The sequence below is a fragment of the Rhinoraja longicauda genome, chromosome 3 (genome assembly GCF_053455715.1).
Source record: "Rhinoraja longicauda isolate Sanriku21f chromosome 3, sRhiLon1.1, whole genome shotgun sequence".
Classification (NCBI taxonomy): Eukaryota; Metazoa; Chordata; class Chondrichthyes; order Rajiformes; family Arhynchobatidae; genus Rhinoraja; species Rhinoraja longicauda.
The window spans coordinates 81,623,992-81,738,575 of record NC_135955.1 but is presented as its reverse complement, the minus strand read 5'-3'; the positions used below and the strand labels follow the sequence as shown (position 1 = coordinate 81,738,575).

At 41.2% G+C, this 114,584-nt stretch overlaps 1 protein-coding gene and 2 long non-coding RNA genes across 4 annotated transcripts; 2 read left to right on the top strand and 1 right to left on the bottom strand.

Annotated features, from left to right (window-relative positions):
* Positions 1-30,973: 30,973 nt before the first annotated feature.
* Positions 30,974-90,553, bottom strand: tmem161b (transmembrane protein 161B). Of its 2 annotated transcripts, XM_078396520.1 has the most exons (12): positions 89,792-90,553; positions 81,946-82,049; positions 65,966-66,049; positions 64,118-64,215; positions 58,663-58,819; positions 54,658-54,809; positions 50,978-51,038; positions 50,144-50,284; positions 41,029-41,142; positions 40,273-40,447; positions 39,299-39,395; positions 30,974-35,794 (listed from the first exon to the last, which is right to left on the bottom strand). In XM_078396520.1, the coding sequence occupies exons 1-12, from the start codon at positions 89,792-89,794 to the stop codon at positions 35,517-35,519; spliced, it is 1,464 nt and encodes a 487-aa protein (XP_078252646.1). In that variant the 5' UTR covers positions 89,795-90,553; the 3' UTR covers positions 30,974-35,516. The 2 variants fall into 2 exon arrangements, with proteins under 2 accessions (XP_078252646.1, XP_078252647.1); XM_078396521.1 differs by lacking the exons at positions 58,663-58,819; positions 65,966-66,049; positions 81,946-82,049; positions 89,792-90,553 and having other exon boundaries at positions 64,118-64,200.
* LOC144592131 (uncharacterized) lies at positions 90,338-99,797 on the top strand. Its single transcript, XR_013547095.1, has 3 exons — positions 90,338-90,472; positions 90,979-91,086; positions 99,235-99,797. It is a non-coding gene; the product is annotated as an uncharacterized LOC144592131 (long non-coding RNA).
* Positions 99,798-104,171: 4,374 nt separating this feature from the next.
* On the top strand, positions 104,172-114,300 carry LOC144592130 (uncharacterized). Its single transcript, XR_013547094.1, has 3 exons — positions 104,172-104,300; positions 105,688-105,742; positions 113,934-114,300. It is a non-coding gene; the product is annotated as an uncharacterized LOC144592130 (long non-coding RNA).
* The last annotated feature ends 284 nt before the right edge of the window (positions 114,301-114,584 follow it).

Below are 114,584 nucleotides of genomic sequence, written 5' to 3'. Positions count from 1 at the left end.
CAGAAGCCTGAGAACCATTACCTCCAGGTTCAAGAACAAGATCCCAGCAACCATCAGGTCTTGAACCAGCCCTAACCACTTTTATACCTCTGCAATGTTCTTCTGTGGATTTCATTTCGGTTGCACTACATACTTTGAGTTTTACACTCTTATGGTCTGGTATTATAGACAATAGGTGCAGGAGTAGGCCATTCGGCCCTTCGAGCCAGCACCACCATTCAATGTGATCATGGCTGATCATTCTCAATCAGTACCCCGTTCCTGCCTTCTCCCCATACCCCCTGACTCCGCTATCCTTCAGAGCTCTATCTTGTTCTCTCTTGAATGCATTCAGAGACTTGGCCTCCACTGCCTTCTGAGGCAATGAATTCCACACATATTACTGATAATTTATTTTTTTGAATATTGTATATTTATTGTTGTGTTATTTCATTAAAGGGCCTATAAAGCCACAGCCAGTAAGAATTGTGTTCTTAGGTTTCAAGTGCATATCACAATTAACCACTCTTGACTCTCAACTCTATTGAAAGCTGCCGATTTGCAATGGAGGAGAGTACAGATGATCTTGAGATTTGATTGCAAGTAGTCCTGATTTTAAATAACTCAGTTCGTTTCACTATAAATAGCAGTAATCAGGATCCCTTTGCTGGCATGCAGCAGCAAGGGCACTCATGGAGAGGCAATGATGGCACGGTGGCGCAGCGGTAGAGTTGCTGCCTTACAGCGAATGCAGTGTCGGAGACTCAGGTTCGATCCCGACTACGTGCGCCGTCCGTACGTAGTTTGTACGTTCTCCCCGTGACTTGCGTGGGTTTTCTCCGAGATCTTCGGTTTCCTCCCACACTCCAAAGACGTACAGGTATGTAGGTTAATTGACCGGGTAAATGTAAAAATTGTCCCCAGTGTGTGTAGGATAGTGTTAATGTGCGGGGATCGCTGGGCGGCGCGGACTCGGTGGGCCGAAGGGCCTGTTTCTGCGCTGTATCTCTAAATCTCTAAATCTAAAAATGATGGGATCAAAACCAATGTAATCCCAGGGCAGAATAGCTAACACTAGTTTAATGGTGTCTTTGCCACTATGCACGCTGTCTCCAAATCTCACCATCTCCTATCCCCACTCAGGCTCCAGCAGGCTGTGAGCAATCATAGTAAAGTTTTCAAATGTTTGCTGGGTGCTAGGTGTGACACCTGCAAAACCTTTCAGAGCATTGGTCTTTACAGCCACAATTGCAACAAAATCTCTTGCCCAGAATAGGGGAATCGAGGACCAGAGGAGAAGGGAAAAAGATTTAATAGGAAGCTGAGGGGTAACTTATTCACACAAAGGGTGGTGGGTGTATGGAACAAGCTGCCAGATGAGGTAGTTGAGGCTGGGACTATCCCAATGTTTAAGAAACAGTTAGACAGGTACATGGATAGGACAAGTTTGGAGTGATATGGACCAAACACAGGCAGGTGGGACTAGTGTAGCTGGGACATATTGGCCGGTGTGGGCAAGTTGAGCCGAAGGGCCTGTTACCATGATGTATCACTCTATGACTCTAGTTGACCTGAGATGTTGGAGACCTGAATATCCACTGCAGCCATCAATCCTTGGGTGGCTTCTGTCTGTGCTGCAGTGGAAGCAGTGTCCCTAGCAGTACATCCTAGTATGTTTTTGCATCCCAAAAGGGTAGTTAACTCATTGCCACAGAAGGCTGTGGAGGCCAAGTCAGTGGATATTTTTAAGGCAGAGACAGACAAGTATTGATTAGAACGGGTGTCAAGAGTTATGGGGAGAGGGCAGGAAAATGGGATTTGATGGAAGAGATCAGCCATGATTGAATGGCGGAGTAAACTTGTTGGGCCGAATGGCCTAATTCTATTCTGAAAACTTGTGAACGCGAAATGAGTTAGCCACGCATGCAGGAAAGAATGGACTCCAGGCACACTTTAAAATTCTGTGCAAGGTTTCCTGTTTTTGTTGACCACTTTGTTTTTTTTCATCCCGACTGCCAATTCCCCATTGATCTCATTGACAAAGTCCCTGTCTGTCAGTTACACCATGAAGATCTCAGCAACCTACTCTTGGACAAAACTTATGTTGTCTTCCTTCAGGGACATATCATTAGACTTACCCACTATCCTGGCTGATTTTGTCTGGTGGTTCAGTTTAGGGATACAGTGCGGAAACAGGCCATTTGGCCCATCATGTTCATGCCGACCATCCATCACCCGCACACTGGTTTTATCCTACACACTGGGGACAATTTACAGACGTCAATTGACCCACAAATCAGCACATCTTTGGAATGTGGGAGAACCCGGAGAAAACCCATGCTGTCACAGGGAGAACATACAAACTCCGTACAGGCAGCACCCATAGTCAGAATCAAACTGGGGTCTCTGACGCTGTAAGGCAGCAGCTCTACCGCTGCTCCACTGTGTCATCCACAGGTAACTTCCATTTGATATTCCAAAAGGATACAAAATGCTGGAGTAATGCAGCCAGTCAGGCAGTATCTCCAGTGATGTTTTGGGTTAAGATATCCCACATTTAAATTGCCCTTTTCTATCCATAAGATACCAGGATCTGAACTGCTCACTGCAATCTCCAGACCCAACACCAAGATGCAATTTTTCTTTGCTCAGCACCAAAACAGCTTGGCCAAGTGCATTTGTGGCAATCTTAAAGAAGGAAACACAAGGCTAGTGTGATGAAGAGAAGGATATATAAGAGGTGCACGGTAACAACTTCACATCGTCTACTGCATAAAGAATTGTGGAGTGTGGGGGACTGTGAGAAGATGTATCAGACAATAAAGGTGAGCATTTCGGTCTCTACAGGATTAGATCTTGCTAGTTTTGCTTCTTCATTCGGGATCTTGAAGGTTTCCTGGATCCCTCCGAGTAGTTTCCTTCCTCATCATTTTGTGCAACACACACCTGCAGTTTATTTGATTAAAAAATGGTGTATCTGCTCTCTGTTTATTTCCATCGTGGCTTCCCTCAGCTTTTGGAATGGTTTCAGCAGAGGTTGCAGAAATGGAGCACCTTTTTGGAAGGTGCATTCTGGCTTCTGGGAGAGTCTAGGACCAGAGTCCATAGCCTCAGAATAAAATGATACACCTTGAGAAAGGAGATGAGAAGGAATTTCTTTAGTCAGAGAGTGGTGAATCTATGGAATCCATTGCCACAGATGACTATGGAGACCAAGTCAATGAATATTTTATGGTGGAGATTGACAGATTCTTGATTAGTACAGGTATCAGAGCTTATGGGGAGAAAGCAGGAAAATGGTGTTGAGGAAAGATAGATCAGGCATGATTGAATGGCGGAGTAGATACAATAGGTCAAATGTTCGTATTCTGCTCCTGGAACTTACTAACTTTACTTATTGTGGGGGTGATTCGAACTGGTGCAAATCTGCATCCAGAATTAAACTGCATTGAATTCAACAATTTCAGTAATAAGATGGGAGCACAAGTATAGTCAGTGTTCAAATACACATTACCATCAGGTAAAATAGGTGCAGGTTATTTGCACATTGTTATTCCAGCACTGATTTTCCAATGCTATGCAACTTCTTTCTTCTTACAGGGCAAAAGAATAAAACATTTATTCACCGCTCCATGAAAATATAAAAGCATTTGACCAATATTGTACAAAAATAATAAAAAGCTCTGTAAATCTATTCAACCAATGAGCAACAAAAGGTGCATATTCATGAACTTTCTCCTGCTCCCTCACAGTACATATTTAATCTCTGCGCCTTGTGGAGAATTCACATTTACCAAGGGGGGGATTTGTGGAGATGGAGTCACATCTTACCACTAGGTGGTGCCTATTCCCGAAGGCTGCAGTAAATCACAGTGATTTAAAAATTCAAGATACTTTCAAGCATGAGTGTTGTGATATTGATAAAATCAACTATAATGATAATTTTGAAATTACACCTTTTATTATAACGTGCACATATATTCTTTACAATTAATACTGGAAGTTGACCTGCCAAGTCTTTTTTTCCCCAAGAAATGTTCTTCATTAATTCTGTATGATTGTAGAGATGTCAGACATGGTATCCAGTGCAAAATATAGCAGTCAGATCAGGTACTGCTGAGTCAAGCTGTGCTTCCATTTTATAAAGAATTCAACAGCTGTTTCAAAAATTCAGCAGAACCAATGATTCTGAATTGTATTTAGGTTTTATTCTCCATGGTCTGCAACTTAAATATTATCAATAGAAATTTGGGCTGTACACCTCTGTTGATAATTTGTCAATGCCAACAGAACTGTTACAATGTTCCTCAGCACTCTGTATTACATTAGAAATGATGATTAAAGAAAACACACCTTAACTGAAATAGAAAGACCTTTAATATGAACTTTTGACATCAGAACAATTTTTACATTGCACAACATAATTGTTAATGGAATATCTGAACTCAAATATAAAAATCTGTTCCCACAGTTTATCCAGTAGGAAGCAGTTATTTCAGTTTCAGTGACAGGAATTCACTCATCAGTTTTAAAGGGACATTCATTTTACCTTCAGAAAGCTAAAATAAGAAAGCATTTCTTTCTAAACAACAGAAATGAATGCATTTGGGGAGAAAATGGGATACTGATTGGATGCTGTTGAACACAATAGTTAAATAAATAACTAAGAACTTTGTTACTGATCCTATCACACAATAATTGAAATACAAATTATTTTATTGAGATTAAATGACAGAAAACTGCAATTTGAAAAATAGGATCAATTAAACAGAACAGATGTGGTTTTTAGATGATACAAGTCATACAGCATGGAAACAAGGCCTTCAGCCCAACTTGCCCATGTTGACAAAGCTGCACCATCTCTACTATTCCCATCTGTCCACATTTGGCCCATATTCTTCTAAATCTTTTGTGTCCCTGTACCTGCCCAAATATTTTTAAAGTTGTAATAGTGTCTGCCTCAACTATCTCCTTTGGCAGCTCACTCAATATATCCACCATTCTCCATGCATTAAGTAGCTTGATACAGCTAGAAATTAAGAAATTGGTTGCCTTTTAAATTATTTATTATACTTTTCTGTAACTTTGTGACACATTATATACTGTTCAATAAAGGATTATATTTTTTTATTTGAAGATATTTCTCTAACTAAAATTATTTTTCAAAGAAGTTCAATATTTGAAAAAGTTTTACCAAATCATAACTGGCCCTGCCATTTTGTGTACCTCTTAGGGGGAAATAAACACTTCATACACAAATGAATTGAAGAACAGGGAACAATACGGCACAGTGGCACAACTGCTGTCTCACGGTGCCAGAGACAAGGGTTCGTTCCTGACCTCGGGTGCTCTCTATGTGGAGTTTACAGGTTCTCCCCATGACTTTCTTCTGGCTGCTTCGGTTTCCTCCCACATCGCAAAAAAATGTCGATTTGTAGGGTAATTTTCCTCTGTAAAATTTCTCATCGTGTGTGGGGAGTGTATGGGAAAGTGGGATAACATAGAATTGGTGTGAACCGGTGATCAATGGACTTGATGGGCTGACATACCTGTTTCCATTGCTGTATCTTTCAATCTTTTAAAGAAGGACATTATAAGGACAATTTGCATACAGGGCAAATAGATCCACAGAGGACGCCATCTCTCTGGCTCTTCACACTGTCCCGACTCACCTAGAGAGACAGGGCACGTACGTGAGGATGCTATTCATTGACTATAGCTCTGCCTTCAACACGGTCATCCCCACCAAGCTCAGGTGTGGTGCTACGGAGCTCTGTCTCAATCACTCGAACGAGTGAGCTCTAAACATCTTTTGGAATTCGGAGGAGGTACAGCGGTACTCTAAACATCTTTGGGTATCGCTGCGACGCTACAGAAATCTTTTTAAAAGTTTTCTGTGTGTTTTGGGGCTGCGAGCGGTGTTATCAATTGACTGCTCAGCTCCCACTACTGAGGCTGGCAACCTGCCAGGAAACTGTGGCGCACAAAAAGGGGGAGAAAAACCTGTCTGGACTGATACACCTGCGTCCAGAACAACCCCCCCCCCCCCCCTACTGCCTCGTCGCTACTGACCGAACGGGTCTGGTTTTCGTGCGGTGTGGGAGTTTTCTACACCCTCGACCTTCTTCTGTGGCCTTGAGACCTGGAGCTGAAGGAGCCTCCTCTCTATCAGAGATAGGCTTCCAACAATAACAGACTGCAGGTGAATCCCTTTCGTTGCTGCAGGAGCAGCGAAGACCAGCGGGGATTGCTTGCGAAAGTCTGCAGCTCGCCAGGGAATGCAGGAGAGCTGAGATACCCGGGCCAAGAGGCCGTGACGCAGCAGTTTCTAGTGGGAGCCGCCATTATTGACGTTCGAGGCAACACCACTCGCCTCCCTCCCTTGAACTGTTCTACACTTGTTTGTGTGTTTGGACTTGGCCCCGTGCCTTTTGGATTGTCTTTGTCTTTGTGTATCAGTGTTTTTGTTTCACTGTAGTGCCTGATACCATGCAGGGTCAGCGTTCTGGGGGATCGGGGCCTTCGGGGAGTTATGCTAAGGCGGCTGCTTCAGCTGCTTCGGCTGCTCCTCTGGGGGCCCGGTTCCCCATGAGGAACCTACCCTTTGAACATGGGGTCAGGTGCTACTTGCCCCCCCAAATGAACCTGGAGGACTGCGCGGCTGCTGTGGCATCGGCAGCCAAGCCTGTAGGCATTGTGTATGTGGGAAAAATGTTTGGGAAGGGCGTGTTCTTTCTGGAGTCCGTTGAGGGGGTGAACGCGACTGTATGTAAAGGGGTCACAGTGGGTGGACTTTTCCTACAGGTCGAGCCCCTGGGGTCCACCGCGCAGCGGGTGGTCCTATCCAACGTCCCGCCTTGCATCAAGAACGAGGCCCTCCTTCCCCACCTTCATACCCTGGGGAAGATCCTAACCGACATCACCCCAATACCCATGGGGTTCCGCAGGAAGGACTTGCAGCACGTTCTCTCCCTCCGGCGCCAGTTGACAATGTTGCTGGACCGGGAGGAGGTGGTCGACGGGCGCTTCTGTGTCCAGCAGGATGGGCGAGACTTCACCATCTTCTGGACATCGGACCGCCCGAGGTGCCACGCCTGCAAGGAAGTGGGGCATATTCGGAGGAATTGCCCCAAATCCCGGGCGGAGGCCTCCGCCTCCGGTGCCACTAACCCCCCTCCCCCCCCCACTCCCACTCCCCCTGTAGTTGAGCCAGGGAACCCTGGGGATGGGGAGGGTCAAAAGAAGGGGAGCAAGGTGACGAAGAAGATAAGGCACCTGGGGAACAAACCCCCCGGGGATAAGACTTTGCCACCCATCCCGTCACCTCCCGTTAGGGAGTCCGCAAGCCCCATAATCCAGCCAGGGGCAGAGGGGATTGGGCGGGAGGAGGGGGAGCCGCAGACTAGGGTTGCTCAGGTGACCCCAGAGTCTGTGAGCTCCTCCCCTTCGAAAAAAAGAAGGAGGAATCTCTCCAGGGAGGAGCAGAAGGGGGACATAGGGGAATCTTCCAGTGGGGCGGGGAGTGCTGTGGTGGAGGATGACTCCTGCCCTCTGGTTCAGGCCCCGGTTCCATGCTCTGAAGGGGTTTCTGGGGAGGGTGGTGATGGGGACCACTCGGGTGTAATGGAGCAGGGAGAGATTCCTGTTGGGGAGGGAATCCCAATTCATGCACCCGAGGAAGCCCAGGAGCAACCCACCCAGGACGAGGTGCAGAACACGCCTGTGGAGTTAGGGATAGTAGGGGGGGAGGGGGAAGGGGAAACCAGCCCTTCTCTCCCGCAGGACCTGGCTCCAGAGGGACTCCCTGAGTCTGGGGCACCAGAGTCCACTCTGGGCCCAACTGGTGGAGGGATAGACCCCACTGTCAATGGTCTTGACTGCCCAGGTACACCCGAGGAAGGCCCCTCTGCCACTGGCCCCACGGTGGGGACTGAGGTGGAGGTGAGACCAGAGGGTGGGGAAGAGGCAACCGCTGCACAGGGTGGGGCGGGAGTCTCAAGCACAGAAGGTGTGTCCAAGGATGGGAACGGTGACTCCATCTGCAGTGGGGGGGTGGAAGAGGACTCCTCGGGCAATGAGTCAATGGATGTTCTCGCTGCCCCCGACGCCACTCCTCTCATTCCAGTGGAGGAGATCCGCGAGTTCATCGCGGCCACCGAAGGAGCCCAACATCGGCCCAAACTGGCCTCCCTCCGGTGGCCGAACTTACAAGGGGTCACCAGCTCCCTGAACCTCATCCTCAAAAGGAAGGGGAGGGGAAAGGGAGGGACGGGGGTGAAGGGAGGGACGGGGGTGAAGGGAGGGACGGGGGTGAAGGGAGGGATGGGGGTGAAGGGGAACGACCGGCGTCAGCTCAGGTCTTTCTTGGACGACCTGGAAAAGGACGCCGAGGCCCAGAGCAGCGTCGTTCCTGCTGAGGGTAGAGGGACCAGTAGAGCGTCCCTTGTTGCCAAGATCCGGAAGGTGAAACGCACTGCCAATCCATCTAGGGTCCGTAGCGGCAAAGGCGACTCTGCTGTCAGTGACCAGGGGACTGGTGAGGGGATCTAGTGTACTTCTGACATGGCGATCACCATAGCCAGTTATAACATCAATGGCAGCAGGGGGCCTCTCCGCAGGTTTAACCATCTCTCAACCCTGAGGGATGGGAAATATGCGGTGAGCTTCCTGCAGGAAACCCACACCATCCCAGGAGACGAGTCCACCTGGCTCCTGGAGTGGAGTGGTGAGGTCTTCATGAGCCACCTCAGCTCCATTTCCAGTGGGGTGGCCATTTTGCTGGCCCCGAATTTCCGGCCAGAAATCCTAAAGGTCCAGGAATTGGTGCCAGGCCGCTTGCTTCACCTGGCCATGCGCCTGGATGGCGTGCCGTTGCATTTTGTCAACGTGTACGCCCCCAAGCCCGCCGTGTTGCAGACGTGCCTGTTCCGGGAGGTGTCTACCCTTTTGAGCTCCATCGACCCTGGCGACTGCGTGATCTTTGGGGGAGATTTCAACTGTACCCTCGAGGAAGGAGACCGTTCAGGTATCCAGCGCGGCCAGGAGTCGGTGAAGAAGTTGAAGGAGCTCGTGGGCTCCTTTGACTTGGTAGACACCTGGAGGAACCTCCACCCCGACTCCAGTGCCTTCTCCAGGAGGTCAGAGGGGGGTGGCTCTCGCATTGACCGCCTGTACATTTCTCGGGCGTACGTCTCCCGGGTCTCGGCGGCCTCCATGCGGCCGATGCCTTGCTCGGACCACCACCTGGTGTGGGCAGAGTTTACCCTGCTGCGCACGAGGGGAGGGTCCGCGTACTGGCACTTTAACAACCGGCTGCTGGAGGATCGCCGCTTCCGGGACTCGTTTGTGAGGTTCTGGACCACTTGGAAGGGGAAGAGGGGAGGATTTCACTCCCTGCGGCTATGGTGGGACGTGGGCAAGGCCCACATCCGGCGTTTCTGTCAGGAGTACACTAGGGGGTCTACCAAGAGACGCGATTCCAAGGTCCGACAGCTCGGGAGTGAGCTGCTCGATTTGGATTTGCGTCTAAGTCAGACCGGTGGGGACCCGACCCTCTGGAGGGAATACCAGGAGAAGAAGGACGCGCTGAAGGAGCTGCAGTTACAGCAATCCCGAGGCGCGTATGTGAGGTCGCGGATCCAAATGCTCCACGATTTGGACCGCGGTTCACCCTTCTTCTACTCGCTGGAGAAATGGCGGGGAGTCCGTCAGCAGTTAGTGGAGCTGCTCGCTGACGATGACTCCCCCGTCACCGAACCAGAAGACATCAACGCGGCGGTTCGTTCCTTTTATGGGACCTTGTTTTCACCGGATAGCTCCGGCGTGGACGAGTGCAGTGATCTGTGGGAAGGTCTAACCACGGTCGGCCCGGAGGGTGCCGAGCGTCTGGACGCCCCCCTGACACTAGACGAACTGACTGCGGCCCTCCATCAGATTCAAAGGGGCAAATCCCCTGGCCTGGACGGACTGACAGCAGAGTTCCTCCGCACTTTCTGGGGGACCTTGGGGGAGGACTACACCATGGTCCTGAGGGAGAGCCTGGCGACCGGGGAGATGCCCCTGTCTTGGCGGAGGGCTGTAGTGGTCCTTCTGCCCAAGAAGGGTGATCTCCGCCTACTAAAGAACTGGCGCCCGGTCTCCCTCCTCTGTACCGATTACAAGGTCTTTGCTAAGGCAATGGCCAACCGTCTGGGCCCAGTGCTGGCCCAAGTGATCCACCCTGACCAGTCTTACACGGTCCCGGGCCGGTCCATCCAGGACAATATCCATCTGGTCCGGGACCTGGTCTACCTGGCTCAGGAGACCGGTGTACCCACTGCCTTTCTCTCCCTTGACCAGGAGAAGGCTTTCGACAGGGTGGATCACGAGTATCTGGTGAGGACTCTGCGGGCGTTTGGGTTCGGACCGCACTTTGTGGCCCGGATCCGACTTCTATACACCACTGCGGAGTGCCTCATCAAGGTCAACGGATCCTTGACGGCTCCCATTCCCTTCTGCAGAGGAGTACGTCAGGGCTGCCCCATGTCAGGCCAACTGTACGCCATCTGCGTGGAGCCATTCCTTAGTCTGCTTCGGAGGAGGTTGACGGGCATGGTTCTACGCGAGCCAGATATGGAGGTGGTCCTCTCGGTCTATGCCGATGACGTGCTCCTCATGGTCACTGACCCCGCTGATCTGCAGAGGATGCGCGAGTGCCAACGAGTCTTCTCGGCCGCCTCCTCTGCAAGGATCAATTGGGGGAAATGTTCTGGACTCTTGGTGGGTCCATGGCAGGTGGACTCCCTCCCTGAGGAGATGCGGTTTTTCACGTGGAGCACCACGCGCCTCCTTTACTTGGGAGTCTACCTGAGTCCTGTCGCGGAGACCTGGCTGGCGAACTGGCAGGAGCTGGAGTTGAAAGTCGTCGCCCGGCTGGGGCGCTGGTCAGGTCTCCTCAGGGTGCTTTCCTACCGGGGCAGGGTGTTGGTCATTAACCAACTCGTGGCTTCCCTGCTCTGGTACAGATTGACCACATTGGTCCCATCAGCCACTTTTGCTGGGATCATCCAGAAGAAGTTGGTGGACTTCTTCTGGGGCAACGGAAAGCACTGGGTCTCTGCAGCGGTCCTGAGTCTCCCGATTGAGGAGGGCGGGCAGTCGCTGGTGTGCATCCGCACCCAGTTGGCGGCTCTCCGCCTCAGGACTCTGCAGAGATACCTGTACTCGGAGCGTCCTCCCAGGTGGCACGTGCTGGCGACACACTTTTTCCAACGGGGCCGCTGCCTTCAAGCAGGTACGCGGATCCCGATGGTGGGCGTCAGCCGTGCTATCCTGCTGGGAATGCCCGGCTTCTACCGGGACTTGCTGAGAGTCTGGAACCTGGTTGCTGTCGACCGGGCCCCCCCTCCGCTGACGGAGGGCGGCGGCCCAGGCGTGAGAGCAGCCGGCCCTTGTCCCGCCCCGCTGGGTGTCGGAGAGGCTCAAATGTGTGGAGCACCTGCGGCTGAGCAAACCCCCGCTCAGCTGGAAGTACTCGTCGGACCGAGGCGCCGTAATCCTTCCCGGGAGCCGGTCCCACACAACATGAGTCGCATTTCCTCGACACCCTTCATCTCCCTCCGAGACGCAGGGAGGCGTGTCCTGTACGGGCTCCTCCTCCACACCCTGCACTTCCTCGCCCTGGTCCACCGTCCGGACACTAAGTGGCGGTCAGTGTTGCCTTCCGGTCGCGAGGTGACCCCGCGGTGGGGGTCCCTCTACGCAGGAATTCTGCCCCTCTCCATCGGGGACCTGGGGTGGAAGATATTGCACCGAGGAGTCCCCTGCAACCTGTTCCTCGCGCGGTTCACAGACTCGCCAGCCGCCTGCCACTTTTGCGGGTTGGAAGAGTCTGTGTACCACGTGTACATGCAGTGTGTGAGGTTGCAGCCCCTGTTCCAATATCTAAAGGGGCTGCTCCTTGCTTTTTGGCTGCATTTTTCACCCACCATCCTCATCTTTGGACACCCTGTGCGTAGGGGAGAGGGTAGGGCCGAAGATGTCCTTGTTGGGTTGCTCCTGGGCCAGGCCAAGCTGGCCATCCGAGACTCACGGCGCCAGGCGGAAGAGGGCTCTGCCCGAGCCAGCTGCCTGCCCCTTTTCCGGGGTTACGTCCGTGCCCGGGTGGTGTTGGAGAGGGACTACGCGCTGTCCACGGGCACCCTGGAGGAATTCCGGGACCGCTGGGCACCGCGGGGGATTGGATGTATCCTGGATGGGGATTGTAGTATAATTGTATGATAGTTTTAATAGGTATATTTGTTTGTATAATATTCTGGTGGTGGGTTCTGTTTTGATTTTATTGCATTGTATATATTATTTTAATATTTGAATAAATATTTTTGATTAAAAAAAAAAAAAAAAAAAAAAAAAAAAAAAAAAAAAAAAAAGCTCATCACCAAACTCCACCAGCTAAGCCTCAGCTCGTCATTATGTGACTGGATCCTGGACTTCCTGCTGGAACGACCGCAGGCAGTGAGAATGGGCCCGCACCTGTCCTCCACTATCACCCTGAGTACCGGCACACCACAGGGCTGTGTTCTGAGCCCCATACTCTACTCCCTCTTCACACACGACTGTGTTCCTGCATTCGACACCAACACCATTGTCAAGTTTGCAGACGACACAACGGTGATTGGGCTTATCACCAACGGGGATGAAACAAACTATAGAGCGGAGGTGCAGAACCTGGCGGACTGGTGCTCGGATAACAACCTGTCCCTAAATACCACCAAGACCAAGGAGCTGATCATCAACTTCCGTAGGTCACATAACGGGGAATATGCCCCAATCTCTATTAACGGGGACAGTGTGGAGAGAATGGGCACTTACATTTCGGAGGACCTAACATGGTCCAATAATACTGCTGCGCTGGTCAAGAAGGCACAGCAAAGACTGTTCTACTTAAGAACACTGAAAAAGTCTGGTCTACCCCAACAGCTGCTGACGACCTTCTACCGCTGCACCATAGAGAGCATCCTAACGCATGGCATCCCTGTGTGGTACCTCAGCTGCACGGAGGCAGAAAGGAAAGCTCTTCAGCGGGTAGTCCATAGAGCTCAGAGGGCCATCGGAACACAGCTACCAGACTTGGAGGGCATCTACAACACACGATGCCTGAGAAAAGCCACCAGCATCCACAAAGACTCTTCACACCCCTGCAACAATCTGTTCGAACTCCTTCCATCGGGCAGACGATACAAGGCCTTCTACGCCCGCACCTCCAGACTCAGGAACAGCTTCATCCCCAGGGCCATAGCTGCTATGAACCGGTCCTGCTGAGCCGGATGGTCACAACGCATAGATCAACGCACTTTACCCTGTCTAAAACTTACATTTGTTTCGTTGGGTTGCTGTTGTCTAAATTACTTAAATTATTGCATCGTATGGGAGGCGCATTCCCAATCTCGTTGTACCCCTGGGTACAATGACAATAAAGATATATTGTATTGTATTGTATTGTATTTTATAAATGAACAGAACAATTATTCTATGATAATTATGACTGAGTAAAACAGACCAAAGCTTCATGTGTTAGAAATAGGTGCAGGAGTAGGCCAGGTGTTAGAAATAGGTGCAGGAGTAGGCCAGGAGTAGGAGTGAGCCAGCACCGCCATTTGATATGATCATGGCTGATCATACAAAATCAGTACCCTGTTCCTGCTGTTCCCCCCATATCCCTTAATTCCTTTGTTAAATTGTTAAATTGGAAAAACTCCTGTTGGCTGAACTTAATACACAGCGAAAAGCAATCCAAATTAAAATATAAAGTCTATGCACTTGAAACAGTGTTTAATTCAAATAATTTAAAAAAGTGCGGCAATGAAAGGATTCATGCGCTTTTTGGTATTTAAACAGGGGATTGCTGGTTGACAAGTTACGTGATGTTTGAAATTTGTTGTTCTATACATTTTTGACCAAGAATAGTTGACCTTTTTAAAAAAAAATGTTAAATACCTGAATTTTCAAAACAACATTTTAAACTCTGAAATGTATTCAGGGGAGTAATATTCAAATTAGGTTAAGGGCAGCATAACATAACTGGGAGTAAATGTCCATATAGAAATTTTACACTTTGTGTGTGCTTCCCAAATTTGTCAAGATCCATTTACAAACATTGTCCAATAAACCTATGCTTTCAATATTAATCCAGCTTGTAAACATGTGAGATACGCGAATCAACAAAGCAGTCTTTGCCTCAAAGTCAAGATGGCACCTCAACCAGGCCGAGTGACATAGCCTATCATGGCAAGATAATTTTGTCCATGTGCCACATGCCGTAGAGTCAAGGATGAAGAAATATCTGCATTTGCTGTCGTTCAAATCAATGGGTAAGTAAAAGAACACGGGATTTGAATGCTGCATGTGATTGGGCCATGCAGAAGGGTAGGCTGTTATGTGATCATCATCTATTGCGATAATTCACAACACGTGCATTCAAATGGCATTTGGCAACACTGCACTAGAGGGCAGCAGATGCCATTTCTTTTGAAAAGGGGATGTGGTCTCGTTGAGAACCACAACACAGGTGGAAAGATTAAAAGCTGAGGCTCAGGTTCATTTATCTTTATTGAAGGCAGATTATCATGATGAAATCTCAAAATGCACAACCAAATCTCCAACTTTTAAATAGGCACTATTAATTATTTAGCAATTGCCATAGTAAACATTTAAAATGAATAACTCTTTTGAAACAACACAAAGAACATAATCAGCACAAAGTATTGCACTAGAAAATCATATGAATGAATATGAAACAGTCACAACTTTTCTAAATCAACTCATTAATAAAAATATGAAGTACTATGAATACTGGAAAACTGATACGTGTAGGAAATGATGTCAAAGCTAAGCAGATTAAAATTTCCATGAAATGCAGCTGAAGTCATCAACTTGAAATTTCAATTTTGTTTCTCTCTCTCTGATGGGTTCTGATCTACAGAATATTTCTTTCTCAATATATTTTTTAAAGATTTAAAAAAAAATGTAAATATTTTATTTTCAGTTCCTTTCTTCAGCATTTTCCATTAATAACAGACACAAAATAGGAGAAAGATACAATTTTAATTCTTACATTCATCATCTTAAGTGCTAAGAACTATTTTGTGCCTATGGACTCTGGTTAACTATTGCCTAAGCATTGTAATTCCTCACTTTTCACAATCAATTATCTGCAACTTAGTATTTAGCTTAGTTTCAAGATTCAGCGTGAAAACAGGCCCGTCACCCCACTGAGTCCACGATGACTATCGATGACCCATACACTTGCACAATGTTATTCCACTTCCACATCCTACACGCTAGGGGCAATGTACAGAAGCCAATTAATCTACAAACCTGCACGAATGTGGGAAGAAACCAGTGTACCCAAAGAAAACCTACATGGTCACAGGGTGAACGTAAGAACTCCACACCGACAACACTCGTAGTCAGGATCGAACCTGGGGCTCTGGCGCTGTGAGGCTGCAGGGGATGAATCCCACACCACTGTTATATTTTTGCAGCTGCTGTAATGTCTGGTCCAAGTAAGAGTCCGGTCACTGATGACCCAAAAATGTTGCTGGATGGGGTGAAAGTGGAGGGAGGTGTGTGGAATGAAGTAATAGTAAAGCCATAGGCTGTCAAAGTGAAAATGGTTAGTCTCTTCCTTGAGTGAAAATATTCTTTGTTTTCCTTATTTAATGCAAATATTACTTGCCGCTTAAAAGCTATGGGGGCGGACGTCCTCTTCCCATCTCACAGCTATTGAAGAGAGACGAGGCTAAATTGGAACATTCTCCTCGTCCCCTCAAGTATAATGTCCTTCGTTGAACTTTGCTGCCCAGCCAAATTGTCCTTTGACCTGACAAGTTGACAGCAAGCAATCATACATTAAGTGAACAATAAATTGCTGTTAAAGTTGGCCTCATGGGCTTTTCAACCATTTTGACCCTCCCATAATCTTCCTGCTCCACCCCCACCCCATTACTATTATCAGAGCCGATATATCTATTATTAGTAATGGGCATTAAAGCCAAAAGTAGCTTTAGTACAGATAGTGGGAATGAAAATCAGCCGACATCTTTCAAAGCAAGGGAACTGGAACAGTAATAAGATATGCATAGTGGATCAAAGGTTGGAGAGTATCAAAGGCTTTCTCTCCGAGAAACATGAAGTGCTGGACTGCAGAATGCTTGTGCTCCCGTTGACTATGGAGAGAATTATAATAGGTGTGGGGACTCAAATAGAATCTTTAGTGATTTGTGGATTGAGAAAGCATTGTGTATAGTCCACTGACTGTCACTACATTCACATTTGTGGTCATATCCTTAACATCCCAAGGTTTCAAACCCTGTGATTGCGGTTGCAAACATTGGGCATGTTGCTTGAAAACTGACACCATTAACATCCTTTTTTATGTGCAAACTGTACATAAAAGACATTTAACACAAAAATTCTAAGGATTATGCCAACAACCATTAAAATTAACACCCTTTGTTAATTTTTTTCTCTGGGTACTTCCATGTGCTATTTACCCTGGCACAAATAATGATTTCCATTGAGTGACTTGCTCAGCTAATAACATCATCATTGTGTGTCGCTCAGCTAATAACATCATCATTGTGTGTCGCTCAGCTAATAACATCATCATTGTGTGTCACTCCTTTTTCAGACGGTCATGTCATGAATCAGACGAGTCCTTGGCTGCAATTTACCATTTTAGAAATTCACTCACCGCTCAACTGAGAGTACTTTGCAGTTTCTTTTGTGATTTAGAGGCACATCACTGACATCTGGATATCTCACTGGCCTTCTTCAGAAATGAGGTTACGTTAGCACAACAGCATCTAAAGCTAACTGACTCTGCTGAAACCACAGAGAGTGCTTTTTGCTGCGTTTGACAGCTGAAATACTCACATGATGGGAGCCTATGCAGTTACATCAATGGACACAATCAATCATGAGATGGGTTGAGATGGTGATGATTGACCATGCTGGGTTTACACACATCAAACAATATCCTGTAGAAACAAGGAACCACAGATGCTGGCTTGCAACAAAAAAAAGGGTCCCAACCCAAAACGTCACTGATCCATGTTCTCCAGAGATGTCGACTGACACATTGAGTTACTCCAGCATTTTGTGTCAAACAATATCCTATTCTCTGAAGTCTCTGAAGGATGTCATTTCCTGGTTAGCCCTCAATAATGAGCAATGTCTTCCTGGCTCCGTGTTTCTACTGCTGTCATGGTGGGGATAACTGGGCCGCACAAGTAAGACCTGTTGCCAAGCTCATGTGCCAGGGCATCTCCATAGAGGACAAGTCATTTTAACCTTCACCTTCCTCACCACGAGATCATTCTAAGCAACACATTTCTGCCATTTTGCTGTTTGCCACTGGATCAAAAATTCTCTCAGCTACCTTACCCAAGAGTGGGAACATTAATTTCTGTGATGAAAAGACCACAGGCAATGAGTTTTGCAAATGTTGCCAGCTTCCCACTATGGGTGGCAGCCACTGTCTGTACTTGTGTCATGTCATTGCCAATCATGACCCCCAACCTATTCATCAGAGGCAGCCACTGCCTGGGGAGGTGGATGTTCAGGGACAAGGCTGCTCTCTTCTCCCTTTCCCCAAATTCTGGGCGATTCTTCACACTGACAGAGCCAAACTTGATGTAATCCAACGATGAAGACGTAGGGCACCATGCACCAGTCATGGGTAGCAGGAAAGCTGCCACTGCAAGGGCAAGAAGCTATTTGCTTGTAAAAAGACACATCTCATAAACATGCGGCATATTCTGTACCTGGAGATCCTCCACACAAAGCAGGGTCTTTCACTAATTTTATACACAAATGACAAATGCTCTCCTTTCACTTTAAAGCTGCATGGTACATATCAATATGGATTGATATGGAGGGATGAATTACCCACTTAAAGCAAAGGCTCTTGAAAAATCTGTGTTACCTATTGGATCCCAATGAATAGAGCAATGTCCTCAAGAAATAGAACCACTTTCCCCTCATGACTGTGCTTCTGAATGCTTGGCTCAGGATTGCTCAACATATATGGCAAAAACCAGAGTAGCAGTGCATTTAGTTGTAATATATTCAACGACAAAGTAATCTGATTGGCACTCGATGGTTATGAAACTGCTTAGAGAGCTCCCCACCTTCCAGATGCGCCCCAATCATCAATATGCATCACTTTATGAGATTCCAACTGATGATCATGTGACACCATTGTACAAATCAGAGGAATAAACAATCTTGTGGAGTAACTCAATGGGTCGAGCAGCATCTGTGAGGGGAAATCAACGCTTTAGGTCAAGACCCTTTATCTAGACTAAAAAGACAAACGGGTGATAGGCAATATAAAGAGACGATTGTCTGGCATAAGTTAGCATGATAGGTGGTTGGAGGCGAGGAAGAGTTAATTGGCAGATGGAGTCATGTGGGGAAGGGAAGGCTGGAAATAGTATCAAGGGCTGGGAGGTAGAGGTATTAATCATTTCACTTGGTGGGGGATGGGTACAATTGGATGCAATTGGTGACTGTAACTGTTGGCAGGATTTTATTGTACGTGGCTCTCTGCAAAACTATCTGATCAGCTTCTTCCCAGCACAATACATCATTGAACATTGCTGGTCTCTCACATAAGCATGCCCACTTATTTCTCCCACTGGCTGCAGGCAGCAGGCAGTTATAGAATCAACCTAATTTATTACTGCCTTTGACCAGAGTCCCTGCCTCAGATGTAACTATGATAACCAGAGTCGTTGAAGTCATACTGGCAAACAATATTTATGTAGCTAAGTAACATATAGGTATTATCCTAGTTCGCCCTACAAATAGAATTCTACCTCATCTATAGGCCGCCAGTCCTTGAGCCTGTATTTTTGCTGTTCTAACCATGTTAATATCACTTAAAATATTCCACAAAACTTTAAAGCCTCCACTAAAATATAATTCAGCGAGATCAATATATTTCCAGTACATTAACAGATAAATTATTTGCTCTGGAATGCACCAAATTAACTTTGTTCATCTGGTAGACACACAATGCTGGAGTAACTCAGCGGGACAGGCAGCATCTCTGGAGGGAAGGAATGGGTGATGTTTTGGGTTGAGACCATTTCTCATCTGGTTGTTATTTGATGCTATTTTCAAGTTACTGGTAAAATAACCTCCAGGACAAAATAACAGTGATTCGGAATTTTTTAGCCACAAGGAGATTATGTGAAATAATTGATAAATCTAGCAAACCTGAAGGGAACACTGATACGCCTTTTATAAACAGGTATTCTGTTGAGCCCAGCTTTTATCATTCCAATGATTCATGATTTGAATAAGCTTTAACTGGAGCTTACTTTCGAGACATTTTTCTCCAATGTTTTCCTCACTATTTCCTCTTGCACAATCAGGAAATCCATTGGCTACTATAAAAGGAATTTACATAAGGAATAGTTGAATTAGGTCATTTGGCCCATTAAGCCTACTCCACCATTCAATCATAGCTGATCTATCTCTCCCTCCTAACCCCATTCTCCTGCCTTCTCCCATAACCTCTAACACCCGTACTAATCAAGAATCTATCTATCTCTGCCTTAAAATTATCCACTGATTTGGCCTCCACAGCCTGTGGCAAAGAATCCCACAGATTCACTGCCCTCCTACTAAATAAATTTCTCATCTCCACCCCAAAAGAAGGTCCTTTAATTCTGAGGCTATGAGCTCTCGTCCTAGACACACCCACTAGTGAAAACATCCTCTCCACATCCACTCTATCCAAGCCTTTCACTATTCTGTATGTCTCAATGAGGTCCCCACTCATTCTTCTAAACTCCAGCGAGTACAGGCCCAGTGTCGACAAACGCTCATCATAGGTTAAACAAAATCTTAAAACAAATGTGAATACCATGGGAACAAAATTAAACTGGTTATTCCCATTTAGGAGGTACACGAGAGACCTGCAGTGGCATCTCCACATCCATGTCTGATGACAACCAGAGTGTGATAAGAATGGGGGAAGCCTACTATGGATCAGTGCATGGAAAATTATGATCAAAGCAACAAAAGCGGCAATAAAGACAAACCTAAATATTCTAAATAAGAATGCATGAAACATTCACAACAAATTATGTGAATTGATGGTGCAATTAGCAAAAGACTGTCATCACTGTGCATTGAAGGAGCAAGACACAATGTGCTGGAGGATCTCAGCGGGTTCTCTCGGGAGAAAAAGGATGGATGATGTTTCGGGTCTGGCCCCTTCTTCGCTCAGTAGAGCAGCAATGTTTGTTTGTAAGGCGACAAAGGTACAGAACTGAATTTTCCAGGTTGCTTGACATTTTAGACCAATAAGCAGAAAAGAAAGGGATATAAGAAAAGATTTGATAATGAAGAATGACACAAGTACAGAAGTTAGAATGAATCAGCTCTAAAGTTCAGTAGTCAAGTCAAGTCAAGTCAATTTTATTTGTATAGCACATTTAAAAACAACCCACGTTGACCAAAGTGCTGTACATCTGATTAGGTACTAAGGAAAAAATGAAACATACAGTAGCACGCAAACATAACAGCACATACAAAACAGTTCACAGCGCCTCCTCAATGAGCCTCAAACGCTAGGGAGTAGAAATAGGTTTTGAGCCTGGACTTAAAGGAGTCGATGGAGGGGGCAGTTCTGATGGGGAGATGGATGCTGTTCCACAGTCTAGGAGCTGCAACCGCAAAAGCGCGGTCACCCCTGAGCTTAAGCCTAGACCGCGGGATAGTGAGTAGCCCCAAGTCGGCCGACCTGAGGGACCTGGAGTTAGAGAGGTGGGTTAGAAGATTTTTGATGTAGGGGGGGGGAATGTCCATTTAGGGCTTTATAAGTGAATAGGAGGAGCTTGAAGTTGATTCTGTACCGTACAGGGAGCCAGTGGAGAGAGGCCAGAATCGGCATGATGTGGTCCCTTTTACGGGTACCCGTCAGGAGTCTCGCTGCGGCGTTTTGGACCAGTTGCAGGCAGGACAGGGAAGATTGGCTGATCCCAGTGTATAGGGAGTTGCAGTAGTCTAGGCGGGAGGAAATGAAAGCGTGAATGATTTTTTCAGTGTCGTCGAATTGGAGGAAAGGTTTGATTTTAGCTATGGTACGAAGTTGGAAGAAGCTGGCTTTTACCACAGCGTTGACTTGCTTGTCAAATTTTAATGCAGAGTCAAATATCACGCCGAGGTTTTTGACATGCGGTTTGACTAGGCAGGATAGGCTTCCAAGACTGCCTGTTATCGATTTGATGGAGTCGGGGGGGGGGCCGAATAGGATGACCTCAGACTTGCTCTCGTTTAATTGGAGGAAGTTCTGTGCCATCCAACATTTAATGTCCTCAAGGCAGTGTAAGAGGCTGTTTAAATTTGACTGGTTGTTGGGTTTCAGGGGGAGATAAAGCTGAGTGTCATCGGCATAGCAGTGGAAAGAAATGCCGTGCCTTTGAATGATTTGGCCAAGGGGGAGCATGTATAGAGAGAAGAGAATGGGGCCTAGGATGGAGCCTTGTGGAACTCCGCAGGAGAGGCTAGCTGGAGCAGAGGAATAACTGCCTATGTTGATGGCGAAACTCCTATCTTTGAGGTAGGAAACGAACCAGCTCAGGGCAGTGCCATCAATGCCAACCGCGTACCGGAGACGGTCAATAAGGATGGTGTGGTCCACTGTATCGAACGCTGCGCTGAGGTCGAGAAGGAGCAGGATTGCACAGTCGCCGGTGTCGATGGCGAGAAGCAGGTCGTTGTGTACCTTCAACAAGGCAGACTCTGTGCTGTGGTGGGCTCTGAAACCTGACTGGAAACTTTCCAGGATGGTGTTTTGGTGTAGGTAGGGCACTAATTGGTTTAGAATTGCCTTTTCAAGGACTTTTGACAGGAATGGCAGTTTGGAAATGGGTCTGTAGTTGCTAGGCAAGGTGGGGTCTAGGTTAGGATTTTTCAGTAGGGGCTGGACCACCGCGTGCTTGAAACAGGTTGGAACAGTGCCAGTGGCCAGAGAACTGTTGATAATAGAGAGGATGCTGGGACCGGCTATTGCAATGACATCCTTCAGAAGGGCAGTGGGGGCAGGATCAAGGGGGCAGGTTGCAGGTTTCATAGCGGAGACAAGCTTTGCAAGGGAGGATAGAGTGACGGGTTGGAAACAGTCCAATTTAGATGAACAGCTAGGTCACGGGTGGGAGGGGAAATGTTCATTCTAATGTTCTCAACTTTGCTGGTGAAAAATTTCGCGAATTCTTCGCATTTAACAGGGGACCCAACTAAGCTGGTACTGGGGGCGGGACATATGACAGAGGTAATTGTGCTAAATAGGACCTTGGAGTTATGAGAGTTTTTGGAGATAAGGTTGGAGAAGTATTGTGCTCTAGCAGACCTTACTGCTTCCTGGTATTTGAGAAGATTGTTTCTCAGAATTTCGAAGGAAATTTGAAGCTTGTCACATTTCCACCTCCGTTCTGATTTTCTGCACTCCCTTCTTAGGGCTTTGGTGGTGTCATTGAGCCAAGGCCGACCTTTGGGCTTAGGCTTTTTCATTTTAAGGGGAGCGATAGAATCCAGGATGGAAGAGCAAGTGATATTAAATAAAGAGGTGAGATCCTCAGTGCTGAGATGGGGGGGAGAAGCCTCAATAGTGCAGATGTTGGAGGCAGCTGTGAGAGCCTCGGAGAATTTACTGGCAGTCAATGAATTTATGTCGCGGGAGTAACGAACAGGGAGATGAGATTTTGCAGGAGATAAAGGCAGAGATGCGTCAAAAATGATAGCGCTGTGGTCCGATAGACAGGCCTCAGTAGTTTCAATGTTGTAGATTGGGAATCCGTAGAGTTCAGTAGTGTCAGCTCGGGTGAAGAAATAGCACGAAGAAAAAAGTGTTGATGGGAGTAGCTTTAAGCCTCCATTTATGGTTAGAGAGAGCATCAATTTGAAAATAATACCATGCAGTAATGCAGAGATTAATCTCTTTATAGATTAATGATGAATTCATGGAACGCACTTAAACCGGCTTGCTAAAGCAATTAGACTTTGGATTGTTTTAGACCTGGATGTGTGTAATGAAGCAGGATTTTGAGGAAGAATGATCACGGGGAAAGTTAAAAAATGGTGGTAGGTTGAAGGGATAGGTTTTTTAAATTATAACGAGGTTGGAAAATGAGAGAAAATAGAAAATGAGAGTAAACTATCAAGAAATGTAGAATTTTAAGAGGAACCAATGGATGCAACATATTTCCAAAAGGCATTGGAGAAGATGCCAATAGAATTTTATTGCATAATATAAAACTCATGGTATTGAGGGTAATGCTTTGTTAGGGTTAGGGAATTGATTAAAAGACAGAAAAGGGAGTTGGGATAAATGAGTCCTAGTTGGGTACCTCAAGGATCAATACAGTGACCTCAACTATTAACAATTGAGATTAAGGGACCAAGTGCATTTGAGCCATGTTTACCTTCACAATTAGGTAGATAATTAAGTTGTGAAGAGGACTACTGAATGATATTGATGAAATGATTGAGTGGAGAATGGAGAAAATATGTAAAAATATTTCTCCAAAATAGAGAAAATATGAAAATATGAAATTTTGTTTGAAATTGAAAAGTAGATTATTTAAACAACTATCATCATGGTATTTGAGACTTAAACGATTGCTAATGATATACTGTTGTTCAAAAATAAAATGACAAGTTAAATTGCAGGTCAATTAGTATAATTTTATTCAGTGGATAATTATTAGGTTTCAATTGTTTTGAAAGGCACCAATTCACCCAGGAACAATTGGTTTGGATTTGGTAAACATATGGTGTTTCTAACTAACAATTAAATTTTGAGGAAGTAACAATAATAAAACCTTGACAAGGTCCAGCATGGTCGGCTGGTGACAGAACTAAAATCCCATGGGATCCAAGGGAGAGTGGCAAATTGGATCTGAAATTGACTCAATGACGGGAAGCAAAGTGTTAAGAGTTAGTGGGTGTATTTAGAACAGGTAGCCTGCTGCTAGTGGGATTCCACTGAGTTCAACACTCATTCTTTTGGATCTATTGACATATATTAACGATTTAAATCTAAATGTAGGACAATAAAAAAAGTTTGCAGATGGTGCAGAATTAGACGCATGGCTGCCAGTGGGGAAGAAAACTAAAGGCTGCAGGAAAATATAGATGGCTGGTCAATGTAGAGGAATGGAAGGATATTGAGGGATGTGGAGAAGCAGAAGGATCTTTGTACATGTCCATTAATCCTAAAAGGTGTAGGAAGGAACTGCAGATGCTAGTTTACATCGAAGATAGACACAAAATGCTGGAGTAACTCAGCGGGACAGGAAGCATCTCTAGAGAAGGAATGTGTGACGTTTTGGGTCGAGACCCTTCTTCAGACTGAGAATCAGGGGAAACATAGATCCTAAAAGGTTGCAGGACAGGCTAATAAGTAGGTTAACAGCACGCATAGCATTTTAACACAGGAAAATGATGCAAACGTTCAATAAATGGTGTTCATTATGTATTACGTTATTAGTGATCAAATGGCTGGAAGGATTTTAATATGAAGGTGGAAATTATATTAATTTTAATTTATATTTTAAAATAATAACAAAATAACTGGTTAAGTATCAAGACCAAACTGGTTCACACCACCAGACTGTGAAGAAAACAATTAACCTTATAGTCAGGTTATTTCCAATAATATTGGGGAAACCTTAAAAGAAAACTTCCCAAATTAAAGGTCTTAAAGGGGAATATGTTCCTTTGCTTGCAATTAAGTAATTTAATTATCTACAGAATTGTTTGAAAAAATACACTTCTCAAAGAGAATAGTTAAATAAGTATTTTGTCAAAAATTTGAGGAAAAAAAACCTGGAGTAAGGTGAGCAGAGAGAAAAATGTGTAATTAAAATGTTGCATAACTACTAATGTTGTACCAGGTATTATCAAACTGAAAATTCTCAAGAGGACCATCTTGTGCCTGCATAAGAAGATTGCAGCCAGATGCAACTGGGTGACAGACAAATAAGTTGGACTCATGGTGTATATTGTACAAGCTGTTTGGCTTGAAAGGATTTAGAAATAAGTGAGGTGCACAAAGTATGACTTTTGGAATAGAAACAGGAATATAATTAAAATCCCATTATCAAACCCAGAAAGCAAATACAGGAATTGAAGAGCTCTCGTTCAGTGAAGAGAAGCCTAACATCAAGGCATAAAAAGGAACGAGTGAACAACTGATTTAAGGTCTCTGAGCCCTCTGGATAAAGGAAGTATGGAGATGCTACATGGGAGACAAGGATAATTACCCTTTTGACGTTTCTTAATACCATTGAATGGTGACAAGATACAACAGTCAACAAATGTATGGGTCTCACTCCACTCCAGATAATTTGAAACCCTGTGACTTGGGAAATATTCTACATCAGATTATGGGGTTGCCTAATTTCAACTAATTGAAAAACTGGAAAAATTGGAAATTAAACAAAAAATGCTGGAAACACTCAGCAAAGCAGGTGATTTTGGTGGAAAAGTGAACTTAGCTAAAATTTTGGGTCAGATTCATAGGTGCTGAAGAGATTGCATACAAGCTAACCTTGATATAGAGAGAATGGAGAAACATAACATTAGCATAAAAGGACCAAGTTTAAAGGACATGATGATGATAATCTCTAGATTGGCAAAATCTGGAGAACATAAAAGCACAAAGAAATTGGTTTATGCAAACATTACACTGACTGTACATACCCGAGCTGACAAAGATGCCTTAAAGAGAATGATACACTTTGACCTTGGCCATATTGTGTCTCACTGATTTGCTCTCCAACTGAGTTATCTCAAACTGAAGAAACACTATGGTTAAGGGGGATGTGGGATTTAAAATTGCACTCACTGTGCTCCCCCTTTTCACCCATTGCTGCCAATTCCCTCGCTGTGCCTGTATGCAGAATGCTGTTGGCTATCCTAATCTTTCTTTAGGATAGCCAACATCTATTAAAGCTTTCTTTAATTTGTACAAAAACTCCAATAAGAGCAGTTCTACCAGCAAATAATGTCCTGTGGCATTACTTAGACATTACTCCCAGTTCCATGTTCAGTATTGCATAACAATTTTAGGTTTAAAAAATCATGCATATGTAAAATAGAACTATATTAAATGCATGCAGCACTTCTGTGTTAAAGGACACTCCACTTGGTTGACCTCACGATCGATACATCAAAAATGTTTATTTTAAAATTGCCGCGTTTAAAAAATGATAGAAGCATGAAAATGTCAAAGCAGTGATATCTGAAGATGGCTAGCCATGGTGTAAGAAGATGTTTTGTGGCATATCAGCCAAAAAAACTGAATTCCATATTGGTCTATAAATATGATTTAATTAAATCTTTCATATCCTCGTTGTGCTGCTGTACTTATAAAAGGCAGTGATGTTAAATGCCATTATGAAATTTTCTTTTAATTGCAAAAGCAACATGAAAACACTTGGATATGGGCAATGTAATGTAATTCTACATACATCATGACTTGTATTCAGTGGAGTTTAGATGGATGAGAGGGGATATTATAGAGACGTATATATATAATTATAAAAGGACTGGACAAGCTAGATGCAGGAAAAATGGTCCCAATGTTGGGGGGAGTCCAGAACACAGTCTAAGAATAAAAGGGAGCCATTTAAAACTGAGGTGAGAAGAAACCTGAGGTGAGAGAGTTGTGAATTTGTGGAATTCTCTGCCACAGAAGGCAGTGGATGCCAATTCACTGGATGAATTTAAAGAGTTAGATAGAGTTCTCGGGGCTAGTGGAATCAAGGGATATGGGGAGAAGGCAGGTTACTGATTGTGGATGATCAGCAATGATCGCAATGAATGGCGGTGATGGCTCGAAGGGCCAAATGGCCTCCTCCTGCACCCATTTTTTATGTTTCTATGTCTATGTTTCTATGACTGGTTCACGTGTTAATAATAATGTAATTAAATTGCTGTAATTGTGCTTTAATGAACGTTGTCCAATAGATAACATTCAGCAGTGACGTGTTAAAAAGCATGTTTTGATGTGACCAGAAACATAGCATTGTTGATAGAAACATAGAAAATAGGTGCAGGAGGCCATTCGGCCCAATAGGATGCCTCTACAACTCTAGTTGGAAGACTTACATTTTAAGCAAAATGCACCCTGCTTTTTGTGAATAGCACAAATAAACATTTGTACCATTTTGAACAGTGTTCAATTCCGTCATTCAACTAAATGCAATGTAACTTAAGGATGGTTGTCACACTCACCTAAAGAGATGTAAAAGATCACTCAAAATTACACAAGTAAAGAAAACATGTTCTGGATCAATTGGTCAAAAAGAATTAAACAATGGAAAATACTGTTTAAAAGTAAATACTGCTTTCTTAAAATTTCCTTGTAGAAATCATCACAGTATAACTCCAATAACCTGCTGTTCAACTATTTGGGGATCCTGATGGTTCGGCAACTGACATAGTGATTTTTCCCATGCTCTGTTGAATAAAGGGCACCTTTTAAAGTTAACACATTCACTGGAAAAAATGCATTATAATGCAGTGTATCATCCAAATAAAAATGAGTTTAAAGTGCATTAGGATATCAATTTGAAGAGCACACAACAGTCCAAAAACACTGAAAATCTGCCCGCCCAACACCATGAAGTCCAAAGCCTGGCACGTTATCAGAGTTTTACTGTATTTTCAGTTTGAATGGTTTGTTTCTTAATATTTTGATGAAAACAAATGTCTAAGGCCCTCCAATAGAATTATCTCTGATCTATTTGGTCGAATACAAAATCTAGTTTGAGAACATAATTTAGGAAATGGTGCCAGAGTGGACTTTGTGGCATGCAGTTGGTTTAAAAAGCATTTTGGACTAATGAGCATCTTTAAAAATATCACAGCCTATAATTACTTGTCAATCAAAATCACATTTTGTTCAATTCAAGATAAACATTATCCATTCATTAACTAAACATAACATGGTACATTTTGGATATGGACGATCCTATATTGTCACATTAGTTAAAATGCTCCTTCTTACCCGCACCTTACAGATTTTCTCACAAGATCGCTTCTCTATTTTCTATGCTCGTTTGCATCTTCTCACCTTTGATAATTTTAATCTGTCTAAATTCATCGTACAATTTATCAAGAATTTGCTGTCTCTAAACTTCTCTCTATAAAAATTCCTTTGACCCATATATTCCTTGACCATACTATTTATTTTACATTACAGCCATCTCTGATCAGTCTCTTGCTTTGTCTCCATTCTTCTCCTCTCCTCATCCCAAAGGATTTACGAATAGTCTTGGAAAATAAAACTGACAAATATACTCTCACCAACTGCAGTGTTTTTGTATATTCAAAATGGATTGATCAAGGGCTGTGAAGTTAGTACAGTAAAGTGGTTCTGAGATGAAGGATAACCAAGGTCTTATTGTATAGAAGAGTAGGCACAAGTGGCTAAAAACTCTCTTATTATCATACATAAGGAAACCATTCTCTCCACTCTTCCCCACAGCTGCAACGTAAAACAGACTAAAATTTCCCTGGTTTCCAGTTTTTATGAAAAGTAATTGAGTTGAAAAATTAGCCTAGTTTTTCTCTCTCCACAAGCACTGCCTTACCTACTGAGCATATCCAGAGTATTTCAGATTTCCAGAATCTGCAGTTTTCTTTTGTTTTTCCACAAACCGTTTGTTCCAATATTCCATTCGGCCCTAAGATGGCATTTGAACCAATAAATTTGCACATACACACACCATGTATTTATTTTCTTAACATGGCTTCATTCCATTCTGCCCAAGCTCACATTTTTCTTAACTGCAGTAAACATGAGATATAAAATATTCTGCCACCTTACAAATTTTCTCACAAGATCGCTTCTCTATTTTCCATGCTAGTTTGGCACCAAGTCGTGTTCACAGACGATCCATTCTTGTTAATCTACAGTGGCTGCTGGTTATAAAGAAATTAAACATTCTCATTCTAGCTTTAAAATCCTTCCATGGTCAAATCCTTTCTCAACTCTAATTTTCTCCAATGTATAGAACCCTCCAATTTTGCCCTCTTAAACCATGTGCAAATGTAATCACCCTTCCATTAAGTAGCTATAACTTCAGCTGCCAATATTTTAAGCTCTGGACTCCCCTGCCAAAAACTTTCTACCTTATATTTATCTTCCTTTAGCACATTCATTTTAAACCAACTTTTTTGATCAAATTGGTAATTTTATCACTTGTTGTCACATTTTGTTTGATAAGTCTTGTAAATATTGTACAATATTAGTGCTACATTAATATAAATTTTCACTGAAGTATCTCAGTAGATTGTTTAGTGTCCATCTTTTATACTTGTATGTAAAAAGTTAACATCTCACAAAAGAATCAAATCTCAATGTTTTTTGACAATATCCATTTAACAAAATTAAAATGTTTCTGTGGTGTGCAAAACCCGGAGCTACAAACCTCTTAATATTTCAAGTCCTCAGGACATCCTCATACATTTTACAAGCAGGCAGTTTTGAATCTCTAATACAGAAACTGCAGCAGTTGGCATGCAAGACACAAGATCCCATGATCAAGCATGAAAAAAGTGGCCAGATGATTTTATTGGCTTTATATTGATGATTATTATCCAGAACAGAAGGAATACTTCCTCTGCTCTTCCACATGTTTAGTTTAGAAATATAGCGCGGAAACAGGCCTTTCGGCCCACTGAGTATGCGCCGACCAGCGATCCCCACATACTAACACTATCCTAACACACTGGGGACAATTTAAATGTGTACAAAGCCAATTACCCTACAAACCTGTACATCTTGAGTGTGGGAGGAGACCGAAGATCTCGGAGAAAACGCACGTGGTCACAGGGAGAACATAAAACTCCGTACAGAAATGCCAGACGAGCGCCACCCCACAAATAATCCCATGGAACATTTTATATCCACATGAAAGGAAATACATGGCCCCAGTTTAACATTTCATCCAAAAGAATATGCCTGTAATGATATATCTCAAGAGATGCATTCATCTTGTTTCCACCCTTTTTTCCCCAATGTTTATAGAACTATCACACTGTGTAATTTTCACCACTCCATGCACAAGGCTATGATCTGTTCCACTGTCTTTCCCAACATTTTCATGGCTGTCCTACTTTTAAAATCTTGCCCAGCCTGCATTTATACCCTGATGGATTAATTCAGTTAGATGTTGAAAATTGCTATAAATTATAACCACCAAATAGGTGATTATTTGAGAAATCTATTTACATAAATGAATGTTTTTTTCTTTTAAAAAACTAATGTGCACTTTTCACTCTGAATAGTATTGCACAAGTTTTATGTAACTTGTATTTTTCTTTGCCATGAAATATATTTTAATGACTAGGTATAACTAGCAAATAGCTGCTTCACTTGAGAAAGTACCACTACTGTTGCTGGGATTTAGCTATTGCGCTACTTTAAATTCAAGATTTAATATATTTTTTAAACACCATTATGCAGTTAAAGCTTTCAAACTGCACTTTAGAATAATCACTAGTGGTAACACTATTGTTAGCTCAGACTAGTTCCAAGGGCTGTAGAAGAGGAGGATTGAAACGGAATATTTTGAATGTTGTGGATAAAATGCAGCACATTTTTGAACGTTCTCCCCGTGACTTGCGTGGGTTTTCTCCGAGATCTTCGGTTTCCTCCCACACTCCAAAGACGTACAGGTATGTAGGTTAATTGGCTGGGTAAATGTAAAAATTGTCCCTAGTGGGTGTAGGATAGTGTTAATGTACGGGGATCACTGGGCGGCACGGACTTGGAGGGCCGAAAAGGCCTGTTTCCGGCTGTATATATATGATATGATATGATTGTTCACTCACATTATATTTGGTGATTGGAAATCCCTTGAACTAGATAGGATCTTAATTCAAAATGAGCCAGTTTTATTGCTTTGTATTTTAATCAATGCATGAAGTACACAATCCAACCCTAGTCTATAAAATAGGGATGAAATACATTGCCACTGCTCCTTAATTTGGAGATTCATACAATATAACTTATAGAAAACATCAAGTTGCTCATGTAATCATTTCACAATCTTAAATTGGCAACCATGCACATTCAAGAAATAGTTATAAACAAAGCAAAATCTTAAAGATATTTGGTATTTAAAGGAGTATCCATACAGAAATCCAGCTCAATTACACATTACAGTGAAACTAGTTTCTCTAGTCACCTTGATTTTCATGAAAACCCACTGGTTATTCACAATCAAATAGAGTCCTGGAGTAAAGTGCCATCATCTGATATAATTACAACCTCTGAATAAGAAATTCCTGATATCAAATGCATAATCAAACATCGTGAGAAAACCATGAGGAAAACCGTGAGGAATACCATCTTGCGATCTGCATGACTTTTCTAATAAGGGCCTTCACAGAGAATGAGTAAGCCCTTTTATTTTACAAAAGGACTATGGTATTTTAAAAGGGCAACTTTAGTGATGCTGTTCACAAGAAACATTCCATAAGCTACCATTAGAATGAAAGAAATAGGGGCGGTGGCAAGAACATTAATTCACATAAGATCATTTCATATGTAAACAGGAGATACAATTTTAAGCATGCAGAATTTTCTTATGAAGTATATCCTTGACTGGAATATGGAATTTGGAGTTGAACACAGCTCAACAATCAAAGTTGTTCATGTGTGCAAATAGCATTGGTGCTGTGATCGAGTCACTTACTAGTATCAAAATATGACAGAACTCAGTGATGCTATACTCATTTATTTCAGATATATAATTTTATATTATTTTTAGCATAAATTGCAGACAAGGATTTAATGTTTATTTTGGTAGCCCAAGAAAGTATTTTATTTTTTAATTGTTACAATTTTCTTGAATACCATACGTCAACAGTGAATTGGTTTGGAACCGGGGGTATATTCAGGCTAGATCCGGGTTGGGTTCGTACAGAAATCCGGAAATTTCATGTTTACTATAAATAACTACTTTTCCAGATTTGTTTGCTTTCGATAAAACGTGATCAAAATTCTGGATTACTCCAGTAGAATGCCACTACAACTCCATATTCCTCAGTATGACAGAAATAAATTGAATTGCAAACTTGCATCATTTAGGAGTGATTCACATTGTTAAATGTATTAAGTAGGTTAAAGGAACATCTATCTTAGGTAACCAGTTCAGTACAGTCGCTAAGGTGACCAATTTCCACTAGTTTTACCGAAACATATCATACCGAAAAACAGCCACTGACATAAACACAAGAAAACACCCTGCTGCATTCAAATCAGTAACAATTATTTTATTAAAAGAAAGGCTTCAAGCCACTTTAGTGCATTTAAGCACAAATTAAACACCAAATGCAAATACATTTCTCTAGAAAGGCCTCAGACATCTACTGCTGGTAATGGATAGCTAACCATGTCACATAATATCCAATTCCATTTTCTGATTGGTGTACCAATAGTAGGATTATGATTCAGAATCAAAATAATGTTCAAATGCTCTCCTAGTATCTTGACTTCACAGAATATTAAACCTCAACCACTTGATACCACTCCAGTCAAGATAATTTTTGACACTGAATATTCACGTATGTAAAATGAGACATTATTCTTTAATATTTTTCAAGAACACTATATTCCTTGCTTAATTACATATCATATAAATTTATTAAACTCACTTCCATCTACAATCGGCACACAGGTGGGATTCAGCTTTGCCTGGTCACAGTTGAAGGTACTTTGTTTTGGTGATAGGAGTGTCTTAGCTAGTTTGAGTTGCAGTTGCCTGATTTTACCTTGTTCCCTCTCAGTTCTATGCCTGATGTCACTACAGATCACCGACAGCATTGTAACCATCGTGAATGTCGACTTCAGCTACCATAGAAAAGTTCCTAACAAGCTAGATGAACTGAAAAAAAAATTACACTGTCAATGGCTTTTGGCAGAACGATCAATGAGATAGCCATTTTCACTAACATGTCAGTATTGCTTGAAAAATATACTATTACTTTATTTCTATCTTTTGGGTCATAGAGGGATAAATAACGACATATTTTTGCCTATAACGAACAATTTATAGTGCATAAAGTTAAACCAAGTAGAGACCAATTCCAAATACAGATAATACAGATTTCAGTTATGACTTCAGTTCCATTATCATGATCATAATTCAAATTTAAAATATTCACCGAGGAAGTTGTAATTACATAAACAAAGAATATAAAAAAGACTAATTTATTTGCTTTGAAACATACAACTGTATAGTGTAGTAGCCGTTACAAATGGATATTAGCTTGAGATCGGTCTCATTATAAATGATCAATTACGATTACTTGCTATTTCTAGCATTCTATTCTATAAAGTGAATTTCAATTTTACTTGTCTGATATGTTTTCATTACTTAAATTGCACTTAACTTTCAAAAAAGTTAAATAAATATGGAATTTGCCTTTCAAAGAAAACATCATTAAAATGGCCAGAGATGATAGTTTGCCAATAATGTATAAAAAATGTGCTTTGTACCGTAAGAATGCAACTACATTTTGTACTGTTTGATCAGACTGTGATCTGTCTGGAACAGCACCATTCGAGGATGCTACACAAAATTTGTATTTAAAATGATAAAATCCAATAGGATTATTGGAAACTTGAAACAAATTTATTATTTGCATGTCCTTAGCAAACTGGATTAAAATCTATAGCCTGCGGGCTATTTCAAGTGTAGCATTCCCATCCATTGCTTGCCATAGAAATGTAAAGTTACATGTTTTTCCTGAACTTGTCGCGCATAATTGGCTCTCAAAAAGGATGCCATTCTGCAGCAAGGACAAAATAAAGGACAAATATTCTTGGCACATTACATTTTTGAGGAAATATTAAATATTGCTGAATCAATTGCTGAAATTCAACTTAACGAAGGGGTAGTGAAATTGTTAGCATTTTATACACTGTATTTAATGATCAAAAATGTAGTGAAAAAAGTATTGTCAGCATTTCAATTTGATAATATTTTAAACATTAGAGATTCAATAATTAAATAGCTAGTGGAGGCTGCTCTAATCAAAGTAGCATTTTCTTCATCTATTCTGCCTCATATTATCCAATCTCCCGCCATTGTCTTTTTGCAATGTTTTTGAATGTGTAAACTGCATGGTGCTGTTACAGGCAGTGAAGTGCATATCACAAAGATTTTAAACATTTAACCTGCAATTTTGAGGCTTTCAATTTACAATGGTATTCAGTAACATAATTTGTGGTGGAAAGGTTAAGATGTTACAGTATCAAACAAAGAAAAATAAATCCATCAGCTTGCAAGTTAAATATCATTCACTGGATCTGACAATTTGGAATTCCAATTCTTCCATGTGACATAGTTGAGGCGCTTTCTCAAATATGTTTCCTTCACTAATGCAAGACACAATATCAGAGCGTCATTGTATTGCAGGGTTTTTTTGGACAATGACAACAACAAAACAATCATTAGTTTTAAATAAAAATCATTCACTTAATACCTCACCTCAAGCAACAAATCAAACTCTCTTACAGCAACAACCACAACTTCAAATAAATTTGTTCCCTTAAAAATTTGAAATATTTAACCTTTACTGTAATATACAGTAGTTATATTCACATTCCAGCTGTAAAGGTTACTTTACAGTGAAAAATGCTGGACTTTCCAACAAAAGGATAAACATACGGCTCAGTTATTGCTATGAAATCTGTCACTATCAGTTGTTGTTCAAACTGGAGCTTCTTAGCTCAACATTTACAACCAATTAAACTTTATTAATGTTACGCTAATATAATTCTGGGCTCAGAATTGATAAAATAAAGCACATATGCACCTTTGTGGGTCAGCAGGGGAGAGGAATAGACTCACCCATTATCTTAATGTTTGAATAATTATGCATATCAAGCTGGTGAACATGGAGAAAAATTGAAGGGACAACAAAAGATCAAGATTCAAATCAAGCCACACATTAACTAGAATGTCATTTTGCAAAGCTAATTCTAAAAATAAGTTTATTTACTTTGCTAACTTTTGGACATAAAATTCCGATCAGGTATACAAAGAACATAAAATTAAAATTATGTGGAGTTGGTGAATTAAGTCTATCAATGTTTAATCTTATTCATAGTGATACCATCAAATTGGCCCATTCATTTGCCGACCAATCAGGCCAAGTAATCTTTCGTTGATAACCTCCAGCAATTCTAAAGTTCCATCAAAGATAAATAACCCATCCATGGTATTAGTAACAAGACATCATCCCAGCTTCTAAGTTTCAAACTATTAAGACATTTATCCGCCCTGAGAACCAGAGGAAGCATTTAAAATGAGCAGATGAACTGTGCTCTGTACTTTAGCAATATGCTGTTTCTGCAATGGTTTAAAATATCCTTTTGTTTTAATCTCCAAAAAGTGGCCTTGATTTTATGTTCAGATCTAGGAGAATATTTGGATGTCCAGCTTTGTCATGCGAGTCACTCATGCGACTGTCAGGTACTGATGATAGAACAAACCAAAAAGACTTGTAGAGAACAGGCAAGCTGCAATCCACCAGGTTAGAAAGGAGAGGAGGCCTCGGAAGAGCAATGGAGTGAAAACATTCTGCAGACCATCCAGTGCCATTGTTAGTTGTGTAACTGTTAGTTTCTGGTTTTCATTGTCTGCAAGGGCAGATGATTGGACAGAGTTAAAGCCTTCAACGATCTCCTTAGGAGACACATACGAAGATTCAGAGAGGAGTCCCCAGGAATGGTGACCTGTTTTATAAAATATAAATGAAAGTCATTTTCCAATCTTTACTTTCAAATTCATACAATTTTCAATTAACAAAGAAACATGCAGTCGAAGAAAGGCGTTATTGCCCCAATAAAGGTAAAAAAAAGAACTGTGCATATCTGGAATATTTTTTCTTCTGAAATCATAAAAAACATTGGGGCAAATTACAAAGATTACCCCAACCTCAAGAGATGAATTTGAATGGTATAAATGCAAAACAACTAGTCTGCTTGTTGGAAAGATAAAATGACCGCACAACATTTATAGTCATAGTTATGCAGTGTGGAAAAAGGCCCTTAGGCCCAACTTACCCACACCAGCCAACATGTCCCAACTACACTAGTCCCACCTGCCCACATTTGGCCAATATCCCATCAAACCTGTCCTATCAATGTACCTGTCTAACTGTTTCTTAAACGTTGGGATAGTCCCTGCCTCAACTACCTCCTCTGGCAGCTTGTTCCAAACACCAACCACCCTTTGTGTGGCAAAAGCTACCCCTCAGATTCCTATTAAATCTTTTCCCCTTCACCTTAAACCTATGTACTCAGGCCCTCAATTCACCTACTCTGGACAAGAGACTGCGTATCTACCCGATCAATTCCACATGATTTTATACACCACTATAAGATCACCCCCTCATCCTCCTGCACTTCAAGAAATAGAGTGCCAGCCTACTCAACCATTCCCTATAGCTCAGACCCTCTAGTCCTGGCAACGTCCTCATAAATCTTCTCTATACCCTTTCCAGCTTGACATCTTTTCGCTCACATGGTGTCCAGAACTGAACACTAAATGCAGCCTCACTAACGTCTTACATAACTGCAACATGACTTCCCTACTTAATAATTTGCCAGATGAAGACCAATGCGCCAAAAGCCTTTTTGACCACCCTATCTATCTGCGACTCAACCTTCAAGGAACTATGCACCTGCAGTCCTAGATTCCTCTGCTCTACAACACTCCCCTGAGCCCTGCCATTCACTGTGTAGGTCCTGCCCATGTTAGACTTCCCAAAATGCAACACCTCACATTTCTCTGTGTTCAATTCCATCAACCAGTCGTCAGCCCACCTGGCCAATTGATCAAGATCCTGCTGCAATTTTTCACAACCATCGTTACAATCTGCAAAACCATCCACTTTTGTATCATCTGCAAACTTGCTATTCTTGCCATGTATGTTGTCATCCAAGTCATTGATATAGATGATGAACAGTAACGGGCCCAGCACCAAACGCTAAGGCACACCACTAGTCACAGGTCTCCAGTCCGAGAAGCAACTTTCCACCATCACACTCTGCTTCCTTCCATGAAGCCAATTTTCTATCCATTCAGCTATCTCTCCTTGGATCTCATGCGGTTTATGAATGATGTTGTTTATTTTGATTGCATGTATGTGACTATCTTGTTTCCATATCCCTTTATTCTTTCCGACAAACACCTGCCCCAGCTATTGTTCACAATCGCCAAATTGTCTCCATCAATCTCAAACTCTGCTAACTGTTTCACTGTGCTGCAAAGCTGCCCTTCTGTTCGTGCCACAGCTTCTGCCAGCAGCCATTCCCTGTTGTCCTGTGCTCCCAGAGTTGAGACCACCGACCCTCCGACCCTTTGGTACACCTGCAAACCACCCTCTCACTTTGAGCTGCAGTCAATGCCCATCTTTCTGTACAGTTAATGTCGTGCTCTCTGTACATATCCACTTCTCCCAAGATCAAGACTGTATTGATTTCTCCTTTCTAAGTTGTTAACTAAATCTGGAAATAGTTGATATGTATGTACATAATGTGAGAATACAATATATATTTTTTTAAATCACAAATAAAAACCCATATAGCTTGATTTATTTGTATACAAAATTTGGAAATGGCATAGAATTCCAATGGAAGATCCGCCTTCAAACTTTGATCTCCATCACTAGTAATTATCTTACAATTAACAAAATCTCACACTACTCAGAAAGGATGGACCATGAATCAGGAATGGAACTTAGCTAAAAGCAGGCATTTCTGCAGTTACAGAAACTGTGCGTGCAACTAGCCAACAGAGGGCTCTCTCACACATTCTGGGAGCAGTGGTTCAGCAAAAGATTGGATTTTACAATATTTTTAACATAAAAATGGCATTGTTTTCAATTGTTTCCATATCAATTAAAGCAGAATCAACAACTTGGTGTCAAAGCTACATGCTTCAAACAAAACACTTGCAGATTTTGATAGAGGTAAATAGCATGCAGCAACACGGTTTCCTTTTCCACTTCTCCTCAGAAGCTGCCACTTTAGTGGAGTACTATTGCATGGATGCATGCAAGCCTTCAATTCCATGGCAACATTACATATAACTGTGTAGCCCTGCTCAAAGATTGCTGTCACGTTGAGCTTACCTCATGTTCATACAGTACGGAAACAGGTCCAGCAGCCCAATTTGCTCGTGCTGACCAAGATGCCCCATCTACACTAGCTCCATCTCCCTGTTTGACATATCACATTGAACGGTGGTGCTGGCTCGAAGGGCCTACTCCTGCACCTATTGGCTGTCTCTCTCTCTCTCATATATATATATATATATATAAATATACATACATACACATATATATATTTATATGTATATATTTTAAAAATCTTTCCTATCCATGTACCTGTCCAAATATTTCAATGTTGTTATGGTACCTGCCTCACCTACCTCTATTGGCAGCTCATTCTATATACCCGCTACCCTCTGCAAACAAAAAAGATCAATTTTTTCCGCTCTCACCTTAAACCCATATCTACCGGCTCTTGATCCCACTACTCTGGATAAAAGACTGTTCATTCGCCCTATCTATTTCCCACATGATCTTATACATCTCTAAGATCAACCCTCGACCTCCTGAGCTCCAAGGAACATAGTCCTAGCCTAGCCAACCTGTCCCAATAACTTAGCACCCCAAATCCTGGCAACATTCTCATAAATCATCTCTGCACTCCTTCCACCTTAACATGTAAACAGACTTTCCAAGAGAGACAACCGGGCAACAAATGTAGGCAGAAATGTTGTTGAATTTTCCTTCATGGTAAACTCGTAATTGCAGTGAATTAAACACTATGTTGGCTGATATCATGAATCAAACTCAGGATATTCTGGTAAATTATGGCCAAAGAGCAGTGTAGATTCTAGTTTTTATCACCTAACTACCGAGGGAACAAAATTAACAAGAATTGAGCAAAAAAACAGTTGAAGGAACTTGGTGGTTCAGGCAGCATCTTTGGAGCGAAAAGGACAGACAACATTTCGGGTCGAGGCCCTTCGTCCACCTTAAGAGATCCAACCTGAAACATTGTCCATTCATTTCCCTCCGCGGATGCTGCCTAGCCCTCAGTTCTTTCTGCAGTTTTTTTGCTCCATATTCCAGCATCTGCAGTAACTTGTGTCTATCAAGAATTGAAAATCATCAGTATTTCACACCAACAGAAGTTGAATTGAAAATGAACCAACAAATCACTTACCCATGGTTTTTAAAAGCAGTGTTGTATGAAGAAGCATAAACACAGGTGCCACATACTGAAGTGCAATTACACAAAGATAATAAAAAACCCGGGCAACCTTTAAGCAAGAAAAAACAACTTTATTTTATCTTCATTGACAGGATGTTTGCCTTAAAAACAAAGCATGCCTTTGATACATCACCATCTCAAGCTCAATTCTTAGCAAATATTATTAGTTAATATGTTGTAATTCACATACTTCACTAAACTCAGACAGAATGGCATCCTCTAATGTGCTCCTCAAATACATTTATTTTAGATATTTGTATAATATGAAGCTATCTGTTTTCCCTACCTTTACAAAATTAAAAATGTTCAAACATTAACACACCAGTCCATCTAAATTGTCTACTCAGCACTCAGCGTGGGAGCTGACTGTGCAGTTATTACAAACTCATGTTTAAGAATTCTCCAGTGAGTGCGAAACACCAGCATGGTACAGTAAAACCCAAGTTCCTCTCCCATGCAAAACTTTATGGCAACTTCAGCATTTTTAGCAGTCTGCTGGCATCTGCCATTTCACTGATGGCAACTTAAGAGTTTTTGTTCCTGCACAAGCGTGCATAAATATCCTAACATGGAATAATGTTGGCAAATAGTGACAACATTACTGTCATTGCCCTGCAAAATCCTGTTCATTCTCTCAAGTATTTTTCTTTCTAGAGAAAGTTAAAACTTAATCAACTTCTGTTTTAGAATAAGTCTCTCAGTATGCATGCAGGATGAAACAGTCAACGTAGTTATGCATTACAAATATTCCCTTTTGCCCCATTATAAATTCAACACTATCACAACATTTAGTTAGCTTTCCCCAAAAGTCATGGCTTTGTTTCTCTTTTCTCAAGTATCAACAGACCTCTCTCCTTCTATTTTTCTGTGAAACATTGAGTTGCTCGCATTCACCTTAATCCTTTTGGCATTCCTCATTTTCTTACCATCTTTTGCAGATCCTTCGTACTGATCCGCCCTGCCTCTTTCTTCATTTGTTCTATACTTTTTTGTGCTAAGTTTAGGTATGCTTGCAGGTGTTGGCGAATTAAGGCCAGCCGGAGAACACAGAGAAAGATAATAATCCACAGTCGCAATGAGTCATATGTAGCCTCTGACATTCTGTAAATCATTTAACAAAAGTATTTTTAAACAATGAGAGTTACAAAAATCTTGATTGGAATCTGTGAGTATATCCCCCTTTATCAAAATTCAATAAATTATGTTGTTTGTCTTGTTCAAAAAAGATGAACTTGTATGTTGATTTAACTTTTAGCTCTGTTGAATATCAAATGATAAATTAAAATAAGAAATTGATGTAATATAATACGACTTTTTTTCCTCAACTAAGATTGGGTTTACCACCTTCATGTTCAAATGGAAGGAAATCAAATAAATGTTCGGATGAGCTTTCATCGTGATTGCAACATGCAAATTATTTCTCAGCAATATCAGGATGTAGTTAATCAGGCTGACCTTAACTTAGCATAAAAGCCCATGGAACCGAGCATTGCATCACTTTAGAGCTACAGATTATTTTATATTATAATCTTAAATTAGTTTGTTTTGTTGTTAAGGCTCAACAAATAGAAACTGGTTATTAAAGCTAGTGCACTGCAACAAGTCAAACTAGTGTAAATCACCAAAGGTAATATTCGTGAAAGGAATTTGTTATGCATGTAAATTCAAACAGATGTACTTACAAAGGAATATTTTCATTACCAAGTGGCGGATTCATGATGTAGTCCTTTGTAATAGGTTTCACCCACAGAAGTACCATGATTAGTGGTGAAAGGAAGTTCACATGAAGCAAAGTCCTAAAAGTAACAAAATCCAAAAAAATAACAAGGCATTTTATTATTAGTGTATATTTTGACCAATTAGAAAAGCATTTAAAAAATATTATACTTACATTTAAGAAAGAATGATTCATTAACTATATTTTAACAAAGCATGCATCCCAGGAACCCGGACGCATGAACTGGTGAAAATACTTTGATCTTAAGCAAAACCATAAAGCCACGATAGAAACCAAAATGTACCTACCTGCAACTGACAGCATCTCACGGAACTGCCAACAACTATCAGCCATTCTCTGGCTTCTATGTAGGCACATTGAAATCTCTGACTAACTGCTCCAATAATGAACTTACCCTTCCAATAGTGAACTTACCCTTCCAATAGTGAAGAAAAGTGCCAGAAACATTTTGCATCATTAGGATTAGGTGTATTATTGTCACACGTACCGAAGTACAGTGAAAAGCTTTTTTTTTGCATGTTCTCCAAACATATCAGATACACGATACGTAGATGCAATCAGTGCAAACTGATGTACAATAGATAGAGCAAAGGGGAAGATACAGCGTGCAGGATATAGTTCTCAGCATTGTAGCGCATTGTTTCCATAGTTCTCAGATATAGGGCAGGATGTGGCTAGTAGAATAGATACGTTTGATCAAATGGGTGTGGCAAATATAGATTTTCAGAAAGTTTTTGAAAATGTTCCATGCAAGGGATTGGTCAACAAAGTTAAAGGTCTTGGAATTATGAGTAATGTTCTGATGTGGATTGAGAATCGGTTAACAGAAAGAAAGCAAAGAATGGGAATAAAATTATCTTTCTCAGATTGGCAGACTGTGAAGTAAACCGATTGGTCAGTGCATGTGCTGATCTACATGAATAATTTGGTTGAGGAGAGCAGAAGTTCATTACCAAATTTGCTGACGATACAGAACTATATGGGATTGCAAATGAGGGGGGGGAGGGGTATACAAATATCAAGTGGATATTGACATGCTGCATGAGTGGGCAAGAAGAAAGCAAGGGGAATAGATGCAATATTTAAAAATGTGAAATCATCTTAAAAAAAAAATCACCAAAAAAAAGTAGATTTATGTTTTAAATAGTGACAATTGGGAAATTTGGTGTTCAAATGTCCCAAGATAACTTTGGACACAAGTCATTGAAAGCTGAAATGCAGATAATAATTAGAAAGGCAAATGGTATGTTGGCCTTTATTCAGAGAATATATGAATGCAAGGGTAAAGATATATTTTCTCCAATTCTATAGAACCATCATTTATTTTCTTGAATGGGCACATGGATACAATTAGCAGTAAGCCAATATTTCAGAAGTTATTAATTTAATACAACTCTTTCCTTTTTTCTTCACAAGTATAAATTTTTTGGAATCTGGACAACATTTGATCGGCCACCATTTATTGTCCAAGTCTAATCAAGAAGGCGGTGCAAAGCTGTCTTTTTGACTTGCTACACTCTGATATATCTATGTGATATATCTGATGTTCTATGTGACTGTAATGGTGCAACCGAGTGGGCTTTACAAACAAAATAACTGCTAAAAACACTCAGCATCTGTGCCAAAAGAAAGAATTAATGCTTCAAGAGGAAGACCTGTGGACATTTAACAGACACCATTTGGGGCATGTTTAGAAGCCAGACAAAGGTGGCTAATTTCTTCTTAAGGCATCAGAGAACCAAAACAGGTATTGGTATATTATTGTCCTGCGTACAGAGATACAGAAAGGCTTTGTGTGATATCCAGTTAACTCATAAGTGCAATCTATAAATATTGGAGAATGATGTAGATACAAGGCTGTATATCCGCCTATCATTTACCAGACTTTCTCTGCCCCTCCTTTCTTCCAGTCCCTCTTGTCCCCCCCTCCCCAATCAGTCTGAAGAAGGGTGCCAACCTAAAACATCACCTTGTAGGGACATACGGATTGGCCAGGTAGTCTAGAACCCTCGGATTGGTTTACGGGTCACGTGGTGAGGGAGCGCGAGGTATTTAAGTGCCTGGCGCCAAACTAGAGTTAGAGATTAGATTAGGGAGCGAAGTTAGTGTTAGTCCAAGAGTAAGTGCGTTGCGTTTGTCACGGGTTTTACCGACAATAAAGTCTTTGGATAATACCGCTCGTTTGGACTCACTACATTGGTGACCTCGAACGTATGAAGCAAAGCAGCAGCATGTCGCAGGCGGGAGCGAGCGCGGGCGAGATTCATCTACCGCCGTTCTGGGCCCATCAGCCGCACCTGTGGTTTGTGCAGGCGGAATCGCAGTTCCATATTAAAAGGGTGGAGGAAGACCAGGAGAAGTACCATCACCTGGTGAGCTGTCTGCAGGCGGAGGTGGCTGCGCGGGTCAGTCAGTACCTGACCAGTCCACCCCAAACAGGGCAGTATGTGGGGCTCAAGAGGCTCCTGCTGCGGACCTTCGGCTGGGCCCGGAACCAGCGGGATCTGAGGCTCCTCCATTTGCCAGAGCTGGGGCAGCGGCTGCCGTCGGAGTTGATGTCCGAGATGCTGACCTTGGTGGGCGACCATCAGCCGTGCATGGTGTTCGAAGCGGCCTTTCGGGAGAAGCTACCTGGGGACGTCAGGTTGGTGTTGGCGGACGTCCCTTTTGAAGATCCGGTAGCGTTCGCCGAGAAGGCCGACACGCTCGTTAGGGAGCGGCACACCCGAGACGGCTCCGTTAACCGGGTCTCGAGGCCCAGCGGCAGTCGGGGGAGCGGCCGGGAGAGCGACACATCGGCCGCTATTTCGCAGTCGGCCCGCCAAGAGAGGGCTGCGGCGCCTGTTCATTGGCAGCGGGCTCGAACAACAGGGCCGGATAGGCGTGGCTGGTGCTCTTTCCATCGGCGGTGGGGCAGCGAGGCACGAAGCTGTAGAGCCCCGTGTTCGTTTCCGGGAAATGCCTGGGCCGATCGAATGTAGAGGCAGTCTCGATTGGCCGTAACTGCCGCCTCTACGCTACAGATCAGAGTACCGGGATTGTTTTTCTAGTGGATACGGGAGCGGTCGTGAGTATTGTGCCACTATGACTGCGAAGTTCGAGTGGGGGGGAAGGGCCCGCCCCTCAATGCAGTGAATGGTAGCACCATCCGTACTTACGGTAAAAGGACCATGTCCCTGTCCTTCGAGTCCAGGACTTACCGTTGGGATTTCATCGTTGCGGATGTGGGCCAGGCCATTTTGGGTGCAGATTTCCTATGGCCGTTTTCTTTGTGGCCTACACGGATCACAAACCTCTGACATTCGCTTTTGCTAAGGTTTCTGATCCGTGGTTCGCTCGCCAGCAGCGGCACCTCACCCTGATTTCGGAGTTTACCACCGATGTTCGTCATATTGCGGGTAGGCTGAATGCCGTTGCTGATGCCCTGTCCCGGCCGGCCATTCCCTCCGTAGCCGTGGTGGTTAAACAGGTGGATTTCCAGGAGCTAGCGGAGGCTCAGCACCTGGAAGGGACTGCCGCGGTGTACGCCTCCACAGCCTCGGGACTGCATTTGGAGCAGGTGGCGTGTGGCCCCACAGGTACCAAGTTGTGGTGTGACGTTTCCCTTCCACGCCCTCGCCCGGTGGTGCCTGCCGCTCTGCGGCGTAAGGTTTTTGAGGCCATTCATGGCCTGGCACATCCGTCCATCAGGGCGACTTCAGCCATGGTGGCTGACCGGTTTGTCTGGCACGGCCTGCGGAAGCAGGTGGCAGCCTGGGCACGCGCCTGCATTCCGTGCCAGACCTCCAAAGTTCATCGAGAACCATACAGCAGACCACCGCCTATCATCCCCAAGCCAACGGGATGGTTGAGCGCTTCCATCGGCAGCTGAAGGCGTCACTCAGTGCTCGCCTGACCGGCTACGATTGGGCTGACCAGCTGCCTTGGGTCCTCTTCGGCATTCGTACGGCCCCGAAGGCTGAGCTGGGCACATCCTCGGCCGAGCTCGTCTACGGTTCGCCCCTGCGGGTGCCGGGTGACATTCTCCCTTCCACTCCCACCTTGCCGCCATCCGTCACGTCAGTTTTGGGCTCCCTCCGGGCACGGGTGGGTTCTCTGGCTCCAGTCCCGACCTCCAGTCACGGAAGCACAGCAGTTCACGTTCCGTCGGACTTGCGGGGCTATGATTTTGTGTTTCTTCGGAAAGATTCCCACCGCCCCCCCTCTTCGGCCGGTTTACCAGGGCCCGTTCCAGGTGCTGAAAAGAGGGACTGTCACCTTCACCTTGCAGGTGGGAAATCGCCAGGAGCTCGTTTCGGTATCCCGGCTCAATCCGGCCCATTTGGACCAGGACCTCCCCGTGTCGGTGGCTCAGCCTCCGCGCCGAGGCCGGCCGGTGGCCGCTCGACTGGTCCCGCCAGCGGCGCCCTCTTTACCACCTCTCGGGCCTCCGCCGCCTATGGTTGGGCCTGGGCCGCCGTTGCCGATCAAGTGCCCCCCGTCACCCGCACCCTCCGCTCCAGTGGACCCCCCATCGCCTCCAGCGGCGGCGTCCACCCCGCCTCCTGTCACGTTGGGGGTATCGGTTTCCCCCCTCCGTACACGTTCCGGGCGGGAGGTTCGGGCGCCCGTGAGGTATGGTTTCGAGGGTTCTGGGGGGGGGGTCATGTAGGGACATACGGATTGGCCAGGTAGTCTAGAACCCTCGGATTGGTTTACGGGTCACGTGGTGAGGGAGCGCGAGGTATTTAAGTGCCTGGCGCCAAACTAGAGTTAGAGATTAGATTAGGGAGCGAAGTTAGTGTTAGTCCAAGAGTAAGTGCGTTGCGTTTGTCACGGGTTTTACCGACAATAAAGTCTTTGGATAATACCGCTCGTTTGGACTCACTACAACCTATCCATATTCTACACAGATCCAACCAAGTTACAGTGACCCGCCAACTTACTCCAGCACTTTGTGTCTATTTTTGGAGAATGAGATGTTGGATGCGAAGTTTGGTGAGGTGAAAGGCAAAGACCAGGGGGACTCGATCCTTGTTTTGGCTGGAGGAGTGGAAACCCGAAGTGTGGGAAATAGAGACGACAAGTATGAGGGCTCCATCCACAACAGCAGGGGAGAAACTATGGGTACTGAAGATGGACTGGTGGGGTGAGGTTATGGGGAGCAATTGGACAGGCTGTTAATGTTTCTCCTGGAGACAAGGAGGCCGAGGGCTGATATTAGAGGGTATAAAACTACGAAGAGCACAGCTAGGGTAAATAATAATGGTCTTAGATGGTCGATAATGTACTTTCCCCTATGGTAGGCAAATCTAAAATGAGAGGCCCATGTATAAGGTGAGGAGGGAAATGTTTCACTTAGAGTGTGGTGATTACATGGAACGAGCAGTCAGAGGAGGTGGTTGAGACAGATACAATTACAATGTTTAAAAACTGTTTGGACAGAAGCATGGATTGGAAAGGCTTTGAAGGATATGAGCAAATTGCAGGCAAATGTGTTTGGTGTTGATAGGCACCTTGGTCAGTATGGACAGGTCGGGCTGAAGGGCCTATTTCTATGCTGTACAACTCAATGAATCTATATATGCCTACATGGAAAAGAAACTAGATTAAATGTAATTTATTACAACACAATGTCAATGATAGTTTTGACAGGAGTCATGCTTATTTTGGTCAGGATGAGCTATCTTTCATTTTCAGTGTATAATTTTTTAATATAACAGGAACTGTATGATAGTCATGTAGCATCTTTTTCACACGAGTAAGCATCACCATGATCCAAGAAATGCAAACTTTCCTTTATGACATAAAAGGAGGTAATTTTAACCTATTTGGTCTATACTAGCTCACAAAGCAATCATGGACCCCAACTTTTTTTATTCTCCCCAGTAATATATTCTTCCCACATTCCTATCAAGCGAGAGGGAGGTGCAGAAATATCTGTGAAACAGTAATATATTTTCTACAGTATCACTGGAAACATCAATGCATTTCACTCTCAATTAGCATTTTTGATGTTCTAATAGTATTGCAAGCAACGAAAAGTTGCAGCTAATTTATACACCAGTTATGAAATTAATAAATAATCTGTTTCAATAATGTCAATTGAAAGATTACAAAAAACAAGTTTTTAGAAAATAAATGTTCTCTTCAAAGAATTCTTTACATCCAACTAATAGAATCGATGATGCTTTCATTTAAGGTGTCATCATAAAGATTACAAGAGTGCAACACACTGCAGGGAAGAGTTAGCCTCGAGTGGAGCCCAAATTCATGACGTTTTCCTTTCTAGGCTGAAGTGGTTTTAAAATATTACATTTGTTAGCAGTGAGTCAGAGTCGATATCTTCAAATAAAGTTCACGATCCGCTTTCCAAAACAGATATTACTTTCCCCATATTAGTTATCTTCCCATTTCTGCTTTCTGTTGACTTAGTTCAGTGTCATGATTTAAAAAGCATATTGAGTCACCTGTAGGGCAACAGTAGCATTGTCCAAGGTTTGTCACTCACATTTGTACCGAGATTGACAGGGGAATAAGTTATTATGCAATGTATATCGTGGCCACATTCCAATCAGAACAAAACCATCTAAAATAATGGGAATGTACTCTACAAAGACAATAGTGTGCAGTAAATACAAAAGTAATGCTGAATAATTTGCTATACTAAATTGCAATTACAGAATGTATAGCTGCAATTTGACATCCTTGGAAAATGATAAATTGGGTCTAGCTTGAGAGAACAATTTGCAAGAACCAAAATTAATACATTGTGACTGTATATGGATGAACAGGAATAGAAGAGCTGCAAAAGGCAGAACAAAGGCCAAGAATGGTTCAAAAGGTACAGTGACACCTATGGCCAGATTGATTAAATTGGAAGTAGAATTTCACTACCATGTTAGAAATGTTGACTCCAAACTGAAAACATGTTCCACAACGGCATGATAGTTAAATAGTTGGAAGAAAAACCTGTACCAATAGGATTTTTCCTCATTTACCCTATATGCTTCACGTACAGCTAAAAATGCTAACATTTGCTGTAGTGCTGGGTAATTTGCTTAACTTCTAGGTCAAAGTACATTATGGGGACCCATATCCATCCAGATCTAAAATCTGGGGCATAGATTTATAACATTTGACTGGGGAGATTGGAAAGGAATATAAGATTCACTTATAGTTGAAATTCAAAGCTTATTGCATGAAAGGGAATAAAAGGCAGAAACCCTCACTGCATTTAATAGGCACTTGTTTGTGTACTTGCAAGGCCGTGATCTGTAGAGTTAAAGATTTAGTGTGGGATTAAGCCGAGTGGAGCATTAACACCTTGTCGGGTTTTTGCCAGCCCGACTGGCAAATACTCCAAGTTAAATGGTCGTCTTCTGTGTCCTCATCTTCATCAAGCAAGAAGCTATAGATTTATCATTAAGATAAAGACACTGAGGATAAGCTGATGTACAAGAAAGTATGAATGTTGGAATGGCAAAGTGAGCTTCAGAACATCAGAATATAGTCTGCAGCTAATGAAATACTCGAAGTATGGTCATTGTTTAAATGCAGGAAATTGACTAACAGAGCACAATGGACAAGTAACATCATATTTTCAGTCTTGATTATGAAGCAACTTGCTGTACATAAACATACTATAGACATAAATGTGATCTCCAAAACGGACCAGCATGAGAATCCAAAAGGTCAGTGCCAATATATTATCGCCAAACATAAGAAAATTAATCATGTTTCTAAACATCCAAACCACATTGTCATTGGAAAGAGACACAATGCCTGAAGCACCAATGAAATTCTTCTTGCGCAGAACAAATCATAGCTCTTGACCACCTCACCAGTAAGGATGCAATGATTAGTCTTTCAATACAAGAAAGATTTATTTAAATTGGTAACAGATGCCCAGTCTATAGAACTTCTCCCTGCATAGAAGTGGAGATCTTAGTCATAGAATCAATCCTCAAGAGATTTTAAAATTACAATGCGTTCAAGAAACATGAACAGGTTTTATGCATCCACTATAGGTCTGAGGTTTACTGATGTTTTGAAGAATGTTGTAAAAAACAGTAACAATCACATTTCATGGAATATTAATTTAGCAGGGATCCAATCAGAATGGGAAAAAACCTCACTTGGCAACCAATATTAAAATAATTCATAGGGCTGAGTGCATCAATTAACTCATTGGGTAATATTCCAGATTCAATCCTGTACCTACACAAGAACTCTAAACTGATGCACTAGTTTCAGAATGTCAATCACACATCAGTGATAATGTCAGATCTCACCTTTAAAAGCACCAGTTTGCAGGAACAAGTTGACATATCCACCAATGATTGTCTCTTTAATGATCAATCTGGATTGAGAGAAGGTAGAGTCTGCATATATTCTTCCTCAGCACAAGTACTTTGTTTCAGATAGTTGAATCTGAAAATTAGAACTAATGAGTTGGTTCCAATGATGCATGTCGATTTACCTCAAGTTTATTGAAAAAAGGGACAAGTCATTGGGCTGGCACAGAACTTGCTGTGCAGTGAGGCAGACATAAGATAGTTTTTGTCTTTAACTTCTTTTAGGTTTGGGAGATAATTTTGTTTTGCATCCGATCTGGAATATGCTGCAAAACTCATGCATTATAGTTATAAATAGTGGGAATATTGTAACATAAACTAACTGAAACAAGTCTTCCTGTGAATTGAACTGATTTTTTCACTTGTTTGTGCCTACCACGTGCTGCACAAATCCTTTTTACAGAAAATTAATACGAACACAAAACCAAAATGATGATTAAGGACTGAAAGATAGCAAGAGCTACTTACACAACATGCAAGATACTAAAAACATTGGATGACGTTTCAAAAGAGCACCCAGAGTCCCCAGATTCATTTGGCTTCAATTAAGATATGAATATAAAAACACAAATACATCTTCCACTGCTAATTATTCCATATCAGATTCTGGAAAAGACATGCAAATGCTTCGACTTAGAATTATTGTAGATAAATCCAATTTTCTTTTTTTCAAGTAAGGAAGCTTCTGATAATTTTAAATATAATAATTATAAAGTTTCTTACTGCGTTAACTTCTCTTTTGTGAGGTTCAGGGCATCCAGGTGCATCTGAGCCAGTCGCAGGCCAGGAAATGTCAGAAGAGCACCAATGAAAGCACAAAGAACAGCCAGGAACATTTTAAAGGTCAGTTTTGAGACAGGACCTCTGGAATAAATTATTAAAGAAAAGAAAAACAATCATGCATACAAATAGTGGAAATGATTCATCCAAAAGGTAATATTATAAGATGAAATGAAAAAGATGAAGCTAAAACATTCATTGGGTACAGAATATTAATATCTAATCAGTTACCATAAATTACACAAAACCTCAACTTTAGATGTTGATTCATTGACTAAGACAATTGCTGACAAAACATACTACTGTAAAATCAATTTTTGATTTAATGGCATTTTAGTGCCATATTTGTATGTGGAAGTTCTAAACTATAAGCACCTTTTTACTAAAATATCAACATGATAAATTTAGGTAAGCCAACTTCAAAATTCCTCTTCGGCAGATTGAATGGCAAAGTATGTAAATTTTAGCATAAATTTTCTGAATGACAATTGATTTTGAATAAAGCTTTAAACCACAAAATGGATACTACACATGGCTACATTAGATCTTCAGGCTTTAATGTTTCCATATATTTTGCACACTGGAATACGGAAATGACTGGTATTAATTACATAGACATATTGAAAAGAAGAAATTCCATAATAACAATTTGATAAATCATGAATTTAATTGTCATCTGAAAAGGAAGGTTACTTTAGTACTCCCATGAATTGTGGAATAAACTGACAACTAAAATATTAAAGCAACAATCAAAAATGTAAAAATTATGAAACCTACTGCGATTGCAGGCCTTGTTTCTCAAGAAACTGCATAGCACCGCCAGAAAAGTTTGAAAACCCTGTATATGGATGATGGGAAAAGACAGAAGGAAAAAGTTAATTTGAGAGGAATTTCATTCGGTTGTTCATAAACCGTCAAGGCAATATCAATAGGCACATGAAGTGTACTTTTTACAATGCACGGAGCTAGTGCACCTAGGTAACCCTAATGCTTCCATTGAGCTGGGTTTTTTGTTTGTTTTAAATACCAACCCATAATTAAAGGGCAATGGATCAACATTTTCCATCTGCATTAATGTAAAGGGCACACTGAAGTTCTCGTAAAATTCTACAAAAGTAAATTATCTACTTCAGAAACTAATAAATCAACAAATGGTATCTGAGTGAGAAGATCTCCTATGAAAAAGTAACACCAATAAGATGTTCGTGAGCCTTCACTTAGAGTATTATGTTCAGTTTCAGTCAGCCTGCCATACAGCTGGAAAGAGTGTAGAGAAGATTTACTAGGATGTTGCCAAGTCGCGAGGGTCTGATTTATAGGAAGAGTTTGGGCAGGCAGGGAGTTTATTCCTTGAAGTGCAGGCAGCTGAAGGGTGATCTTGTGTAGCTGTATAAAGTCGAATAGATACGGTGAATGTAGAGTCTTTTTCTCAGGGAGGGGGAAATCAAGAACTAGAGAGAAAAAAGACAATGTGTTGGAGTAACAGTGGTTCAGGAGGCATCTTTGTAGAACAAGCACAAGTAATGTTCCTTCAGAGTAGAGAGCATAGGTTTAAGATGAGAGGGAAAGATTTAATAGGAGCCTGAGGGCTAACTTTCCCCACAGAGAGGGTGATATGCATTTGGAATGTGCAACCACAGAAAGTTCAGGCAGGTACAACAACAACATTTTAAAAAGATGTAGACAGCTATATGGATAGGAAACATTTGAGCAAAATGCAAGTGAATGGAACTAGCTTAGTTGGAGCACCTTAGCCACATGAATGAGTTGGGCTGAGGGGTTTGTTTCTGTGCTATATGACTATAACAACAGAAGATAGGACAAAAGGCCTATGGGCTATAAAAGACAATAAGAGCCATCTTGTCTAGGATTCTATAAGCTATTATTTCCTTAATGGGTTTTACATAATGTAGACAAATCTTATCATTATCATTTTTGTTCCAAATACAGATGGTAGGTTATTTTAATACCCGTTTAATGAAAATATATATTTTCTACACAATATATTTTATAAAGTACAAAGTACACAAAGCAGGGCAATTTTCCACTCAGTGAACTAAGTTAGAATCAGTATTTATTATAATTTATCTATGTCTGTAGTTAGGTCAGGTGCTTTTCGGTTCTCATCTCTAACTCCCAATACCCACTCTTCCCATCATAAAGCTTTATTTTTAAAATTGCAATTAGAAAAGTTTTTTTTTTCCTTCCTTAAAAAACTTAAAAAGAAAATATTGGGGTAAATCAACGAAGTAGCTGTAGAACAAATAGATAAGCAATACCTTTCCCTATGATGTGTGCAAGCAACATATTTTAAATGAATATTAAAAACCAATAGCTAGAACGTGTAGTTCAAACTTCAGAAGGCACCACAACCATTTAAAAACTATCCAATAATGTTTCAATTATGACGGTTGAGCAATGAATAGAAAGTTGAATAAATATTGCCCAGAATATCCAGGAGAACTCCCAGCTCTTGTCAAACGTAATGGCATAAGATTTTACTTGTATATACAATATCACATCCAATAAATGGCATGTCAACAAAGCAGTAATCCATAGAGATGCCTCAATAGCAGGCTGGGGATATTGGAGGTGACAAATTAGCCGATTTACTACACTATTTGGATGTTATTTCTATTAATACCCTAATACACTTTTAATTGTGTTTTAATATGCTACATAGTAGAATAATAAATTTACCAGTGAGTTTCAATTGACAAGGGAGCTGGGCCTGCCTCACGTTAAAGGGACAGCAGGAGCTCTGTCTGCCATGTGTTAAAGAGAAGCCGATGGTTGGGGCTGCCCAGTGTTAAAGGGAGGCCGGGAACTGGGGCTGCGTAGTTAAAGGGAGGGCAGGAATTAGTGTCTGGTGAGTCAGTAGGAAAAGATGAAAGTTCTCCAAAGAAGCAACTGTAGAAGCAAAGAGGAACCAATATGGTTGTTAAGTTCTGATCTGCTACCCTCAATGCTATTCTTCTTTAAAGGGTTTAGAATAAGCCTGCTGCAAATTAAGTCTCAGTCTTTCTATGGAAACTATGCCTCAACAAAATCATTTTGGTAGCCCAGAATGACTATGCTGGACCAGGTAACTACAGCTTTGTTTAGTTTAGAGATACAGCGTGGAAACAGGCCCTTCAGCCCACCATCCGCACCAACCAGCGATCCCCGCACATTAATACTATTCCATACTATTAATATTATATTAATACTAGGGACAATTTACACATACACCAAGCCAATTAACCTACATACCTGTACGTCTTTGGAGTGCGGGAGGAAACTGAAGATCTCGGAGAAAACCCACGCGGTCATGGGGAGAACGTACAAATGCCATGCAGACAGCACCCATAGTCGGGATCGAACCCAGGTCTCTGGCACTGCAATTCTACCGCTGCACCACCGTGGCCGCCCATTCACAAGCTCACTCACAAGGTTAGGTAAGAAATAGAAGCTGGTGACGTCTGCACAGTTGCTAACTTTTCAGGCATACATTCACTCTTTAGTATAACCAGTTCAAAATAGTGCCATTCCCTTCATTCTTTTGACAGGACCATCTCTCTCTAGTTTGGAAATAATAACTGTTGGAATTGGTTGTTTAACCCTTGACCACCGAGTTCTATATTACTGGGAATATAGTGACAGTCTCCTACAACAGTGCAGGAGTCATTTACGAATGTGAAGTATTCAAAGGTATACAAGACGCCTAAATAGAATTACAATTACTCTGGTGATTTCAATTTTTATTCCAAACTTTGTACTAGTTAGAAGAAAATAAAAGTTGGGTAGCAATCACAGCAAAGATAAAAAATTACGCAACTCATTAAAATTATGTACGCTCCAAGATTGAATATATAATTTTATATAAGATAAAGAATGCTCTCTTGACTTTCAATAATTTGTTAACATAATTACCAGAAATTGTGTAGTTGTGCCCAAATAGTTTTGATGCTAAACCAGCTTTTCTACTATTTTCCACTACTTTGTTAATCTCTGTTTATTTGTCGTTACCTCTGTGTGAAATTATCAGTATCGTAACAAGTACAAAAAACTACAGATTCCTTGTCAATTCAACTCGCTCTGACCAACCTCAACTCAATGCCTGTGCATACTTGCTGATAATTTCATCTCATCAGGTTTCCTCAGATTCTCCTTTCGTACTATTTCCCCAATACTGACTTACGTTGTCAGGCACCAATTTATTGGCATCTGACAAAGGCACCTTAGTGAGCAAGTGTGCACCTGAGGGAGAGAACAATCGACAAGGAGAAAAACATACAGGAAGAGCAATTGAAAAAGGGAGCAGTATTGCAGGAAATTAATTCTTGAAAAGTATACGAATAGATTCTAAAGATTGATAGTCCTGCAAACATGGAGTGGCATTATTAAAAAACATGATATTTCAAAGTACTGTCATTAGTTAAAATATTTAAACATTTCAGCATTAGCAGCTCAAGTACCTGCTTCCAATCCAAACTCCAAGTAGTTCTCTGTTACAATTAGGATTGCCATTGCTTTTACAAAGAAGAAGCAGCCAAATGTGATGCAGACTGACCTCTCCCCACCTTCTTCCAGTTTGAAGTAGTGAGTGGTCATAGAAAATAATACCTTACTGAAAAAACAGTTAAGGAAAACAAGATAAAATAAAAGTAGCATTTCAAATAACTACCATGCAAAAAAATTGTTCAACGTGATATATAGACGTTGAGCCAAATAGATATTGATTTCTAAGAATTTCAGTGTTACAAATGATTCCAGCCAAGATACGTTACTAAAACATCAGATATTTCATTGCTTCTGGTATTCATAAAACAAACCTAATCAATCTTTTTTTCCTTCTCTTTCTTTCATATATGAATACTGTAAATGATAGTGCTGTTTTGTTATGAACTACAATTCAGTCTCTAAAGGGAATGGCATATCAAGTTTCCTTGAGATAATGTTTATGCTGTATTATTTGGTCTTCAATCAGTTTTCTACTTTTTTACCTACAAGTTTAAAGTTGTGATCCTCTGCAAGTGGCAAATTTAAAAGGATTAAGAAAAGAGAATGTTTGCAAATAATAATTGAGTTTGAAAAACCCAAGGTTTTCTAGTTATTGGCTTCAGTATGAATTTGATTTTAAGTTTTCAATGAAGTTTATTGATAGTTAATATTGAAATTATTTAATCTTGCAATGCATATTGTTAAAGCAGTGCAATGCATGACGTGCAAGTTGCTAACTCTTAGCTGTACTGTTTCTACAGTGGGACATTTTTGTTTAAAGTGGCCACATTTGTTCTCAGCCTCATATTTTCCTATATTTTGCTACTTGCTTTCACTCTATTTTAACTCCTCATTTCGCTAAATTTTCTTAAATTATATCAGTCCTCATTTCTAACAATTTCTAATGTACTCGAGATAAAATCCTGGCCACTAACCATTCTTCTGATCCACTACAAACTGTTCCAAAGCTAACTAAAGCCTACCAATTTCTTCTAAATCCAAAAAAGAAGCAATTTTGTAGAAAACTAAATTTACAGCAGAAGAATAAACCACCTTAGGGAAGAATCAATTCTGCATTATATTTCCAAATAAAACACTTGCACCATTCATTGAGTAGACAATTATACGCACAGATCATAACAGTGATATGGTTCAATTTATTTTCTCCAATGTAATAAAAGTTTTAGGTATGTCCATACAAAGGATTTTGCACACCCTGTCTCAATGCATTCCGCAACTTTATATTAAAATAGAACACTACATTTTAAAAAAAGTTTTGAGAAATAGTCATTTAACCACATGTGTTGTAGTAAGAGCGATCAACCTTGCAACACTGCACCTAGGGAGTAGCATTACATTCCTAAGGGCATCCTGGGTACGATTATATCGCCATAGATAGATTGCTTGCTTGCTCAAGAAAGATTGGGCTCATAAATAAAATACATTTACACAAAGCCCAAAAACATAGAATAATGACCATGGTGGAAGGAGTTACAGGACTGTAATTCAATCATGGAGTTCTAATAACATCAAAAACCACCAGATGGCACGAAATAAAGTTTTAAATACAATCTAATGCACCCTCCATAAACAACGCACAACAGTTCTATGCAAATCTCATCATCACATAGTTTAAAAGTTCTGAATAGCAAATGTTTGGGAAAAAAAATTAAATTTCACACTTAATTTCAGGAATTTAACAATAAGTAAATACCACCTGGCAGATGAGATTTTAATAAATTTGTATACCTTTAAAAGTTCATCACCTAGCTTCAGGGATAAACCCCCCATCGATCCAGTCTCCCCCTATCACTCATGTCCTCCAGCCCTGATAAGATCCTTGTGAACCTTTCCTGCTTCCAAACCGGAAGCTGACCAGAACTGCATACAGTACTCCAAGTGTGGTCTCAGCCACATTTTGGAAATTTGTAACATGATGTCCCAACACTTGTACTTAAAACCCTGAACCAATAAAGGCAAGCATGCCGAATGCCTTCTTCACTGTCTACCTCTGTCACCACTTTCAGGGAATTATGTACTTGTACTTCAAAGTCTCTCTGTTGTACAACATACATCTGGGGCCTGCCACTTACTATATGTCTTCTCTTCTGATCCCACCCACTACGCCATGTCAAATGGCATTTTCTATGCAACCACTGGAGATTCAACATCTCTTTCATTTCAAACATCCATGATCCCAGCCAGTCTTTCCAGGTGAAACTGATTAGTTTACACAGAGTCATAGAGTGATACAGTGTGGAAACAGGCCCTTCGGCCCAACTATGTCCCAGCTGCATTAGTCCCACTTGCCTGCGCTTGGTCCATATCCCTCCAAACCTGTCCCAATCAATGTAAATAGACAATAGGTGCAGGAGTAGGCCATTTGGCCCTTTGAGCCAGCACCACCATTCAATGTGATTATGGCTGATCATCCACAATCAGTACCCTGTTCCTGTCCTCTCCCCATACCCCCTGACTCCACTATCATTAAGAGCTCTATCTAACTCTCTTGAAAGCATCCAGAGAATTGGCCTCTACTGCCTTCTGAGGCAGAGAATTCCACAGATTTACAACTCTGAGTGAAAATGTTTTTCCTCATCTCCGTTCTAAATGGCCTACCCCTTATTCCTAAACTGTGGCCCCTGGTTCTGCACTCCAACATTGGGAACATGTTTCCTGCCTCTAGCGTGTCCAATCCCTTAATAATCTTATATGTTTCAATAAGATCCCCTCTCATCCTTCTAAATTCCAGTTTTTACAAGCCCAGTCGCTCCAGTCTTTCAGCATACGACAGTCCCGCCATTCGGGGAATTAACCTAGGTAACCTACGCTGCACTCTCTCAATAGCAAGAATGTCCTTCCTCAAATTTGGAGACCAAAACTGCACACAGTACTCCAGGTGTGGTCTCACTACTGTACAACTGCAGAAGGACCTCTTTGCTTCAATACTCAACTCCTCTTGTCATGAAGGCCAACATGCCATTAGCTTTCCTCACTGCCTGCTGTACCTGCATGCGTACTTTCAGTGACTGATGAACAAGGACACCCAGATCTCTTTGTACTTCCCCTTTCCCTAACTTGACACCATTCAGATAATAATCTGCCTTCCTGTTCTTACCACCAAAGTGGATAACCTCACATTTATCCACATTAAACTGTTTCTTAAACAATGGGATAGTCCAAGCCTCAACTATCTCCTCTGGCAGCTTGTTCCATGCACCAACCACCCTTCTCAATATGGTGTACCACATTTCGTGTTCACAATTTGGTGTCCTCCACACTGGAGAAACCAAATGCAGCTCGCTTTGTGGAGCACCTGCACTCAGTCCACAGGAGTAACCCTGAGCTTCCCTTTCCCTGCCAATTTAATTCATCATTACACCCCCACATTGACCTGTCTGATATCCTGCATTGCTCCATTAAGACCCAAAGCAAACTCAAGGCACAACACCTCATCATCAGCCTGGCCATGCCTCAATATATCATTCTCCAACTTTAGATAACGGGCTCTTCCTTACTATATGAGAACTAGACATTTTTGCCAATGTTCTTTTTTCTTTTTTTATACATATAAACATAGTCTGGCCTGTGGGCACATCACAGTATGCTAGACTACACAACATTACACAAATTATAAAACATTAAGAACACATTACACAGGCAAAGATGACTAATCTGATTTTAAATGCCACATTATTTTGCCTTATCAAAGAAACTCCTTCAGTTTTATCCTTTCCACCTCTCATACCTTCTCTGCATTCTCGATCAATTTGTATCCCTCTTTCTCAGTTATAATCAAGGACAAAGAACCGAAACATTAACTGTTTCTCTTTTCACAGATCAGTCATGTTGACATTTTCCAGTATTTTCTATTTTTATTCTAGATTTCCAGAATCTGCATTTAAAAAAAAAAATTCATACACCAAAATAATCTTCTTTGTCTTTCTGTAGGAATAACACTTCAGCAATCAAAAGGATACAATACAAAGGCAAGGACGAGCAGGCACCAGACAATACTAATATTCATCTCATTACGGGGATTTGTCAGAGAGTAGTAGATTTCAGTGATGGTGTAGACAACTGTGGCCGAAACAGTGAAATCCACCAGCCACTGGTACTCGGGGAAGTAATGCAAAACTGTGAGAAAAACAATAATTAACCAAATACTCTAATTTTTTTTCCAGAAAAAAAATAACTTGTACATTATTTACACTATTTCTAGTTTATATATTTTAATATAACCATTGGTTCTGTATTTAATTCAAGTCGTCATGGATAAATCTACACTATAATGTGGATCAAAATTTATTTCACATTTCATATATAATCCAGTTGATCAAAGTAACAAATAATGTTTACTTTCCAATCTATTATCACAGGCGGATTTACTTGTGAGTCAGTACTGCACTTTAAAAATGACATGACACAGAGTGAATTTCCAGTTGAAAATACCTGTGACAACATCCAAGACAACATAATAAATATGGCTCAGATAATCTTTCCACTTCTGCCACAAATGTGATTTTAGAACATGCAGGAACATTTTGGAAGCCAAGTCTTGGTGCCTCCTATTTATTTATTTACCTTATAGAACCTTAGTTAGAATATAAATTACTTTGTTGAATTCTTTGTTCAAGATAATATACTCTATGTTCAGTCTAATTGAAGCCTTTTCCTGAATTGTAGATTCTTCAAGTATTCTTTCACATTTTTATATGAATAAACCACTGAATATTCCAGCTGTTTATATTTTCTGCTAACTTTTTAATTAATCCTTTAGTCTTCTAATCTCTGCTTATCATACTTAACATGTGCCTAAAGTATCTACAATACTTTATCATGTGCCTCCCTTTTAAACATAATTAATTTTACATTTTTGTGGGGCTGCGTTGGTACTTTACATGATTTCATTTTAAATCTTGTCCAGCTCAAACTTCAATTCATCATAGAACCTTTATCAATAGAGATTAGGGAGAATCCAAAGAGATTTTATGGTAAGGGAAAAATAAAATAGGGCCGCTCAAAGATGAAAGTGGACATCTGTGCGCAGAGCAGCAGGAGATGGGTGAGGTTCTCAATGAATATAATGAATATAATGAAAATAATATTTCCCCTTGGTTTTTACTGTGGAGAAAGACATAAAGTGCAAGGAACTCAGGACTGTTATTTGGGGAATAGTGAATAATACGCTAGAGGTGGTGCTGAATGTCTTAAAAAGTATGAAGGTAGATAAATCTACCTTCATGATTAGATATACCCAATTAGGTCATGATTAGGTATACCCAAGGACACAGTGGGAACCCAGGGAAGAAATTGCAGGAGCCTTGGCCAAGATATATGCATCTTCACCACTCACAGTTGAGGTCTTGGAAGACTGGACGGTGGCTAATGTTCATATCATATCATATATATACAGCCGGAAACAGGCCTTTTCGGCCCTCCAAGTCCGTGCCGCCCAGTGATCCCCGTACATTAACACTATCCTACACCCACTAGGGACAATTTTTACATTTACCCAGCCAATTAACCTACATACCTATACGTCTTTGGAGTGTGGGAGGAAACCGAAGATCTCGGAGAAAACCCACGCAGGTCACGGGGAGAACGTACACACTCCTTACAGTGCAGCACCCGTAGTCAGGATCGAACCTGAGTCTCCGGCGCTGCATTCGCTGTAAAGCAGCAACTCTACCGCTGCGCTACCGTACTGCCTCTATTTAATAAAGGTTGCAAAGAAAAACCTGGGAACTATGCACCAGTAAGTCTAACATCTAGAGCAGGCTAGTTGCTGGAGATGACCCTAAGAGATAAGATGTACATGTATTTGGAAAGATTTAAAGGTTAAGGATAGTCAGCACAGCTTTGTGCATAGGAGAACATATTTCATGAATTTGATTCAAATACTCAATTTTGAAGATGTAGCCAAGAAGGTCAATCAGGACAGGGCTGTAGACGTAGTCTATATATGGTACGGGTCAAGATAGTAGGCAGCTCAAGAAGGTCAGTTCACACTGGATCCAGGGAGAGCTAGCTAACTGAATGTAATATTGGCTTGATGATAGGAAGTAGAGTGTAATGGTGAATAGTTGTTTTTCAGACAGGACGCCATGACTAGTTGCATGTACTGGGTTGGTGCTTGTCCTATTGCTATTGTCGATCTTGTCAATGATTTGGATGGGAACGTACAAGGTATAAGTTTGCAGATTACACGCATAAATGAGTGAAGGAAGCTCTCCCGAATTACAATGGGATCTTAATCAGTTGGATAAGTGGACTGAGGAATGGCAAATGGAGTTTAATCTAGATAAGTGTGAGCTATTACTTTTTTAGCAAGTCAAACCAAAGTAGTACTTTCACAATGAATGGAAGGGTCCAGGGGAATGTTGTACAATAGAGGGATCTAGGATTTACATATTTCCTTGAAAGAGACAGCACAAGTAGACAGGATGATGAAGGAGGCTTTTGGCAATCTGGCATTAGTCTAAATTCCATGCTCTTAAATTTGATGCTTGCACGGTTTGAGACGGGTAACACCACCAGCTCGCCGTCTAAAAACAGCACCGAAGGGGCGCTGGCTAGCGAGGCTGGAGGGGGATCCACCGCCGGGGATGTGCACACATTCTCGGTGTCCGAGCAGGAGGTGAGGTGGGCTCTGACGCGTGTGAACACGAGGAAAGCTGGAGGCCCAGATGGTATATCTGGGCGAGTACTAAAGTCTTGTGCTACTCAGCTTGCTCCAGTGCTCACCACAATATTCAACCTCTCCTTGGCAAAGTCCGTGGTCCCTGCATGCTTCAAAAGATCCATCATTGTACCGGTGCCAAAGAATGCCTCTCCAGCGTGTTTAAATGACTACCGACCGGTGGCCCTCACCTCGGTTGTCATGAAATGCTTGGAGAGGCTAGTCAAGAAGCACATCTGCGCCCTCCTTCCTCGCAACATGGATCCACTACAGTTCGCATACCGTCCGAACAGGTCCACGGATGATGCGGTCTCCCAGGTTCTACACACCGCTCTCTCTCATCTGGACAGCCAGGGGGGCTATGTGAGGATGCTGTTCATTGACTTTAGTTCAGCATTCAACACAATAGTCCCCAGCAGACTGGTTGAGAAGCTGCTGGAACTGGGGCTTAGCACCCCTCTGTGTGCCTGGGTCCTGGACTTTCTCACTGCCAGGCCCCAAGTGGTCAGGATGGGGGAACACACATCTAGCTCCCTCATCCTGAACATAGGATCCCCCCAGGGCTGCGTCCTTAGCCCCCTACTGTACTCCCTGTACACACATGACTGTGGGGCCAGGTTCAGCTCAAACTCCATCATCAAGTTTGCTGATGACACTGTGGTGGTGGGCCGGATCTCAAACAACGATGAGAAGGGCTACCGGGAGGAGGTGGCTGATCTGGCACTCTGGTGTCAGGACAATAGCCTCCTCTTGAATGTCACTAAAACAAAGGAGCTGATTGTGGACTTCAGAAGGGCTAAACATCCAAGGACGTACACGCCACTGGAGATAAATGGGTCTATTGTGGATAGGGTGAGCAGTTTCAAATACTTGGGAGTCCGCATCGCAGAGGATCTGACGTGGGCAACGCACATTGCCGCACTGGTGGGTAAGGCTAAGCAGCGCCTTTACCACCTTAGACAACTGAGGAAATTCAGTGTCGCTGAGGATCCTTCATTGCTTCTACTCTGGGGCTGTAGAGAGCATCCTGTCCGGCAACATTACAGTCTGGTTTGGGAACAGCTCTGCCCAGGACAGGATGGCCCTGCAGAGAGTAGTGCGTTCGGCAGAACGCACCATGGGAACTACACTCGTCCCCCTGCAGGACCTATACATCAGGAGGTGCAGATCCAGAGCAAGCAAGATCATGAGGGACCCCTGCCACCCCAGTAACGGACTGTTCCAGATGCTACGGTCAGGCAAACGCCTCCGCTGTCACGCTGTGAAAACGGAGAGGATGAGACGGAGCTTCTTCCCACAGGCCATCAGGACTGTCAACTTTGATAACCCCAGAGACTAAATTTTTGTCGACACTTTTTGTGCTATGTTTAGTAACTTATTAACTTTATTTATATGCTGTAACTGTAATTATTTTTGTGCACAACCCGCAGGCATTGCCACTTTCATTTCACTGCACATCGAGTATGTGTATGTGACAAATAAATTTGACTTGACTTGACTTGACTTGTTAATAAATTGTAGCATCTTTTAACAACATTATTGATCTGCACGCTAACTTCAAGAGTCTGTGGACATACACTCCAAGCTTCCTTTGCTTCTCAATACCACTCAATTTCCTCCAATTTAATGTTTCCTTGGAACTTGCCACGAGATAAAAGCACTTGCCTGCATCATACCAAGTTAAATTTAATTTGCCTTTTTTCTGCCCAACCGAGCAGACTATATCTTCCTGCAGTTTAATGCTTTCCTCCTGTCCACTGTCAACCACAGGAATATTACCACTGAATTATCAATCTGTTTTGTTAATTTCTCTGCCCAAATAATTGAGATAAGATTTATTGTCATTTTCCTCAATTTTGCATGTTTTATTATTCATGGTTTGTTTTCCTAACTCTAATGTTGAAAGTATTATTTATAATATGATCAAAATACCTGGAATTTGCAAGACTTGTATATAACCAGTGTTTACACCGTCATTAAATAAATGAACCTGGGCAAAGATACAAGCCCATTTAGCTTCATGCAAACAATATTTGAATTATTGCGAGATCATTTCGAACACAATAAAATTCAATTTCAAAGAAAACCAGGCAAAGTCTGAAAAATATAGTTGCAATTTTGTAAAATCTATCTCATCGTTTGGTGGTCCAAAAGTTCTGAGTGATATAATCAGGTATCTTTGAGTACCATCTTCAAATCAAATAAATCAATAGTGAAAAGACGAAATGGAAAATAAATGTTCCTACAGGGTATTGGAATTCCATGTTCATGAATTGACATTAGTATATGTATATATATATATATATATAGTGAAACTAAAAGGCTAGAATTAGATCTTTGAGACTTAGAAGCACATCTCAACAGAGTTAGCATTGTCCATTCGAGTAGAAAGTATGTGGCAACAACAAAAATAAAATGTGTTGCGGACGAGAACTGTCAATAGCATGAAACTTGCTGACAGAAGTTTAAAAAAAGGCTATAAATGAGGCAGCTTATTTTACAGAACATGGGTATCAGAAAAGTTCACTTGATCAGTGTACAACATGCTTGGAGAATGCTTTAGCAATGACATGGTTGAACCCGGTGAATAAACAACATAAATCAGTTAAAGACAGCAAATGACCGAAGTGATAGGTTTTAATACACCTCTGTCACATTCCTCAATTATAAATTCAAAATTTTAATCACTATATAAATTGAAAGAGAATTTTCAATACACTCATTAAATGTGCATCTTCAGACATATATCCTACCTTGTGTATCCATTTCTGTAATGCCCCTTGCTTCCAAATGCAGATTGATATCCTTAGGAACAGTCAGCGGCTTGCTTTCTATGTGCCCATTATATTTCCTGGTAAAAGCATAATACAAGTGGCTGTAAGTCTACAATTGGAAACTTGCATTCTTTTGTGTAAACAGACTAATATTCCTCCAAATGTTTAACTTCTTCGGAGTGAAATAAACATTCTTACTATCACCATAATTTGCTTTTATGGAGAGAGAATTAATATACAATATAGGGTAGAAACAACATTTTATGCATTTAACTAGATGGAGAAGGATAGGTAGAGGAGAAAAAAGTGGCAGGGCATGAGGAGTTCAAAAAAGAATGCATGCAGAATGCATAAAAAGCTAAAGTCAAAAGACAGCTCATATGAGTCACTAGCATTATGGAGCTAGATGCACGACAGATAAGGAAATCTGGACAGATAAGTATAAATGTTTTATGCTGGAGGAGGAAAATACATGATATGTATTGTGATTGAAGTATGTGAAATCTGTGGTGGGGAGAATATAGGATTGGATACACAATTCAGGTTAAACAAAGGTTATTTTGCAAACGTTAGAGTGAGAGGGGGGTAAGAAAAAAGGGAGAAAGGAGTGAGGCAAAAAGGAGGAAGACAAAGGGAGAGAAAAACATGGGATTAACATTTATCTTAATCAAACTGAATCACCTTGACATCTTAAGAACATGCACTGTAACTCAAGAGATAAACTTGTCAGATTGATGGTTACATTTGATTAAAAAAAAACTTTTAAACATATTAACTTTATGCTTTTATTGATTCTTTGGCATTTTAAGAGACTACCCAAAGCAGTAATGCAAACTATCGGGCTATGCTTTTCTTGGCAATTTCCTTTACTTTCTGATAAATACTCAAACAGGCAGTTTGAAAATAGAGGTTTCAACAGAGTACTGTAGGCTGCTGGTAGTGGGACTGGACCACCAAAATTATAAACTAAGTAGGCTTCATGGAATGAAGCAGAGGATGGAGGTGGTAGGTTGTTTTTCAAACAAAAGGCCTGTACTAGCAGTGTGCCTTGGGGGTCTGTGCAGTTTGCAGTTTATATTGTGATGAAAATGTACAAGGCATGAGTAGTAAGATTGCAGACGACACTACAGTAGATGGTATTAATAGACAGTGGAGATGGTTATCAAAAATTGCAGCAGAATCTTGAACTGCTGGACAAGTAGGCTGACGAACAGTAACTGGAATTAAAGCAGATAAGTCCAAGGTGTTACATTTTGGGAAGTCAACCAGGGGTAGAAGCTTCATAGTGAGAGGAAAAAGAATTAATAGGAACCATACGAACAACCTTGTCACTCAGAGTCATGGGTATATGGAACGAGCTGCCATAAGAGGTAGTTGAGATATGTAATATAGCAGTATTTAAAAGACACTTTGATAGGTACATGGGTTACCATTTATACCATGGGAAAAAAATTCTGACTTTCTACCCTATCTATCTATGCCTCTCATAATTTTATAAACTTCCATCAGGTCTTATCTCAGCCTCCAATCCTCCATAAAAAACTAAGTTTGAAAAACAACTGAAGTGGCACCCAAAATTAAGATAGCGAAATAAAGAATACAGATCCATCAGATGGGAGAACCTCAAAAGAGTAAAAAATCCTGGACAGAGGTGCCTTGAATATTTTATATTATGAAAGGTTAATCTAATGTCAGACAGATAAATCAGTTCGGTTTAGTTTATTGTCACATGTACCGAGGTACAGTAAAACGGTTTTGTTGCGTGCTAACCAGTCAGCAGAAAGACAATACATGATTACAATCAATCCATTTACAGCACGGGATTACCTTTCTTTCTTTGATTTAGCTTTCTGTTGTTTTCCAGCAAGAACTTGAAGTTGTTCTTCTGACGGATGCTGGTACCATTGCAGGCTGCAACAATACAAATCAAATATTTTCCATTTTTAATGCAGCATTTACATTCCAACAATCAGCATTTTAAATAAATCTAATGATGCATTCTTGTTTGTAATTGCAACTTTATGTGCAATAATTATCCCAATGTGCAGGCATGTGAGTGAGGTAAAAAGAAAAAAGAGGAAAAGAGCCGAGCGCTTGCACTTGTACAGTGGGGGTCAAAAAATTGGAAAATTTACACACAAAATTACCCGTTTCAAGCCCCTTTTAGTGCATTTCAAAGTAAAAATGGACATTACAAAATAATGTGAATATGTCACTGCATACTAATAACATTTTAGTAAATTCAAAAAGGTGGTAATTGGCTTTTCTGCTGTGTTTTATATTTTAACCCCATTGTAATGGCAGTTTCTATGCCTTCTTAAAGTCCAACTTTGATAGCCATTACTGCTCGGGGATGGAATGGAGGTATAGCTTACGCACACATCGCACTCTGAGATAACAAAAACAAAACTTCCAAATGCTGTTTCTTGATTAATTAGTCTTTATGAAAGTAGCACAAATCAAAAGAGTAATTCATGACGTTTTGTTCTTATCAACTGTTTCTTCTTCAAACAATACAGTAAAGATCGTGTAGTCGTTACCGTGTGGTCATGGTTGGCGTGAGTATGGTCCTTGTGAGTGTGGTCCTTGTGAGTTTGGTAAAAAACTGTATTCTCTCCATCCTCCGAGACTAAACTGACCCACAATCTCTGTGGCTACGCTAGCCTCCTCAGATGTAGACACTCCCTATTACGTATCAAATCACACCCACAAGTATGCAAAAAAGACAGAACCTAGAAATATTAAACATAGCCATAATACAATGACAGTAACTAATGTAAATGGCTCCTACACCCGTCTTAATTAACTTAGTTATATAATCTTGCAGTTAAATTTAATGTTTACTCATTACAGTTCCACCACTGATTTTCTGGCACTCTTTGTTCCAGTGCTTTGCTTATTTATCCAGCCAGCCAAGGAAGTCGGCTATGGGGATAGATGTGCTGGCTCCAGCTGGGCTGGAGTTCCAGAGCCCCGGCCGCAGGTTGCAAATTCAACCCACCGATCGGCCATGGAAGTCCTGACGAGGTAGAGATTGGCTGCCTTGCCCAGCCCAGGTGCCACATTTTCGGGGAGACTTCCAGGGCACAGATTTCTCACGGAAACCCTAGCGACCTCTAGTGGAACCCTAGTGTTCATTACATCGTATATATATTTTTTTTTCTTTCTTTTTTTCGATCCGATTTCTCCGTTGGTAAACGCGATTTTGGCAAAGTGAAAAACGCAGAAATTATGCAAAAAGCGCGGAAATTTTATTTTAAAAATGTGGAAAACTGCGGAAACGTGAAAAATTCACATGCCCCAATGTGTTAATTAGAGCATATAAGCCATAAGGAGAGGTTGGACAAACTTGGATTGCCTTCTCTGGAGCGGAGCTAGCTGAGGGGAGACCTTAAACAAGTATGTAAAATTATGAGGGGCATACATATGGTAGATAACCATAAACCTTTTCCTGATGAATAGAGGGCATAGCTATAAGATGAGAGGGGCAAAGTTCAAAGGTCATATGCAGGGCAAGTTTTATTTTAAACAGAATGGTAGGTGTCTGGAATATGCTGCCTGGGATAGTGGTGAATGCAGATAAGATAATGGCATTTAAGATGCTTTTGGATAAGCACACAAATTTGCAAAGCATGGAGGGGTGCAGATCATGTACTGTTAGAGATTAGTTTAACTTTGCATCATGTTCAGTACAGACATCGTGGGCTGAAAGGCTTGTACTTTTCTATATTCCATGTTCTAAGAAGAACTTGAAATGTGTAGAGATGAAGCGCTTTATTGAGAGTAAGTGTTGAGGCTTCAGCAAAGTGGTTATGTGGAAGGAGATGGCAAGACAAGGCATATTTTTTTGTAAGACTTCCTTGATCCTAGTGCAGTAGAGATGGCAATTAGGGCACTGGTATGCTTTTTCTGCAAGATGTGGGAAGTCAGGGAATCTACCACTGTATTGGAGGGCTAGACCTGTGGGAAGCACATCCAGCTACAACTGACTGATCATATCAGGGAACTGGAACTGCGGCTGGACAACCTCTACAGGATATTGTTGGGGGGCGGGGGGAGGAAGAGGATTGACTAGGTTCTGAGGATAGCAGCAGCAGTCAGGTCTAGAAAAGGTCACACAGGGCTATAGTTTGAGGAGATTTGATAGGTAGAAAGAGTCTGGGAGACTGGAAAACAGAGACTTAGTCTGCATACTTGCATGCACAGCATCTTTTCAGGAATGCTTAGTTTAGTTTAGAGATACAGTGCGGAAACAGACCCTTCAGCCCGCTGAGTCTGCACCGACCAGTGATGCCCGTACACTAACACTATCCTACACACGCTAGGGACAACTTACAATGTTTACCAAGCCAAATAGCCTACAAACCCGTATGTCTTTGGAGTATGGGAGGAAACCGAAGATTGCGGAGAAAACCCACACAGGTCACGGGGAGAACGTACAAACTCCATATAGACTGCACCCATAATCAGGATCGAACGCGGATCTCTGGCACTGTAAGGTGTCAACTCTACCACTGCGCCACCGTGCCGTCCCATTGCACTAACCACAAGTTGGAGCACCAGAGTTGAGAATGTTTCTGCGATTATACAGATCTTCCGAAAGACCATGCATTGAATATTATGTGCAGCTTTGGCTCTGGGAACCCCCTGGAGGACACATTTGTATGAGAGTCAACGACTCAAGATACACCAGATTCATACCCCTGAATGAGGTGTTGGTATTGATTTATCATTGCTCTGTGTACAGAAGTACAATCAAGCCACACACAAGTAATACAAGGTATGGTGGCGACAACAATTAAATTACAGCAGTAGAAATTCAGGGAACCAAGTTTGGAGCTGTGTTATTACAGCAAATTAACTTTTTTTTTAAAGTCATGATCAGAATATTGTAAAAACACATCTGTTCACTAACATCCTTAAGGGGTGGAAATCTATCATTCCTATTGAGGCCAATGTGATTTACAGAGTTGGAAGCACTCATATCCAGAGAAATTAATAAATAAATGAGGGGGACGTCCTAACCAGAGAGATCAAGCCAACATACTGGCGAGTCTTTAGAAGAATGAAAAATGGTTGCACTGAGACATGCAATATTCTGTGTGCAAGCTTTTTACTTGCATGGGGTCAAGAAAACAGACAGTAAAGTCCCCGAGGCTCAGGATCAGCTATGATCTTATCGAGCATCAGAACAAATGGTCGACATTTACTTGAACTATCTTGGAAAATGGACCAGGGAATTGCATCCTTTACTCCTGTACATTTCCAATGATAACAAACCTCAAGAATGGAAAAAAAAACAACATAGATTTGGGTTTTTCTCATAATATTCATACTAATGCTTTATTTTCTGCACAGCTTTCTTTTAGAATTGTGTGTAACTTATGTCTTTTATTTTTGTGTTTGGCTGAATCTGTGTCTGTGACACGGCACTGATGCAAACAGGATTTTTCAGTGTATCTGCACCTCACCACCCTTATGCACAGAAAATAATTTCAACTTGAATTTAATGACAATCTCAAGATCTGAAGTTCATCAATGACAAAGTGATATATCAATATGTAAAAGTTAGACCTTAAAGACACCACCAAGTATTCAAACAGAAGTAGAATTGAGTAACTTTGCTGCAAATGAAGATCAAGATCATTTTCAGATGCGCATTTTAAGAATGTTAAACCACAATATAAAAGAGTAGCACAGTAGCGCAAGTGGTACAGCTGCTGCCTCATACCACAAAAGACCTGGGTTCAATCCCAACCTCGGGTGCTGTCTGTATGGAGTCTGCATGTTCTTCTTGTGACACTGTGGATTTCCTCCTGGTGCTCCGGTTTCCTCCCCATCCCAAAGACTTGTGTGTTTGAAGGTTAATTTGCCTCTGTAAATTGCCCCTAGTGTGGAGGAAATGGATCCGAAAGTGGGATATCCGAGAACTAGTGTGAACGTAGGAAATTTATGGTCGGCATGGACTCGATAGGCTGAAGGGCCTGTTTCCATACTGTTTGTCGGAGCCATGTGTGTTTGTGCTATTTGTTTTAGCATATTATATTATTTTGTATCTTGCTGTATTATTTTTGGACACTTGGGGGTTGTCGTGAGATGAATACATATATGGGCATAATGGACCTGGAGGAGCCAGAACTGGGTACTATATCTGGAGATGCAGAGACAGGAGGGGTCAGACACAGGGAGTATGGCGAGATATAGTTCTTACCAGACCTGCGACGAGAGTTGAATTCTTGAGAGATACAGACCGGTTTGTATTACTACTTCAATAAACGACTAATTAAACTGAAAATACGTTTGGAAAATCTCTTTGTTGGTCTGCGTCAAGATCGATCACTCCCATTCTCTGTGAAGTAATGGCAAGCGGAAAGGACTTTATTGGAATGGACTGAAGTTGGCATACATAATATAAGAACTGCCCTCTATGAGTGATTAAAAGTAAGAGCTGTCTCTAAAGAGCCATTTAAAGTAACAATCAGCTCTAAGAGTGAGACTGGATCTTGTGAATCAACTGGACGGAAAGAGGATTGTTTTATTTCAAAAACTTTGAAGCCGAATTAGTCTGGACAGGGTCGCTACCTGCGCAAATCTGACTAACGGAGATTGGAAACTTCGAAAGCCACGTGCGGAAAAAGCGAGTACAGCATTAAGCTTTATTGGAAAAGCTGTATTTCAGAAGTTGTATTGAAAAACAGCTGCTGGAAACCTTTGAATGCTGAGAACAAAGAAATGACCTTGAGCATCGCAAGATATCAGTTTGTTTTGAATTCTTGTGAAGCTCCGACATTACATCAATGCGTCTTAAAGGGATAGCAACGTACAAGTATGTCTGTGGTTAGATGTGATGTTCAGCCACAAGGTGGCGATATCAGAAAGGATCCCATAAAGGAAAATGGTTTTTCTTCATCATGTGTGCTTCAATGTTATCCGCTGTCATGAAGTGGGTTGCCACTCTGAAAAGCCAGCATGAGATTGAGGAGGAAGAAAAAAAAACAGAAGAGAAAACAGTTGAAAATAAAAGAAGACCAACTGAGAAGAAAGAGCAGATAAAACAAGATGAACAATTGAAAGTCATGGAATTGTTCCATGAAAAGATCGGGAGACTAAGAGGAAGCAATGACTGCAAAACCTGTAGAAGCACAGGTGCAAGAAAATCTGACAACAAAGGGAATGAAAGCCGACGTACCTACCGCCAAGCCACAAGGTTCTTGTTTGTTCTGTACCAAAAGTGGTCACACATTGGGGCTGTGTAGGCAGATCAAGATGAAAGAGCACAAAGGATAGATTTCTTAGAAGGGAATCTCTTTTGGATGTTTGAAAATAGGTCACATGATCAAAGACTGCAAGAGTCGTTTGGCTTGTGATGTGTGCAAAGAAAATCATCCTGAAATACTTCACATTGAACAAAAGGACAAAAAAAAGAAACCAGAACATACAGAACAGAATAAAAATCCAATTGCGCGTCATACTGTTCTCTCATCTCAAATGTGTGGGCATATTGGGGCTGGTGATGAAACCTGCATCTTCTCCATTGTACCAGTACAAGTAATGGGGAGTACAGTGTTGGAAACATACGCATTTTTGGATCATGGAAGTTCATCTTGATGAGAAGGCTGAACATTGCAGGACCAAAGACTAAAATTCTCCTGCGTACCATGAATCAAATTAAGTCGGTGACTAGTCGACTTGTCTCAGGTTTGGAAATGTCTAGTCTGGAAAAAGATGATTTTATTCAACTATCAGATGTGTTCATGCCTGTTTCTCAGCTAAACATTCCCAGACAAGAAGACCTGAAACAATGGCTTTACTTGAAAGATATCAAGTTTCCTGAAATAGACTCTGGCATTGACCTACTCATAAGGACAAATGCTTCAAAGGTATTGGAACCTTGGGAGCTGGTCAACAGCCAAGGGGATGGACCATACGCTGTGAAAACCCTACTGGGATGGGTCATTTATGGTCCCCTGAGAAAAGACCACGACAGCAGGGATGGAAATGGCTGCCCTGCTGCTGCCAATCAAATATCCATTGCAAAGCTAGCGGAGCTACTGGTCAAACAACACAATTATGACCTCAGTGAAAGAACCAGCATGGAGACAGAAGAAATGTCTAGAGAAGAAGTAAAGTTCTTGGACATTATGAATCGCTCAGCAAGGATAACAGATGGACACTATTGTCTGGACATACCTTTCAAGCAAGAAAACGCCAGCATGCCAAATAACCGCTGCATTGCAAAGCAACGCATCAAAAGCTTGTAACGCAAGCTCAGCAAGAATGATATTTTTTTTTGATGAATACACATCTTTCCTCACAGAAATGATTGACAATGGTTATGCTGAAAGGGTACCAGTAGACCAGCTGAATCGAAGTGATGGAGAACTCTGTTACATTCCTGACCATGAGGTGTATCACTCAAAGAAAGGAACTTTAAGGGTGGTCTTTGACTGTGGTGCAGTCTTCAAAGGAAAATCACTTAACTGCCAACGGCTGCAGGGTCCAGACCTAACCAACTCACTCATTGGAGTTCTCATCAGATTCACACAAGAACCGGTTGCTTTGATGGTTGATATCAAAGTAATGTTTCATCAGGTCAAGGTATCAGAAAAGCATATTAACTATGCGATTTCTGTGGTGGCCCAATGGTAATGTGCAGCAAGATCTTGATGAATGTACATCTTTTTAGAGCCGTGTCATCACCAAGTTGTGCAAACTTTGCATTAAGGAAAACTGCTGAGGACAACAAAGCTTGCTTTCCTGAAGAGGTGACAGACACGGTAAAGAACAATTTCTATGTAGATGATTGTTTAAAATTCATGCCTTCGGAACAAGAAGCAGTTCAAATGGTAAAAGACCTGACTGCCATCTGCAAAATGGGAGGATTCATGCTGTCAAAGTGGATCAGCAACAGCCGTGCTGTATTGGCATCCATTCCTCAAGAAAACAGAACCAAAGAGATCAAGGTGTTGGACTTGGACAAAGACAATATGCCAATGGAAACAGCACTGGGATTGTGCTGGTGCATTGAAACAGATGTGTTCAAGTTCAGAATTGCTGTACAGCAACGACCATACACTAGATGTGGCATTTTGTCTGTAGTCGGCTCTATATACGACCCTTTAGGATTTCTAGCACCATTTCCTCTGCCAGCCAAGCTGATTATGCAAGAGCTCTGCAAGGAAAATCTTGGTTGGGATGAAAACATACCCCAAACTTTCTCTCAGCGATGGACAAGATGGCTAGCAGATCTCAACAAGATTGTGGAGTTTAAAGTGGACCGGTGCATGAAGCCTACAAACTTTGGTCAAATCAGATATGCACAGCTGCACCACTTTTCAGACGCCAGCGAAAGTGGCTACGGTACTTTTTCATATCTAAGTTTGGAAAACAATAGTAAAGAAGTGCATATTGCATTCATAATGGGAAAATCCAGAGCGGCGCCATTAAAACACATGACGATTCCCAGAATGGAGCTTGCAGCTGCAGTCCTAGCTGTCAGAGTTGACACAATGCTGCAGAAATTACAGCTTCAACTGGACAAATCAATCTTCTGGACCGATAGCATAACGGTGCTTAAGTACATCAACAAAGAAACTAAACGCTTTCAAACATTTGTAGCAAACATAATCTCTTTTGTAAGGGATGCTACTGATGTATCACAAAGGAGATATGTTAGCACAAAAGAAAATCCTGCAGATGAAGCCTCTGGAGGACTAACAGCAGACCGCTTTAAGCTGTATATGACGCAGCAAAGGATCAGAATTTCTCTGTAAGCCAGACAGAGAATGGCCAAAACCTCACTTGGAATCTGCAATCTCTGCTAATGATCCAGAAATCAAGCAAGATATCACAATGAACGTCATTGTCAAAGATCCATTGAACTCCACAAACTCTCTGATCACCTATTTCATCTTGGAGGTATCTGAAGACTGGCGTAGCTTGGCTTCTTAAAGTAAAGACAATACTCTTGCAGCTGACTCGAAAGAGAAAGGAAATTCAGACTGCTGTGAGTAGCTTTGTAAAGGATCCTGGCAAACTGAAAGAAAAGGTTGAAAAGGAGATGCAAGCCTTTAAAGCAACACTCCACGGACAATGTTTATGTCCTGAAGATCTTTCCCAAGCAGAAAGCGCAATCATCTTTTCAGTCAGACAAAAATTCGAAGAAGAACTATCAGCACTAGAAGGTGGTGGTTATACCATCAAAAGAAGCAGTCATTTGTACAAACTGGATCCGGTGCTGAATGATGGACTTCTGAGAGTAAGCGGTCACCTGAATAGACTAGCAATGCCTGAAGAAGCAAAACATCCTATTATTCTCTCGAAGGACCTCGACATATCAACACTACTGTTATGACATATCCATGAACAGCTCGGACATGGAGGAAGAAATTATATGCCGTCTCGTCTCCGTAAAAGATATTGGATTATCAAAACTAACTCCGCTGCAAGAAAAATCATAACAGACTGCGTTATGTGTAAACGACAGCGGGGAAGAGTTGGGGAACAAAAGGTGGCAGATTTGCCCCTGGGGAGAATTATACCAGACAAGCCTCCATTTACAGATGTAGGAGAAGACTATAGAGATCAAAAGAGGACAAGGTTTTGTTAAAAGGTATGGTGTAATCTTCACCTGCATGGCAAGCAGGGCAATACACCTTGAAGTTGCATATACACTTGACACAGACTCCTGCATCAATGCATTACAAAGATTCATTTGTCGATGAGGTCAAGTTTCATCGTTAAGATCAGACAATGGCACAAATTTTATCAGAGCAGAAAGAGAATTGAGAGAAGCATTCAATGACTTGGATCAGGACAAGATCCAGGATGTTATGCTTCAGCAAGGGATAAGGTGGTACTTTAACCCTCCAACAGGATCCCATCATGGCGGTGTTTGGGAACGATTGATCCGCATGGTTCAAAATGTGCTGTGCTCTGTTCTTAGCCAACAAGTTCTGGACAATGAAGGATTGCAAAGTTTAATTTGTGAAGTTGAAGCAATTTTAAATGATCGACCCATTACCAAGAATTCTGATGATCCAATGGACCTGGAAGCACGCACACTAAACCATCTTCTTCAGATGAAAGCCAAAGCCATACTACCACCTGAGCTCTTTGTAAAGGAAGACTTATACATCAGACGCAGATGGAGACAGGTACAATATATGGCAGATCTCCTCTGGAAATGGTGGATGTGAGAATACTTGCCTCTGATCCAAGAACGACAATGGTGGTCAAAGGTGAAAAGAAGCCTTGCTCCAGGTGACATTGTTGTGGTGGCTAATTCCACTGCACCACAAAGCTAATGGGCAAATATTGGAGACCATACCAGATGCACAAGGTGTTGTGCGCACAGTTCGACTTAAGACTAAGAGCAACATCTTGGAAAGACCGATAACTAAGATATGTCTGCTCCTCGAAGCTGATACCCAAGTACAGCAAAGACTGGTGGCCTTAAAGAATGAAGAATCACTAAAGTAGATTAGATGCCAACATATAGCGCATACCTGTTTATTGTGATTATTTGTAAAGTTTTATAGCTCCTTTTAATGTTTATTAGTAATTGTTTCGTTATATACGTAGAACAAGTAGGAGCCATTTGTGTTTGTGCTAGCTGTTTTAACATATATTATTTTGTATCTTGCTATATTACTTTTGGACACTTGGGGATTGTCGTGAAATGAATACATATATGGGCATAATGGAGCCAGAACTAGGTACTATATCTGGAGATGCAGAGACAGGAGTGGTCAGACACGGAGTATGGCGAGATATAGTTCTTACCAGACCTGCGACGAGAGTTGAATTCTTGAGAGATACAGACCCGTTTGTATTACTACTTCAATAAACGACTAATTAAACTGAAAATATCTATCTGGATTAGTTTACCTCAGTTTATCTCTTGTAAATGAGATACAATTCAGGTGGCAATGCAGGAAAATCCATATTTGTAACACCCATACCACCATAAGGTCATTCAAAGTAACACCTACCAGCATTAAATTTCTGTATGATAGAGAATCTGATTCAGGTCTAATTTTTCAGGCAACTAAGACCCAAAAAATAAATAATTATGCAATACCAGCTTGTGTTCATATAGTACCATTAAATTAATAAGGCAATTCAGAATAAAATTATTGAACTATATATGACACTAAGGCACATAACAACAGATGATCAAGGATGGTCATAAAGTAGATTTAAGGAGCATGTTCTTTAAATTGATACAGGGTCTGGGGAGGGAGGATGGGGCACTGTTTTAACTATCTGAAGGTTCAGTATTAATGAACAACTCCCAACCAATAACAACTCTCTAGATCAAATAAAGATTTGTTTTTCCCTTACATGTTTGCTTTCCTTACCTAACCTAGTGTTTTGCAGCAAATCATGCTTGGTCCATATCTTTCAACTGCACTTTTGAAAAAGCACATGCATCACATCCACTGTCTCTTTCTGAAACTCTGCAACTTGCACCCTCTTTAAAATGTAAATTAAATTTGTCAAGTGTGATTTCTCTTTCATGTCAAGACTATGATGATTTTGGCTAATAGAGGGTATGGGGAGAAGACAGGAACGGGGTACTGATTGAGAATGATCAGCCATGATCACATTGAATGGTGGTGCTGGCTCGATGGGCCAAATGGCCTACTCCTGCACCTATTGTCTAATAGACAAAGTGCTGCAGGAACTCAACAGGTCAGGCAGCATCTGTAGAGGGAAATGGAGAGATGACTTTAGAGAACTTCTTAAATCTGACGAAGGGTCCCGACCCAAAATATCACCTGTCCATTTTAGTTTAGTTTAGAGATACAGCGCGAAAACAGGCCCTTCGGCTCACCAAGTCTACACCAACCAGCGATCCCTGCACATTAACACTACCCTACACACATTAGGGACAATTTTACATTTATACCTAGTCAATTAACCTACAAATCTGTACGTCTCTGGAGTGTGGGAGGAAACCGAAGATCTTAAGAGAAAACCCACACTGGTCACGGGGAGAACGTACAAACTCTGTACAGACAAGCACCCATAGACAGGATCGAACGCGGGTCTCTGGTGCAATAAGGCAGTAGCTGCACTGCTACGCCACCATGCTGCCCATCATATTTGATAATGATATCGCAAAAAGAGACTTTTTCCATCAGGCACATTTGCTAAAGTTATTCCGTGCATTAATTCAAATGAACATAATTTCAGATTTGATCCTGTAAAAAACAAGCATTTTAAGTAAAAATTGGAATATTTAAAGAAATAATCCTTGAACAGTAAGATAACAAATAACCTCGAAATAGCTCAATACCAAAGCAAATAATGAAGTAGGGCACAAAGGTATTAGAAGTTAAGAAAGTTTTAACTTTAGAAAGATCTCTGTATGGAATCATTGGGAGTTTGCTGAATAAATTGGTTTCTCAGCTGGATTGAACCAGAGATCACGTTTTGCTCCACAAATGCTGCCTGACCTGCTGAAATCCTCTAGCTTGAGGTCCATTGCTATTTACTCAAGATTCCAGCACCTGCAGTTTCTTGTGTCTTCATGATTTTGGCTAATATTGTTACTAATAACTAATATAGAGTTGCTGCCTTACAATGCCAGAGACCCAGGTTTGATCCTGACCACAGGTATCATCTATACGGAGTTTGCACTTTCCCTTGGGTTTTCTCCGAGTGCTCCGGTTTCCTCCCACACTCCAAAGACGTAGTTTGTAGGTTAATTGGTTTCTGTAAAATTGTAAATTGTGTGTAGGATAGCGCTAGTGTATGGGGTGATCACTGGTCAGAACGACTCAGTAGGCCAAAGGAACGGTTTCCACACTGCATCTCTAGAAATAAGACCTTGTGGCAATGTATTCTGGCTGCCAAAGAAAATGCAAACATGCGCCAGTCCAGAACTTACGTGGAAGCAAGTTCTGGACATACAGTGGGCAGATCATCAGACAAAAGTTCTGCCCTTTTCCCCATGCTGCAATTTTAGACTGTCTCCTTGTACGATTGGCACTGGCGCACAATTGCGTGAGGATTCCCAATGTCAAACATAACATCAAAAACATCTGCGTGGCAGATGCAGTGTAATATAGATAAATGTGAGGTTATCCACTTTGGTGGTAAAAACAAGGAGGCAGATTATTATCTCAATGGTGTCAGGTTAGGTAAGGGAGAAGTGCAGCGAGACCTGGGTGTCCTTGTACACCAGCCACTGAAAGTTGGCGTGCAGGTACAGCAGGCAGTGAAGAAAGCTAATGGCATGTTGGCCTGCATAACGAGAGGATTTCAGTATAGGAGTAAAGAGGTTCTTCTGCAGTTGTATAGGGCCCTGGTAACACCACATCTGGAGTATTGTGTACAGTTTTGGTCTCCTAATTTGAGGAAGGACATCCTTATAATTGAGGCAGTGAAGCGTAGGTTCACGAGATTGATCCCTGGGATGGCAGGACTGTCATATGAGGAAAGATTAAAAAGACTAGGCTTGTATTCACTGGAGTTTAGAAGGATGACAGGGGATCTTATAGAGACATATAAAATTATAAAAGAACTGTACAAGCTAGATACAGGAAAAATGTTCCCATTGTTGTGGGAGTCCAGAACCAGGGGCCACAGTCTTAGAATAAAGGGGAGGCCATTTAAAACTGAGGTGAGAAGGAACTTTTTCACCCAGGGAGTTGTGAATTTGTGGAATTCTCTGCCACAGAGGGCAGTGGAGGCCAAATCGTTGGATGAATTTAAGACTTAGATAGAGTTCTGGCGGCTAGTGGTTGTGGATTGTGGATTACTGATTGTGGATGATCAGCCATGATCACAATGAATGGCGGTGCCTCTCCCTGCACCTATTTTCTATGTTTCTATGTAAAACCAAAAATAAAAGAAATATCACTTCTCTGATCTTACCCCAGTACAGATTTGATCGCAAATTGGAATAGGATCAGAGTGTGCAAACAAGGCAAGATTTGTATTTAATTATTTTAGTTTACTTTACTATTTGTAATTCTTTCAAACTGCATTAAAATGTTTCAAGCCAACTTTTATCTCTTTTAATAAGTTGAAATGATAAAAAATGGCTTAACCACTCACCTAAATGCTAACTGACTTTAAATAATTGAATGTTTGATGATTGTTGGGACTCAGTGTACCAAAGGGGCCTTTGACATGCGGTGTAACTCTATGATTATGTCAGAGCCATCCAACAGGAAGCAAAGTTCTAACCCCAGATCTACTGCCTATCAAATTAGTCAGCAGCATTCAGTGTCAAGACCACAGCACCACTCCATCTGAGCATTAATCACCGTCAATGCCCACCAGTGACATCAACCTGCCACATCAAGCCCAAATGTGAGTAGAGGGGGCACCATTGGTAAATCTAGTTGTTGGCCAGATCCAAGAAAATCATGCCTATGCTGAGCCTAAGTATTATGCAACTTCATACTTCATCCCTTGCCTAGTGCAGATGAGGCTTATCAGGATTTCCCCTAGATAAGAGGGTCTTAGCAATGAGGAGAGGTTGTTTAAACTTTGATTGTTTTCTCTGGAACATTAGAGGCTGATGGGAAACCTGATAGAGATTAATGAGATTTGAGGCATAGATAAGGTTGACAGAATTTTTTCCCCAGCGTGAAAATGTCAAATACAAGAGAGCATCGCGCCGACAAGCAGGAGAAAGCTTAATGAGATGTGTGGGACAAGCTCTTTTATACAGAGGAGGCAGTGCCTGAAAAATGATGCCAGGAAAAACAGATTCGATAGTGGCGTTTAAGAAGCTTAGATAGGCACATGAATATGCAGTGAATGGAAGTCTATGGATCATGTTCAAGCAGAAGGGATTACCTTAATCTGACAATATGTTCAGCATTGACATCCCAGGCCGAGGAGCCTGATCTTTGCCATAGGGATCACAATTAGGTAAAAGCAAAATCCAGAAATGTTACTCTTAGGGCTGACATTCAGATTGATTGAACACGAGATGAGGAAAAACTTTTTCAGTCAGAGAGTCGTGAATCTGTGGAATTCTCTGCCTCAGAAGGCAGTGGAGGCCAATTCTCTGAATGCATTCAAGAGGGAGCTAGATAGAGCTCTTAAGGATAGCGGAGTCAGGGGGTATGGGGAGAAGACAGGAATGGGGTACTGATTGAAAATGATCAGCCATGATCACATTGAATGGCGGTGCTGGCTCGAAGGGCCGAATGGCCTCCTCCTGCACCTATTGTCTATTGAATACGAAAAACTGATCAGAACAATTACATTAAAAAATGTATGTTAATGTTCTGAATATATTCTGTGACAAATATTTATTGGTATTTATGGCAAGTGGTGTCATAACAGTCAGTATTCTTAGAACACTACTGCATGAAAAGATTGCTATACTTTTGTAGGTGTTGGGGTGCGTGCAAATGGGCAAGGAAAGATTTCATCTAAATTCTTCCCTAATAAGTACAGGAGACGAGAGAATCATTCCAAACTGGATGAGATTATAACAACTGAACAGATAAATTAAATTAAAGATGAATTCAATAAATTAAATTTAATTAATTAAAGAGCTATGTGCATCAAAACAGATATAAAATGTCCATGGAGAATGTCAAGGGAGGTTTTGCTGATAAACCTTTGATATTTTGTTCTCCAGCAAACAGGTAAGAGGGCTGTCCACAATAACCTTAAGTAAATACAAGAAACAGAAATAACACGGTTGAAATTCATCTGGGGATGAAATTTCCTTCACTAGAAGTTTCAGATGGGTGGCATTTAAAATTAAAACAACATTTAAAAAGGAAGAAAAAGAATGTGTGGGCGGCACGGTGGCGCAGCGGTAGAGTTGCTGCCTTACAGCGAATGCAGCGCCGGAGACTCAGGTTCGATCCTGACTACGGGCGCCGTCTGTACGGAGTTTGTACGTTCTCCCCGTGACCTGCGTGGGTTTTCTCCGAGATCTTCGGTTTCCTCCCACACTCCAAAGACGTACAGGTATGTAGGTTAATTGACTGGGTAAATGTAAAAATTGTCCCGAGTGTGTGTGGGATAGTGTTAATGTGCGGGGATCGCTGGGCGGCGCGGACTCGGTGGGCTGAAGGGCCTGTTTCCACGCTGTATCTCTAAATCTAAAAAAGAATGGGATAAAGGGTACCTGTAAAAGAACATTTAAAATTGAGTAAAGGAAGTTGTTAAATGATAGCAATATGAACATTATGTTAAAGGAGACAAAATAAAATAGAAAATTTATTTGCCAAATCCAGAGTGTGCTACCAACTAAAAGGGGATAGGTAAAGAGAATGGCAAAAGAATTGGCAAAGAAAGCCAGGATCCTAACAAAAGCCACAAGACTGCTGACCACTTCACTGGCACTAATGTTTTATAATAATTTAACATTCACATATACATTTCACCTCAAAGTTTTCTTTACTGATTGTGTGGGTATTATGTATTATGATTCCTCTTTTGTTTAATATTAATCAGAAATATCTTCTAGTTTTACCCCAAACACTGGCCTGTGTTTATCTGACATACTTCCAAATTTTATGATTGTTTCAAATGTTTTCACCTGTTGTACCTTACAAACATCTGCAAAATTTGATTTGTCTTTTTATTCTCAGAAAGAACAGCCCATTTTCTCCTTAACCAATATTGTGCGCAGTAATAAAACTGAAAAAACATCCCATAAATTGCACAAACATGCTTCCGATTTCTTATGTAATGCACAATGGTATGGTTTGAATGGTGTAGGGTGGAAATGGAGGAATTGTTAAAAATCCATTTAGATTCACGAGCAGCAAATGCCAAAAAAATGCCCCATAACCACCTTTTTAAAATAGTCTCCATACCTTCCATTGCAAAGCAACCAACGAGCAAACGAGTAGTGGGGTGTAATCTTCTGTATGATGCTGGCCATTACCATAGTAACCACTAATTGCACGCCTATCACTCCCTGGAATGGAAAAATATCAAGGTGAACAATAGCTTTTTATAAATTGGACAACTAAAATGTATTTAAAAATTAACAGTAGGAGCCAAAGCATGCATTGATATCTGTCTTGCCAAGCAACAGCTTACTCACTTTGTAAAGCATCACAAAGATTGGACCCAAAGCTATTGTATTACAATCAGATTAGCTCGGAAAATTAAAACAGACACTGATACAGAGCAAATCCATGGAAAATATTTTTCTTGGGACCACAGGATGGCAGTTCAGGTCATCGGCCTAAAATAATAACTTTTCCAAACTGCTAATACTTCCAGCATTACTGTAGAAAGCCTGGTTAGGTTTTTGTCACATTAATATGTGAAAAACAAATATAAAGATATCAGAACATAACAATTAAGACTAGCATTCATACACAAATGTGAAGCAGAGATTAGTCTAAAAATATTGTCAGAATTTCTGGGTCAAATTTATATATAATTATTTAATTAGAGACAGCGTGGAATCAGACCCTTCGGCACAACTCGTCCATGCTGATCAAGATGTTCCATCCAAGCTTGTCCCATTTCACTGCAATTCATCCCATATCCCTCTAAACCTTTCCTATCCACATACCTGTCCAAACATTTTTTAAATGTTGCTATTGTTCAGTCCTCACCTACTTCCTCTGGCAGCTCATTCCATTTACCAGCCACAGGTGGGCTGAATCACATTGACGAGCCAAAATACAGAAAAGAGATAATAACCTCTCCCTCAATGTCAGCAAGATGAAGGAGCTAGCTATTGACTTCAAGCAGCATGGTGGTCTACATGCCCCAATCAGCATCAATTGTGCCAAAGTGAAATAGTTGAGAGCTTCAAGTTCCTTCAAGTTAATATTACCCATGATCTGTTATTGACAGCCAAGAAGGCATACCCATCTGTATGAAAAGGTTGCCCATCTGATTTCTATATCTTTCCCCTCTCAAACCTATGCCTCTAGTTTTTGATTTTGATTCACTGGGAAAAAGACTATGTGCATGCACCCTATCTATTCCCCCTCATGATCCGATCCAAGATTACCCCTCAACCTCACCCTTGTACAACTGTTACATAACAACCCAATTGCTGTACTCAATTCTCTGACTGATGATGGTCAGCATGAAAAAAGCCTTCTTCACCACCCTATCTACTTGTGACACCACTTTCAGGGAAATATCCCTCTGCTCTACCTACTCTATTTAATAGAAGACTGCAAGAGCTCACTAGGAGATTTTAAAGTTACCCTGATATGAGTGTTCAACATAGCTAAAGTTTTACATACAACTAAAATTCTTACATTTTTATCAGGGATATACAGAGAGAAAAACAGAATAGCAATGAAAACTGGCCACCCGGATCTAGATGTCATTTTATTTACCTTCATTGTGAATTGCATAATTCTAATCCCTTTTCCTCGAATCCTTTTGTATTCATACATTATCTAATCTAATCTAATCCTGTATGTTTCCACACTAACAATGAGGATTGAACCAAGGTCTCCGGCTCTGAGCCAGCAACTCAACCAACTATGCCGCTGTGCTACCATTACCACTCACCCCAGTAAACCTGGCAACAAACACATCACCTAACCATTATAAAAGCAGGCTTATCTGCTGAGAATTGCCTGTGTTTTCTGCTTTAATTTCAAATTTGCTTGTTAAGTTCTTTTTAATAACCAAAATTATACACTTTGCTGCATCTAAACTCTCAATCACCCCTAACAATCCTTTTTTGGCACCTTAGCACACAAGAGCTACAGTGCCAGTCTATTGCCGAGGGGTGGATATACAAGAAGCAGCTGGAGCCATTTTCACTGGAGTATAGGAAGATGAGGAGTGAGCTTATAGAGGTAGATACAATCATAATGAGTGCATACTCCAGAGCAAGGTGGATGGTCCTAGTATATTTCCCAAGGTATGGGAGTCTAAAACTAAATGGCATAGATTTAAAGAGAGTTTCATGGAGCCATTGTGCATGGAAACAGGCCCTTTGGCCCAGCTTGCCCATGCGACAAAGGTACCCAACCTACACTCGTCCCATCTGCCCGCATTTGGCCCATATCCCTCTAAACCTTTCCTTTCCATGTACCTGTCCAAATGTATTTTAAATATTGTTATAATTGTTGCCACAACTACCTCTTCCAGCAGCTCATTCCATATACCACCATCCCGTGTGAAAAATTTCCTCCTCAGATTCCCATTAAATCTTTCCCCTCTCAGCTTAAACCTATGTCCTCTGGTTTTTGATTACCCTGCTCTGGTTAAGGGGCTCTATGCATCTTCCCTATCTATTCCCCTCACAATCCTATACATCTCTGTGAGATCATCTCTCATCCTCCTATACTCCAAGGACTACAGTCCTCGCCTGCCCAACCTCAGGCGCTTGAGTTCTGCCAACATCCCTGTAAATCTTTGCTGCATTTTTTCCAGCGTAACAACATCTTCCCTATAGCAGCGTGACCAAAGCTGAACACATTACTCCAACTGTAGACCAAAATGCTGGAGTAACTCAGCGGGTCAGGCAGCATCTCTGGAGAGAAGGAATAGGCGACGTTTCGGGTCGGGACCCTTGTTCAGACTGATGACAGGGGAGGGGACAGGACAAAGATAGCATGTAGTAGGAGACAGGAAGACTAGTGGGAGAAATGAAAAGGAGAAGGAGAAAGAGAGAGACAGAGGAACTATCTGAAGTTAGAGAAGTCAATGTTCATACCACTGGGGTGTAAACTGCCCAAGCGAAATATGAGATGGTTTTTCCAATTTGCGCTGGGCCTCACTCTGACAATGGAGGAGGCCCAGGACAGAAAGGTCAGATTGGGAATGGGAGGGGGAGTTGAAGTGCTGAGCCACCGGGAGATCAGGTTGGTTAAGGCGGACTGAGCGGAGGTGTTGAGCGAAACGATCGCCGAGCCTGCGCTTTGTCTCGCTGATGTAAAGAAGTTGACATCTGCAACAGCGGATACAATAGATGAGGTTGGAGGAGGTGCAGGTGAACCTCTGCCTTATCTGGAAAGATTGTTTGGGTCCTTGGATGGAGTCGAGGGGGGAGGTAAAGGGACAAGTGTTGCATCTCCTGCAGTTGCTGGGGAAAGTACCTGGGTAGGGGGTGGTTTGGGTGGGAAGGGATGAGTGGACCAAGGAGTTATGGAGGGAATGGTCTCTGTGGAAAGCAGAAAGGGGTGGAGATGGGAAGATGTGGCCAGTAGTTGGATCCTGTTGGAGGTGGCGGAAATGTTGGAGGATAATTTGTTGTATGCGACGGCTGATGGGGTGGAGGGTGAGGACAAGGGGGACTCTATCCTTGTCATGAATAGGGAGAGGGTGAGCAAGAGAGGAGCTGCAGGATATAGAGGTGACCCTAGTGAAAGCCTCATCTATAATGGAAGAGGGGAACCCCCATTTCCTAAAGAATGAGGACATCTCCGATACCCTAGTATGGAACACTTCATCCTGGGCGCAGATGCAGTGTAGACGGAGGAATTGGGAGTAGGGGGATAGAGTTTTTACAGGAAACAGGGTGGGAAGAAGTGTAGTCAAGATAGCTATGGGAGTCAGCAGGTTTGTAGTGGATGTCGGTCACTAGTCTGTCTCCTGTAATGGAGATGGTGAGATCCAGAAACGGTAGGGAGATGTTGGATATGGTCCAAGTATATTTAAAAGTAGGATGGAAATTAGTGGTGAAATTTATGAAGTCAGTGAGTTCTGCATGGGTATAAGAGGTAGTACCAATGCAGTCGTAAATGTAGCGGAAGTAGAGTTTGGGGATGGGGCCAGTGTACGCCTGGAACAGGGATTGTTCGACGTACCTTACAAAGAGGCAGGCATAGCTGGGGCCCCTGCGAGTGCCCATAGCTACACCTCGGATTTGGAGGAAGTGGGACGAGTCAAAGGAGAAGTTGTTGAGGATAAGAACCAGTTCTGCTAGGCGGAGGAGAGTATTGTTAGATGGAGATTGGCTGGTTCTGCGGCCGATGAAGAAACGGAGGGCTTCATGACCATCCCGGTGGGGGATGGAGGTGTAGAGTGACTGGACATCCGTAGTAAAGATGAGGGAGTGGGGGCTTGGAAAACGGGTTATTGAGGCGACGGAGAACATGCGAGGTGTCTTGGACATGGGTATACTCCAACTGTGGTGCCTTGTACAGCTGTAACGTAAAAGATTAGAGAAGGGAAAGATTTCTTAGAATATAAATATACAAAAGTACAGTAGGAACTGGCCCTGCAGCCTCCAAAGAGACATGAGACGCTACCTTTTCAGGCTGGTGGCAATTACAATGTTTAAAAGGCATTTGGAATAGCGGAAAGCAAAGGCTTAAAAGGATGCAGACCAAAGGCAGGTAAATGCGACCAAATCTTAAAAAGTTCATAAGTAATTGGAGCAGTAGTCCATTTGTCCATCGAGTCTACTTTGCCATTCAATCATGGCTGACCTATCTTTCTCTCTCAACCCAATTCCCCTGCCTACTCCCCATAACCATTGACACCCTTATAAATCAAGTACCTGTCAATTGCCACTTTAAAAAATACCAAAATACTTGGCCTCCACAACTGCTGTGGCAATGAATTCCACAGATAAACCATCCTCTGGCTAAAGAAATTACTCCTCATCCCCTCTCTAAAGGTATGTACTTTTATTCTTATTATATCATATAGATATCTTTGTTGGCATAGACGTTGGACCAAAGGGCCTGCTTCCGTGCTATATACCTCTATGGCTATAAAAGCAAGAGTTGCAGGACTCATCCTTACACTAACCTCTTCCCATAACCAAGGTTCTGAACACTCTTGCCAGGCAAAACAACAATTGAGTGGTAGCACTTTCAATCGTCTTGTTTGACCTTGGCCTTCTCCACGCTCCACATTGAGGTGATTGCTTTGTTGATCATCCATCGATTTACAATCTTTTGGTCTGATGCCATTTTAATTCTCTACCTAAATTCATAAGATCATCAGTGATAGGAGCAGAATTAGGCCATTCGGCCCATCGAGTGTACTCCGCCATTCAATCATGGCTGATTTATCACTCCCTCCTAACCCCATTCTCCTGCCTTCTCCCCATAACCTCTGACACCCGTACTAATCAAGAATCTATCTATCTCTGCCGTAAATATATCCACTGACTTTGCCTCCACAGCCTTCTTTGGCAAAGAATTCCAGAGATTCACCACCCTCTGACTAAAGAAATTCCTCCTCATCTCCTTCCTAAAAGAACGTCCTTTAATTCTGAGGCTATGACCTCTAGTCCTAGACTCTCCCACTAGTGGAAACATCCACTCTATCCAAGCCTTTCATTATTCAGTACATTTCAATGAGGTTCCCTCTTATTCTTCTAAACTCCAGTGCCATCAAATGCTCATCATATGTTAACCTACTCATTCCTGGGATCATTCTTGTAAACCTCCTCTGGACCCTCTCCAGAGCCAGCACACTCCTCCTCAGATATGGTGCCCAAAATTGCTCACAATATTCCAAATGTGGCCTGATCTGCACCTTATAGAGCCTCAGCATTACATCCCAATTTTGTATACAAGCCATCTCAAAATTAATGCTAGCATTGTGTTGGCTTTCTTTACTACCGATTCGACTTGCAGATAACTTTTTGGGAATCCTGCACCAGCACTCCCAAGTCCCTTTGCACCTCCAATTTCTGGATTCTCTCCCCATTTATAAAATAATCTACACCTTTATTTCTGATAACAAAATATATGACTCCACACTTTGCTTCACAAATACCACCAACTCTCTCTTGAATGCACTGCCTGAGAGAGTGGGATTGAAGATGGATCGCTGACACCATTTAGGTAGTCCAGATGAGCACATGAGTCACCTGGGCATAGAAAGCTAGAGACAAGTCCTGGAAGATAGGATTAATGCAGAAGAGTCCCCACGAGCAAGTATTGATCAGATGGGCCGAATAATGTTTCCGTACTGTAGGATTCTTTGACCTTCTGCACTGTTCCAATTAAGTTCAATGCCATTTGGCAGAATACCACTTCATTTTTTGATTAGTACTTCACACTCCTCCAAACACCAATTTAAACAATTTGAGATCACAACCACCATGTCCTATTTTTTTGCATTCCAAGTAGTAGAACCAGCTGTTCCCATTTACCACCCCCCACAGTCCATGTTTCTTGACCTTTTGCTTTCCACTTTTGCCTTGCACCATTAGAAGCATAGAAAAATAGGTGCAAGAGTAGGCCATCGGCCCTTCGAGCCAGCACCACCACGGTAGCGCAGCGGTAGAGTTGCTGCTTTACAGCGAATGCAGCGGCGGAGACTCAGGTTCGATCCTGACTACGGGTGCTGCACTGTAAGGAGTTTGTACGTTCTCCCCGTGACCTGCGTGGGTTTTCTCCGAGATCTTCGGTTTCCTCCCACACTCCAAAGACGTACAGGTATGTAGGTTAATTGGCTGGGTAAATGTAAAAATTGTCCCTAGTGGGTGTAGGATAGTGTTAATGTACGGGGATCACTGGGCGGCACGGACTTGGAGGGCCGAAAAGGCCTGTTTCCGGCTGTATATATATATGATATGATCATGGCTGATCATCTAAAATCAGTACCCCATTCCCGCTTTCCCCCCCCCCCATATCCCTTAATTCCTTTAGCCCAAGGAGCTAAATCAAGAGCTAGAGCATTACCTATGCCACATATCCATTCCAGCCACCACTTTAATGGATCTTGCCTCTTTTTCCCCCTCTCACTTGCCTCTGTAATTCCTATGAACATTACCAGTATCTATTTAATTTCAGAAATATTCCAGTGATTAAACATTGTGGGATAACCAAAGAAAACCTATTTGTGAAGTATTTTTAAGACAAGGGCATAAAATGAAGCAAAACACTGAAGAATTAGTGAATTTTGACAAGAGATCAAGAACACCTGATAGAAAATAGCATGCATGACCCTGAATGACCGTCACCGTAAACCAATGACAAATCTTTCAGACAATTCGTTGCATCGCACACTCTAACTCGACCTGCAATTTCCTGACTAAGTTTACTATTTTGTTGAAGCGTAAAAATTGCTTATTTCTGACATTGAGGGTGCGCGTCCTCGCACTTTCCCGACCATTTCCCACTCTCCTGTTGCTGCCTAACCTCCTGAAGGTAACCTCTACTTTCGTTTTTGGCTCTCGCACTGATCCACAGAGCGGAAATAGATTACTGTCACCTTCTTTCACCGAAGAAAGGTCTCGACCCGAAAGGTCGCCTATTCATTTTTCTCCAAAGCTGCTGCCTGTGGCCCACTGATTGACTCCAGTGGCATTTTGTGTCTGTTTGCCATCGGTTCACTTTGTCAGTGGGCTGTGAGGGAGGGAGACACCGACCCCTCTCGTCTGAAGAAGAGTCTCGACCCGAATGGCCACCCATCCCTTCTCTCCAGAGATGCTGCCTGTCTGTTCCGCTGAGTTGCTCCAGCATTTTTTGTGTGTCTATCTTCAGTTTAAACCAGCATCTACAGTTCCTTCCTCATAAGGGATAAGAGTAGAATTAGGCAAATCTGCCCATCGAGTCCACTCTGCCATTCAATCATGGCTGATCTATCTCTCCCTCCTAACCCCATTCTCCTGCCTTCTCCCCATAACTCCTGGCACCCGCGCTAATCAAGGTGTGCTTCCTGCACCCCTTCTCTCTCTCTCTCTCTCCCCCCCCCCCCCCCCCAATCCCGGATCCACAGCCATGTCGACTGCGGCCAGGACAAGCCAGACTACCCCAGACTCACCATGTTGCCGGGTGTCTCCGCTCCGGGAAGGTGAGTGCAGGGACGTGGCTCGCCCACGCTGCGACCATGGGCCTCGCCGTTCCGGGGCAGTCCGTGTGTCTGCTGTCGTGTGGAGCCGGGCCGGCGGTGTGGGAGTCGGGCCTTGTGTCGGCTATCGTGTGGAGCCGGGCCGGGCGGAATGAGTTCGGGGACCGTGCCTTGTGTCGGGGGCCGTTCCAGGACCGTCCGTGTGTCTGATGTCGTGTGGAGCCGGGCCGGGCGGAGTGGGGTCGGGGGCCGGGCCGGGTCTGGTCTTGTGTCGGCTGTCGTGTGATGCCGGGCCGGGAGCCGGCTTTGAATCAACAGACCGGCGCCATGTCTCCCCCTCCACTGCAGCTGGAGGTCACCGAGGACCCACGCCGCGCCGCCCCGCTCCCGCCTCCACAACAAACCGCACCTCTCCGGGAAAAACCCCAATATACACCCCACCAACCAGCACCATCATCTCCAACTCAGCCTCGGAAATATAATTATTCCCAGCTTCTCCGACGCCTGCAAACAGTAGAAGATGGGACAGACACAACGTGCTGAAGTAACTCAGCCTGACAGGCGGCATCTCTGGCGAGAAGAAGGAATGGGCGGCGTTTCGGGTGGAGACCCTTCCTCAGACTGAGAGGGAGACTAGAGATAAGGAAGGGTGAGGTGTGTAAACGGCAGATTATAAGTAGAAGCAGCCGGTTGACCATCGCGGAAGATGGGCAGCAGTTGTCCTCCACATGATTGGTGACGGTAACCATCCGCGACAGGGAGGTTGAAAGGCCCCCTGCCGCCGCCGGGCGACAGCGAGTTAAAGGGGCCGCGCGGCCGCCATCTAGTTGAGGTCGCTGAGCGTCAGATCCCCGGCAGCTTGTGGGCAGTGGCGTGAACATGAAGCGCTACCAACACAGCTCCTCCTGGAATTAACGTCCTTCTGGTGATCCTGCACAGTTATAGCGACCAATACCGTTTGGATTTGCCGCCCAAAAGGACAAGAAATGTTTGTTTTGTAGAGCAATAACCACAATCCTACAGAACTCAGTTAAATCTTGTACATGGATGCTGAGTGAGGCCAGGCAGTTATACTTGTGCTGGCAGAGACTGTGTTTCATTGATTGCGCACTGAGTGGTTGTAATATGTTTTGTACTCTGTTCTCTTTTTTTAACTGCAGTCACCCCACTGGAGAAGTATTTGCATTGGGGGGAAAAAATAGCGAATTCACCCACAAGCAGCTCAATGAGTTTATTAAAATCCGTCTCATCATGACATTCAGTTAACGGTAAGTCAAAGCGTTATGTCGATGCAAAATGTAACCAGATGCAACGTGAACTGTAATCAATCACAAAATGCGAACTATCCAATATTTCGTAAGCTATTTCACACCCGACAAACGCAATGCATAAAGACACTCCTTTCTAAATCTTTGGCACTCCCTACAAATTCCGTCTGTTAGTCATGCAAATGTTTTTCGTGACTATTTGATTTTTTTTCCTTCAAATTTATAACTATTTCTCCCAAATCAGAATACTGTAATTAATTTTCTTTTTAAAATGTTAAAAGTGTCAAGGGTTACACAAAATCAGGATGCTTTTTCTGACAAAGTAAACCAAAGACAGACAGACACAAAAGGCTGCTGGAGTCAGGCAGCATCTTCGTAGACTTTTCAAAAAACAATAACCCTAGTCATTTGAGTTACATTCTACAGTGAATTAGAATAAAACAATAATGACATAAATATTTAAATTAACTTTGAATGTTATAAATTTCACTGTTTTAAAATTTAAAGCAAAGCAGTTACATGAATGAAGACAGAATGGACTTTGTGATATCACTACAAAACTGAAGTTGATGGGTAACAACCGGAAAGCCCTCCAATGCTAAAGGAAGATGATTGAGATTTTCGGGGTCTAATTTTGTAAACACTGGCTATTGCTGCAGAAATTCATCAGGGCAGTGTCGTAGGCTCAACTATCTCAATTTACCTTATTGATAAAATATCTTCTGTCCTTAAGCCTGAAGTAGGAATGTTCACTGATGATTCTACAAGCCACTTTCCATTTTGAACTTCTGTAGAAACTTTCTACTAGAAAGTACGAAATCCATGTGTACAAGGCTCCAGCAATATTCAGTCATTGTCTGATCAAAAGCAAGTAACATTTGCACCACATAAACAGCAATTAATGCCTAACTCCAGCTAGAGAGAGAGCATTACTGCCTGTATTGTAATTCAATGGCATCACTGTCACAGAGTTCCCACCATCAACATCTAAGATAACACTAGACCAAGTGGACCCGTTGGGCCCAAACATCTCCTGCATTGGGAAAATGGCAGTAGGTTCCCTATTATGTCAAATATAATAACAATAACCCCAATACAATGATACTTCAATAATCTGGTAGATGGACAGTATTAGAACACATTTTCCCATTAATCAGTTAAGTTTCAAAAGAGTGCGGGAACAGAGCCATGGTGAGTGGAATTGACACAGTGCGTGATGGCTCACAACTAATGTGACATTTAAGGGAACGCACAGAGAACATGGATAGATCACATTTTGGGTCAAGGCCTTTTTTCAGACAGTGTCTTGGAGTCTGAAGTAGGAATGTTCACTGATGTTTCAGACTGTGTCTTGGAGTCTGAAAAAGGATCTCTATTTGAAATGTTTCCTATCCATGTTATCTGGAGATGCTGCCTGACCTGCTGAGTTATTCTAGTACTTTGTGTCCTTTTGTGCATTAGCCAGCATCTGCAGTTCCTGGTTTCCACAGGAATCAGGGAGAGGCAGTGGCAAAGGGAGAGGAATCAGTAGGACTGTTAACATAGAGCAGCAGGAAGAGCAGAAGATGTTTGTATTAACTGCTTATGCATAGTAAAAAACTTGTATGCCACCTGCACATCTTCACCTCAGTTCATGAATCTCTCAGCCTGCTGCCTGCCCAGTGAATTTAGCTGATCTTACTGTTTTCTATAATGTTGATTTTGCCGTAGTAGATGTCCTCTGAGTAGTAGTCAAGGTATGAAACTATCAATATTCACAGCCTGATTGGAAGCTGCGTTCTTCTGGTTCACAGAGATATTCTCCATATTTTCATTTTACCCCTGTGGTGTCAAGTTGGAAAAAACCCCACAACATGTAAGTAAACAAATATAGTATAAATGAAACAGAATAAATTCTTCTTTACAGGTGAACAGGAGCAATTGAACTACAAGGAGAGACAGAAGGAGCAGGAAAAGAACTGGGCATGGGAGGGAGAAAACAATGACAGGACACCCAGCAGAAATAGGGGAGGCAATGTTTGATATCTTCCCTCCCCTTCCCTTCCCTCCCATCATGATATCTTCCCTCCCCTTCCCTTCCCTCCCACCATGATATCTTCCCTCCCCTTCCCTTCCCTCCCACCATGACCCCACCTGATCTATCCTTTCCCTAATTTTTCAGCTCTTTCTCCAATTGACAATTACCTCTCCATCTCTCACCCAATCCTTCACTATTCATCACCCCTGATCCGTTCCTCTATACAAATCTTCAACACCCGTTTCTCTCCTCAATGAGAGTAGGCTGCAGAGAAGGAGACATTGTGGGTATTTAGTGTAAGGTCTATTCAATCAAGCATACTCTTGGTTTGGTATGATTCCCACACACCGAGACACATGTTATACACCTACAATTGCATTGTATACAGTTACAATGTTTGATATCCAGCTCTCTATTCAAAGTTGCACTATCAGCACCATTAGAAAAACGTTTACACCAGCAATTACAGCAGACGGAAATAGTGTATGCAAGAATACTTTAAGTTTTACATTTAAAGAATGCAAACCTTTCCTGACCTGAATAACATCACTCTTCAAGCCTTTAAACTCCTTGACCAAACCTTGGATTTTACTCTCCCATTTGCCCTCAGAGTCCTATCTCTACTTCACTCAACATCTATTACCTGGACACTCTGCAATGCGAGCAACTACCTGATCTGGTATCCTTTGCAGCTTGATTGAAAGAAATCCAAGAACCAGGATAATAGGCTGCTCATCTCATTTTGGGGCATTTGCTTAAAATGTAACTAATGGTCGAGGAGGACTAAAATAATCTCAAATGCATGCTGCTTTCAGTTTGACAGAATAATTCAAGTTGCACTGATACCACAGCAACTAAGGTTGGCTGAAATTTAAACTCCCAGTATGTACCAGTGTCTTCAATGTTAAAAAGTGTTTGCGAATAGTTGGGTAGGCTTGCTCAAAACCATGAGAAAATCTTACTGTTGGGTTGATCAATGCCACATAAATTTAAATATTGGGACCTACTTTCATAATTAATGTAACACATCAATAAATATTTATTCTTCCCACGTTTTATTTCAGCTTTTCAGATGGAGCTCTAACGATATTTTTTGTGATTTTCAAATAAAGTCACTGGAAAAAATGTGCTAAAAGAACAATCTACTTTTCTTTGTGGCAGTATTTTTGGTGCAATGCTATTGGTGGTTACCAGGGAAATGAGCAAGGGCTGTATAAGTCTTTGGTATCATCACCCCACTACAGTCAGTCACATAGAAATCTGGCTTGTACTAAGACTCAAGGATAACAGGATTTGCTGACCCAGTGGCTTGCCAAAATAAAAATCACTGGAATACACCTCCCAACATCAGGTGACTTTTGCATGTTGTTCATCTACTGTTGATACATTGCATTAAATATCTAATCCTTGAATAATAATTGATTAGGATTATAATTCCAATCATCAAACTGCACAGCAAAAATATTAAAACCCTCCTGTGTACCAGTTACGATTAAGTTTAAACTTCTTTAAAAGATTGGTTGGAATATTACTTTCTAGAATTTTCAGACTGTCATTCTTGTCCATGGGAACATATACTTATAGAGTAAAGTTTTAATACATTGGTATATAGGGAGCTCATTGAGTAAGTGGTTGGAGTACTGTACCTTCGCCATGGGCTTATGTTTGAATCAAATCAAGATGTATACCTCTTCAATACCTGTAAAGATCACATATGAAATTGGACACAAATTGCTGAAGTAACTCAGCAACCCTGGAAAAACATGGATAGGTGATGTTTCAGATTGGGACCCTCTTCAGACACTCTTGTTTCTACAGATGAAATTAGTTAAGGTTGCACAATCAGTTCTTTACAGGCAAGGAAATGTGGCATAAAATGTCAATATGTTATATTATTGCTCAGAACAGCCACACCATAAATAAGGAAGAGAATTAAAAAATCATATTGGTGCATTGAATAAACTTAATAGGAGAGCACAAAAAGTTTTGGAGTACAACTGGCTCTGAAAATATATACAAGGTACACTTGATTCTGTTGTTGCAAATTTCCATCAATAGCATCATCTTGAAAACATTAAATTCGTTTTAAAAAAACAAGGTATTGTAATAATTATTTTGTTTTGGCAGCTGGTATCAGAGTGTATTGTGTAAGTATCCTATTTTCAATGGTGTTTATTTTGGCAATGGTGATATTTTTTGCAAGAAATAACTCAAGTCATCCATATGAAATGGACAAAGCATATTCTAGGGTGTCATCGTCCAATGTCAAGAGAAAATAAAATATCTTACAGCAGCAACATTTTACGATTGCTGAAATGTTTTAGCATTCTAACCCATTAGTGATTGATTCTTAACTGTCTCTGGAATTGGTCAAGCAAGGAATTCAGTTGCATTAAAACTACAAACTGGTAGTTGAAAAGAGCATACAACCAGCTTCTGAAGGTGACCTTAAATGCAGGCATAGTAGTGAAGCCAAAATCTAAAAATGAAATAAAACTTATGCAGCACCTGAGGAAAACTGCCATATTATGTCAGAGGCAGTGACAGGATTTGATATCTTCGAATTTAACCTTCACCACAGAGCAATGTCATTGTATGGTTACCACAGTCCTGGAACATTTAAGTCCATACCAAATTGTTGCTCGGAACATTTAAAAAAAAGTCATTTAATAATAAACAGACCTATTTTTCCTAGGGCAAAATATTTCATTTTTTAATTGGATGCTAATTTTGGCATATGAGTGGACACTGCTAATTGTTTAAGTTGCATGTTTTGCAAATTTTGGAGCATTATCCATGACACATGGCTATAAGGACATATGCATGTAATCACATGGACATTATGAGTCATTTAGTTCAACTTTGCAATATGAAGACAGTCAAATATCAGTTTTGGATGGGTATCACTGAAAGGGAGAGACCAAATGACTTAAAGTAGTGGACACCCATTATTCTTTTTCCGTGTCGGCAAAGCCACACATAATCAGAAGGCCAGAATATACAAATAGAAAAGCAAAACAGCCAAAATGACAGACAGAATTTGCTAGTTCTGGTACAAAATTTAAAAAGATTTGAGTTACTTGAAGCTGAATAATTTGATATTGAGACTACAAGGCTGTAATGACTCCAGATGGGAAATTATGTATTGCTACTCAAGCTTGTGTTGGGCCTTGATTTAAGATTGTAGGAGGCTACAGACAGGTAGTTCAGAGTCAGAGTGGGATGGGAAATTAAAATGGCATGTGGTCAGAAGTTCTAATTCACTCCAACAGACTGAATGCTGGTGCTCTGATAAGCAGGGGGTATGGGGAGAAGGCAGGAACGGGGTACTGATTGAGAATGATCAGCCATGATCACATTGAATGGCGGTGCTGGCTCGAAGGGCCGAATGGCCTACTCCTGCACCTATTGTCAATCATCCGATTGGTTTCTTCACTGTAAGGAAGATTACATTGTGACCAACAAATGCAATGCAAAAGATTTTAAGAAGTGCCAGTGAATTGCTATTTCAGCTGGAAAGCACTCTTTCGCCATTTCCTTTCCACCATTCATGGAACCAAACAGTCTTTCCCTGTGACGCAGTGGGCCCTAAGCAAATGGTGAGTCGGCAAATGGGATGAAGCAGCCCTGTGGTAGATTTGTTTCACTTAATTCTGTACCAACCATTTAGCTATCAAATGATGTGCAACATTTATCATCATCCCCTACACCTTGCTTTCTTTTTAGTGGCTGCTCAATTAGCCAAAGATGATGAGTCAACTAATGCACCTACTCTAAAATTAAAATAAACGGGCTCATCCAATCCATTCCAAATAGGAAAGGCCCAGTTGATTGACACTGCCGTGCATGCTTAAGTATGAATCAATACTTTTCCAGTGTTTAGAAGCATTGAAAGGGGCCAACCCACAACATGTACTCTGGTATGGGGGACAGCATATGTTACTCAGAAGGGCTCAGTCCCACCACCAGAGCTGAGTTGCTGAGGCTTGACATAGCTGACAGACTTGACCCATTCATGGGAATAAAATAACCAACCAGAAAGATGCATTGCCCTCACCCATTTACGAGTTGCCGAACTTACCTGTTTATGATGGAATTGGTAGGAATAACCACCACACAATGTTTATCAGAACAAGCTCCAGTCTTCACTCTGAGGACATCCTCTTTTGTGAGGAGTGGCATTGCATGGATCCAGAAACAGATCTAGTGGATCAAAGCTAGCTATGTGTAAATGGCTGTAGGTCATCATAACTTGAAACAACACGGTGTTACATATTCCTGACTCTATCAATATTATCTGCTATGGTTCATTGAACAGAAGGTGTCAGGAGCTTTTAGAGATATTGATTTACAGTCATCTAATATGATTTTTGAGAAATAAGACCAAGGGAAATTTGGCAAATTGAAGCCAGAATTAACTTGGATCTAGGATTGCTTTTGCGATTGAAAACCTGGGGGAAGTAATGCACTGCAGGGATCAATACTGGGACCCTTTAGTTTAGTTATTGTCACATGCACTGAGGTACAGGAAAAGCTTCTGTTTGCATGCTATCTGGTCAAAGAAAAGACTATACATGATTACAATCAAACCGTCCACAGTGCACAGATAAAGGGTACGACAAGGCAGGTAAAGTTCGATCAAAGATAGTTCAATGGTCTCCAATGAGGTAAATGGGAGGTCTATCAGGTGAGAGGACCTTTCTGTTGCTTGATAACAGCTGTGAAGAAACTCCTAGAATCTGAAGGTATGCCTTTTCAAACTTCTGTACCTCTTGTCTGATGGGAGAGGGAAGAAGAGGGAGTGACGGGGGTGAGACTGGTCCTTGATTATGCTGGTGGCCTTGCCAAGGCAACATGGTGTAGATGGAGTCAATGGAATGGAGGTTGCTTTCATGATGGTTTATTTAATATTTACTCTATTTAAATATTTTCATCTTTACTTCAAATACAACTAAGGCCTTGCCTATCGTTATCCACGTAATTTGTTCAAAACCTCTGAGAAGCTAACTTTATATCTGGTCCTGTGATCGTAAACAAATATAATTGCTCCATGATTGGTGGCTTTGCTTACAGCTACCAAAGCTCTAACGATAGGAATTAACTCATTAATCCTCTCAAATCTTTTAAGGCAATTTTTCTAATCTGCTTCTTTAACCAAATGTTTTGAGATTTGCCTTAATGTCTCCTCATAGTGCTACGTATCAAATATTTAAAAATAATGTTCCTGCATTTGAGGATGCTTTGATACAAAGTGGCTGTTTAAATCTGAGTTGATGATGTTAAGTGTCTATTTCCTCCATCCTCGATGATCCTTCTCACATCTCTTGGATTAGGGGGTATTGGCTACAACGAGTGGTTAAACAGACTTGAATTGTTTTCTCTGGAACTCTGGAGGTTGAAGGGAGATGTGATAGAGGTATATAAAATGATGAGAGGCAAAGATATGGTAGAAAATCAGAACCTTTTTCCCAGGGTGGAAATGTCAAAGATGAGAAGGCATAGCTTTAAGGAGAAAAGGGGCAAAGAAGAGCAGGGCAAGTTTTTTGTAATACAGAGGGTGGTGGGTGCCTGGAACCCACTGCCAGTAGTGGTAGTAGGGGAAGATATAATACCAGTTAAGAGGCTTTTAAAGAGGCATCTGGATATGCAAGGAATGGAGGGATATAGATCAAATGCAGGCTGATGAGATTAGTTTACCCTGGCATCATGTTCACCACAGACATTATGTACCAAGGGGCCTGTTCCTAGCTATACTTTTATTCACAAAATGCTGGAGTAACTCAGCAGGTCAGGCAGCATCTCGGGAGAGAAGGAATGGGTGACGTTTCGGGTCGAGACCCTTCATCAGACCCTTCTCCTGCCCCCCTAGCTATACTTTACTGTGTTCGGGTTAGTATGGGTGTTGGAGGTTATGAGGAGAAGGCAGGAGAATGGGGTTAGGAGGAAGAGATAGATAAATCATGATAAAATGGTGGAGTAGACTTGATGGGCTGAATGGCCTAATTCTACTCTTATCTCTTATGACTTACCTCTTCCATCCCACTTCCTCTGCAGCAATACCCTACAATCTTCTCACTTCCAGAATGCAGTTGCTATAAACATTAATCTCTGTCTTCTCAATTAACTTTTAGCGCCACCTAAAGCATCCAACTTACAGCATCTGAAGGCTTTTAGCTCAGCATTCATTGCAGCATGAGAAGAAACCACCCAACACCTAAGTGTTGCAGTTGAACTGCAGGCCATTTGTCTGCCTCCCTCTCATCCTTTAAACCTCTCCAAGGCTTGATGTCACATTAACACACCTGTCTGAATTTTTGATTAACACAGAATGGAAACAGGCCTTTTGCCCAAATGAGTCCACGCCAACCATTAATCACCCATTATGGACTGAAGAAGGAGCATCGTCTATCGAATCTCTGTCACATGGTAACAGGAAGAACATGCAAATTCCACCCAATTAGCACCTGAGGTCAGAATCAAACCAAAGTCTCTGGCACTGTGACGCACTGGGAAATTTGCAATGCTGTTGATGCTATGCTGAAACTAAATGAAACAAAATCCAACACTGAAGTTTCCTCAAGAGATGCAGAGCTAGGAACCAAGAGCTGGGAAGGATGATTAACCCAAATGTACCTTTAGTTGGTATGGACAGGGCAGGACAGATGGCCTCCTTGACTTCGTATCAAAGGTGCTTTGCCCAAAAATGCATTCAATACGGTTAAACTAGTGTCTTAAAGAAATTTAGCATAAACCTAGCTATTTTGCTTTGTTTTATCATCCAAGTATCTAGTATGTTTTATTGAGCATTTTGTTAGCTGTCTTGCCACTTACAAAAATCTATGGTAGTAAAACAAGATTAAATCTTCTGAGGACATATTCAGCCAATAATTGATATCAAAACAATGGATCATTTGGTAATGTTACCAAAGTTTTGGGCAATAATTTGCATTTTCAGTAGTAATTTGAAGAAGAAGAAATGAGGCAAACAGGTTTAGCAAAGGAAATTCAGAGCTCAGGGATTAGATAGTTAAATCCTAGCCAACAATAGAGGAATGAAGGATATTTTCATGGGATCATGGTTCTCAGATACAGTTCTAAGATGATTCTAGGACATTGGGAGATGAAATGGGCAGTGAGATGTAAAACCAAGTTGGATTTTGAATTTGTTCCTGGGTAGAGACCCAACAAAGATCACCTTACACAATGCAACACCTGTCCCATTACCTCCCTCCTTGACTCCATCCAAGGACCCCAACAGTCTTTCCAGGTGAGGCAGAGGTTCACTTGCAGCTCCTCCAACTTCATCTACTGTATCCGCTGTTCCAAGTTTGAACTCCTGTACATCGGCGAGACCAAGCGCAGGCTCGGCGATCATTTCACTGAACACCTCCACTCAGTCCGCCTTAACCTACCTGATCTCCCAGTTGCTCAGCACTTTAACTCCCCCTCCCATTCCCAATCTGACCTTTCTGCCCACTCCTCCATTGTCAGAGTGAGGCCCAGCACAAATTGGAGGAACGGCACCTCATATTTCGCTTGGGTAGCTTACATTCCAGTGGTATTAGCATTGACTTCTCTAACTTCAAATTTCCCCTGCTTTCCCTCTCTCTCTATCCCCTCCCCAGTTCTCCCACCAGTCTTACTGTCTCCGACTACATTCTATCTCTGTCCACTCCCCTGACATCAGTCTGAAGAAGGGTCTCGACCCGAAACGTCACCCATTCCTTCTCTCCAGAGATGCTGTCTATCCCGCTGAGTTACTCCAGCATTTTGTGACTTCCTGACAATTTCCTGATTGTCCATTCTAACTGGACTTACACTGCCTGGCTGATTTTCTAACGTACAACGTTTTAGCTCTCTACTCAAATTGGTAAGAATTTCATAACTCTTGCAGTTAGTAGCAATGTGCCCATATGGTGATTTTGAGAAAAGCCACTCACAAAGGCATACAACCCTGAATGTGTCACTTTTTAAAAATCCATTTGTTCATCGACTACTATTCAGTATTCAACACCATCATCCCCTCTAAACTTACCATAAAACTCAGGGAATTGCATTACTGCATCTTCCTATGCCATTAGATTCTTGACTTTCACAATCAGTAAGAAATGAAAACAACACTTCCTGCTCAATGACTATCAACACAGAGGAAGCTCATGACTGAGTCCCCTCCTCTACTCTCTCGATATCCATGACTGTGTAGCCAGGCACTGATCCAATGTCATCTTTCAAGTTATTGATGATACCATGATTGGTGGCTAAATAAAGTGTAACGATGAGTAAGAGTATAGGATGAAGATCAATAACCTGATTGAAAGGTACCAGAACAACAATCTTGTTTGTAACATTAGCAAGACCAAGGGATTGCCATCTTCAGGAAAAGAAATCTAAGGATTGGTTGCATCATGACCTGTTTCAGTAAGTCAAACTCAAGAATGGTGGCTACTGAAAGTGATCCACATGGACATCACGGGGTATTGATTTTCAAGTAGGTAGCTAATATCACCAAAGGCCTACATCACCCTGGTCATGCACTCACCTTGCTGGTACCATGAGGAAGAAGGTACAGAAGCCTGAGAACCATTACCACCAGATTCACAACTTCCCATCAACCATCAAGCTCTTGACGTACTCTACATAATCTTAACCACAAACCTACCCGAGGAGAGAATCACAATGTACACTGGTTTGCACTATTAAGATCTGGTTACCTTGTATAAATAATAATTTATTTTATTATTTTTTTTTGTATTTTTACCTATGTGTTCTCTCTAGTTTTAGACTGCCCTGTGACCATTCACCTTGTCTAAGCCCTCTATTAATTTATAAACCTCATTGTAACCCCTCAGCCTCCTTCTCTCCAGGGGAAACAGTCCCAGCCTTTCCAGTTTCTTATATCATAAGCTCCCCAGTTCCAGCAACTTCCTTGTGAAACTTTGTTTCACTATTTCCAGCTTAATCACCCCCCCCCCCCCCCCACAGTATGGTAACCAGAACTGTTTTTTAATATTCCAAATGACATTTTACCAATGTCTTGTGCAGCTAAAACCTGATGTCCCAACTCCCAACCCTATCCAATAAAAGCTTGCATGTCATGCACCTTCTTCAATACTTTATCTTCCTGTGTTTTTCAGGGAACTATGCATTTGTACCTCTAGGTCTCTCTATGCTACAATACTCTGCATGTTTCTATCCTTCACTGTATATGTCCTGCCCTAATTTAACTTCCCAAAATGCTTTATTTATCACTTGTATGAGTTAAAATTAATCTGCCATTCCTTTGTGCAATTTCTCAGTCAATGTAGATCAGGTTATAATCTTAGACAACCCCCTTAATTCTTCACTATATCACCAATTTTGGTTTATCCACAAACTCACTAATCATGCCACCTTAGTAGAATTCATAACCAGTAGGTACAGCCAACCGGAGCTTAAACCTCAAGCCTTTACTATTCACTGAGGTTACAGAGTCTAATAAAACTCAAGAAAAAGTAATACTAACATTTATTTTTGACTTTCAGTTGTGGTGAAATAGTTTGCCTTGCAGTTGAGAGTTGGCAACTGAACTGCGAGGTTAATTTTATGGGAAGCTGGAATCAATCAAAGATTGATAAATCCTAGATTCCAAAGATAAGCAGCTTTTTTTTTATTATGGAAGGGAATCAAGAGAAAACAATTGCAGGGTCATTTTTAAGTGCCGGGGTTAGAAAAGGTAATGATACGAAATTGGCCAAAATGTGCACGAATATCACTGCAAAGTCAGTCATCAGGTTAAGTAATAAACATCTTTGATTGTCGGGGAGTAGTGGGATAAGAATGGGCATATTGGGTATTATCATATCATATCATATCATATCTATACAGCCGGAAACAGGCCTATTCGGCCCTCCAAGTCCGTGCCGCCCAGCGATCCCCGTACATTAACACTATCCTACACCCACTAGGGCCAATTTTTACATTTACCCAGCCAATTAACCTACATACCTGTACGTCTTTGGAGTGTGGGAGGAAACCGAAGATCTCGGAGAAAACCCACGCAGGTCACGGGGAGAACGTACAAACTCCTTACAGTAGTCAGGATCGAACCTGAGTCTCCGGCGCTGCATTCGCTGTAAAGCAGCAACTCTACCGCTGCGCTACCGTGCCGCCCTATTGAAGATCCAATAATCTCCAAGCTCTTTATTTTCATTAGTCTTCTAATTTACTTTGGAACAATCGAAAACGTGCCCCAATTCCATGGCCACAGAACATACCATGTACGATGTAGAATAGCGGATTTGTTTTATTAACAGTTATTGATTTTTAACCTTTTATCAAAAATTCACCTAATGTTGTCATTGGTAAACAATGCGCTTATCGTGGGATCATATTGTACGTGGACGCTGAATCGCTTGTGTTATCGGCATTTCTGATGGAAAGGTTGCACCTCCAGTTGCAGCTAAACTATGCATGTGCAACTGAAATATTTGATATTTTTTCCTTGGGATTTGCAAATAACTCCCTCAGAATCTCGCCAAGATTTGCAACATCAAGCCTAATGATTTAACATTAAGTTTGATATAATGAAATACATCAAACTTGGCTGGTATTCTCGAGCAGTGTACCGTCTATCTTCGGTTTAAACCAGCATCTGCAGTTCCTTCCTACACATTATATAATAACACACTGAACCAACAACTATTGCAGCTGAAGTCCAAATTACTATCGCGAACGATATTTATGCAAGACTTACCAGTAAATAGAATGTAAAATAGGTTATTTTCAATATTTTAGACCAGATATAATTTATTCTGGTTTAAAAACAATGGCTTTGAGCAAATTGTGGGATAAATTTGTTATTTTATCTCATTCTGCAACATGGTCTGTTTACTGATTATTGAATGATACCTGACACACTTTCATATCTATAAACTGCAATAACACCTTCCCTGTTAGAGGTTCAGCCTTTGAAATCGTCAAAACAGTTAATAAATAAGATTTTTTTTAGTCAACTTCCGCAAAGACACAAATGATAATTGAATGTAAATATCACTTAGTGTACGAATATAAAGTACCATCCAGTGGGTGGGAATGTTCCGAGCATCTTCGGAGACATTGGCTGTGTTTTCTTTCATTTAGTTGCAACGCAAACTACGCACAGGAATCGTTTACTTTGGGTTACTTTATTTGCGTAGATATGAAGCAAACAACAACTAAGGTATGCAGCACTACAGCTGACAGTCATTGATTTCAGTATTAGCAGAGGGCAGTGCAGTACAGTAATATGAATAGCTGAGATCTTTCAGCACACGGAACGCACAATGACCCAAATATGCATGAAAATAATTAGCATTTCATGACTGTATGTTAATTAGTTTGATAGATCTGCGGTTTATTCCAAAAAGCTGGAATATTCCAGTATCTTACCTTCATGCCAATGCCATTTCACATCTGCATATATTCTAACCTTTTAATTGCCTCACTATGACAAGTAATAAGTACATAAATAAATAAATGATTTAATCGTTAAATATTTTATATTACAGAAATAATTCGTGCTCGTTTTGATTTAAAACCTAGTGGTTGTAAAAATTGGTGGGGTTTTTTTCGGTAAGTAAAGCAAGAATTAACGAATACAAAACGACACGTCGCATAATTTTACAGGCGAAGCCGAAAATGCAAAGATTACATATTGGTGCGTGTCATGGCTTCGTGCTATCATTTCAACGAGCTAGCATTAAATTAGGGACCGTGTTTTCATGCCGCTTACAGCTCTAAATCTTCTACCACCACCAAGGGAGCATGTTTTAATCTGCGTTTCGCACTCGACGTGCCCACATAAGAAACAATTCGATATTATATATTTTATCATGTTACTTCTTTTCACGTCCCAGAAGAAAAAGGAAACAAAGGATAAAATAACGCTAAACTTCAGCACCCGTCCTGTATGATTCGGCTGGGGTGTTTTCATTATGCTTTCAAAGAATGTGAAACAATTCGTGGGAGAAACGTTTAGAATTGTACAAAGTTGGCAAGTCATGCAAAGTCTGACAAACCCAATGGCAAAGGATGCTGCCTGTCCCGCTGAGTTACTCCAGCTTTTTGTGTCCAGAACTGACCAATGCACAGATGAAAACACACGTGTATATTCCAATGTTTTGTGCTCATGTCTGGATACTTGGATATATTTTGTGTTCGTAGTTAAATCCTATCGTACAAAATATAATACAACATATATATCCTATGTGTTCTGAACAATCTCAATGCCCATCGCAGTAACACTTGAAAAGATTTAAGTCACTGTCATCTAGATTTTCGCAGACTATCGACACGTTCTGCGTTTTATTTTGTCCAAAATGCTGTTCTCTGAAACATTTAGCACAGGTTTTGCATATGTTAATTTTTTTTCAAGTATCCACATTGCTAACGAAATAGAACGCCGCTGCAGAACAGAATATCTAACGCGGATTTAATGAAATGTAATGCAATGTTCTGTGTAGTAAATTATTTGTTAGTTGGCGATGCAATCAGCATGCTGATTAAGGTTGCTTGGTTTCACTAACATTAACTGAATCCACGCCGATTGTCCTTGTTTAATGCTTTAGGGGGTTCCGAACAGCAAAACGGACTTTAGGAGAAAAAAAGGGTTATCAAACAAAGGTGAGTACCCAGGTGTCAGTATATGCAGATTTAATGTATCATTAATACATTATATATTTCAACATTCTCAGTGGAGTGTCTGTGCATATAAAACGTATCATCTCATTTTGGGAGGTATCTTCTTTTCAGGGTCTGCCTTCGAAAGTTTAAAAAATGGAATTCTACCAAATATGTAAAGCAGGGATAAACCCTGATCCAGTATAGATTATTATTATCAATTTGGGTAACCGAAACACCAAGCTTACATCAGCACCGAAGCATTCGTGGCCTTACATAAATGCAGAATATCACAAAAGTAATTAACATATTGCATAATGTTAAAGCTTTATAAATCGGAATCATGTTTCATTTCATGCATTTCAAAAAATCGCAAAAAGGATTCTCTTTTGTTCTTGTAATATAATCGATTTGGATTAATTACTATATCACAAAGAAAATGGCCAGTTTTTTGTAACATAGCTGATGTTAAAATGTGGTTGCAAACAGACTTATTTAAATAAAATCGACTTTGCTTTGTTGAAGAGCAGTGAAACCAACCTCCTTTGAGAAAGTAGATGCATATCTCATATAAATGCCATTGTTATATTCTTCATCTAAGATCGTTCACTTTAAAAAAGATTGAAATGAAGAAACTTGAATACTTATATGCATGCTTCCACTACTCTGGTATAGTTGTAATGACATGTGTGTCATTTCCGGCTGCGAAAAGTAACAGAGGTCCAGTAAATGAACACCAAATAATTCTGGGAACCTTCTGTCGACATTTCCAATTTAATGGTCTTGACATATTAGTTATCTGTAGGCCCAAGCTTACTGGAATCCCACTTTATGGCGTAATAAATTCTGCAGAACATTTATTTAATGCGCGTGTTTATTTTAAACCTTGCAGATGCTGAAAAACTAAAATAAAACAGAAAATGCTGAAAATACTGAGCAGGTTCGGCCGCATCTTGAACTGCTGAGTATTTCTAGCACCATCTATGTTTTAAAAAATTTGTATTTAATGTTTCTCTGTCCAAACAAAAATTATATATCCTACAAAAACATAACATGGTGCAAAGGGGGTTGCAAAATAAGTGGCAGGTGTGTCCTGGGCAGGTGTGTAGTTATGTGCCGGTGTTCTGCACAACGCAAAAAAGGTAAAGAACTAAAGCTGACTGCAAATCCTAAACAAAATCAAACATGCATACACCAGAACATCCCTTCAAGGACAACATTTAGAATGTGACAAGAACACGTCTTTGTGTAAAGAAAGGGCAAAGAATGCATAACAAAATTGTCTATACTTAAGTTGAGGCAGCAATGAAGCTTACCTATGGAAAATATACAGTGGGCTGGTTGCTCGGTGAGCACGGACGCCTGCCTATCTATTTGGATTTCTCACTTAATTGATCAAGTCTCTGCGGTTATATATATACAGATGACTGTTAACAAACCGTAAACATGCAAGAAGCACAACTGATTTAAACTGTGTTCAAACTCTTGTGTAAGATGACATGCGAGGGCACTCTGCTGAGATATCCTTTCTGAACCTCCTTATCTCTCTTTCCTCATTTAAACCGCTTATTCATTTATATTTTGGACTAAGTTTGTAGTCATTTGTTCCAAAGCCACTCATTGCGGCCAGTTGTCATTTTTTTATTGCTCTCCCGTGAACTGTCCTATGACATCTTGTAGTGTTGAAGTGGCTGAACTTGTTGTTACTAGAAATGGCTAGGAAGCGCATTTTATCGTGATACCACGATAGCGCCAGACCAATGTCGAAGCAAAACTAAATACCTTTCTGTATTAATTCAAAGATAGCATAACGTTTGCAAACAAAAGTCGTGTGTACAATTCGTAAATTTAATTTCACAAGCCATGAAACGGTTCCCACATTATTGAAATCATTTCTGTCGTCTTTTCTTAAAATAATTTTAAAAACCTAGATGAAACTACTGATTATAGAATTACTGTGGTGGTAATTAGTTTAAATATGTGTCGCGGGGACACATGATATTCTGCAAATGGTCCAATGTAAGAACCTGTGGAAAGTTTTTTTTAATCTGTGCTCTTTTTTGCAATATTGTTGTTGAACTGTATTCAGCTTAATCATGTATTTCACATGTATGCAGCTCAACTATGTTCTAGAGACATCACGTGTTTCTACAAACCACTCTTGTTCAGTAATAAACTACCGTATTAGTATATAACTTGACTAATGTATTAAATAGTACTCTTATTCATTTATACAAAAATGTTGTTTCGTTTCTTACATGCGTTATGGAAAGCTTTTTTCATGCAAAAACAGTGCATTTAATATAATTAATGCGTGCATTTCTACTGTCATTGATTCTAGTTTCCGGTTTCAAATAGCACTACTATCTTCGTTAAATATATAAACTAAGAATGCGGATCAACCTCTCTAAATAGTTGTATATGTATTGAGATCGATCTATAAAAATCCACAGTATCAAAATTACGCAATCAAATGGCATAAAATTATTTAAATATCCGAAATGATGGGCATAAAATAAAATAAAATATATGTACATAAATCCATATTTTCCAGGAGTGGGACAATGTGGTCAACCCCATTTGAAATAATTCTAACTTGATCTAACCATGTTATTGAATAGAACACGTTTTAATCAAATTAAAACCTAAATCCCTGGAATGAAACGACAAACAATTTTACAAATACTAATAGTCCTGACAGTAAAGATATCCAATGTCAACGCCCCTGTTAAGTGTAACTAGTACTCAGCGCTCTGGATAGTAACTGCGGGGCCGACTACGAAACGTACCGCAACTTTAAAGAAAATTATCCTGAAACGAAAACATCGTTTATAAAATGAACGACAAGTGTCAATACTCAATGAATATTTAACTCGGTATTTTCCTGTTGATATTGCCAGTCATTGAGACCAACAAGAGCTTTATCTTATTTTTTCATCTTTTGACTACATGCAAAGAATTATCCAAATGCCAGAGAAAAATATTTAATGTACAGAGTGGGAAAGTTGCTCTGTCTTAATATAAGACAATTATACCCTAACTGTTTACAAGAACAAAACGTCACAACTTTTTTTCCTAAGATGTGTTTCGATATAAAATCGTAAAATGATTAGATTTTGGGCACTTCATTGTGGAATTCACAGCCTCTAATTTTGCTGTTTGGCATCATAGCTAAACCACTGTACATGGATCGAAGTAACTATAAAAGTTAATCAGCGGTGACGGAATTAAAGTATGTCAAATACACTTAAAGCATGGTTTTGCCATATTTCCCGTATTGCCTTTTCTCATTAAAAAAACTGAATTCCCCTAACCATAGCGATTAAATAGAAAACAATATCCATCGGTATAATCGCAAACTATCGACGCTACTAATTTTAGAACCCAATAAACTAATACGGATATATTCCGACGCATCTTGGAAAAATCTTAGTATCTATGACAACATTTATTTAGAAGCAAATGGACATTTACAAAAGATTTTTCAGGTATAAACACTAGAAAATTAGATGTTCACAAGTTATCTCAACCCTCTCAGCGCCCCTAAAATGTAAAATAACAACTGTATGAAACTATTTGGAGGCATTGCGCTAATATAGTGTTTCTTATAATGAACTATTGTGAAGAGCAATAAAACCAAAAGACTATGGTGAAAAGTTGCATAAGTCTGAAAGATACGTTTCTAAATACTTCAACGTTGCTTTCTCCAAAACTTTAAGTACACAATTTTCCACCCAAGTATCAGGGAAACAGAATCAATGAAACGCAGAATTTATTTTCACTTGGCACAAATTAAGTATTATTGTATTAAAACATTCATTCCAAAACAAAACGTCGACACATTTGAATGCGTATTTGAGAGGGCACAGAAAAAGTCGACCATTCTCACGAAATAATAAATCGGATTTCTTCGTTCAACTAATTAGTATATTTCGACCAGAGAAGTCGTTATGCCCTATATGATGATTTGTGTCCAGCCCACATGCCATCAACTTCTATGCCTACATATTAAAAATGGAACATGCCCCTTCATTTTATTTTTGAGGGTAATTTTATTTGTTATTATCATAGATGGTCATTGAATTCCACTTTTTACTCGCTCTTTGCTGAGACATTGCCGAATTCTGGAATGTACAAGCCTAGCCAAAGTTATATCGGTATCTGCGTATCTCAGAAAGTTTTAATCTAAGTGGGATCCTGCAACCAACTTCATAATGTCTGGACATTGTTGGAGTGCGTTGCAGATATATATATTTTTGAGAAAGGGGTCTTGTTGAGAGGGGGATGGGGTTGATACTCGCAAAAGAAATAGTTGCAAAGGGACAAAGGCGCAATCTTTCTTTTTCGGTATTTATGAGATTCCTTTGCAGATTTTTTTTTTTATGCTGAAGTTGTGAATCTGACTAACAGTTTTGCAGTGATGGCTCGTTATAGATACCCTAGCATCCTGCAGTTCGCTGCTAACTGTTTGTGATGGGAAACCTGACACTGATTCCAAATCATCGACCCCTTTTGAAAACTTCCAACCGATGGAGACTTGGCTTTGTGTTGTGATTTAAAAAATTTTTTTTTTTTTAAAAGCTTAATAAGCAAACTAGAACATATTTGACATCTTCTCAAATAATTATTACACCACAACTTCGGTTTTTAAAAAAAATTAGGTTTTCTAAGGGACTGCATGTACAAGAGTCTAACAAAACTGAGGCGACAACATTGGTATTTGAGGACAGCCTGACATGTTATTCGAAGTTCTCAAGGAATCATTTATATTTCACGGTCCACTAAGCAGCTGATTCTATATTGTCTGTTAGCATAACAAAAGAGCGAGCCTGTGAACTTCAGAAACCTTTCGACCTCTTAGCTGCTGGCATGAATAGTCCCCAGTCCTGGGTATAAAGAGCGCAAACCTCCCATGTTCGTGGCTAAATTGTTAATCAGGGTAATTTAATATAGTTTTCAATATGCCTCATCTCTCATTTGAAAGCATTCACAGACTGCTCTTCATCCTTCTCCCTCCAAAAAAAAACCACATGCAATTTGAATGAAGCAGCTGCAAGTCCACAACTCAAAACTGTCCTTTTCAAAATGACTCCAGTGTTCCGAAAGTTATCCCACAGTGGATTTAATGTTCATACAGTGTGAAACAAAAAGTTCCAAACGCTTGCCTGGAGGTTGGCCACATTCTTATGGGAACTAAAGCCAATTGTACTTGGTTAAGATTTAACACTTGTAATCAATTTTTTTTAAATCACCCTTAAATTTGCTTTCAGAATTGGTAAGCTATCAATAATTTTGAAGCCCTTATAAAAATATGTGGTTAGTTCTTTGGGGGTAAATATTAGAAATGTTTTCCTTTGGGATGCAGACGACTGAATTTCACGGATGAAAGTGACAGCGGGGCGAAAATAATGGTGGAGAAGTCTGTAAACTCAGGGAATACAGTCAGTATTTGGCATTTATACCGATTTCCCATCCGGATACATTTAACGTTACATTTTTGACGTTGGACGTGCAATCTCCAAAGTGACTATTATTAAAATATTGTACAGGACACCACTTCGCCTCCACCACACCCGCCCCCACGCCCCAGCCAACACCCTCTCCGCGCACCAACAACTTTCAAAAACTTTCTTCTGGCTGATTGTTGAATTGCCAAAAGCTGGAACCTCGGATTTTGGCTGATTATCCTCAGTAAAGTTTCATAATGTAACGATCTTTTATTGCACACACAAACAAGTATGGTCCGCCGTTTTGCTTGTTCATCGGGCGAACTCCCCAAAAATTAAACTTAAACCAGTCCTGCTTTGCATACTACAGCCTTCTTTTTCATTACATCTAAATTTTGAATGGATAAAATGTCAATTGCGTTAATGTGCCGTCCGTCGTGTGACCCGAAAATGAATCTCTAAAGAAATCTAGGGGTTTTAATGCGCTGTCGTCCTTGGTTAAACCGTTGGGGAAATGAGGAACAGGAAATTTAGAAATGCAATTCTGCTAAATCAAGCACAAAAAGAAAGACCTTTGAATGGTTTGAATGTGGGCAAGGTGTTTATCGTTGGTGATCCACTGCAATCAAGCTTAAATTGCTGTAGTCAGTGGGGTTTTTTTTTGCCACTCAGATGCATTCCGAATGGTATTTAGCTCTGGTAATGAACATAGACATCAGAACAATTATATTACAATCCCTATGGGAATGACAACAAAAATTTGGCGAGACTGATGAGGCTTCGTCTAGACGGGCCCTTTGTGGATCAGCTGTTTTCCTTCTGTTTTATTGTGGGTCTATCAAGGTCTTTGGGTGGTTAGTACATTGACACCAGTTCTTCTATTTGATTGATCGATGTGAGTGGAAAATAAGTTAGTCTGTTTTTTTTAGTAGACACTAAACAAAGAAAAGTTATTCCTTAATATGCACGCCACAATGTGTATGTGGTTAACCCGCGAAGAAAACTGTACTTAATTTTCATCAAAACGGATCTGTTTTAGTTAATTTTGTCCAGAAAGTATTTTTGGAATAAACGTTATGAAAGATGGTGTAGATGTAAAGGAAGAGTAATGAGGGGAGGTATGGGTTAGGGTGTATTTGGTTGATGCTAAATGGTGCTTAGGACAAACTACTTCATCAAAACCAAAGGTAAATTATTAATAACCCACGTCCATGTTGCCTTAAAAGATTATAGGGAAAAGCTTGTAAATCTGATATTTAAAAAAATGCTCAAAACACAGCTATAGCTACAAGCACAACTTTGTATCTAAATTATAAAATACCAAACGGACTAGTAAGACTGGTTAATAAGGAAAAGAGAGTTTTTAATTCATCATTTAATTTTATCATTTTCGCGTCTCCTTTGCTTTCACTGCATTAAATCACTTCTGATGGGACAGATTAATTATCAACACGCACCCCAGATTATGTTAAATTTATAACTAATTGCAATGGATGAGTTAGAGAGAGAGAAAATGCCATTCAGACTCTGTAAAACTAAGTTCAACATTTTGAGCTATCCGGCGTTGTGTTTTAATTGGCATCTACAATTAATCTTGGAATCGCAGATCCAGATGAAGGTAGTTACTTCACACATTTTACCGAAGAAGAAAATGTATACAGACGTTTGAGGACTTTTACTTCTGAGGAAAAGAAAGTCACCCTTCTAAATATCGAAAGATTTAGAGTTTGTCTTATTTCATGTGGATGCTTTATTAACCATATGGTCTGCCAACGGGTTTATTTATCTTCTGTATCTACGATTCCATGCATGTTATGCTGTAGTAGATAAATCGAGTTTCTTTTTATTTGAGACATTGAATCAATTGCTGTTATGTCAAAAAGGGCTGGGTTGGGTTAGCACATGGAGAGGTCAATTGATAAGAATATTTTGTTAGGGTTGACTTCAGAATTCTTAAAAACCTTCATGAAACCTGGTTCTGGTTTCTAGCGACCAACCTGGTCATTCATAGCCAGAACCAGGTTTATATTTAAATGTGCTAAACTAAAAACATTTTAAAAAAACCTCCAACTTAGTTTGAACAGAAGTTATTTGCCAACAACATCTCCCCATGGAAGATGTTGCATGTTATCACATTTCCTCGAAACTCAAATGTGTACCTTCTGAGACTTGCCATCTTTCCACATAATTCACCTGGTTTCAAGTAGGTCAAGGTGACTGGACTTTGTGGATTCTGCATTTTAATACTGTTTTCGTCGATGGTCTCGTTGATTGGTAATTTGGAACAAATTTCAATGCAACGCTGAATTCGCAGTGCACTTATCATGTGAATATTCACCGGATCTTGAAGAGATAGCGCCCAATATGTATTTCATTTACGTAAACAGAATAGGTCTACCTGAGTCTTAAAAGCCTGCGAAGTTGCTGATTTATTAATAAGCTTCTACATCCAGTTGTCACGTTTACAATAGCGATCTTCATAGTGTGAGCGCTGATGGTGGCTGGTCGCTTATTTGTGTCGGCTTTCAGCGAGTATTCGGTGGGGTGGGATGGAAACGGGATGAAACATTTTGTTTTAAGTAACGCTGCGCCTTCAGTGAAAGAAACCGTGTGCATTATTAAAATGTTTAGAAAGAATGATCACATGGAGGAATCAACAACCGGGCTCCAGTGTTCATTAGCGCTCGCACTCGTTTCCATTTGAGATGAAATCATTTGCATTTTAATTCCCATGTTGTTTCCGACAGGGAACCGCAATATTGTGTGACTGCACTACTCAGCGAATGGCGAGAGGACCGCCGGTTTATTACTGACAGAATATAACATCAGCAGGACTCTTTGATTTCAATTCTATCTTGTCAGAGGACATTATACAGATTGAGCGAAGCACAAATGTGAGATATAAATACAATCTTGGGTATAGGTGTAATATATACTTGAACGATTTTTTTTTCTTTGACTGGAAACGGATATGTAAATGGTAGCATCCACTTTAATTTCATACACTTGTACTTGGCAAATGCCATTTTGTCAGCATGGAGGAAATTGTTACCCTTGTGGGGAATGCATCTGCACACGATGGCGTGATTTTGCGTAATAAAACAACCCATTTCATGTACTGTCACTTCAAGTTTCTTCTGGAAAATAATTGCAATTGAAATAAAATTCCGCAAAACATTTTTCAAATGTTATTTTTATATTTTTGTTCTAAGCTGCTCATAGTATTGACTATATCCTAGCTGTATGAGTTAAGTTTAAATAAACGTTTTTTAAAAAGTCCCTAAACTCTCTATGAAATTTCCCACTTTAGCGTTAACAAAAGAGCCGCAAAATAATGAGTTTTTCACGTAAAAGGCTGGGTCAATTTATTGCAAAGTCGCTTGAAAATAGCATTAGAA

Bases quoted from the DNA above. Each gene is read 5' to 3' on its own strand.
- tmem161b (XM_078396520.1), bottom strand. The intron at 64,216-65,965 runs GTAATCCCGTGC...TGCTTTTACCAG, and splicing joins GCTAAATCAAAGAAAGAAAG to GAAATATAATGGGCACATAG. The intron at 54,810-58,662 runs GTATCCTTTTGA...CTGTTTTTTCAG, and splicing joins CTCGTCCTTGCCTTTGTATT to TAAGGTATTATTTTCTATGA.